The sequence below is a fragment of the Bufo gargarizans genome, unplaced genomic scaffold (genome assembly GCF_014858855.1).
Source record: "Bufo gargarizans isolate SCDJY-AF-19 unplaced genomic scaffold, ASM1485885v1 original_scaffold_1097_pilon:::fragment_2:::debris, whole genome shotgun sequence".
In the NCBI taxonomy this organism is placed as follows: domain Eukaryota; kingdom Metazoa; phylum Chordata; class Amphibia; order Anura; family Bufonidae; genus Bufo; species Bufo gargarizans.
In genome coordinates this window covers 91,176-235,354 of record NW_025334237.1, presented here as the reverse complement: position 1 = coordinate 235,354, position 144,179 = coordinate 91,176, and the positions used below count along the sequence as shown (strand labels likewise).

The following is a 144,179-nucleotide window of genomic DNA, read 5'->3' as shown; positions in this document are numbered from 1 at the left end:
AAGAGTGTTTGTTTTTTTGGGCAATTTCTTTAAGGGGGTTGTCCCTGATAATAAATATTAAAAATACGATCATGAGCTTTGATAAAAGTACTACAAGTAATACAAATTAACATTTTTGTTCACTACTGTTGACTGATATCTTAATGATTGTCCTCAGAGTTGTCCGTACATGTACTGTGCTATATTACTAGTGCAATCGAATATACAAACTGTATGTTCACATTCCATACAACAATGAAGTGATGATGTATTGCTAAATGGTGGTGTAAGAAAACTGTAATGTCTAATTTCACATGTCACATAGTCTTCCTAAAGGCTGTATTAGACAGACGGATTCTGAGGGCAATTGTCAGGAAGGAAGCGTCCCTTCCTGGCAATTGCCTGCTCGCTAACGGAGGAGAACGCTGCTATACCATGCAGCCATCTCCTCCACTGCATGGGTCCCATGCTGTCCAGTTGTTTGTTGGCAGTAGATCGGGATTAGACACCATGATCTGCTGCTGGCAAACGATCATTTTTAAATCTGTCAAAAGATTTGGCTTGTCCCATGAATGAGCATTTGCTCATTCATCGGGTAATTGGTGGAGGTATTAGGCCTCTTTCACACGGGCGTCAGTTTTTTTGCCCGGATAAGAGCCGGGTGCGTTGCGGGAAAATGCGCGATTTTCCCGCGCGAGTGCAAAACATTGTCATGCGTTGCACTCGCGTGAGAAAAATCGCGCATGTTTGGTACCCAAACCCGAACTTCTTCACAGAAGTTCGGGCTTGGGATTGATGTTCTGAAGATTGTATTATTTTCCCTTATAACATGGTTATAAGGGGAAATAATAGCATTCTGAATACAGAATGCATAGTAAAACAGCGCTAGAGGGGTTAAAAAAATAAATAAAATGTAACTCACCTTAGTCCACTTGCTCACGAAGCCCGGCATCTCCTTCTGTATCCTCTGCTGAGGAACAGGACCTGGGGTGAGCTGCTCCATTAAATAGAGGTTAAGGACCTTCGATGACGTCACTCCGGTCATCACATGGTACGTCACATGATCTTTTACCATGGTGATTCACCATGGTAAAAGACCATGTGATGACCGGAGTGACGTCATCGAAGGTCCTTAACCTCTATTTAATGGAGCGGCTCACCCCAGGTCCTGTTCATCAGCAGAGGAGGTACAAGGAGATGCCGGCTTCGCGAGCAAGTGGACTAAGGTGAGTTAAATTATTTATTTATTTATTTTTAACCCCTCTAGCGCTGTTTTACTATGCATTCTGTATTCAGAATGCTATTATTTTCCCTTATAACCATGTTATAAGGGAAAATAATAATGATCGGGTCTCCATCCCGATCGTCTCCTAGCAACCGTGCGTGCAAATCGCACGGCATCCGTACTTGCTTGCGGATGCCATCCGATTTTCACACACCCCATTCACTTCTATGGGGCCTGCGTCACGTCAAAATCGGACGATATAGAGCATGCTGCGATTTCAACTGAACACACAAGTGATACGTTAAAAACATCGCTCATGTGCACAGCCCCATAGAAATGAATGGGTCAGGATTTAGTGCGGGTGCCATACGTTCGCCGCACGGATCGCACCCGCACGGAAAACTCGCCCGTGTGAAAGGGGCCTTACACTGCCAGATCATCGATAACGAGCGTTCATACATATGCTCATTAGCGATGATTGACCTGACACTCGCCTGGTGTAATACAGGCTTAAGTCAGCCACATCTTAAGGCCCCCTGCACACGAACATGTGCTTCCCGTTGCCATATTGCGGACCGCATTTGCGGATATGCAATACACAGGTGCCGTTCCGTGGGCATTCCACATCACGGATGTGGACCCATTCACTTGAATGGGTCCACAAATCCGGAGATGCAGAATGGTGCGGAACGGAAGCATGGAACGGAACCCTACGGAAGCACTACAGAGTGCTTCCGTCCCGTACTTCCGTTCCGCAAAAAGATAGAACATGTCCTATTTTTTTGCAGAACATCCGGATCGCGGACCCACTAAAGTGAATGGGTCCGCGATCCGCTGCGGACTGTGTTCGTGCATTGCAGCCTGCATTTTGCGGGCTGCAGCACGACCACGGGGTGCACACGTTTGTGTGCAGGGTCCTAAGTCTGTCTTCCCAGTTTCTGGCAATAACCTTTAGCGCTCATGCACATGAACATATTTTTTTTCAGTGTCTGTTCCTTTTTTTTGCGGACCGTATGTGGAACCATTCACTTCAATGGTTCCGCAAAACAACTGAAGTTACTCCGTGTTCCTTCCGTTTCTGTATGTCCGTATTTCCGTTCCGCAAAAAATAGAACATGTCCTATTATTGTCCGCATTACGGACAAGGATAGTGCTGTTCTATTAGGGGCCAGCTGTTCCATTCTGCAAAATACGGAATGCACACGGATGTCATCCGTATTTTTTGTGGAACTGTTTTTTTGCGGACTGGAAAATACATACGGTCATGTGCATGAGCTCTTAACAAAAAGTTAAAACCCTTAGGCCTCTTTCACACGGGCGTTGCGGGAAAAGGTGCGGGTGCGTTGAGGGAACATGCACGATTTTTCAGCGGAGTACAAAACATTGTAATGCGTTTTGCACTCGCGTGAGAAAAATCGGCATGTTTGGTACCCAAACCCGAACTTCTTCACAGAAATTCGGGTTTCGGTTAGGTGCTGGGTAGATTGTATTATTTTACCTTATAACATGGTTATAAGGGAAAATAATAGCATTCTGAATACAGAATGCATAGTACAATAGGGCTGGAGGGGTTAAAAAATAAAAATTAAAATTAAACTCACCTTAATCCACTTGCTCGCACAGCCGGCATTTCTTCTGTCTTCTTTTTTGCTGTGTGCAGGAAAAGGACCTGTGGTGACGTCACTCCGGTCATCACATGATCCATCACCATGGTAAAAGATCAGTTGCTTGCGGATGCATGCGATTTTCACACAGCCCCATTCACTTCTATGTGATGAAAGCACATATAGAGCATGCTGCGATTTTCACGCAACGCATAAGTGATGCGTGAAAATCACCGCTCATGTGCACAGCCCCATAGAAGTGAGTGGGTCCAGATTCAGTGCGGGTGCAATGCGTTCACCTCACGCATTGCACCCGTGCGGAAATCTCGCCTGTGTGAAAGGGGGCTTAGTGACCACTAATACAACTTTTTTACTGATGTAAACAAAGGGGTTTTAAGCTAAACAGCTGGTTTTAGTCAGTCTTTATATGTACCCAAAATGGTGCATTAAAAACTACAACTTGTCCCACAAAAAATAAGCCCTCATACAGGTATATTGATGAAAAAAACTTAAAAAGTTATAGCTCTTGGAATGCAATAAAAAAAAAAAATTGCATAAGGGGTTAAATACTTTAGTTTCTATCTCGGCTATATCGACCGATATGTGGCCAAAGCAGCCAATCATTAACAGCAGCAGTGTCATATAATCTGAATTCCCCCTTGTGGCCAGCTATTTTCTGTCTTGGTCATATGCCTATGTACAATATGTATGTTATATTTTGATAGAGTTCGTCCCACATGCCGCAACAACAAAGCCTATAAAGGCTAGGCAGGATTGTGATGAAGATGATTTCACACTTAGCAATGCAAATGGAAAAATCTGTGGTCAGATTCATGGAAAATTCTGTGGTGAAACCCTCAGGTAGCTCTTTCATGGTTATAAGGGAAAATAATAGCATTCTTAATATAGAATGCTAAGTAAATTAGGTATGGAGGGGTTAAAAAATAAATAAATAAAAATTAAACTCACCTCATCCACTTGTTCGCGCTGCCTGGCTCGTCTTCTTTCTTATTCTTTGATGACCTGGGAGGAAAGGGACCTTTGGTGACGTCACTGCGCTCATCACATGGTCCATCACCATGGTGATGGACCATGTGATGAGCGAATTGAAGTCACCAAAGGTCCTTTTCCTCCCAGGTCATCAAAGAATAAGAAAGAAGACGAGCCAGGCAGCGCGAACAAGTGGATGAGGTGAGTTTAAAAAAAAGTTAACCACCCCCCGTCCACACGTTGACTAAAAACGTCCGGGAGGTGGTTCTTTATTTCTGAATGGACGTTTCTGAACGTCCATTCAGAGACTGCAGCTGCACGCTAATCGTGAAGCTGCAGATCGGGTTGCACGCTGTCAGTGACAGCAGGGAAACCCTTAAAGAAGGCAGGGACAGTGCCCAGGTGTCCCTGCCTTCTAAATCGCTGTATACACAGCGCTATGCGCTTCCTGTTCCGGCCCGGCTGTCATGTGACCGCCGGGACTGGAGAGTGCAGGAGCTGTCGGGTCTTTCACAGACCTCGATCAGCCCTGCACTGATGCTGTTCAGTGCAGTATACCGCTGTACAGCCTTTCTGGGGGGTGTATTTCCCCTGTAACTGGGGCTACTATGTCAGCCCCAGTTACAGAAGAAATTAATAGTGAAAAAAATAAAGTTAAGTTAAATGTCCCCCAGAGGTCTTGTATGACCTTATGGGGGGACGAAAATTGTAAAATAAAAAAATAAAGTGTTAAAATAAAAAATAAAAAAATTTTCACATGTAAAAAAAAAAATCCCCAAGTAAGGAATAAAAAAAATGTTAAAAATAGAAAAAATAAAATAAAATATACATATTTGGTAATGCCGCGTCCGTCACATGATCCACCCAGTCCGATAAACACCATAAAAAATAAAAACAGCGTAAAAAAAGCCATTTTTGTCACCTTACATCACAAAAAGTGCAACACCAAGTGATCGAAAAGGCATATGTCTCACAAAATGGTACCAATAAAACTGTCACCTCATTCCCATGTTATAAGGGAAAATAATAAAATCTACACAACACCTAACCCAAACCCGAACTTCTGTGAAGAAGTCCGGGTTCGGGTCTGGGTACCAAACATGCCGATTTTTCTCACGCGTGTGCAAAACGCATTAAAACGCTTTGCACTCCCGTGGAAAAATCGCACATTTTCCCGCGACGCACCCACATCCTCTCCGGCCCTCACACGTGACGCCCGTGTGAAAGAGGCCTTATTCTCGTAACAAGCACACACATATGCGCCATATACACGCACATAGATTGACTTACCTTAGGGAGATGCTGAGGTGTGTTGTGTTAAAGGTTAATTTAACATACCGTCTGATCTGCAGGCAATAAGAACAGAAGGACCTGGACAGATATAATATATTGTTTTCTGGAAAAAGATTCAGTATAAGGCCTCTTGCACACGACCGTGTGTCCACCATGGCCATATTGCAGCCGGCATAGGGCGGGTCCGCAATACACGGGGCACTGGCCGTGTGCATTCCGCATCATTTGAATGGGTCCACAAATCCGGAGATGCGGTGCGGAAAGGAACGGAACCACGGAACGGAAGCACTACGGAGTGCTTTTGTGGGGTTCCGTTCCGTGCTTCCGTTCCGCAAAAAGATAGAACTTGTCCTATCTTTTTGCGGAACGGAGAGATCGCGGACACGATTCAAGTGAATGGGTCCGCGATCCACATGAGGCTGGCCCACAGTCGGTGCCCGTGCATTGCGGATCACAATTTGCGGTCCGCAGCACGGGAAGCACACGTTTGTGTGCAAGAGGCCTGATACCCCCGAAAAACAAATCTCAGAAGAAACAGACCTATATATCAAAGTATACAAAATAAATACAAACTCCAGAATAGATTGTGACCATAAATAGACAATAGCCTAGGATACAGACCCGAAACCTCAGAACTGAGCTCAAGATAAATAATTACCCCCAGAAAAGACCTCCTAAACTAATACAGACTTAAAACCGACCAACAAAACAAGTACAGACCCAAAAATAAAAACAGATTCCAAAATAGATACAGTTATTAGACTATACTGTGTACACAACAGCCCAGAATGGGGTTTGTCCCATCAGGGCCTACGGGGCTAACAGTCCTGGTTCTTGAGGCGCAGCTTACAATTCCTAACACTGGCGTAGACATACTCTATATGTACATGTTATGATTATGAAATATAAATCAGTCAAATAATTTAGTTTTACTTACTAAGAAATAAAGCTTATTTGTGTGACTATATCACTAATAAACACACGTTTGGAATCATATTAAAAGGGTTGACTGGTCAGAAAAAGAAACATTCAAAATCCAGCCGCAGGGGCGATCAGCTGATCATGGGACCCCCAGCAAACAGGTGATTTTGCCAGCTGAAGCTGCAGTCAGCTAGCCATGCATATGGCAGACATTCAGATGAGAAGCTATTCAAGTAATACAATGAAGGGTCTTGAAAGAGTTGGAACTGCAGATGTTCTGGTTCATAGAAGGGTTTCCAAATGGGGGGCTTTGTCTTGATGTCTATATGTCCTAATAGGTCATATAGACAAGAGTTGTCTTCATGAAAAAAAAACCGCTTAGAATAGATTTAATTAGCGGGTTAAGATAAACAGTATAAAACTGCAAAAACACACTGTCAAATCGTGTTTTCACAGTTTACTTAATGGCACTGTACAATACAATACACCTTTTTTAAAATGTTTTAGAAAACATTCAAATAAGCAAAAACTTTTTGGGGAAAAAAAAAACAAAGAATTATTGGCCGGGATGAAGATTTTAAATCCCAAGCCATTGACCTCCCCAAGCGTCTGTTGAAGAGAGGTTATCCCCTTATGGACCTTCATAAAGCAATGTCAAAAGCTGCACTTTTTACCCAAGACGAATTGTTAATGGGTAAAAAGAGCCCTAAAAGGGAGACTAGGAACACAAAAGCTCATAGGTTTATGTTCTCATTTAAATATATAGCCTGATGGCGGATCCCATCCGTAAAACTATACATCAGAATTGGGACATATTGAGTGGTGATGAATCCTTGAAAGACTTGGCACAGAACAAACCTATTATTGCATTTTGGTGTAGCCATACCTTAAAAGGTCAGAAGCAGGTATTCAGAAAAAAGACCAGACACATGGGTAAAAGAATATGTACCTAATGGCAAATGTGGAAACAGTTTTTTGTCGTTATAACCCCCAGTATAGGGTGGTATGCTTCGGAGGGTTGCAGCATAGGGTTAACCATTTAATTACCTGTCGTAGAAGGTTTCTAGTGTACCTGATAATGTGCCCTTGTGGTCGCTTCTACATAGGAAAAACCATTAGACCGCTATTCGAGAGGATAAGAGAACATTTTGGATCAGTGACATCGGGTAGCGAATGTCCGCGTCTACTTATGTTAAGGAAATGCATGGAGGCGACCCTAAGGTACTGACATTCTCAGGCCTACAAATTGTCCCCTTTCTTTCAACAGGGGGATATAGACATACTCAGCTTTTACGAAAAGAAGCCAGTTGGATTATAAAAGCCAGGGCCCTGGGTCCTCTGGGTCTGAATGACCGTAATGATTCAAGTGTCTTCTTATAGCTCTTGTTGATTGCTGCACTTTAATATTAGACTGTTGTCTTGTATATTTTATATGTATTTCTTGTAGCGCTGCCTTTGCCCATGTCTGTTAAGGTGGTGCTTGTGCATAAAAGTTACGTATTTTACGTCACCACGTTAGGAGGCCAGAAGAAGCGTAATCCACGCGAAACATCCGTCGCCTCATGGTACCTGTGTGGTGTCCTGCGCATTGATTGCCTGCCCGCATGTCTTTTGCACCTTAATAAAGTAAAGATTGGACTCTTATGGTGAGTGCCGTCTCGTATCTTCTTACTGAGCACCACCGGAGTCGATTGTGAGTTCCGGTGTCGCCGCTACAAAGGGGAGCGTCCTCCCGTAACTAGAAGGGAAGCTGAAGCAGTGCCGTCCTGTCTGTTTGTCTCCTTGTGTTCGCTTTAAACATCAGAACCCATAGAATAGATTTAACAGCTTACATTTAGCGGGTTAAGATAAACTGTATAAAACTGCAAAAACACACTGTCAAATCGTGTTTTCACCGTTTACTTAATGGCACTGTACAATACAATACACCTTTTTCAAAATGTCTTAGAAAACATTCAAATAAGCAACAAATTTTTCTGGGAAAAAAAAATATAAGCAATGTATAAGGAGAAATTTGAAACCACTGGATCACTGAAATGCTGAAGCCCAAAAATAAAAAATCAATATGGTTCTAAGGCTCACAAATTATTTTGCTCATAGGGGAATAAAAGACAGTATTATTTTAACAAATTGCAAAAAGAAAAGAAATAAAATAAAAGAGCCTTGGAATGAGGAAGATTGAAAATACAAATGTGATTCTTAAGTTAAATTAAATATTTAATTTAATTAAATATTTAATTTCAAATAACCAGTCTTAATAGAAAAGTATTAGTTATTTTTACAACTTGCTTTGCTCATACCATCTGGAGAAATAAGGAAGAAGAAAAGGGAGGTCTAAAGGACTAAATAATGTTTCTTTAACCGCTTACCCCAGTAGGCATGCCATTATCTGAGACACTATACATCTACACATTGTATTTTTAGCTTATTGTATCACCAATCAGAGCCAAGCTCTTACAAATGTTGAATCATATTTTTATCCCAATTATATGCAAAAACTCATCTGGCCAAAAACAGAATTTTAAGCAACAATTGTGCAATACATTTTATTGACAAAGTATACACCGATCACCTCTCTAAACACATGTATCCATCGGTTATACATATCTGATATCACAGTATGCACTCTCAATATCATGCCAATATCTAACCAGCTTTTCGGACCTACAAAAACGTGGTTCTAAAATGATGCTTTCTATGGTGCCCCTTAAGGGGTCACTTTGCACGTGTGCATCATTATTCATGGCGTTTATTGCAATCTGTGACTGACTATAGCATTCTCCAGTGGGCCAGTTCAGCAGTGCAATGATATGTCTGAACCAGAAAAAGTAGTCTGACTGCCAGGTAGGGAAAGACGTTTTTTTGTTTTCCTAGTTAATTGGCAGATGGCCAACTTGGGTATTTTTTTCCACTTTCACCCATGTAATATTCACACATTTACAATGATTAAGAGGTGGAATTTGGGCCTTTGTCTTTTATTCAGAAGTAGAACCATGGAACTTCTTTGGCTACTGACCACCTCCTGAGCATGACAATGGAACAGCAGGAGAGTTGTGAGGACGGTAGACAGCCGTTTCATCCATTGCCTTGCCTCCTTCTCCAGGACAGCAGCAAATAACCTACCATCTGTAATCCTTAAGTGCTGTAAATAATACACATTATCCCTGCTGATAGTTTAAATAGCTTGATATCCACTTAAATAGATAAGGATGGTAAACTCCCATCTCATTACTTTACCTGGAGAACTCAACTTCTGATGTCATGGCAAGCTCAGCTTTTGGATTAGATTGTTCAGCCGCCTGAAATTGCAGAGCTGGTGCCCTACACAATACACATTTTTAAATGGCCATCACATCAAACGGACAATTCATTAGCACCTTTGGGGTATGGTTACTGGTTGTGTGGCACAGATTCCGAATGTGGTACAAAAATGAGACCTAAACAGAGATTGACTGAAGTTCAGTTTCTTGTAAATCCATGGAATCACTAAAACATTTCATAGACATCTACGATACATGGTGTGGTCTCATGGGCCAAACTAACATAGACGGGGCATCCTTACTAAGGGAAATTAAATGTATTCTTTGGTCTTGGGGAACTCTTCGAAAAACTGAAGCTGACCACATGCAGATATCTTCTACCGCTCCCCATAAATATGCACCTTCGACTTAGCATGGCAGGCATGTGTTCTGAATGGGGAGTGTGGAGTAAGCTGCTGCCAGATACCGCTTGGGGTAACAACAGGATCTGGCATGTTGAAATTCAGCATGCATGATCCTTTTTTCCTTGACGTCTGGCAAACAAATGGTGGCTGAATATGTAATGCACTTTAGATATCCAGCTGGTCCTGTCAAAGTCGGCAGGTTGAGATGACATTAAAATTTAAATCATATATACCATTTTTGGTGCAGTATTCCATGTATGTGTTTGCTTTAATATAATATCTGCATATCCTTCTTTTATATTTTTCATTCCTTTATGATCCACTTCTGCCTGCATCAAAAACCTGGATGGAACCTGGGTATGACCTGCTAGGGCTTCAAATGACTGAGTTTTTCCCTAGAACTTCACTATGATATTAAAATGAAGTACATTGGTATCTTGGTGAGATTCTGTGGAACTGAGACAAGTGTAACCTCTAGGGTGCTTCATTTTAACCTGCTGCCTCATTCTCTGTGGACCACTTAGTTAACCTTTTACGAGGAGAAGTCCATCTCTCCTTGGGGGGTAACAAGTATTCATTAAGACAAAACCTTTTTAACACTATGCAAAATTAGCAAGTTAATTAATGCTTGCTGTCCACCTGCCCAATTGATGTGAGGCAGTGAAAGGGCAAAAATGATTTAACCCCTTCATGACCACACCACGTCAAGTCACAGGCTGCATAAACTGGGCCTTGTGCCTGAAGCGGGATAATTTACGGAAGTTTCCTGAACGCAGTGCCATTGTTACAGTGACACCCCGATCCTGTACTGTGACAGGGAACTGAAATAATCAGTTTTGTCACAGAATCCCTAAAAACAGCACTCATATTGAGTGCTGTGTTTCCAAATGTGGAAGCAGCGGACAGTTGCTGTGGTAACCCATGACGACAGTGATGACATCACAATAAAAAATAAAATAAATACAATGAACTAGAAGAAAAAGAAAAAAGGACTTAGCCCCTTCCCCCAGAAGCCAGAAGTACACAAGGCCTTGTATTAAAGCCTTCATGCTAGTTGAAAAATATGTTATGCCAAACATATACTGATTGCCCCTGCCCACCAGGCATGGCCTGTTCTATCCTGGCCACATCTAGTTCTGTACCTTTACCAAAGCATTTCTAGACTAGAAGCTAAAATAGGCTTTTTGCTTTTGGAGTGATGTCATACGTTGCACCACGTACACATATTTGGCATCGCTATGGATAGATTAGAGGATCGATTTTTGGGCTAAATACTATTTCTTGAACAAACTATCTTAAAACATAGCATAAAAAAATTTGCAAAATGTTCCCTGTTTCTGTCCATTTTCCCTGAATAGGACCTACAAAATGTATTAATATCTACCCCAATTCTGTGTTATAAGAGATTGCCATGTGTCTGGAAAAAAGGAGATAAAATATTTTGGAGTAAACTGAGAAAAAAAAAATATATATAATATGCATGTGTATCATTGTCCTCGGTGCTGAACCGCTGAAGACAGTGATTGGCTGCAGTGGTGATATGCCAGCTACCATCTAGTCACGGCTGCAATCTGCGCACAACAGCAGAAGGACTGGACCAGGGGCGCAGAGAGAAAGAGGTTCAAATATCCTCATTTTTAAGCCTCTTTCACACGACCGTATGGCTTTTTTAGTGTTTTGCGGTACGTTTTAAACGGATCCGTTGTTCCGTTTTTTGTTTCCGTTGTGTTTCCGTTCCGTTTTTCCATATGGCATATACAGTATACAGTAATTTCATAGAAAAAATTGGGCTGGGCATAACATTTTCAATAGATGGCTCCGCAAAAAACGGAACGGATACGGAAGACATACGGATGCATTTCCGTATGTGTTCCGTTTTTTTGCGGATCTATTGACTTGAATGGAGCCACGGAACGTGATTTGCGGGCAATAATAGGACATGTTCTATCTTTAAACGGAACGGAAATGAATGGTTCCGTATACGGACTGTATACGGAACGCAAAAAACGGCCCGCAAAACGGCAAAAAAAAACGGTTGTGTGAAAGAGGCCTAACAATCTATTTTCAGCAATCGAGGACTTGTGTGAGATCATTTCACACAACCCCTTTAAGAGTAAAAAGGTCTAAAAATATGTATCTAGAAAAATACAATTTTGAAGGCGACATGTAAAAAAAAAAAGAACATCAGATGCCAGAAATCAAGGGCGGACTGGGAACTTAAAGTCGCCCTGAAAAAAAACTAACAGTGACCCCAAGTTGTAGGAAAGTCCAAATTGATAGAATCGAGGGAACACACGTAGGCAGGGCCAACACAAGCCACAAGTAGGCAGAGCAAGCAGTACCATAGTGCAGCATATAATACCGCCCCTGCAGAACTAAATACCACAGGGCAGCATGAAATACTGCCCTATCACCATACTGGGGACAGTGATACAGTTGAATTCAGGAGGGCACCTGTGGCTATTGGTCAGGTGCAAAAGTACCTGATGATCCTAGCATTAATACTGAGAGCATCAGGTCCAGGGGTCAAGTCCTGGGAAAAAAAGTGTGGGAACTCACCCAAGATCCACTGCAACCCCCCCCCCCCCCCCCTCCAAAAAAAAAAAAAAAGCACAGAAAATCTAGCACGCTGTAATTTGTGTAGCTGCGGACTGAGCCAAATGTACACATTGTGATCAAAACACAATATCACAGTGCCATCCTCTCGCCCTGTCCCCTAATGTGCCAGTATCAAGTTCCTCTCTCCTACCCCCTTCATGTGCCAGTATCATGGCGCCAATAGCCCGCCTCCCCCGTGGCAGTAAAGTAACAGTCCGGTATTTAAAAAAAAAAAAAAAACACTTTTAGAAAAGTTTGTCATGGGATTCGAACTCATGACCCCTACACATCAGAGGCAAGGCATTTACCCTCACAGCCATGAATGCTGTCTAGGTAGCTGCTTAAAAAAAAATATATAAGACTTCTACTGTAGGTAACTTTGCCCACTGTGTGTGGATGTAGCAGAGCTGGGTGTGTTGGGGCAGCTGTCATGTGTATGGTTGTACACTAGGTATCAGTACACTAGGAATCAGTAGGAGTCTTAAAAAAAAAAAACACTGTTAGAAAAGTTTGTCCTGGGATTCGAACTCATGACCTCTACACATCAGAGGCAAGGCATTTACCCCCACAGCCATGAAAGCCGTCTAGGTAGTTACTTAAAAAAAAAAAAATAAGACTTCTACTTATACCTAGTGTACTGATACCTAGTGTACAACCATACACATGACAGCTGCCCCAACACACCCAGCTCTGCTACATCCATACACAGTGGGCAGCTGTCATGTGTATGGTTGTACACTAGGTATCAGTACACTAGATATAAGTAGAAGTCTTATATTTTTTTTTTTAAGCAACTACCTAGACAGCATTCATGGCTGTGAGGGTAAATGCCTTGCCTCTGATGTGTAGAGGTCGTGAGTTCGAATCCCAGGGACAAACTTTTCTTAATGATGAATTTCTAAATGATCTCCTATGTGTCAGCTGCGAAGTGACTGAACATACTCGCAGCGTATTAGGCCGACAGAAGAAGTGAAGGAGATGAGGTCAGTAGGGGGCGGGGCGCCATGAGAGGAGTCACAGACAGCAGCAGCACCGCACAGACAGCTGTGAAGCCGCTTAGCCTGCCCTGCACAGTGCGCTTCACCCCCTGATTTCAGCCGCGTTCTCCTGGCTTGAGGCTTGAAAGGGAACGGCGTTCCTGCCATGAAAAAAGTGCAGGAACGCCGTTCCCACGCGTTCCCCCTCCACTCGACCCCTGATCAGGTCATTATTTACCGCACCTGACCAGTGGCCGTGAGGAGGACTCATGCAGCCCCATGAGCATTGGCCCACTGGGAAATTTCCCTGTAGCGTATTTGGCCAGTTTACCCTGGCAGCAATTGGGCTGAATTTTAACATCCACATCTGCATTATACAGCAACACCAAGACCTCAACTGTTAAAATGCCAAACAAAAAGACCGGCACTTCACTTCTTGTTGAAAGTAACTCTGCTTTATTCAAGCATAGAGGAGACACAGCACAGATGCGACACGCAGGGCTGCCATCAGAAATTTTGGGGCCCCTTACACAGCTCAAGGCCTGGGCCCCCCCTCCTACCCCGCCCCTTTAGAATCCGTCCTGACTCCACCTCCCCTCCACTCCCAATGACCTACCCCCAATTTCATAATTTTTTTACAACTTCAAAGACAGTAAAAAGTGATAATCAGCGATTTCAGTAAGGAATTCATTTTTGACCAAATAATATGAAGCCTGCTACCACGACAAGGTAAACTCTTTTAAGCAGGACCCTCCACTAACACTAACTACACTACCTGTTCTAATCTGCCCTAGCAATCTTCCCCTGGCACATTTAAGAAAAAAAAGAAAAAGAAAAAAGCACAAGGTTTACTGTTACAGTGTTATGGGGGGATCTGTGGATGACCTACTGTTATGGGGGGAATCTGTGGATGACACACTGTTATGGGGGATCTGTGGATGACACACTTATGGGGGAATCTGTGGATGACGCACTGTTATGGGGGAATCTGTGGATGACGCACTGTTATGGGGGAATCTGTGGATGACGCACTGTTATGGGGGATCTGTGGATGACGCACTGTTATGGGGGAATCTGTGGATGACACACTGTTATGGGGGATCTGTGGATGACACACTGTTATGGGGGATCTGTGGATGACACACTGTTATGGGGGATCTGTGGATGACACACTGTTATGGGGGATCTGTGGATGACACACTGTTATGGGGGATCTGTGGATGACACACTGTTATGGGGGAATCTGTGGATGACACAGTTATGGGGGATCTGTGGATGACACACTGTTATGGGGGATCTGTGGATGACACCATGTTATGAGGAATCTCTAGATGACACACTGCTATGAGGAATCTGTGGATGACACATTGTTATGGGGATCTGTGGATGACATACTGTTATGGGGATCTGTGGATGACACACTGTTATGGGGGGAATCTGTGGATGACACACTGTTATGGGGGGAATCTGTGGATGACACACTGTTATGGGGGAATCTGTGGGTGACACACTGTTATGGGGGAATCTGTGGGTGACACACTGTTATGGGGGAATCTGTGGGTGACACACTGTTATGGGGGAATCTGTGGGTGACACACTGTTATGGGGGATCTGTGGATGACACACTGTTATGGGGGATCTGTGGATGACACTCAACCACTCTCAAACCCAACTGGTCAAACTTGTTAAATGGATCCAAAACACAATATGCACAATAACACCCCCCACCCCCTCCAACACTTAATTAACCCCTTCATGGCCTAAACATTTTTTTCAAAGCTGAACACAAAGCTAAATAGGGCTGGGTGGGCTGGCAAGGGAGGGGTTAATAACATTGATGGAGGATCATGGCCCTGTGGGATAATCCAGAAAACAGCTTTGCATTTTACCCCTGAGCAAAGACCACACAACAAGTTAGACATGCAGTACTTTTAGTCCGGCGGCCTTTCGCCATGCACTGCCGTGCTGTGCCGGAGCTCCACCCCCGTCCCCATTATAGTCAATGGGGACGGAGCGGCGGTCCGGCGAAATAACGGCAGGACGGATCCGACAGGGTGAACAGCCTGTCGGATCCGTCCTGCTGCTAGTGTGAAAGTAGCCTTACAATCTCATGGCTTCTGAGCAACAGTCATCTGTCACTTCTCTTATCTCTCTGCTCCTGTCCCTTAATGTTATCACTGCTGCAACAAAAGCAACAGCCTCAGGCCTAGTTCACACAAACGTTTTTTTTGCGGGTGTACGGGCCGTTTTTTTGTGGTCCGTATACGGTCCGTATACGGAACCATTCATTTCAATGGTTCCGCAAAAAAAACTGAATGTGTTCCGTATGCATTCCGTTTCCGTATTTCCGTTCCGTTGAAAGATAGAGCTTGTCCTATATTTGGCCGTAAATCACGGGTCGTGGCTCCATTCAAGTCAATGGGTCCGCAAAAAAAACGGAACACATACGGAAGTGCATCCGTATGTCTTCCGTTTCCGTTCCGTTTTTTCTGAACCATCTATTGAAAATGTTATGGCCAGCCCAATTTTTTCTATGTAATTACTGTATACTGTACATGGCATACGGAAAAACGGAACGGAAAAACGGAAAGGAAACGGAAACACAACGGAACCCAAAAACGGAACAACGGATCCGTGAAAAACGGACCGCAAAAAACAATAAAAGCCATACGGTCGTGTGAACTAGGCCTCAGTGTAAACTGTTCGACTGACTGACGGCTCTTTTAACTCAAAGAATCTAATGAGTCTCTAACTAAGGCCTCATGCACACGACAGTATTTTTTCACGGTCCGCAAAAATGGGGTCCGTAGGTCCGTGACCGTTTTTTCGTCCGTGGGTCTTCCTTGTTTTTTGGAGGATCCACGGACATGAAAAATGAAAAAAAAATCTAAGTTAAGTTTGCCATTGAAATGATAGGAAAAAACGGACACGGATCACGGACACGGATGCCAATCTTGTGTGCATCCGTGATTTTTCACGGACCCATTGACTTGAATGGGTCCGTGAACCGTTGGCCGTGAAAAAAATAGGACAGGTCATATTTTTTTCACGACCAGGAAATATGGATCACGGATGCGGCTGCCAAACGGTGCATTTTCCGATTTTTCCACGGACCCATTGAAAGTCAATGGGTCCGTGAAAAAAAACGGAAAACGGCACAACGGCCACGGATGCACACAACGGTCGTGTGCATGAGGCCTAAGTCCGATCTTTAGATTCTTTTAAAGGGTTTCTACCACATCGTTTTGACAAATTTAGCTGTCAGACACTAGCGATCCGCTAGTGTCTGCTCTACCAAACAATGCTATTATAATAGCTTTTTGTGCAGCAGTTTCCATAAAAAAGGAACTTTTATTGATATGCTAATGAGCCTCTAGGTGCTATGGGGGCGTTTTTTCAGCACCTAGAGGCTCGGTCTACCTTCACAAAATGCCGCCCAGCGCGTCCCTCCAGCCTGCCCATCTCCTCTGGAATGCGATCCTACTTCTGAGTCAGCGGACGAATTCTCGCGCCTGCGCTGTGCGCGTCTGTCTTCGGCGCAGTAAATGTCTGACCGCTGCCTGCACAGACATCTCGGTCATCGGCGCAGTGAATGTCTGACCGCTCCCTGCACAGACATCTCCACTGCGCCTGCGCCGATGACCGAGATGTCTGTGCAGGCAGCGGTCAGACATTCACTGCGCCTGCGCCGAAGACAGATGCACCGAAGACAGAGGTAGGATCACATTCCAGAGGAGATGGGCGGGCTGGAGTGACGCGCTGGGCGGCATTTTGTGAAGGTAGACCGAGCCTCTAGGTGCTGAAAAGATGCCCCCATAGCACCTAGAGGCTCATTAGCATATCAATAAAAGTTCGTTTTTTATGGAAACGGCTGCACAAAAAGCTATTATAATAGCATTGTTTGGTAGAGCAGACACTAGCGGATCGCTAGTGTCTGACAGCTAAATTTGTCAAAACGAGGTGATAGAAACCCTTTAAGGGCTCTTTCACACTTGCGTTCTTTTCTTCCGGCATAGAGTTCCGTCGTCGGGGCTCTATGCCGGAAGAATCCTGATCAGTTTTATCCTAATGCATTCTGAATGGAGAGAAATCCGTTCAGGATGTCTTCAGTTCCGGAACGTAACGTTTTTTGGCCGGAGAAAATACCGCAACATGCTGCGCTTTTTGCTCCGGCCAAAAATCCTGAACACTTGCCGCAAGGCCGGATCCGGAATGAATGCCCATTGAAAGGCATTGATCCGGATCCGGCCTTAAGCTAAACGTCGTTTCGGCGCATTGCCGGATCCGACGTTTAGCTTTTTCTGAGTGGTTACCATGGCTGCCGGGACGCTAAAGTCCTGGCAGCCATGGTAAAGTGTAGCGGGGAGCGGGGGAGCAGCATACTTACCATCCGTGTGGCTCCCGGGCGCTCCAGAGTGACGTCAGGGCGCCCCAGGAGCATGGATGATGTGATCGCATGGCACGTCATCCATGCGCCTGGGGCGCTCTGACGTCATTCTGGAGCACCCCGGGAGCCGCGCGGACTGGAAGTATACCGCTCCCCTGCTCCCCGCTCCTACTATGGCAACCAGGACTTTAATAGCATCCTGGCTGCCATAGTAACACTGAAAGCATTTTGAAGACGGATCCGTCTTCAAATGCTTTCAGTACACTTGCGTTTTTCCAGATCCGGCGTGTAATTCCGGCAAGTGGAGTACACGCCGGATCCGGACAACGCAAGTGTGAAAGAGGCCTACCTGTGACTCATTCGATTCTTTCTTAGACTCCCTGTATTGTGTGTGACTCAGTCTCAGAGCTGCTAGTGCTTGCCTTGCCTCAGCTCTGATTGGTTGGTGGGCGGGGAGGGGAGGGGCTGGCAGAAGCAGCTTCCACTCTAGGATCAGATTACACTCCTCCCATGCCCCTCCCTGCTGCCAGCGGCTCTGCTATTGTGCGCTGGGTCAGACTGAGCGGCTTCACTCGGATCGGCTCAGTCAGAGGAATCGACTCCTCCAGTTCAGTGAACTGAATAGATTCAAATGAACGATACGTTCATGAACCAGACATCACTAAAGGGATAATCAATTGCCCCCCTCTAGCGATGCAATAAAGTTCAACTCAAGTCACAGAAAAATGGGAGGGGGAAAAAAAAAAATATTTTTTTTTTAATTGGACCTGGCCTGCCCCCCCCCCCCCCCCCCCCCGGGTCTGGGCCCCTTACTGGGGTATCGACTGTACCCCCCTGATGGCGGCCCTGGCGACACGTGTTTCGGCTCGAATGCGAGCCTTTTTTAACCATGCTTGAAAAGGCTCGCATTCGAGCCGAAACACGTGTCGCATCTGCGCTGTGTTTCCTCTATGCTTGAATAAAGCAGAGTTACTTTCAACAAGACGTGAAGTGCCGGTCTTTTTGTTTGATATTTGAAGTGGGTTTTCTTACCCTGGACGCGAGCACCACGATTCCGGAGAGGAGTGCCGACTGTTTCCATTCCATTGTAACTGTTAAAATGCATCTTAATGCATTTTGCAGGGCTGCAGAATGGACAGGCAGATGCTGACCGCACATGGTGTGCTGTCTGCATCTTTTGCGGCCCCATTGAAATGAAAGGGTCTGCTTCTGATTCGCAAAAAATGTGGTTCGGATGTGGACAGAAACTACGGCCATGTGCATGAGCCCTTGGGTCACATTCACACGTTCGTATGTATTTTGCGGTCTGCAAAATACGGATCCTCAAAAAATGCGTATCAGATGCGGCCCATAAATGGGGCCTTACAAAAACAGCAAAGTGAGCTGTTCTTCACTGTATCGGTAGCGTCCTTAAAAGTACATAGGAGCTATTGACATATGGAAACCAGTGTAACTCCCATTCTCCGCAATGGGTGTTATGGAAATGGTGTGGCACAACCCGCTTAGCTGTTTCTGTAACTCTGCCCACCCCCTGGATATCACCTATGAGGGTTTTTCCAATCTTATGTAATGCAAATGTGGCCGTGGATTACATATGGAAAATCCCCAGCAAACTGCAATGCAGGAACTCTCTATAGGGATGTCAGGGCTGGGTGAGTGTTCTCCATCCTGCAGCCTGCTCTATTCTGCTGTCATTACAAAGGATAAACTCATGGTCAGTTCTGGCCTTTATGAGCATAGCTAATGAAAGCATCAACCAAACAGCCAACGCCTTAACCTTTCCTTTGTGTAAGTTATGATAATCTCCATTAATATGAGGAAAATGCTTCTTGTCCTACTGGTGGGGACTGGTAACTGTCTTCTTCTGCAAACTACAATCTCTGTTCCATTTAAAAGGTAAGTCATGACAGCCATGCCAGAATCCTTATTCAAAAAACTATTGGCCACGCCATAATGGATCCCAATAGTACCTGTCAGGGTTCCTGTATTTTTCATATGAAGAAAAGTTCTGCAGACTGTACTATTCTTGCCATCAACAATTTCAGAAACTGCCAAAGAAACCCCAGCAAAAGCCCCCAAAGAATAATGTGAACAGGGTCATAAGGAACCAGCATAGTCACCACAAGAGGTGGAAGCTATTGCTATTTATTTGCCTAGTCAGCTTTGTGCCTGAAATGAATATTCATTAGTTTAACCTATTCATAGGGGTTTACTCATGTCAGTGAATCACAGATGTCTGCTCTCCATGTTCTCTACGGACACCACACAGATCCATTGATTTTAATGTGCTTTTTTCGCAAAAAATACGGGTGACGTCTGTGTGCGGAACAGCTGGCCTCTAATAGAATAGTCCTATCCATATCCGTAATACGGACAATAATAGGACATGTTCTACTTTTTGCGGAACGGAAGTATGGACATACGGAAACAAAATGCACACGGAGTAACTTCCGTTTTTTTGCTGACCCATTGAAATGAATGGTCCTGAATATGGTCTGCAAAAAAATAAAATAAAAAAATAAATGAACATGGAAAGAAATTACATTTGTGTGCATGAGCCCTTATCCAGTGATAAAGTCAGTGGAAAAACGGCAGATGCATTAACAACTGTGGTGCAGACCAAACAAGAAGTCTATGGCATGACCGCCGAATTGGGTGCATCACATACAGGCGATAGCAAACACAACTAGACACTTTATAAGACTCTATGGATTTTACTAAAGCTGTGGCGCAACCAGAAGAACAAGCGGACACTCCATGTGGGATTTAAACTGGCCACAGCTTTATTGAATAATAACACATAACTCCGAAAACTATATGCCTGCCACAGCGAGCCGATGCGGGCACAATATTATAACCCAACTTCCAAGAGATGAACCCGTGGGGTACCACGTCTCAGTATTAACTCCACAAATTCCATACGTTCTGGCCTCACAAACCCACTAAAATAAAGCTGTGACAAAACAGTACAATATAGAAATAGTATCTGTATATTTATTTTTTGCATTCATAATTATTTATTTGTATATTTTTTTAACCCCTTAACGCCCAGCGCCCCTTGCTGTATGCGCAGTCACCAAAGCCGGCGCATTAACCCTTGATGTGCTGCGGTCAGCACTGACCACGGCTTGTGCGATGTCCTTGCAGGGATCAGAGCAGCCATCGGGTCCCCGCGCTGCTGTGGCGGGGACCCGATAGGAGCCCGATGCCTTACTTAGACATTGTGGCTGCCTTCCGTGGCAGCCTGTGAGATCCAGACCCCAGGCAAGCAGGCTGAAGTGTATTGAATTCTGTATATGCTTTACAATACAGAAGGGGATCAGACCCCCAAAAGTTGAAGTCCCAGAGAGGGCCAAAAAAAAAAGGAAAAAAGAAAAGTAAACATATTAAGTATCGATGCGTCTCTATCAACCGGCTCTATACAAATATCACATGACCTAACCCCGCAGGTGAACACCGTCTGAAAAATAAAATAAAAACTGTGCTAAAAATTTTTTGGGGTCACCTTACATCACTAAAACTGCAACACCAAGCAATCAAAAAGGCATATGCCCCCCAAAATAGTACCAATCTGTCACCTCATCACGCAAAAAATGAGTCCCTATCTAAGACAATCGCCCAAAAAATAAAAAACAATTATGGCTCTCAGACTATGAAGACACTAAAACATGATTTTTCAAAAATGCTTTTATTGTGGTAAATGTAAAAAAAAATAGCCATTTTTTGTCACCTTCATCACAAAAAGTGTAATAGCAAGCGATCAAAACGTCATATGCACCCTAATATGGTACCAATCAAACCGTCATCTCATCCCGCAAAAATGATACCCTACCTGAGACAATTGCCCCCAAAAATAAAAAAAATATGGCTCTCAGACTATGGAGACACTAAAACATGATTTGTTTTGTTTCAAAATTGATATTGTTGTGTAAAACTTAAATAAAAAAAGTATACATACAGTCCTGATCAAAAGTTTAAGACCACTTGAAAAATGGCAAAAAATCATATTTAGCATGGCTGGATCGTAACAAGGTTCCAAGTAGAGCTTCAACATGCAACAAGAAGAAATGGGAGTGAGACAAAACATTTTTTGAGCATTCAATTTAATGAAAACAACAAATAAACTGAAACAGGCTGTTTTTCAGCTGATCAAAAGTTTAGGACCACACCTCCAAAAAAAAAACTAAACAGAAATCCAACTTCCAAACATGAACTCAGTAATGAGTAGCTCCGCCGTTATTGTTTATCACTTCCAAAATTTGTTTCGGCATGCTTGAGGCAAGCGTTTCCATGAGGTGAGTGGGAACATTTCTCCAAGTGGTGAAGACGGCCGCACGAAGGCCATCTACTGTCTGGAACTGTTGTCCATTTTTGTAAACTTCCCTTGCCATCCATACCCAAAGGTTCTCAATTGGATTTAGAGTAGGGGAACACGCAGGATGGGCCAAAAGAGTGATGTTATTCTTCTGGAAGAAGTCCCTTGTCCTGCGGGCATTGTGTACTGTAGCGTTGTCCTGTTGAAAAACCCAGTCGTTACCAAACAGACGAGGGCCCTCAGTCATAAAGAATGCTCTCTGCAACATCTGGACATAGCCAGTGGCCGTTTGACGCCCCTGCACTTCCTGAAGCTCCAACCTTCCACTGAAGGAAAAAGCACCCCAGACCACTGTGGCGCCCCCTCCACTGTGGCACGTAGAAAACATCTCAGGTGGGATCTGTTTGTCATGCCAGTAACGTTGGAAACCATCAGGACCATTAAGGTTAAATTTTTTCTCATCAGAGAATAAAACTTTCTTACACCTTTGAATGTCCCATGTTTGGTGCTCTCTTGCAAAGTCCAAACGAGCAGCTCTGTGGCGTTCAAGGAGACGAGGTCTTTGAAGACGTTTTCTGTTTTTGAAGCCCTTACGTCTCAGATGCCGTCTGATGGTTATGGGGCTGCAGTCAGCACCAGTAAGGGCCTTAATTTGGGTCGAGGATCGTCCAGTGTCTTGACGGACAGCCAATTGGATCCTCCGGCTCAGTGCTGATGAAATTTTTTTGGGTCTTCCACTTGACTTTTTTGTTCCATAACCCTCAGGATCATTTAAGAAATTCCAAATGACTGTCTTACTGCGTCCCACCTCAGCAGCGATGGCGCGCTGTGAGAGACCTTGCTTATGCAGTTCAACAACCCGACCATGTTCAAAAAGGGAGAGTTTTTTTGCCTTTGCCATCACAACGTGTGACTACCTGACAGAAAATGTCAATGAATACACATCTTTGCACAGATTTGGCCTTTTAAAGGCATGTGGTCCTAAAATTTGGATCAGCTGAAAAACAGCCTGTTTCAGTTTAATCGTTCTGCCCCCCAGGTATAGATGCACCACCGCATATGGGGTTGAGCACTTCCTGCTTTTTAATACCATGCCAATTTGTAGTTTGTATTTAGAATTTTTTGGAGGTGTAGAAACTCCTAGTATGAATGTGCCTTTATTTCCATCTACAGGCAGCATTCTGGTGCACATGTGAGGCCCGGGCTATATCAGCCAGTCTTGGGTGGGGCTCAGAGCTCTCTGCCTCCTCCCATTGTATGCATGGTCACATGCTGGAGGTTACTGGGAGATTGCTTTGAGTCGAACCTTGCGCTCCTGTAATTCGCCCACTGGCTCCTGGTATTGCCCATACGGCCCAGGTAGGTTTAGTGTTAGGTCCCGAGCTACTTGAAAAACCTTGGCACAGTGTTCGGGCTCAGACATGTCCTCACGTAGGACATGTTGGCTAATCTCTCAATTTTAACACCAGTTTGAGAGCTTAGTAAGACCACAGAGTGCACCTGTCTTTGTTTTTGTTACAATTAATTAAATACTCAAAAAATGTTTTGTCTCACTCTCATTTCTTCTTGTTGCATGTTAAAGCTCTACTTGGAACCTTGTTAAGATCCAATAATGTAAAATAAGATTTTTTTTGCCATTTTTCAAGTGGTCTTAAACTTTTGATCAGGACTGTATTAGGTGTTGCCACGTTCGGAACGACCTGCTCTATAAAAATACCAAATGACCTAACCCCTAAAAACTGTGCTAAAAACAAAACATTTTTTTTTTTGTCACCTTACATCACTAAAAGTGCAACACCAAGCGATCAAAAAGGCATATTCCCCCCAAAATAGTACCAATCTGTCACCTCATCCAGCAAAAAATGAGTCCCTACCTAAGACAATCGCCCCAAAAAAAAAGGCTCTCAGAATATAGAGACACTAAAACATGATTTATTTTTTTTGTTTCAAAAATGCTGTTATTGTGTAAAACTTAAATAAAAAAGAAAAAGTATACATATTAGGTATCGCCGTGTCTATAAGAACCTGCTTTGTAAAAATATCACATGAACTAACCCCTCAGGTAAACACTGTAAGGGAAAAAAAAAAGGTATAAAAAAAGCCTTTTTTTTTTGTGAAAGTACCCTAACACTGAACATAGGAGCTAACCCCTCCCCCCCAAGGGGGGTGACCATTAAGGAGAGGGAAATCAAAACTAGGTTTTGACTGGAATATGTGACACAGACATGTGACCCAGACATGACCCCTGCCTTGCTGGATGCTAGGGCTAGTCATGACCAGAGGCCCCAAAAGTCACTTCCATGTTCTGTCAGTGATTTTCACTAAGTACTAAGGCTGAAGCTCAGCCTGTGTTTGTGGGAGGGGCGGAGGAGGCCTATTTCGCCCCGCCTCACGCTCCCATCAGAGACGCCGCGCTTTCACGTGACGTCTCTGCGCATCGAGGATTCAGTGCCGCTGCTGTTTGCCCACGCTGCTGCTCCCTCAGCCTTCGCTCGATCCAGTACCTCCCCTGGAACCACGCTCCCCCGGTAAGCTAAGCGGCGCCTTGAGCTGCTCCCTGTTGGGAGCCTCGGCGCCGCGCTCTCTCATACCCACACCCACACGTCGCTTCCTGGCCGCCCCTCGCTGCTCGTCAGGCAGCATCAAAACCGGGTCCCCAGCGCTCCCACTCACTGCACACGTCCGCAACCTGGCCCCACCTCCTGCACCGGCTGGTCTCCAGGCAGCACTGACGCCGGCCGCCCCCCCCGCCCCCCCTCCCCCTCTCCAGAGGGCATATGCCCGACACAGATTCACCATCTCACAAGAAAAGTGCCGTCCTTGCCAGCCTGTGACAGCAGGTCTTCTGCTTTGGAGCGAGTGATGTTCCCAGGATACCAGCAGAAAAGACATGTCAGGAAGTGTGAATGCAGAGTCAGGACCCCGCAGACAGTGCAGCTCACAAATACCGCACTTGTTCAGGAGCCCAAATGACTGTTCTTTCTGGATGCTTAAAATGTGCATTCAATGCTCAAACTTGTAAAACTGACAGCTGAGGCCTCCCCACAAACAGGGGCCTCAGCAAAACAGCACACCGCACATTTTATTCCACGCCATTATCTACCAGCAGAGTCATGTCAATGTTTTTTCTTCCTTAAAAAAAAATAAAAAAAAATTCATCCACGTTATCGTCTGCCACGCAGCAGATTCATGTCTTTTTTCCTCAGGTTCGCTTACAATATTGTCTGCCACGCAGCAGATTCATGTCTTTTTTCCTCAGGTTCGCTCACGCTATCGTCTGCCACGCAGCAGATTCACGTCACTTTTCCTCATGTCCGCTCACGCTATTGTCTGCCACGCAGCAGATTCATGTCAATTTTTCCTTCCTTAAGTTCCATCCACGCTATTGTCTGCCACGCAGCAGATTCATGTCAATTTTCTCAGGTTCGCTTACGCTATTGTCTGCCACGCAGCAGATTCATGTCAATTTTTCCTTCCTTAAGTTCCATCCACGCTATTGTCTGCCACGCAGCAGATTCATGTCAATTTTCTCATGCTCGCTCACGCTATTGTCTGCCACGCAGCAGATTCATGTCAATTTTCTCATGCTCGCTCACGCTATTGTCTGCCACGCAGCAGATTCATGTCAATTTTTCCTTCCTTAAGTTCCATCCACGCTATTGTCTGCCACGCAGCAGATTCATGTCAATTTTCTCAGGTTCGCTTACGCTATTGTCTGCCACGCAGCAGATTCACGTCAATTTTTCCTTCCTTAAGTTCCATCCACGCTATTGTCTGCCACGCAGCAGATTCATGTCAATTTTCTCATGCTCGCTCACGCTATTGTCTGCCACGCAGCAGATTCATGTCAATTTCTCATGCTCACTCACGCTATTGTCTGCCACGCAGCAGATTCATGTCAATTTCTCATGCTCGCTCACGCTATTGTCTGCCACGCAGCAGATTCATGTCAATTTCTCATGTTCGCTCACGCTATTGTCTGCCACGCAGCAGATTCATGTCAATTTCTCATGCTCGCTCACGCTATTGTCTGCCACGCAGCAGATTCATGTCAATTTTCCTTCCTTAAGTTCCATCCACGCTATTGTCTGCCACGCAGCAGATTCATGTCAATTTTCTCAGGTTCGCTTACGCTATTGTCTGCCACGCAGCAGATTCACGTCAATTTTTCCTTCCTTAAGTTCCATCCACGCTATTGTCTGCCACGCAGCAGATTCATGTCAATTTTCTCATGCTCGCTCACGCTATTGTCTGCCACGCAGCAGATTCATGTCAATTTCTCATGCTCACTCACGCTATTGTCTGCCACGCAGCAGATTCATGTCAATTTCTCATGCTCGCTCACGCTATTGTCTGCCACGCAGCAGATTCATGTCAATTTCTCATGTTCGCTCACGCTATTGTCTGCCACGCAGCAGATTCATGTCAATTTCTCATGCTCGCTCACGCTATTGTCTGCCACGCAGCAGATTCATGTCAATTTTCCTTCCTTAAGTTCCATCCACGCTATTGTCTGCCACGCAGCAGATTCATGTCTATTTTCTCATGCTCGCTCACGCTTGTCTGCCACGCAGCAGATTCATGTCAATTTTTCCTTCCTTAAGTTCCATCCACGCTATTGTCTGCCACGCAGCAGATTCATGTCAATTTTCCTTCCTCAAAGCTCCATCCACGCCATGGTTTACCACCCAGCGGAACACCTCAGTTCCCGAGCATGTTTCAGATTTCATCCACCGCCTCGACACGTATCAGGCACAGGTTCGCACGCTCACGCACCACTCACCCGCCCCGTCCCGACCCAGGCGCTTCAACGCGCCTCACGAGCTTCACTTCCAGCCCGCAGCTAGTTCACGGGTTCGGCCGCCTGTAAGGCATCGGATCACTCAGGGGCCGTCCTTCGCACCCTGATTCACGTCAGGATTTCACCTTCTCCTGCTTATTTCAACGTCACCCCATGTTTCTAGGGTCCCTCCGGAGGCCTGCTCGTGTCAAAATTCGCTAGGCGAATTCCCCAAGGTACCAGTCCTAGGTCACCTTTCATCCAGGTCGTTTTTCATTTACGATTTCATCAGCCGAGTCCAGGTAAGTTGGTTTCACTACTTTAGTTCTTAGGGTCAGACCAGCATCAACAGGTCCTTCTTTCGGGGGGCTGAGGCCAGCGCATCAGGTAGGTTGGGCCTCTTAACCTCTTCCTGGTAACGGATTGGGTCACTCTTCGGTGTCATTCTGAGGGTTTCACGGACTCACTCACTGGTGTCAAGTGGCTCAACCACCCTTCTCACTCTCCATTTTCCTTTTCACAGCATAATGTCCCACGCATCGGACATCGCCGAGACTCGCTCCATCCCGGAATCACCCGGCTCAGCCCACGGAAGCAACTTTTCAGGCAGGCAATGGACCATTCCTAAACTTATGGCCGAATTAACCAGGAGAGGCATCCGCTATCCTGCCACAGCCCGCAAAGCGGACTTGTATAGGCTGCTAACGGCAAGACCTATCCCAGCGGCTGCAGAACAGGTGTCTCTGTCCTCGGTCCAGACTGCGCTGACCCAGCTTCATGCAGCGATCAACACTCTCACCAGCTCAGTGTCCGACATGCAGACCAGGTTGCTAGCGGTGGAAACCAGGCCATCAAGCCCAAGCACTCCCATCTCTCCAGTTCCAGGCCCGTCTACCGTCCATGCCCCAACTCCGAGCCAAGCCCCCAGCTCCTTCACAATTTCCCCATCACATTTTGTTCCCGACAATGTCCGGAAGGATATCTTGGCAGGTAAAGACGTTAATTTGGCTTCCATACTTATTTCCACCCACGACTTCGATGAGAACAGGACCATTGCCTGTGGAGATATATCGGTGGTTCTTAAGTCCAAGGATGCCCGGCTGCACAAAAAACTCTCCATCCCAGAGTTCGTGTTGGCCTTCAGCCTTTTCCGAGACATCTTGTGCTCGGCCCAACCGCATCGCAGAGAGGAACTTGACACCTACCTCTACAGGGTCACTGATTTGGGACACAAGTACGGAGGTCACGCATTCTACGACTACCATCGTTCCTTCTCGGCCAAAGCCGCCGCTGCTCTGTCCCAGTTCCGGCACATCACGGACTGGTCCATATTAGACATGGAGCTCTTCTGCAGGCACTTCGCTGGCCTCAAAGCTCCCACCTGCGCCAACTGCCAGTCCATCCTGCATTCCTCCGACTGGTGTCCCAACTCAGGGGCCCTGGCCCAAGGCAGACCCTCCGCTCTCCCTTCCACCTCTTCTAGTTCAGGGCAGAACGCAGACAAATGGGGCAGGCCCATAGTGTTTTTGGGCAGAAGCCAAATCTGCAACAATTTCAATTGGTCCGACTGCTATTTTTCAAAATGCAAGGCCCTGCATATTTGCACGATCTGTTTCAGGGCCCACCCCCAGTCGTCTTGTCCGCAAAGGTCATCAAAACAGCTATGACTAGCCGGAGTCAACATTGATCTGCTAGCCGCCCTCCTGCTGCATCACCACGATCCCGCCTTTGTGCAGTTTTTGGTCTCCGGATTCTCACAAGGGTTCCATACAGGGCTAGTTTCCTACCCGCAAACCACTTGGGAAGGCCCCAATCTTCGTTCTGCCTTGGCGGATCCCGAATCAGTAGACACCCTCATCCAGTCCGAGATCAGCAAGGGTTTCCTCCTGGGTCCATTCACAGTCCCCCCCTTCGACATCTGGAGGGCCAACCCCATTGGCCTAGTTACGAAAAAAATTTCAAATAAAAAAAGGCTGATATTTGACCTCTCTGCTCCTCATGTTTCCAGCACACCTAGCTTAAATTCGCTCATCCCTTCAGAAGATTTCTCCATGCGGTACTCCACCTTGGACGACGCCATTCGGTTGATCCTCCAGCTGGGGTCGGGCGCGTGGCTTTCCAAGGCGGACATCGCCGACGCATTTAAGCTGCTTCCGGTCTCACCCCATCTGTGGAAATATTACGGCATCAAGTGGAGGGAACGGTACTATTTTTCAGACAGACTGACATTTGGTTCAAAGAGCAGTCCCTGGCTCTTTGATCAACTAGCCACAGCTCTTCACTGGGTCTTGGTCAACCATGGCGGATGCTCCAGGGTCATCCATTATCTCGATGATTTCCTGTTGATCGAGACCGCAGACCAGGCACCCAACCAGCTCCAGGTACTTCTCGACTTGTTCTCCAAGTTAAACATCCCGATCGCCCCAACAAAAGTCGAAGGTCCATCTTCAGTTATAACATTCCTGGGGGTCATCTTAGATACCGGCAAGATGGAAGCCCGCTTACCGGACGAAAAACATCAGGAGGTCTGTCGCGGCCAGGACCCTCACTAAGGTCGAACTCCAGTCAATTCTGGGGATGTTAAATTTTGCTTCCAAGATTATGCCCCAAGGGCGGGCATTTACCTCCAGACTGCTGCAACTTTTACCTGCTGCTTCGGATCAGGACTCTTTGATCCACCTTGACGCCGCCGCAACGGCCGATCTTCACATGTGGCACCATTTTCTGACCAGCTGGAATGGCATCTCCCTCTTCGTCCCTTCCTGGGACGATAGTTCTCCCACCGTGTTTTCCGACGCAGCAGGTTCAAAAGGGTTTGCAGCCATTTTCAAGACCCACTGGTTCGCAGGTCCCTGGCCGCTTCAGATATCTTCCACCCAGAGTTCCATCAGATCCTCTCCACTGTTAGAGATTTATCCCATCGTGGCAGCTGCCCAGACCTGGGGGGAAATCTGGAAGAACAAGCCAGTCGTCTTCGTCACGGACAATCAGGCAGTGGTAGAAATTCTCACCAAAGGCCGCTCCTCCTCCCCACAAATCATGCCCTTCCTCCGCAGATTAGTATGCCTCGCCTTAGAACATAACTTTCATTTCTCATGTCGTTTCATACAGGGTTCAGCAAACACAGCAGCTGATGCCCTCTCCCGTTTCAACTTCCCGGTTTTCTTTCAGGTGATGCCAGACGCCGATCCATCAGGAGTTCCTCCACCCGCCATAGAGACACTGATGATGGATTGAGCAAACACGTCAGAACTGCCAAGTTACTCATCCACAACTCCCTATCCCTCAATACAGCCAGGAACTACAAGACCGGGTGGGAAACCTTCTCTCGATTTTCCATCAAGCACCCACAAGGACATCTGGATCAAATAACTCATCTCATGGCGTTCCTGGCCTATTGTCACACAGACCTTCACCTATCTTTCAGCACCATCAAATTGTACCTGGCAGGGGTACAGCATTACCTCACTTTAGATTTCCCATGCAGCCAGTCCCTATTTTCTTCCCAGGCCATCAAGTCCACCCTCAGAGGGATCCAAAAGAGCACCAGCAAGCCAGAGTCCCGCAGGAAACCAGTCACTGGGGCAATGTTCAGAGCCTTTTCCACTTCCCTAGATAACGATCCTTTCGGGCCATACAAAAGCATTGTGATCAAAGCTGCCATGTATCTCTGTTTCTACGGATTCTTACGGCCCGGGGAATTCACTAGCTCTCCAGGACATGCAGGCCCCACGTCAGACCAGCTGGTCTGGCAGCAGACTCATTGCACCCTGTCTCTCCCTTCCACCAAAACTTCCCAGGTAGGTCCTCCAGTCAAAATCATTTACTTCCCGACCTTCAATGATTGGTGCCCGGTGGCCGTATTCAGCAAGCTTCTCGCTATCTCAACAGTTTCCGCGCCAGGCAGCCCTCTCTTTCCCTTCAACTCCAAAGGTCTATCAACTTCTCAGTTCATCCATCACATCAGAACTTTAGCTTCCGGGCTGGGGTTCGATGCCAAGGCCATCTCAGGGCATTCGTTCCGCATAGGCGCAGCTTCCGCAGCATCAAGTCACGGGGTCCCAGCACACGTCATCCAGAAAATGGGTAGATGGCAATCCTCTTGCTTCACGCACTATATTCCCAATCCACAAGCCGAGATCGCCAAGGCTTTCACCAATCTAGCCCTATGAGTTCTACCCTCACATCTTCCTACCCGTTGACTTTTTGCCCCTCATTTAGTTCGCACCCGGCCATGGCTTCCCGCACACCCCAGCCATCTGTAGCAGACAGCCGCCATCCCCCCCCCCCGTCCTCAGCCACGGTCTCTCACCGTAGCCAGGACCACAAGTACTAAGGCTGAAGCTCAGCCTGTGTTTGTGGGAGGGGCGGAGGAGGCCTATTTAGCGCCGCCTCACGCTCCCATCAGAGACGCCGCGCTTTCACCCCTCCCACCCTTCCCCTTCCTTCACCTTTCACCATCAGGCATGCCCCTCATTTAGTTCGCACCCGGCCATGGCTTCCCGCACACCCCAGCCATCTGTAGCAGACAGCCGCCATCCCCCCCCCCCCCGTCCTCAGCCACGGTCTCTCACCGTAGCCAGGACCACAACCATTGGTAGGAAATGGGAACCTGTCACCGGGATTTTGGGTATAGAGCTGAGGACATGGGTTGCTAGATGGCCGCTAGCACATCCGCAATACCCAGTCCCCATAGCTCTGTGTGCTTTTATTGTAGAAAAAAACCAATTTGATACATATGCAAATTAACCTGAGATGAGTCAGAGCTTGAAAATATGACTCTTCTCTGGTCACACAAGTAAGATATAACGCTTTTATGTTAATCTGCATAAAAGGCGAATTGAATTTGTGTGCAAATTAAATTAAAAGTGTAATTCAGAACGGATCTGTTTGCATTACCATGAACAAAAAAATATATGTACTGTATATATATTTTTTGTTCATCATAATGCAAACGGATCCGTTTTTACTTACAATGTAAGTCAATGGGGACGGATCAGTTTTAACTGACACAATATGGTGCCATTGAAAACGGATCAGCCTCCCATTGACTTTCAGTGTAAGTAAAAACGGATCCGTCCTCCATTGACTTTCAGTGTAAGTAAAAACGCATTATGATGAACAAAAAAATATATATACAGTATATATTTTTTTTGTTCATGGTAATGCAAACAGATCGGTTCTGAATTACACTTTTAATTTAATTTGCACACAAATTCAATTCGCCTTTTATGCAGATTAACATAAAAGCGTCATATCTTACTTGTGTGACCAGAGAAGAATCATATTTTCAAGCTCTGACTCATCTCAGGTTAATTTGCATATGTATCAAATTGTTTTTTTTTCCACAATAAAAGCACATAGAGCTATGGGGACTGGGTATTGCGGCTATGCTAGCGGCCATCTAGCAACCCATGTCCTCAGCTCTATACACACAATCCCGGTGACAGGTTCCCTATAAGGATTCCCTAATAAATAACCACATGGGGAAATTGTTTTATATAATATATGGATTAGAGCAAAGAAATGTGTATTTTATGTTTAAAAAATCCAGCATTTATCAAAACATTCAGTACAATGGGTTAGATTCATGTTATTAGGACAGTTTTCTACTGTAAATGCTGTGATGGTCCTGCACCGCATGTGAGACTGTGTTAGAAACATCGGAGAAGCTAAAAGTCACACAAAGGACCAACTTATATACTGGCTTCATTTGTGCCACAAAACTGGAGTCCACGCATTGTCCCAGATATACAGTATAAGGCCTATTGCACACGGCGTTTTTTTTTCCCGTTTACTGGCCGTTTTTTGCGTTCCGTATACGGTCCGTATACGGAACCATTCATTTCTATGGTTCCGCAAAAAAAAAGGAATGTACTCCGTATGCATTCCGTTTCCGTATTTCCGTTTTTCCGTTCCGTTTTAACATAGAACATGTCCTATTATTGCCCGCAAATCACAGTCCGTGGCTCCATTCAAGTCAATGGATCCGCAAAAAAACGGAACACATACGGAAATGCATCCGTATGTCTTCCGTTTCCGTTCCGTTTTTTCCTGAACCATCTATTGAAAATGTTATGCCCAGCCCAATTTTATCTATGTAATTACTGTATATGCCATACGGAAAAACGGAACGGAAAAACGGAACAGAAACGGAAACACAACGGAAACAAAAAACGGAACAACGGATCCATGAAAAACGGACCGCAAAACACTGAAAAAGCCATACGGTCGTGTGCAATAGGCCTAAGGGTCCATTCACACGTCCGCAAAATGGATCCGCATCCGTTCTGCAATTTTGCGGAACGGGTGCAGACCTATTCATTTTCAATGGGGCTGGAATGTGCTGTCCGCATCCACATTTGCGGATCCGCACTTCCGCATCCGTGCTTCCGTTTCCGCAAAAAAATAGAACATGTCCTATTCTTGTCCGCAATTGCGGACAAGAACAGGCATATTCTATTAGTGTCGGCAATGTGCGGGCCGCAAAATGCGGAACGCACATTGCCGCTTTCCGTGTTTTGCGGATCCGTGGCTCCGTGTATCCGCAAAACAGGTTGCGGACGTGTGAATGGAGCCTTAGGCTACATGCACACGAACGTCGTTTGTTTCTGTGTACGTTCAGTTTTTTTTGCGGATAGGATGCAGACCCATTCATTTCAATGGGTCCGCAAAAAATGCTCCTCTGAAATTCTGGGAAGAAAGGGATACAAATGAGCTCTTAACAAGCTCTGCCTCTAATGCCACCAGATGTAAGGCAGCTATCCTGTAAGTCAATGTTCGACCCTTTAAATAGACCTTGAGACAGGACTCGGATATTAAATAAGCCAGCACCTTTCGGGCTGATTGCCCCACAGCAGCGCAGAGAGTATTGCCTAAGGGCTCATGCACACGACAGTATTTTGCGTTCAGTATACTGGACGTTTTTTTAGCTCAGTATGCGGAACATATACTGAACCATTCATTTCAATGGTTCAGCAAAAAATACTGAAGTGTCTCAGTGTGCATTCCGTTTCAGTATTTCCGTGCCGTGAAAAGATAGAACATGTCCTATTCTTGTCCGCAAATCACGGTGCTTGGCTCCATTCAAGTCAGTGGGTCCGCAAAAAAACGGAACACATACGGAAATGCATCCGTATGTCTTCCGTATCGTTCCGTTTTTGCTGAACCATCTATTGAAAATGTTATGCCCAGCCCAATTTTTACTATGTAATTACTGTATACTGTATATGCCAAACGGAAAGGAAACGGAAACACAACGGAAACAAAAAACGGAACAACGGATCCGTAAAAAACGGACCGCAAAACACTGAAAAAGCAATACTGTCGTGTGCATGAGGCCTTAACTGGGTGAGAGTTAGGATTTGGGGGATACTATCTCTCCTTGGGGGCAGAAACCCTTAGGCTACTTTCACACTTGCGTTCAGAGCGGATCCGTCTGGTGTCTGCCCAGACGGATCCGCTCTTATAATGCAGACGATGCGATCCGTTCAGAACGGATCCGTCTGCATTATAGTTTAGAAAACAGTGTGATAGTTGCTTAGACGGATCCGTCCAGACTTTATATTGAAAGTCAATGGGGGACGGATCCGTTTGAAGATTAAGCCATATTGTGTCAACTTCAAATGGATCCGTCCCCATTGACTTACATTGTAAGTCTGGACGGATCCGTTTGCCTCCGCACGGCCAGGCGGACACCCGGACGCTGCAAGTGGAGCGGAGGCCAAACGCTGCCAGACTGATGCATTCTGAGCGGATCCGCATTTACTCAGAATGCATTAGGGCTGGACGGATCCGTTCGGGGCCGCTTGTGAGAGCCTTGAAACGGAACTCACAAGCGGAGCCCCGAACGCTAGTGTGAAAGTAGCCTTAATTGGCATGAGGAGACTTATAGGCCATACATGCTCCTCTGGTGCAAATAAGCTCTTAACAATTACCTGCAAATTTGGACAGCCACTGCAGGTGGAATATTTGCACCCACTACACAGTTTTGAAGAATGTAAAAAAAAAAATTTATCATAACATTTACCAATTCATTCAGAAAAGCATTTGTGAGGTCAGAAACTGAAGATGGACAAGATGGCCCTACTCACAATCTCCGTTCTAGTTCATCACAAAAGTATTAGATGGAGCTAGGCTGATTTTTGCACTGGGGCACAGTCATGCTGGAATAGGTAAAGGCCTTCCCCAAAATGTTCACTCAAAGTTGGAAGCATACAATTGTCTAAAATGTCTTGGTATGCTGAAGCATTAAGACTTCCCATCACTGGAGCTAAGGGGCTTAGGCCAAATCCTGAAAAACAACCCATAGCATTATCCGTCTTCCAACAAACTTTGCAATGTAGTCAGGTTGGTAACGTTCTCTTGGCATTTGCCAAACCCAGATTCGTCCATCTTTGTGCCCCTCAATATAAACACCCCCCTTTGTTCTTCTCAATGCCCCACTTTGTTTTCCTCAATATAATGCCACCTTTTGTGCTCCCACAATATAACAGTCCTCTTTAGTGACCCTCAATATAATGTGTCCCTTCTGTGGCCCCACATTGTTATAACATTCCCGTTTGTGCCAATAAAAAAAAAAAAAAAAAAAACTAATCTCTCTCCCAGTTTCAATTACAAGTTAGCATGATCTTCTTCTTGCTGCCTGATGTCCACCAGTGTTTTGGCGCAGGCGATTGTAATCACGACATCACATTTCCTGAGACAGGACACTTATGCTATCAGAGTGAGCTTGGGGTCTAGTAGGCCACAGGCCCGAACCAGCTTGTGACTACTTGGCTACATTTATGAAAGAAATCACTGAAAATAATGCACTTACACAATAGATGCAAACATTATGTATGGACTAAGCCCTCACTCTGATATGATAGAATCTGAGACTCTAAGCCAATATAGTTTGATCAAAACACATCTATGCCCACCTACCCATGCCAAGGTGGTCTCAGTCAGGCAGGTTCTACTCTAAATCTACCTGTCGCTGGGAGTCTACATTCAGGAGAGCAGACCCTGCACATATAGTGTGCTGCTCATAGTTACCTCTATGTGCATCCAGCAACCAATGAGAGGAGGAGCACTCACAGCTATATGTACCACCTAATCAAGGTCAGAATGAGGTCTTAGTCCATATGTTTGCATCTATTGTGTTAGTGCATTCTTTTCTGTGAGGATCGTTTGATCTTCCGACAAGTACAAGCAGCTCCCAAAGATTTGTTGTCCACCAACCAGACACAGGTTGCACATTCATTACACACCCCTGTTTCTGCCCGCACCATTTCAAGGCACTTAGCACAGGGAAATTTGGTGTCATGGCATCCATTTTATGTCCTGCCATTGAAAGCCAGTCAGCTTTGTTTGCAGTGGTGTTGTAAACGCCAAAGCTGGACTGCTGTGGACTGGAACATATCGTTTCTACCAAAACATCCAGGTTCTGTTTGGGTTTCACAACTGTCCGGTTTCAGTTTGGAGGCCTCGTGGTAAGCGCTTGAATACTGACTTTGCTTAACCCTGGGTTCACACCTGAGCGTTTTACAGCGCGTTCAAAGAAACCAACCATGATGCTACAAAGCCTTCTAAAAATCCCACTGGATGCTTCGGACATTGCCTTTGAAAAAATAGGTTTTTGGCATGCACTTAGCTTATTAGGTCTCATCTACATTTCCGTGTCAGTGACACGTTTGTGAAAAAAGTGCACGTGTTTCATCCGTGAAGATGTCCGTGAAGGACCCGTGGTTTGGTCTGTGTGTTGGTTTTTACCATCCGTTTGTCATCTGTAATTAACTGACGTTGCTCAGCTGAAAATTAATTTCCAAAGAATCTCCTATCAGCCTTCAGTGAAAAACAGATGCGCCACGTATAGCAACCGTGGTGTGTCTCTGATTTTCACGGACCCATAGACTTCAATGGGCGTGCTTGGTTCGCATGACAGATCAAACGTTACATAAAAAATACTGAAATGTGAACCCATACATTTAAATCAATGGCTATGTTTGCTGTCCGTGGAAAATGTGGACAGCACAAATCATTGAAAAACGGAAATGTGGACGAGGCCTTAAAAGTCTCGATACAAGACCCTGTAGGTATTCACTATGATACTATCATACTCTGTGATGGGGAATACTAAGCATGCTGTGCTATAGGTACATCCAAGTTAGTTCTGAACGGATCCGATCATAATAATGCAGACGGAGGCTCCGTTCAGAACGGATCCGTCTGCATTATTTTTAGCATATAACAGCTAAGTGTGAAAATAGCCTCGTACGGATCCGTCCAGACTTTCAATGTAAAGTCAATGGGGGACGGATCCGCCTGAAGATTGAGCCATATTGTGGCATCTTCAAACGGATCCGTCCCCATTGACTTACATTGTAAGTCTGGACGGATCCGCACGGATCCGCCCGCCTCCGCACGGCCAGGCGGACACCCGACCGCTGCAAGCAGCGTTCAGCTGTCCGCCTGTCCGTGCGGAGGCGAGCGGAGGCTGAACGCCGCCAGACTGATGCAGTCTGAGCGGATCCGCTCCATTCAGACTGCATCAGGGCTGGACGGCTGCGTTCGGGTCCGCTCGTGAGCCCCTTCAAACGGAGCTCACGAGCGGACCGACGAACGCTAGTGTGAAAGTAGCCTTACATGTGGAATCTGAGGCAGATTTGTTGTGTTTTTTACTCTATTCGTTGTGAAGGATGAAATCTGCGACCAAACAGCCCCTGCGTTTATGAGATTTTTTAAAAACTCATCAACTTTGCTGCTACGGTAATACATTTTCTGCACACAAATCCGCCCTGTGCGGCCATATCCCAAACCTTGCACTGGCACAACAATGAGCAGTATGCCAGTCTTCATAAACGTGCTTACCAGTTGCTTGCCAACCCTATTGGTTTTTTTCCCAAGAGAACTTATCAAAAACTGATGTACTGCGAATACTTTTATGGACAAAGCAGAAAACCATAATAAATCATAAAGATTGAACAGGCTCATTCCGGTGTAAGACTAGACAATGTTCTGAACGGACCGCACGCTGGCGGTGTTCACGTGCTTTTGAAGACCCATTCATTTGAGTCCAGCAAGAAAATCGGACCAAAATAGAACATGTTGCCATCTTCTCTGCACAAACCTATGGTCCATGCGGAAATTCAGACTTGCCAAAACGTGGTGTTCAGTCTGTGTACCGTCCATCCTGCACTTGGAAAGCACCCAGACGTGGACGCTGCTCATCTGAATGAGCCGTGATACGTTCATGAACACATTAGCGTACTTAGGCCCCATTCACACAACCATATTTTTGCTCTGCGTTCGATACGTATTTTTTGTTGACCGGATACAGACCCCTTAATTCCCATGAATCTACAAAAAATGCAGACAGCACACAGTGTGCCGTCCACATCTGTATATCTGTTCCGCAACCCTGCCCCGCAAAAAAGACGCAACATGTCCCATTCGTGTCAGTTTTATGGACAAGAATAGGCAGTTACAATGGATGCAACACAGATGTCTGCATGGACTGTGAACTGTAGCACGATCACAACGATCTCCAGCTTCTAAGGGTACTTTCACACTTGCGGTAGAGGATTCTGGCCGGCAGTTCCGTCGCCGGAACTGCCTGCCGGATCCGGCAATCCGGACGCAAACGGATGCATTTGTCAGACGGATCAGGATGCAGATCCCTCTCACAAATGCATTGCAATACCGGAACCGTCTTTCCGGTTGTCATCCGTAAAAACGGATCTGGTATTTCTTTCTTTCTCATTATTAAAGGTCTGCGCATGCGCGAACCACAAAACCAGATTTTTTTTTTCGGGAGCACTTGGGGCCGGATCCGGCATTAAGGCATTTCAAAAGAAATTAATGCCAGCAAGTGTTCAGGATTTTTGGCCGGAGAGAAAACTGCAGCATGCTGAGGTACTGAAACGTAAGAGGGACTGAACGGATGCATCCTAAACGGATTGCTCTCCATTCAGAATGCATTAGGATAAAACTGATCAGTTCTTTTCCGGGATTGAGCCCCTAGGACGGAACTCAATACCGGAAAAGAAAAACGCTAGTGTGAAAGTACCCTAAGAAAATTATATTTTTTTTGGTCACAATCTGTGGGAGAAGTCTATATTTACGGTCTGTTCAGGAATTAAAGGGGTTTTCCAGGAGAACAATACTGATGGCGTACCCTCAGAATAGATCAATATCGAGGTCAGTGGGGGTCTGCCTCCCAGCTGTATGAAGCTGACGTGGCACTCATGGTGGCACTGTGGCCTCTTCAAACAGCCGATCAGATATATATATGATGACTTAGGCTACATGCACACGACTGTATGTGTTTTGAGGTCCGCAAAAAAAATGCCATCCGTTTTTTTTTTTTTTTACGGATCCATTGCAACAATGCCTAAAACGGACAACAATAGGGCATGTTCTATTTTTTTTGCAGGGCTTCGGAACAGACATACTGATGCGGACAGCACACATTGTTTTTTGCAGACCCATTGAAATGTATGGTTCCGCATTCTATCCGCAAAAAAAAACAGAACGGACAAGGAAACAAACAATGTTCGTGTGCATGTAGCCTTATGCTATAGACAGGTCATTATTACTGTACTCCTGGAAAACCCCTTTAAGTCTTGTCCACACATCCATATTAAAAATCATCCCCCACCTAGGCTCGGGCTACACGGTGACTAGGGATGAGCGAATCGACTTTGGACGCTTCATCCAAAGTCGATTCGCATAAATCTTTGTTGTAAGGGAGCTCTGTACAGTATTAGAATGTATTGGCTCCGATGAGCCGAAGTTATTACTGTGTGAAGTCTCGTAAGACTTTGTTTAGTAACTTTGTGAATTCATTATTACTGCAAAAAACCTTGATACCAAACTCGGAACCAATACTTTCTAATACTGTACGGAGCTCCGAAGTCGATTCGCTCATTCCTATGGTGACTTTAGTCACAGAAGTAAAAGATTGCTGTGCAGCACTCCCGGAATCGCAAATAACACAAGTAAATAGGGATGGGTTGCGACCTGCAAATTGCTGTGGCTGCGACCCGTCAATCGCAAAAAACCTGACTGGATCTTTGTAATTCTGTGATCGCTGTCATGGTGACTAGGGAGCAGGGTGGCCAACTCTCCAGAAATTTCTGGACAGGCCGTAAAAGTAGGTGACTTTTTCCCTGTGTCCGTAAAAAAAAATAAAAAATAGATGTGTCGGTGATTTTTATTAGGCTTGTGGTATTTTGCTCGATTATTTTGGTGGTAATTATCATTTTACAGCTAATCATGGTGGTAATGAGTTTTTATCAGTATATTGAGCTACTGATGTATCACTTAGATCCAATTTGTCTATACAAAATGTTGGCTGTCCGTGATTCGGGGCGACTTCTGGTTGGCAGCCCTGCTAGGGACTGTCTTATGATGACCCGTGCAAGGCTGCAGCCACATCTAGCACTCTTTGCTCACTAGCTCCAGTAGCAAAGTCACTGCACACAGACACAAGTACATTGTGTGAATAGGCCCCGGAGTTATCCCTGCAACACTGTGCTGCCCATAGCAACCAATCAGATTGCAGCATTCACATTTCAAAGGAGCAGATAAAATGAAAGCAGCAGCCGGATTGGTTGCTATGGTCACCACACAATGATGGCGGCCGGGCTAATAATATGAGGGGCCTGCATTATAATCAGCAGCTGTCAGTGCATGAATTCCACCTGACGCACACTGTAGTGACTGGAGAGGGCTGCATTGTAATGAGCAGCTTCCCTCCTCCCAGTCATGGGGCTGGTCACGTGATCCTGACATCAGCAAAGGTCCTTGTGCCTAGTGGGATCCAGCATGTTTACTTGAGACTTGTATTGTGCTGCAGAGCTGCGCTCCCCCCGCACCGTGTGTAGACGTGTATGACAGGCCTGGCCTGTACATTCATATACACACTACGGTCAAATGGGTGATGCCCTCAAAGCAGGTGGGGTACCATACAGTGATACAGCTGAGTGGGAAATCCACCTGCCAGGACAGGGTGTATATATATATATATATATACTGTATAAATACATATCCTCAATAAGAAGTATATAGCTGACAGGAGAGGGTATGGCACTGATGTTATATATATATATATATATATATATATATATATATATATATATACACTGTATATATACATATCCTCAATAAGAAGTATATAGCTGACAGGAGAGGGTATGACACTGATGTATTATATATATATATATATACTGTATATATACATATCCTCAATAAGAAGTATATAGCTGACAGGAGAGGGTATGGCACAGGTTTTATATATATATATATATATATATATATATATATATATATCCTAAATAATAAGTATATAGCTGCAACAAGAGGATATGGCACTGATGTTATATATATACTGTATATATACATATCCTTAATAAGAAGTATATAGCGGACAGGAGAGGGTATGGCACAGGTTTTATATATATATATATATATATATATATATATCCTAAATAATAAGTATATAGCTGCAACAAGAGGATATGGCACTGATGTTATTTATGATGTTATATAATGATGTGTATATATATATATATATATATATATATTACTGGATATCTGTATATATACGTATATAAATATATTATAATAAGTATATAGCTCCAACATATTCTGCAGCTGTTTATAATTCATTCCATTAGAATAAACTGCATTGTAATTTATATAACATCATATATAGATATATATAACTGGTAGGATGCGTTATTTGTAATATTTACTATATATATATAGTAAGGATGATAACACCATGATATTCTGACATACTGTACAGTACTTGTGTTATGTGCTGGTTGGATTAATAACATTTTCTTTCTCGCCCCCCCCCCCCCCCCAAAGCCATCTGGCAAGTAACGTGTTAAGTGAGAATGTCATCTCGCCAAAGCCTGGCGTCCATGCTCCCAGAGCTGACCTATATAGGTAGGTGTAGGTAGGAGAGAGCCTGGGCTGGGGATGTGCACGCAGGCACTGCTGAGGCCAGCCAGGAGAGGACAGAGCGGCGGCGGCAGCAGCCACCAGAGAGCCAGTGTGAGCAGCAGGCAGGGGGATTATTAGGAAACAAAAGAGAGAGGAGGAGGAGAGAAAGCGAGGAAACAAGTCTGAGGCTGCACTCAGCAGCACTCTTCTCTCACACACATACACATCTCGCTCTCGCTCCTTTCTTTCCTCCTCAGCCCTTCTTCTTCCCCTCTACCTCCACACACCCCTTCCCTCCCCATCACTCTGCACCCTCCCCTCTTCTCTGTGTTTCTCAGTCCCAGCCATCTTGCTTTATTTTCTGCTTGCTACCTCTCCGCTTCCCTCCCTCCTTTATCTTTCTCTCATTCCCCAATCCTTCTCTATCACCCCCTTCTCCTTTTCCCTGCACACTTTTCTTGCCACCCCCACCGTCCTGCACTCCTCCCCCTCTTTTCGCTCTCTCTTTCTCTCCCTCTCTCCATCCCTTTCCTCCCCCTCCTGGCTTCTCTTTTATTTATTTATTTTGCCTTGCTCTTCTCTGTCTCTGTTTCCCCTCTTACTTGTATTGCTGTGTCTGTATTTTTTGGAGGTGCACCAGGGGGCTCCCCTTTTGCAGTGCTTGCAGTGCAGGTAGTGGGGTCCCCCCCTCACTCCCCTCTTTCCCCAGCCTGTGGCCCCCCTTTACTCTCAGCTTGCTGCAGCCCACAAACATGATGGCGGCAGCTCCCATCCAGCAAAATGGGACCCACAGTGGGGTCCCCATAGACCTAGACCCCCCAGACTCAAGAAAAAGACCCCTGGAAGCCCCACCGGAGGCTGGGAGCACGAAGAGGACCAACACTGGAGGTGAGTGCACCAGCTGCTGTTCTGCAGGGGGGTGGACTGTAGTTACTGAGACAGCTTCTCGCTTCCCTGGCCTTGAATGTACCCCCCAATATATCTATCATGTTATGGGGCGTCTCAGCCAAAGAAATCCTTTGTAATCTATGGTCAAAATGGCGACTTCTTCTGTTATTATTGTGTTGTTTTTTTTTGTACGTCTGGCATCTTCAACCTGTGCTATGTACTCATTTCTATAGACCTTGTATTAAGACGCTGCAGGCATACGCCCCTTAAGGTTTTCGGGGGGTTCACAGATAGGTTATCAGTGGTCCGTTTTCTCGAGACACTTGTCAGGGAGGTTGTTGTGGCTGTACGCTGATGGAGGGGTACCAACACTGCAATCTCTTACACTCCTCCAGAAAGGAAGGGGTTAATTCTCAGTGCTGGAAGATGCATGGAGGAGGCAGGGACCAGACCAGTCAGCTGCACATCAGTGGCTGCACCTCTCGGTCCCCTCTCATTGTTTCTGGGCATCCTTTTATTTAGCAAGTCAAACCTTCCCTTTCTGGAGTGCTGGGTTTTTTGGAGCAATACTGCGTGCCTTTTTTTTATCCCCCAATCATTAATTGTAATCTTGGGGGAGGGGGGGAAGAGAGAGAGGCTCAGCTCACAGGAGCTGGGGGGTGCTTCTTCTGCATCCTGGTGATGTGTCCCAGCATCTTCACGTTCATTTCTATTGGAGGCATAACAATGCAACGATGCAGAGGTGAATGCATTTGCTGAGGAATTGCAAGGAAGATCAGTGGGTTTTTTCTTGGCTTGGATGTATGCTCCCAGCACAGGAATCACACATGGACCTGCACTTTTATCATAAACTGTACAGGGATATATATTTACTGGAACATGTTGAGGTTATGCAAAGTCAGTGACTTGTTATATATTAAAAAATCTATCACATCCTGCATTTCCTGTCATTTCATTCAGCTCCTTCCATATTTACTTTCTAGCTTATGTATTTTGGGGGTCTTTTTTTATTTTATATTGCATTTTTTTTTATTTTTATTTTTTTTAACAGTTTTTTCATTCAGGATCGGGTACGTGTGATTCCACCCGATGACCCATGCGCACCCATGATAACCGTGATTTAAGCTGTAGATCAGTTTGAAATAAGGGGAAAAAATCTGCTTAAACTGCTTTAATTAATAAGCTTATAGGAGGATCATGAGAGATTGAAAGAAGCTAAGGAAATACATTGGGATTAGCGTGGAAGTCGTTCCACATTACACTGAGATTTTTTTTTTCTTGGCAACCTCTTAATGCTTACAAATTAAACATGCTGCTCCGAGGTGAGACTTGGTAATGGGTTCATTGAGAGCACACATTTCGGGTGCTTCATCTCCACATGTACGTTCATGTTCCACCGCTTGTCATTCTGCAAATCTCTCTTTATTATTTGGACTCATCCTTTGCCATGTATTTCCTCCCCGTGACAGGCTGAACTGTAGCTGAGTCTTGGTTGAAGAATGATAAATTCATGTGTGCATTGCTATACCTTATGTAAAAGCTATTGTGATGGGTTTTGTCGTTGTTGACTTGCATGGTTTTCTGAACTGACTGTTGATGTTTTTTCCTTTTTTTTTTTTTTACTCTTTTTTTGCTTTGCAGAAGACGGCCAGTTTTTCCTAAAGGTCCTCATTCCTAGTTACGCAGCAGGATCTATCATAGGAAAGGGTGGCCAGACCATCGTCCAGCTACAGAAAGAGACGGGAGCCACAATCAAGCTGTCCAAATCCAAAGATTTTTATCCAGGTAAGGACCAAGCTTATACCAGGTCTCATGAGGAGCCCTTCATCGATGATTGACAGGCAGTTGAAATAGCATTTCTCGCCCTTGCTGTGTTGGCTAGCTGAAGGGTGGCTGTCCTAGCTATTCATTATCATTGTGTTACTCTTAGAGGTATACCACCCTCACAGCATATTAACCTCCAGTGGTTACGGTTATAAAGATGCAGCAGAGCTGAATTTGTTGTTTAAGTCTTTGGGTATGCATGGTTCTTCCTTCTCTGTGATTTAAGAAAACGCACGTAGTCCTATGTAGAACTATAGAGCTCCTGCTGACAAACTCCGCTCTGCTACATCTGTATTTAGGATAGCCTTGTGGGAGGATTCAGTTGGTAGCCCTGTATGTGATTAGATCGGATAGTCGCGGTTTGTCCTAATATCTGTATAATCATGCCCTGTTATATGCCTACCTGGTAAATATGATGCGCTCATCGACCACATTTTCGGTACGATTTGGTAGCACAATACAGCAGCGAATGGATGGAGTATTTGCACCATTAGGAAACGTATGGGAACCTAAAATGTTAGGCGCATTGTGCGTAAGGACTGTGACTGCTCCGGCTGCGGTGTCCTCCTGTAAAATCCAGTGTTAAAGGTCACGGAGATAATTATATGTTCACACTAGAAAGAATTTCATGAGGAATAAACTGTAATAAGCCACTAGGCCGAGTGTCGCTCCGTAGGCACATATACAGTATGTGCTAGCAGAATCTATTTTAATCACATTAGGTCTCAGTCATTATGACTTGTCGTGAAATGCCATTTATTAGATCTGCAGAATGGGTTTTCTAACGTGATATACGGTATAAAGTGTCATGCAAATGACAAAGTTCACCAGACGGCTGCCAGTGTTTGCAAATAGAAATCAGATAAAGACATGCAAATGTTTGCTGCTCCTTTTCCTCCAGACAAAACATTGTTTTTAAGGAGACCCCCCCCCCCTCACCCACCATCTCATTCATTGAGGTGCTGCTCATTTCCCTCTGCTTTCTCGTCAGACACATTCTTTTTTTACGTCGTCGTGATTTTCCTATTATTCATATTTGACAGCAGTTTTGTATGAATGTCTGACTTCTTACTGTCACGTCTGACTTTTTGACTCGTTTTCACCCCTTCCTTACAGATGAAGGTTTGACTTGCTTTCGCTGGTAACGGAGTAGTTCATTAATAGGGGAATTTTAGTGCAGTTTATACAATGTCACCTCCAGCTTTTGTACACATCATCATCATCATCATCATCTGTCTGCTGTAAGGTGTAGCACCGCTGTCCCTATCGCTCCTGGTCTAGCATTGATTTCATTGGATCGAGGTTGGGCTAATGCGCCATGTACGAGATATTAAGAATAACGCATCGGCGTGTGTGTATATAATCACTGAAAATCTGAATTTCCACAGAAGCAAGAATGGGAATTCACTGCATAAGCAGATAAAAAAATAATGTGGGGGGGGGGGGGGGGGTTTGCTGCTCAAATTTAATAAGGTAATATATCTGGCAGAGAAGCGCTCAACCAAATTGAATTTGCTGTTTAACAGCTGAAAATGAAATAGCATTGCTTGCATTATACATGAGGTTGTATTAAATGTACTCCAATATCATAGGAAACCGGTGGTTAGAAAACATCGTCCAAATTACTGAATACAAGGGTTTGGCGGCAGGGAGTAATGTCCTGGAATGGGGGAAGATACGGTTTTGTTCTGGAAGCTAGAGATACGTGCTGTAGTGCTGTAGATTATACATAGTGCACATTGTGCCTCTACCTACACCATTGTCTACAACATACAGATGCAGCAGGGAGCTGAGTTTGTCATTTGGCACAGCTCATTGTCAATTACCATGTAATTAGTTTTGTCGTTTTTCCATAGGACTGCAGGTAAAAATGACTACATTATTTTTAATATTTTGAAAATGACAGTATGGCGCCATTGTATAGTGGAACATCTAAAGGGTGCTTCACCTTATAGATGATTCAACACGTTCTTCCTATTGTTTTTTTCCGCATGGATGTGATCCCGATACCTGACTATTTAGACCCGATGCTACATTGTAACATTTAGGAGGGGCCTTTTTGGCCCAAAATGTAAAAAAAAAATCTCCATTTTAAATGATATCCATGGACCCACGCAGTGGTCTCGTGGTCATAATAACCTGTTGACGTATTCACAGCCAACGATTTCCATGATTTTTGGTGTCTGATGTTCTTTTATTAAGTAGAAAAATCAAACATTCTAAAAAATATATATATAAAACTCTAGTTGGTAGAACCGATGGCTGTATCCTTGGGTCTTCAGTGATGGCCTCGAAGTCTTACCAATGGTTCCGCAGGAATGACGTAATAGACTTTGCAGTGTACAAGTCCCATATTCCCTCTGATCAATTCTGTCCAGTGGTATCTCCTTTAGGAAACAACAGATAAAGCTGTTAGAAAGCAAAAGACCAAGGAAAATAGAAATTTTAGTTGGTAGAACCGATGGCTGTAGCCTTGGGTCTTCAGTGATGGCCTCGACGTCCAGCTTAACGATGGTTCCGCAGGAATGACGTCATAGACTTTGCAGTTTGCAAGTCCCGTATTCCCTCTGATCAATTCTGTCCAGTGGTATCTCCTTTAGGAAACAACAGATAAAGCTGTTAGAAAGAAAAAGACCAAAGAATATAGAAATTTTAGATAGTTGGTAGAACCGATGGCTGTAGCCTTGGCTCTTCAGTGATGGCCTCGACGTCTAGCTTACCGATGGTTCCGCAGGAATGACGTCATAGACTTTGCAGTGTACACGTCCCTTATTCCCTCTGATCAATTCTGTCCAGCGTTTATCTCCTTTAGGAAACAACAGATAAACCTGTTAGAAAGCAAAAGACCAAAGAAAATAGAAATTTTGAAAGAGAAAAAAATAAATAAATGAATGTTTTAATTTTGCCTGTACGTGATTTTTTTAGATGCCTTGCAGCATATTACTTAGACAATCAGGATTGAAAACTAAGTCACTTTATGCATCTTCACTCTGTGACAGCTGGTCGTGGGGGGGGGGGGGGGGGGTGACTTAACCCTCTTGTTTCCATGGGTATATTGTGGTGATTGATTTGAAAACCAATTGTGGCCATTTCAGAAAAGCCCTTTTATAGTCACTGAACATTTAATTAAGCAAAAAGTACATAAAAGACAAAGATCCTGAAGCTTAAATATATATATAAAAATAATAATATATATGTGACAGATTCCTATTATTTTCCTGTATATTTGGTAATATCAGGCATGGTGTTATGTCAGTGTTGGGCCTTACACTATGGTGATATCATGGTCAGATAGTTCTTTATATTCATATAATGAATAATAAAAATTGGTAAAATATTGTGTTAACCTGTGTAGAAAGTAAAGTAAACCCATTTCCCCTTTAGATACTGACACATTACATATAGTCCATTGATGGCTTAGAAACAGTAGGCTTTCCAGTTTCCTAGAAAGTGCTTGACATGAGTGTGTGAAATCGTCTGTCAGGATTACAGCATTATGCATATGTTTGTCAGTCGTACTCGCATATGTTTTTTTTTTTTTTTTCCTTTGTGGTGTAAAATCCTCCGTTAGTAGCATGCCTTCATAATTTATTGGAGAAAGCACATTTCCAATCCGCAAGTATCGATAGCCGTTCATTTCATTATCGGATTCGCTGTCTCGGTCAGACACAGTGATCCTAGCATTTCTCTGCTCCAATTCTGTCGCCGATACCCCAAGAAATCTATCGAGAGCCTCTCTGAGTGTCACGTGATGTGCAAAAGAAGTCTGTACTGCCGCACAGGTGATTCCAGCACGCGGCCATTTTGGAAGGGTGCAGAACCAAGTTGTAGACCCTTCTGTAACCCCAGGAGCGTAGTTTGCCTCTGTGCCCGTTCTAGGTCACAGAGGTTTGCAGACACAATTAACTGGCTGATATCTACGTGCAAGCTGATATGCCGAGATAGAAGAAAGGGCTCCTTGAAGCGTGTCACACAATTACTCTGCTCCTGTTCTACATGGACACAGATAAGGACAGCCGTGCTGTGACTCTTCTCTCCGCTCTCCAGTTTCGCACTCCTGTATTGTTTGTCACAAACCGCACATCCGAGTTCCTCTTCGGAAACGAGAAAATATAGTATCTCTCTCTCATAGTTTACATTTTACCTTGGCCGCACGTACAGCTGGCAGGCTTCACTGCACAACCCTGGTTCATCCACAGGCAAGTTTCCTTTCGTTCCCGGTGCCAACTCTGTAATACAATCACGGGTGTCCTTAGCCCTGGTGTGCGAGATTGATAGAAAGCCTGTTATGTGTGGCTCCTCTCTGAGCGCTGGCCAGCAGTATACAGAAAATGAGACGCAACTTGTCATACAGAGATCAGGACTTGCTGTTAGTCCTGGCTCTCATTCAGGACCGTGTTAAGCATTGGGACCTTTAAAATATTCTGTTTATATCAAAGGGTTTACTTTCGCTTCAATTACTTCAATGGGTTCTAAAACTATGAAAAACATTAGGCTACATGCACATGACAGTGAAAAACGGACAATCAATGTACATTTTTTTAACGGCCATAACACATCTGTTTTAAGACCAATGGTCTATGGGGTTATTCACACAGCAGTTTTTTTGACTGTCAGTGAAAAACGGACGTCAAAAAATAAAACATGTTCTATCTTGTCCGTTTTTCACAGACTGCCCCTATATAATTGAATGGGTCCATTTTTAATGTTCGTCTCTCAGAAAGGCATCAGTAAAATAAACGTCCGTTAAAAATGTCCGTTTTTAACTGACTTTTTTTTCACTGTCGTGTGCATGTAACCTTAGTCATGTCCTTTCACAAATCTGCCCGTCCCACCCCTTGGATTTTTTACGTGTTTGCATTCCCTCTCATTTGTAGCAGTATTTCTTCAATGTACGGAGTTTGTCTGGTTTTGTGGCTGGTTGCCGAACATTTTTGCTATTCTGTAAGTGTGAAGCTGTGATTTTGTACCAGGGTGATTTGCCTTTTGCTTTAGACTATTTTGTGGCATCTTAATGGGAAGATGCCTTATAGTTTTTTTTTTTCTTTGTTCACAAGGTGAAGTGCATGTTTTATATGGATTGGAACGTCCATATGTGGTCCGAAATATGATGGACCATAGGGATCGACACCATATAATGGGGGTCAGTATGTGTTATGTGTCCTATATACTACCTTAAAATCTAGCAAGCAGCAGACATGAGAATGCATCATTGCATGGGTTTGATGGCAGAGTGGATTTTCATTCAGCACAGTTCGGTAGGGGTTATTTAGTACAAGTGCAGAGAGGAAGGGCGCCATAGGAACATAGCGAATTTCTCATAGACTGCAATGCTAATGCAATGGAGCCTATGACAGAAGTGATTTGATGATCACATGTTCAAGATCCCTAGGGGACCTTATAAAATTAAAAGAATATAAAAATGCAATCATCCCTTCCCTAAAATAAACATAAACAATAAGAAATAAACATCATAGGCATCACTGCATCCCAAAATGACCATAATTTTAAGATATAGAAATATCTATCCCATACAGGGAGCAGCATAACAGGAAAAAAATAATAATGTCCGATTCGCCGTTTCTTTGTAGCTTCACCTCCCCCCAAAAATTGAATAAAACGTGTTCAAAATGTCATACACATGCTGAAATGGTATGAATGAAAAGTACAGATCGCCCTGGAAAAAAATAAGCCATCACATAGCTCCGTAGACGTAAAAATAAAAAATGTATTTGGGTCAGAATATGGCGATGAAAAGAAAAACGTTTTATTTTTTTTCAAGTATTAGACTACAAGAAAAACCATACAAATGTTGTATCTCTTTAATCGTACTGACTGAGAGAATGAAGGCCATGGGTCAGTTTTACTGCATAGAGAACGCCGTAAAAAAGAAACCCAGAAAACTGGCGGAATTGCGTTTTAGTTTTTTTTTTTCCAATCCCACCCCATTTGGAATTATTTTTCCAGCTTTCCTCTAAATTGTATGCAACAGTAGATGGTGCCATTAGAAATTCCCACAAAAAAAAGGCCTTTTACATTTATATGAACTGAAAAAATAATAAAGTTAGGGCTCTGGGAAGGCCTGGAGTAAAAAACGGAAATGCAAAAACTTTAAATATCCATGTTATGTCTTTATAGAACATTACAGTCAATCCAGCAACATAAAAACTGTAATCTGAATAGCATTTTTATTTATATGATCAGTTTTCTGAAAAGTGAATATGTTCGTAAGGTGGCAATCTCGTTAGTTACCACAGCAACCAATCACAATTAATTAGCTTTAGGAAGAGGTCCCCCTTGTATGAGATATGGCAGTGCTGAAATCTCCCTACGCAGCGTTGACTTAGGATTGGGAACTGTCACTCATCACCATGTCCCAGGCTTTCATCCAGTGCACATCTAGAAGAAGCTGCCCCTTGTGTCTTAGTGTAACGGAGGAGTGGCGTCCATATTAACCCCTTTTGCAGCGATGCACATTAACCCAGTGTTAAGGGAAGAGGTCCGACGTATGTAACTAGAAAGCTTCTGCAGGTAATTGGGGCCCGGCTGGTGGAACAGTGTCTGGTTTCACTGCAGCTGCCGCTGGGCTCAGTCACCCTGACCTGTGGGGCCGGAGGAGATGCTCCATCCAACAGGGAAGTGGGCAGGAACCTCCTACTTGCGCCTCTACACCTCTTTTCCTGGCCACAATCTAATTTACCAGAATAGTATGACAGACGTTACCATCTCTTGTTTCCACTGTAGCAGGAACTATTTTTGCCCTTGTTGATTTCCATTCACAGGAGAATAAAGGGTTTACATGAACATTCAGGTGAAAGTCTCCTCCATCTTTATACATTTCATTTATTGCCTGCACTCCTATGGAAAACCAGCTAAAATAACCAACCCAGCACTGCTACATCTGCATTCCTCTGCATACTATAGATGATTGCATTTTATTATTTGACAGTTTTTGTTATATTCAATTACCCATTAACCATATTTTAGAAGACTTCATATATTACATGCTATTAGATTACCGCCATTCCAGCCTTTAGTAATCATCCTATCATAGTAACCAAATTATACCGTTCATGTGATACACTCACTCCATACAGATACACTTGTATACGAGTGCCTGACTAGCACCTGTCGGACTCTCTCATAAGGTACATTTCCCGACACCAAAGACCAGACACTCCATTTTCGTCCTTTCTGTATATAAGGACGAATTAGTCCGCATAAGCGCTTATTCCATTAAATCGCCGTCGCCCATATTTCACAGCTATAGGAAGGCAATGTCAGACGCTGTCCTCCCAGTGTAACAGAAATGGATAACTTAATTTGCTTCACTATACATTAAGTTTTTTTCATTCCATGAACTTAATTTAACTGATGTTTAAAAACTGCATAGAAAGCATTTTGCAGGCCATTACGCTTGGCACAATGAGTGAGTCATACGTCGTTATTAAAAGGTTGGCAACCGATTGCTCTGCAGACACATTGAGTTTGCACATATCTACTATCTATATTCGTATATACCCTTGGAGCGGAGGAGTCAGATTGAGTGTCTCATTTAGACATTTGGAACCCAGCCAAAATTTGGGGTGCTTCTACTCCCCCTCTGGAAGTGAGGATATTCCTGTAATTTCACAGCCATGGGTCATCCACAGGGACAGTTACCTCGTGAACATGCGTGCAGTCACCTGCCAACGAGGAGAGACATTCCCTAGACATTCCCTTCATGTCTGGGCCTCATTGTTGCAGCGATGCCAAGTAAACTGTTCATGCAAGGGATAGGCACACATGCTAAAGAGGTAGACTGACAAGCTGGACCAAGTACTGGGCCTATTGTTGCGTTGTTTTAAGGAACTTTCTGTGATCATCCGAGCGGTGTCATTAAAGGTTTTTCCACCAAGAACCGAAATGTATTCTTGGCTCAGACATTGTTATGTGCATCATCCCATGGCAATCCCAGTAATCTAGACTGTTGTATGGTTGGTGACTATTATCTTAGATGCAGAATTTGCGAGTTGCCTTGTCAGGCAAGTGCTCCCCTTGGAGCTGGGCACCAGGGGTATGGCATCAGCAAGCTATACTGCCTTTGGTTACAGCTCTAAGGGCAGCAATCTGAACCTTAAGGTGGCCATACATATTGGTCTAATGTTGATCAAAAAGGATGATTTCAACCAAAACGAAACGTTCGCCAGTTGAGATTTAACAACGAACGATAGTTTTAGCTGATCGATGACATGGCATTATTGCTTGAGAAGAAGTCTTCTGTGTTTAATATTTATGTCCGATAGTCGGATAAAAAGATCTTTTGCTCAAAGAAAGATCGTTCAGCTGTCTTTGAAGGAAGGCTCTTTTGTCCATCACCCAGTTTCATTGAAATTTTGGGCAGTTTGAACCACTAATGGCCAATATGGACTACAATGTGTATGGCCGTGCCATTGTTTGTTCAACTGCTGTTCATCCACCTCCTGTCTAATGTATATGGACACCTTTAGTCTTGAGCGCTATCCATTTACAATGCAGCTGAAACAACGTACGCCATGTTTCCGAATCGGATCAAAATCTGTATGGCATGCCCTGCGCATGCGCTGCTCTTTTTTTTAATGCTTTTTGTGTTTTGTTTTCTATTATATTCCCTAGTGGACTGATCTTAAAAATGAAACAGCTATATGCTATATACAGATATCATCAACTTAAGTTACTTTGTGCACCATGTGATAAATGTAAAATATCCATCTATAAGGGAAGTGCAGTAGACATAGCAGTCCTGGGCCATATCAATATATGCAGCATTTTTATGATGACACCATCCCAAGTAATTTACCCTATAAATTTGTTAGACAGTGTCATACCTAGTGTCCCGTGTCAAATTTCCATGAAATCCCAATATTCAAGAAAAGGGTACGTGCCTTTCCTATAAGCGCTATACTGCTGCATAGCCAATGACTTGTAATGTATGGCCCATTTCTGCCTCATTTGTAATGCCTTGCAGCAGTGAATTGCTTTCTCAAGCCTTTCCCCTTGACACAGGAATTACCCATTTACATAAAAGGTGAATCTTCCATGCTGGAAACCGTGGGTTGTATATTTGTATTGGTCCCGCATTATTCTGATATAAATCCTTAGGTGTCGCTAACCGGTTGGTGGTTCTGTCACGGTCATAGCTAACTGAAATCGGTTGACGTCACTTACATTCGTATGAGCGCTGTGGGGCTGTATAGTGATGGGTTAGCAACTTCAGGGTATCTCCAAATTCAGAATGTGGCAGAGGTTGGCAAATAAAACAGTATTATTTCCTGGTCACTTAGTGTATCTTTGGTTGTGGCATTTCATGTGCTTTTTAGGGTATTTTTGCTCTAACTGCATGCTCTAATTTATTTTATTTTACTCACTTATGTAGTTGTGGTGTTTTAAACCCATAAACATCTATAAAAAAATGTATGGCCTTTAGCTATATCTAATGTGTGATTAAGTACAGTATTTACATGTCATATTAGGTCTCATGCACACGGACGTTTTTTTTTGCGGTCCGCAAAAACGGTTTCCATTGTTCCGTGATCCGTGTCCGTTTTTTCTTCCGTGGGTCTTCCTTGATTTTTGGAGGATCCACAGACATGAAAAATAAAAAAAAAATCTAAGTCAAGTTTGCCTTTGAAATTATAGGAAAAAACGGACACGGATGCGGATGACAATCTTGTGTGCATCCGTGATTTTTCACGGACCACTTGACTTGAATGGGTCCGTGAACCGTTGACCGTGAAAAAAATAGGACAGGTCATATTTTTTTCACGGCCAGGAAACACGGATCTCGGATGCGGCTGCCAAACGGTGCATTTTCCGATTTTTCCACTGACCCATTGAAAGTCAATGGGTCCGCGAAAAAAAACAGACAACGGCCACGGATGCACACAACGGTCGTGTGCATGAGGCCTAAGGCTGAGTTCACATCAGCGCTCAGCCTTTCCGTTCTCCTCCTCGGTTATAGGTCCAGGAGGACGGAAAGGATGGATTTGGCACATAACTGAGCCCAACGGAAACTGCGGGCCCTGTAAACTTTAATGGTCAGAGGAAATTTTTTGAAGCAGAGACAAAAGTTCTGCAAGAACAACTTTTGTCTCCGCTTCAAAAATCTTCCTCTAAACAAAAACCTAACGAACCTCATTATAGTTTGAGGCTCGTAGGCTCTGTCCGTCCTTTCCGTTCTCCTGCACCTATAACGGAGCAGGAGAACGGAAAGACTGAACACTGATGTTAACTGATGCCTTATATTTGGCTTAAGGGGGTTGTCCAGGCTTTTCTATCCTGAGGATAGGTCATCAATAGTAAAAGCTCGGACAACCCCTTTAACTACAAATGGGAACAATCCTTTTTCATCTATGTCACTCTTACAAAATGGGAAACCCCCAACTCTCCCACACAAATCCCTTCCAAAACCACTTGGATTCCCTTAGGACTCATGGGCACGGCAATACTTGGGAACCATACCACATGGATTCCTGTGCCTCGGATTTTACACAGGGGCACACAGTAGGGATGCTGTACTGCATTGCCTCGCAGTGGGACACCGCCTGGAATCATATTGTGCCTGAGATCTAAATTTTAAAAAAATTGTCATGAAGGCTTTTAACTATGAAGGGGTTAGAAATAAGTTTTTCCTTTTCTTGTTGTCCTGGCAGTGAAGGGGTGACATGCATGAGGTCTCATTTCCTCAGGAAGCCTGGTGTTGGGTGGGCCTCAGAACATGTGTATGTGTGTGTTTGGTAGGTGTGGGTTCCCCGCTTGGCTGGGAGAATGTCATTTCTGGCTACTTGTATAAAGGATGGGGGGGGGGGGGGAGCGGGGAATGGAGGGGGCCTGCGAACAGCTGAAGTGACACTAAGCGCCAGCTGGGGGATCTGGAATCAAAATAAGCTGCGTGAGTTGTATTACCGCACAATTAGAATACACAATGGTGAATGTGCGCATCAAGGTCATATTGCAGCGGAGCACAGCTCTTTTTGGTTTGTTTTTACATTACACCCCTGCCTTTAGTATGAAAAGCCATTTTTTCCCCCCCAGTGAACAGATCGTACATTTTAAACTCACTGTTTGGATGCTCAACACTCGGACCATCTGACATTAACAGAGATGAAGGCTAAACCTTCTGACGTTGCTGTGATGCCCAGTCTGAATATGTACGTGAAGAAGAGTGGTATAAAAACACAGAAGGAGAGAGTTGCCAAGCCTTATATACCACAAAAGTGGCGCTAAAAAGACGCAGATTAAAGAACACGCCATATTTGTACGATAATTTGTCACCTTTAGTGCTCCTCTAGAAAAGTGGTGGGGCTTGGCGGGAGCGTCCTGCCCATTTACTATAATTTACGTCAGAATCCCGTGTAACTGATTGCTCTAGCCTACGCCAGCCCCTAGTTTCTGGTGCCCAGAGGACATGCCTTTTAATAAATTATGCGCATCTCACTCGGCACAGGAGATCAAGACTGGCGAGGAGAACACCTGTCTTGTTAAATTGATGATTTTCCCATATAATTGTATGGCAATGACAACCCATAGAGCAGCCATTTTGTGGCTGCCATGAAGTAGTCCCTTTTTCTTTTTCAGCATATGGCGCGATGGTGAACTACACTTCTACCATACATCAACACAAATCTATGCCATACAGGTGCATTTCAATCCATTTCAGCTGGAAACTGCATGGATTTGTCAAGTTGTACTTGCTGATAGCTGGTTTGTGTTATTTGTCTGCATTCAACACTTTCAGGGTGAGTTGAGATGTGCTGTTTTTTCCGCACCTTAAATCTGCAGCAAATTACAGTATAATAAATGTTAATCAAGTTTGTAAACGCCATCCACATGTAGCAGAAAAGGTCTGCAATGGAAAATGAGCATGCTGCAGATTTATGTTACAGAAATGCTGCCGATTTTACCCCTTCAGTGTATGGGAGTGAGACCCGCCGTGAATCCCCAGCACAACTTGCAGCTAGGTTTAAGGGGCTGACAGGCCGAGCTTGTAGCTGTGGATTTGTGCGGCATTTTGCCATGTTCCAGCAGATAACGTATTAGGGAGATATCCCTCCCTAACAGTATGGCCATACGTGGTGGAAATGCCGCAGATGTCTTTGTGGTAGATCCACAACATTTTACAGTAGCATCAACCTGCTGAGGATAATGTCTGCACCAAATCCACAGTTAAAGGGGTTGTCCCATGAAATATATTTCACAATTTTGAAACCAGCTTCTAGATCTGAATAGTGTTGTTTAGCATAGCCACAATAAAATGTATCTGTACAGCGCCACCTGCTGGTAGTTCTTTTTTTTCTCATTTCTTTGGCTCACTGAGAAGGCCACACATGCTCAGTTTCATCCTTCAGCTACCTTCTGAGCTGTGATCAGGAGAGAGCTGCAGCAGAAAGGATACAACTCCTGAGCTGCCAGCTTGATATAAATCTAAAGAAACAATGAATGGAGACGCCTCTGGATCCATGTGAGGTACAGGGCTGGTTCTAGCTTTATCAGAAAGACTGTCATGTACATGATGTCTGATTTTCATTTTTTACATTAGTCATGTGACAACTTGACATACGTATTTCTGCCATAAATGTTACCTTTTAGGGCTCCTTCACAAGACCGTAGGCTGTCCTTGCCCATATTGCGGTCTGCAATCCTCAAGATATGGAGTGATGTGGTGCAGAGGCACGGATCGGAAGCCCATGGAATCACTATAATCTGCTTCCATGGGATTTCGGTCCGTGCCTCCGAACATGTTCTATTTTTTACAGTACGGACCATCTCTTGTAGATCGCAGACCCATTTGCGTCAGTGGGTCTGCATCTACAAACGGCGTGCACTTGGACAGTGCCTGTGCATTACGGACCACTATTTGCGGTCCACAGCATGGACACGGGTCACACAAGCTCATGTGCATGAGCCCTTACAGGTGCAGATGGTAAAATGCGCTTCAAAACTGTGTGTCACTCATGCAGATTTAGCTGTGGATTTGGCCTGGATTTTCCACCACAAGATTCATCCAATGTGGATGTACCCTGAAGGCATCGCTTCTAGGAGCTTCTCTGTAATACATCACCTTACTGAGATGCATCTCAGAACACCATCACACGGTCCCTCTGCACACGGTCCTAGGTCCCGTAAAATGGCAAAAACCTAAAATTATAATGCTAGAAGACAAATGTTCATTTTATCTTCGGTTTCCATTCCTTGCAGAATATTTATCTTAACTTGGCAATTGATGCAGCATATTTGGTCCATTAGGAGAAAACATTTTTTTTTGTTAAATGACTAGGATAAAGTATTAATAGAGAAATAGAAAGAGCGCTCTATTTACTATAAACATGATAAAAAAAAGAAAAACTATGGCCTGCTTGCATCTGCTGCATCTGATCCATTTTAATCTGTTTTAAAGAGACACAAATCCACCTCCCATTGTTCTGTTCTACAGCGTTGTATGTTATAGACTTCTCCTTTGCCCTATTGTTTGAGCAGAGGGGGCTTTCTCAGCTAGGACCATCCCTATCAGGTAGAGCCAAGTGTCCAGCACATTGATATCAGTATGAACTGTTGCTCTCTAGCAGCTAGTCCTGTATTGATTAGCAGCCACCAAGGAGACCCAACGTCTGAACTGAGATGACCTAACCAGATAACACCTACAGTAGATGTGAATTTAGAACATTGTAGAACCCATTGGTCCACCGTCTGCACTTTGATAGGTCCCTGATAGGATCTAGGTAAGATTATTTTGGATATACAGAGAGGTTTTGTATGGACTGTGTGTGCCATTCTCATATTCTGTTCTGTGCCATCCACAATAGTCCTTTCTTCATTCTCCAGAGATTGGTGCCTATTGTTTTGTTGTCTGTAAGATGCAGGAAAAGGCTGACGTCTCCTATCCTGGGAAGTCGTGTTTGTGCTGCTGTAATAAATTGAGAGAGTATTAATTCCTAAACAGTATAAACGTGTCAGACTACACGCACTCCATCCGAAAAGATGAAACCTCTTCATTGCGTTATTCTCCTAATATGCTATTTATTTAACGTGAGATCAGAACCTGAGAGAAGTACATAGTGAAATTGTTATACGTCTGTTTTAGTCCACAACTAGACGATCCCGGGTGGAGTTAGTTATTGGTAGGCCACTAAACATTTCAGATTGGCTCCTGAAATAGTCTGACAGCCTCCTCAAATTCCAAGTGGCAATGGGTCCATCACTGAATTGGTCTACAGATAAATCTCCACCTGAATGTGTAGCCAGGACATCTTCACCATCTTCTGTGTAGCGTTAAATGTGCTCATACATCTTCAGTAGTTCTTGGGTGAACCTTCATTTGGCAGACATTTATTCCTCCTGCCCTTCTCCCAAACACATACAGTATGTAAGTATACTTGCAATCTGAAATGGGAGATGGAAGAAAGACATCTCCAGATACCGCTAGCGGCAGCCTATCTCCCCTGAGAACAAAGGAAATTCAAAATCTTCCACATCATCTGTCAGAAAGTTGGGAGGTCCCCATGTGCATAAGATAGCTCATCACCCCAAAATTGTCTGGTTTGGCTAACTTTGCTATAATGTGGGGATCTTAAAGGGAATCTGTCAAACTATTTCCATAGACACATAGCTGAGTTTTTTTCTGATTAAAACACTGCTTTTCTTTTGTTGATCTGAGGCTCTGTTTCCAGTTGCGATAATTTCGTATATGCAAATTTGCCTTTGGTGCACTTAGGGCATCACCTTTGCTCTTGTTGCACCCAAGCTTCCAACATTCCCCCAACAGAGCATCAAGCGAAGTGACTGTTTTCACTAAATTCTTTTGGCTTCTTAGGAAATAAGCTGCCGCCAGCAGTGTCTGGAAGTGGCTGTCTCCTGTCTCCCCATTAACAACATACAAATGCTCGGCTGAACATGTATGTGTATGGAGGAGTTAGGAGGTGGACTGGAGTGATAGCTGCCGGATGAACAATTGTTATTGAATGTGTATGGCCAGCTTCAGGCTGCTCATAGACATAAATCGTTCAAATATCTCTGGGCCAGGGGCGGACTGGCCATACTCTACAGGGAAATCCATATTCATCAGTAATTGCTGAATATTCATTTGATATCTAGGCCATATATTAAAACAGTCCATTGCCAGACTGGCACAAAAGGCAGTAAATAATCATACCCCCAATTCTATGCTATCGCAGATTTAATGATGTCGCTGGGAAGACATTGTCTCTCTGCCGCCACAGCCAAGATTTGAGGAGTCTTGATATTTTGCTCATCTTTCTTAGTTCTCACACAGTTATTTCCTCCTTCCCGTATAATTGTTTTACATGTCCAAGACAGAGAGACGTCCTGTCGAGAATGTTTTTTTTTTTTTTTGTTTTTTTGATTTTTCAGAATTTTTCAGAATTTTGCTTCTAAACTCCTCATCGCCAGTTTTTTTCCTGTGATCTGTAAACACGCGGAGCTGTGCAAATATAATGACAAGTGACATAGATCCATAGGAAGGGACAGTGAGGAAGCGAGGCACTGTCTGCAAATGTAACTGGTATGGAGCACAGAACAAGGACTGTGGTATATAACTAATGAGGCAAGAAGGAAGGGAGGTAGCTTATCTGTCAGGGTGCCATAGAATACATGACGGCTTTTCATCTGCAGGGACTAGCGGCTGTATACAGATCTTAGCAGGAGCCAGACCAGCAGAATTTTTACCAACCTGTCACCCTATTCCTATTTGCTTTCTTCAGTGATCAGTGACAGCACTGCGCACAGTATATAGTTGACGGTGTGGCATTTCTACACCAAGCAATCAACGTCACCTTTAACTAAAATACCGTAACCTATTAGGGTTCTCCAGACGCCTACAAATCCAGTGTAAGCAACTGAACAGAAGACTTTAATTTCGTAATCTTCTATGATACACATCCTTCGTCCATGGACAAGATGGTAGCAGGTTTCCCCAGCAAAGGAAATGATATTTCTGGAATATGCCATTATTTTATCAGAACTCCCACTGATCCTCAGAATGAAGGCTTCCTTGACAGATTTTCTATCTACAGCCGTGCAGCTGGACCTTCTGCCATTCAGAGAACTATAAAATCAGTCTCCATTCACATGAATGGAGCTGTTCAGCAGTTATTTGCACATCGGGGGCACTGCTTTACTGGAGAAATGCTGAGGGGAACATAGGGGGAGATTCATGAAGCCTTGTACATCACAAAATGGCATTAAAAAGTCATGGGGTTCATTTATCAAACAGAAATACACCTAAATTTGGCGTATTTCTGGCACAGACTGCAGCATAAAAGGTCCTTTCCCAATCGCGCCTAAAAAAGTGGGTGGGGAAGGGGGCAGGCCGTCTGTTTAAGGAGTAGAAAATGGTCTATGTGAGACAGCTAGGAAGTTGTCTTACATTTAGAAGTGCTGGGGTATCCACTGTAGTTATGTACAGGCCGCCGCCTCGGTATAGACCAGCATCTAAACCGCCGGTCTTACTAAATGTGCCCTATAGTTTATGGTGCACATCATAGTTGCAACATGATTTGCGCCTTTTTGAGCTTCTTGTCGCTTTTTTGAAATAGCGTGAAAAGAAACGGGGATCAGATTTACAATAAATTACACCAAAAATGGGAGTCAATCATAGCTCTAGTCGATGTGACTTTCTGGCACACAGAAGGTCAGAAATGTGCTAATTTATTAAGAGGTGTGCAGTAAAGGGGTTATCCCACCTTCTCATTTCCATGCCGTGGCTGCTCTCTCATGTTTGAAAAACTGCTCAGTCAGGGGGCGTTTACATTTCTATTGACTGACAGCGGTCTGCTGGTCTACTGACTCCGCCTCCTTGCTTGGCGTGCTCGCTCCCGTGTGAGCTGGAAATCATTCGCTCAGCCGCCGCAGCTACAATCCTACTTCTGCCATCCATAACCTAGACTTACAAGCGCAGGAGAACTAACAAGCGCGCAGGCGCAGAGAGTTCTCTGCAAAAAAAACACAGGACGGACAAAAGGAATCCATTGCGCAGGAGCGAAAATGGGCAAGCCCGAGAGTCAGGTCGGGCTGCGTAGAAAGAAAAGAGGATAGCGCGCAAGCGCGGCCAATGCTCCGGTGTCGCTGGGGTGGCCATAACCTATAACAACTGGCAGTAAACAAGGCTACAAAAGAAGGTCAAATATATAAGAAGGGAGGCTGAATATCTAATAACTTCTATTGGGTAAGTTGATACTGGTGTCAAAAACGACACAATTAGGCAGACTTCAAAAGATGGGATAACCCCTTTAAGAAATTAGAAGGGGATCAAGAAACACCAGTCCTGATAAATCTCCTCGTTAATCCCTTTGCTTTCCGGAGGGGTTCCAGAGGTAGAACCCTCACCAGTCATCCTTTTGTGGCATCTCCTAACCTTATGCCTTAACATTAAAAAAATGGGAATAACTCTTTAACCCCTTCCTACTCTGCCTTGCCCCACCAGGAAGGCAGATAACACACCCAGTATACTATTATGATGCGTTGATGGTGCGGGCTCAGAGCTGTGCTAGCGCTATCACTTGCAAGTGCGAACTATGTTTAAACAGAAGACATCCCTCATTAATGGCCGGGATCGGAGTTCGATCCCTTTCTCTCCCCAATCGTTCCCGTGACATGATCAAAGGGTGCTGAGGGGTTTCCATAGCAGCCGGGGACCTACAATGACCCCCATAGTAGGAATTATGTCAGAATTGCTCTAACTGGCATAATACACTGCAGTGCATCAGAAGGTTGTAGCTTCAAGTTTAAAAAAAAATAAAGTGGAAAAAAATCGCCTTTTTTCGCTTACAGGCTCTTTTTTATGTAAAGTGTACATAATTACAACTGCTCTTCACATTCACTTGAATAGGATGGAGCAGCTGTAATTACACCGCGCCGCCTGTACAAAGGAGGCAACACACGGGTAATTATAAAACAGGATCGACTCTCGCACGAGAGCTGCTACCCCTTCAGCTGATCGGCAGGGGTGCTGAAAGTCGGACCTTTTCCCAATACGATATTGATGACGACCTATCCTGAGGAAAAGTCCTCAATATTAAGCCATTGCACTGATTATGCTCTGACTTAACAATACCAAGTCTCTACGATATGATACGTAGCGGAGCTAGGTTTTTGACGTCCGATACGATAATTGCATTAAAAGAAAATGCCCTAAAGACAAGGGGCAAATTCAAAGTGCAGGTTCGATCTGACACTTCTGGGTCATTCGACTACAGACGCTGACCAAAATGCAGTGCTATAAGCTTTACCGTATGTCTTGGAGCCTGGTGGTCAATAACTCTTATTTATCTGGTTAATGCTGATGCACATTATATTACCGTAAATCAGTCCCATGCTGTTATCTACATCTGAAACCTAGAATATGCATAGACTGCGGAAGGAAGCATGCTAAGGAACACTTACTGACAATAACAGGGTTAATCCCCATCTCGGAAACCACAAATGTAAAGTAAGGAAACATTGGGACCGCACTACAAGTTAAATATCCCTGTTACACGCTGTGCGGTGTCTGTGGTCCTGTGTGATTACAGGGCTCCCATTTGGTTTCATTGGACAAGGTTTCCTAAGCTAAGAAATACAGATTGTTATCCTATGAGCCAACTCCCCGGACTGACAGCCAAACATATGAGAGCAAGTGTAGTATCGGCCTGCTTCAATCTCCCTGCCTGGCAGATTCATGATCAATGCATTTTAAACATATGATCCTCCGTCCGCGTCTCGCTAGGGCACTGGCAAAGTAGTCTGGCACGGTGAATGGGGCTGGTTAATTCAAGATTGCCGCTGATGCTGTAGTAATTGTTCAATTAGCGCAAAGTTTATTTTTTCTTTGGCTCGTTGGAGAGTAAAAATCCACAAAACAACCTTGCAAACATTGTCATTAATGAGCCGCGTGTGAAGCTGAATGCTGGATTTCCTGTGGGGCTGACGGAGGCTATTGGCACCCCCCCCCCCCCCCCCCTACAGAATAGCAGTTCATGTGCATGTTAATATTAGGTTCCCTTAAGCCATAGGATGCGTGACACTTGCAGTGACCCCTCATGCCGTGTAGATGGGGCTCCATTCACAGCTGGTTTTGGCACTGGATGTAAGTAATAACGGTGCAGGATTTTTCTTCGATTCCATCTGCTGTGTAACAAATCAAACACAATAATTAATAAATATATACAAACCCACAGCCGTGCCAGCAGTGACAGCTCCATCAGATTCTGTTTCGCATGATTACAGCTATTTTACTCGCTAATTAACAATCCCAATTAAAACGAATCTTTTAGATTTTATAGAACATTTTCCCCCAGGTTATATTCCGCATAAACCTTTTCCCTGCTTACATCATCATCCTGTCTAGAGGCGGGTTTACACCGCACAATCGTCGCGCCGATGTTTGTACGAACGCTTTTTCCCGATAGAAAAATTGCAGGAATTCCCGCAACTGAAAATCAGTTCCATTCACCTGAATGGGGCTTGTAGAAATCCACGTGCTTACTGCCCCCAAATGAATGGAACTGATTTTCAGTTGCGGAAATTTCTGCAACAAAATCCACAGCGTGTGAACGCGGGGTTCACAAGGGACTAAAAATCCAGCGGGAAAAAAATTCAATAAAACCGTATATGTGTTACATGTGGTTTTTACCTTGGGCAAGCCGTCCGATCTCACCCTCTCCATGGCAGAGGGTGAATCCACTGTATAAATCGACATCCGCAATGCCGCTCCTTTTCCGCTGTGTTTTTTGTAACGCAGCATGTGGGTGAGAAGTCAGATATTCTCATCCACTTTGCTGGTAATGCTGGATTTACTGTATAAAAATCCGCATTTCCATGTGAACTTGGCCTAAAGGTGCGGCCGATCACCTGATGGACGAGCAAAATGCTCATTCATTCGGCGAACTCATCGTTTATGCAGCACATGAAATCATGGCTTCTGGGCAGCATTTTGTGTGGTGTGAACAGCCGTCTCCTCACCAGAACCGAAGAAAGTGAAGCTGTAGCCATCGCTCGTCTCCATACAGTGGAGGAGATTGCTGCTTGGAAGTGCAGCTCTTAGCTCCACTATCAAACAGGCAGTTATCGGAAATGAACCGTTCCTTCCTTCCTTCCTTGGTGCGCTTAAATGTTGTGCCATGTTTGTTCCAGACACAGCAGTACTCTTGCAAAAAGATTGTGTCTGATATTGTGCAGTAGCTCCATTTAAAGGAGTTGTCAAACTTATCTGTAACATTCCCCCCAGCCAGCGATAGTGAGAAAAGAATGTATACTTACCTGTTTTATCCCCAGCCGCTTCCAGCGCTACTGCTCTGATTCCCCCCCCCCCCCCCCACTACTGCAGCTGTGACATCAGTTTCCTGGCTGCAGCGGTGGCATGCTCGTATACCCCAGACACTGCTGCAGCCAACCACTGGACAGTGTGGCTACATTGGTCATCTGGAGTATACAGGCAAAGCCTGGTGAGGAGGACCGGAAGGGCAGTAGGGATGAAATAGGCGCGTGTGCCTTCTTTTATTATTTGATCACAATTGCTGGCTGGGGGAATTTTTTATTTATTTTCTTTTATTTATTTATTTTTTATATATGTTGGACGAACCCTTATAGGGCTTTACTATCCTGCCATAATGTTGTAATTGTTATGTTTTTTGTGTCTAAGAAATGTTGCCAGTTTTAATAATTTTAATAAATTGTGGCCTCAGTATTTTACAACTGAGAGACCACAACAAGTGTTGAGCGAACTTGTGTTTTCAAGTTCGGCGTACAAGGTTCAGGTTATCTAAGAATTCCGTTACGGATTTCGCTACCACGGACCATAAGTTCGCTCATCCCTAGCCACAACACTAATTTATCAACCTGAAAAGACACACCATCCATGTTTTATCCATTCACTACAGAATTTGTAGGCCTTTACTTTTTCACCATCCTTCAATCGCTGCAGTACTACTATATTGATAAGCTATCCTGCGCGTCGTCTCCTTTGTAGAGACAACACAGTATAATTACAACTGCTTGTCCCTTTCAAGTGACTGGGACGAGCAGTTGTAATTACACTGCGCAGCCGCTGCACAAGAGACAGCACACAGGTAATTATGAAGAGGCAGCAGTGCTCGTACGAGTGCCAGTACCTCTTCAAACAACTGGTCAGTGGGGGTGCAGAGAGTCGGACCCCCGCCGATCTGATATTTTATGACCTATCCTGAGGATAGGTCATCAATATCTTTGCACTGCACAAACCATGTAATTCAGAGCTTTGCAGATTCTTAAAGATGAAGGCCTAACCACAACACAGTGTGAAGGTTGTAATCCAGTGGTCCGCCAACTAAAAGCTGCCTGCTGGGAGTTGTAGTTTTACAACAGTTGGAGAACAGATTGCAGACCACTTTTGTAGCCTCTTATACATATATATTATGAGAAGAGTAAATGACTGAAGGCTTTTCATCGACGTGACAGGTGCTTTCTTGTGATGGTAATGATGGCTACAGGATTATTCTGCTCATTGTTTTGTGTTTCAGAGAACAGACAGATGTTCGGATGCAGCTACCAATTTGTTGGGGGTAGAAAGTCCACAATTGTCCTCAAACCATAATGAAATAAGATGGATGGATAGAAAACCATAAACATTAAGGCCGGGTTTATAGATTGCTGTTGTGTTACTTTTCAAAAACACATAAAAACTTATGCATTTTTAGGGTACGGCCATGTGGTCAGGTTCTGCATTCAGTTGTGAAAGCCAAAATCAGGCATGGATCATACACGAGTGAAAGTATAAAGTACAGATACAACTTCTCTTTCTTTAATTCACTCCTTGTTTTGACTTCCAAAACTGCATTCAGAAACCTGACCGCGTGGCCTCGTCCTTACAGAGATTGTGTATTTTACAGGTGAAATGTGTCAAATTAATGTGGCAATTGCCCAAGCAGTAGTTTTACAGGTGGAGCACATTAACATTTCACCTGTATTACAGTAAAAACTCACGTATTTAGTGCCTTTTTTTGCAATTAGTTTGATGTGTTTTTAAAAAGCAACGTGTAAAATGTATTACTTTCATTCTCTGAGGCTGAGTATTTCTAAATGATCCGTATTAAAGGGGATGTCCAGGTGGGGCATTTATTGCATATAGCCAGGATATGCTGCAAACACCAGATAGGTGCAGGACCCAGCATGGAATCCACTCTAATCTCTAGAGCATGGCTTCCAAAGTGAGCAGACAGCTCACCGCACTTGTACAGCATCCTTTCCATTAACACTTATGGGACGTACAAAAATAACCAAACAAGCTTGCTTTGCTACTTTTGGAGCTCCTATAGCAGTGAATGGAGGGAGGCCACACATTCACATCTTGTTCTCCCTTCACTGTGGGATCCCATTTTGAGATAGAAGTGGGACATAGCTGACATTTATATCCTAGCATATCCTAGCAATATACCATAAATGTCCCAGGTGGGAAAAGACCCTTGAAGAGGACTTTTCACATCTGCAACGGACTGGAGAACCTATTAAGCCAAATCATCGCTATCTACAATGTTTTTTCTTTTACTTCTAGCTTCCCCCATTCCACCACCATTGGTGCCATTCGTTTTGGCACCTGATAGCAGTGAATTGTCAGGTTGCAGGTCCCGATTGCTCAGTGTATAGGAAATGTCCCTTCAGCTATTGATATTGAGCACTTGGGATCGTCTAACCTGATGGTTTTCTGCTGTTGGGTTCACCAATAGCAGCAGAATGGGAGATGAAGAAGTAAAAGAAAAACACAGCTGTGGTGCAAAGGTGCAGCTTGTAGGACCTCTTTGAGGAGGTGACAGGTCCTCTTTAGTACAGCATGCACTAGAATTGGCTGCTACTTTTTTCTCTCAGATTTTATATCATTATTTGCACATTGAAGGATAATATAGGCCCATTTAAGTCAGGGAGCTCCATATTACTGATCCTTATAATATGGCCTAATCTTTTGATTAGATTCTTATTTCCTCTGCACATTAAATTTCCATGTTCTTACATGGAGCCCACCAGGTTCCTCTGAAAGAGGTTTAACGGTTTAGCTTTTTAAAAGGGTTGTCCCGTATGGAAGACATCTTCGTACTCAACACTCTTCTCTATTTCCAGCATTTCAGTGGGTGCCATGTAGCATATCTGTAGTGGAAATGCTCAGACATCTGGTAACTTTCCTGTGGAAAGCCCAGATAGTCAAAGAGGAGCTGGTTAAATAAAAAGTGTATGCCCCATGGTAAAAGGGCATGTATGAATTTGTAACTAGGTAGATTGGTCATGCAGAGGCCTTGGGAGACAACCCCTGTGGGAGCTATCATGGTGAAGTTTGTATTGTTTCAAAGGATGATGGATCATGATACAACTTTGTACAGATTTTATGCGCCCCAGGTCACCCTCAACCTATCCCAAATAAAGTACCTTTCTTATAGCTGCCATGATGCCAGCCATCCATCTCAAACTTTATTCTTACAAAAGAAGTTATAAGCTGATTGATACAGGCAACTCTTCCATTTCTTCTACCTGTTTAAGCTAATTTCCCATTATGACTGAGTGGTTGAAGTAGGTTTGCCTGGGTTTATCCTCGACATCTGCTCCACATAACATTGGGAAGAAGGTTTTGGTTTACATTGAAGGTTCATCTGTTTTATTGATCTTTCATTTTTTTTTATTATATATCTACTGAAATGTGGGTCCTTAATCTCGTGACCATAATGTCTTGTATTTACCATTCTGCACATGTGTAGAACTATAGAAATGTTGTCACGTGACTTTGATACGACCACATTAGGGCAGAATTGCCACTGCCTATATTGCCACGATTCCCCCACAAAATCAATGACAGATCCTTGGCAAAATTTGCATGGTACCTGTAGATCCTTCCCAAATTTTGCTACAGATTTGCCATGCATTGCAAAGGATGAAATCTGCAGCATAAATTAGACATGCTAAATCCAAGCCTTAGGTTAATTTCCCCTGCAGATATTTTTGCAGCAGTAGAAAATCTGAGGCATATACACCATTCATGAACATACCCCAAGGGGGTTTGAAAACACCTTCATAATTGAGACTTACCATGCCATGCAGCATCTCTGAAAATGGTGAGAGACTCAAAGTAGCTTTCCTGCGGATAACACAGTTTCTTGACTGGTCCTATAAGAATGTTTCTGAACATGTAAGTTAATTTCAAGAATAAGCTTTTGATAAATTGTCCTTTGAGTGCTGACAGGCTGATGGGATGCAGGGAGCTTACTTGGTACCTTTGGCAAAAACTCACCACAGAATTATGTTGATTTAATGTATTTGCTGCGGGAACCTTCCAGTGACATCTTTTTGATTAAATTGATTAAACTACATAAATATTTATAGGAATTTCAGTAAAGCCATGTCATGAAAGAGGCTCCTCCTCTATAGATGTTTTGGGACAATGCCAGCTCAATTCTAACCAGAACGAGACGTGATTTTACATATAACTGAATATCACATCAAACAGCTTTTAGTCACTTATTTGAAGGATTAGATTAGTGTAGGAGGACTGAGCTACAGCAAAGACATCTTGTAAAAATCCATTCCATAAGGGTCCATTCAGACGTCCTCAAGTGTTTTGCGGTCCACAAATTTCGGATCCACAAAACACCGGACCGCACTTGGCTGGCACCCCAATAGAAATGACTTTTCTTTAATAGGACATGCTCTATTTTTTTGCGGGGCTGCGGAACGGAAGTGCGGATGCGAACAGCACACTGTGTGCTGTCCGCATCCGCACTTCCGTTCTGCGGCTCCTTTGAAAATGAATCAGTCAGCACCGTTCCGCAATTCATACGGACCTGTGAATGGACCCTAAATCGCAGTGTAATGGTGCAGCACGTACATGGATTTCTGCAAGCCTTATTCAGTTGAATGGGACAGTCGTCAAAGCTTCTATATCAAATTTGCCTTCTGTGAATTAACCCTTGACATAACTGCAGCAAAGCAGTGATGTAACTAGAACTGACTGGGCCCCACTGCAAATTTTTGAAAAGGGCCTCCCCCCTCCCACACCAACCCTCTCTTCCCAAGCAACCCGCCCTCCTACGACTAGTCAAGATGGCTCTCTCAGACCAGGCCAGACAGCCGCTCCATCCATTTCCTACACATATATACTGTATGACACTGTATATAAAGTCTTGTATAAGAGACAAGTCATCTCATGAATGTATCCATAGAGCTCCAGACATAACATCGGGCCCTCTTTGTTGCTAATTCATCATAGCATTCTGTGGTGATATAAGTTTCATTCAACAGAACCAGGGGAGAGGTGTTCAGCTTGAGGCTGGATATAATAGCCTTAGAAATTTTTAAAATTTTGTATACGAGTAAATTAAATGCTTACAGAAGAAGTTCTGTAATGAACCTCTGTGGAACCCCAACAACCAGCATGCAGTTCTTACAACAGGTTGACCCCATAGAAAAAATGTGACTGCATGCAATTCATTGCTCATGGATTCCATGTCACTTCCTGTGATATTTTGCAGAAAAAAACTAGGCCGCTTTCACACAATCAATGTTTGGTCAGTGTTCGGTAAGTGATTTCCACTAGTGATTGTGATCCAAAATAAGGAGTGAATGCTACACAGAGATAAGGTATAAGGGAAAGATTTGCATCTGTTCTGTGCTTTTAGCCCGCACCTGGTTTTGGCTCACAATCATTAATGAAAATCACGGATCAAACACTGTGAAATTGGCCTAAGGGCTCAGGCACATAAATGTGATCGGTCTGTGTGTCTGCCAGATCTCCCGGGCAGAACACTGCTCCCCTGAACTTAACTGACTGTAGCTTAGTGTTTTATGATGTAGACGGTTCATATCTGATCACAGATCTCTTGTGAGTACAGAAGGACATGTAGAAAGTCCTGAACTGTAGGAGGTCTCTTGTACTGAACTGTGAGTACAGAAGGACCTGCAGAAAGTCCTGAACTGTAGGAGGTCTCTGGTACTGAACTGTGAGTACAGAAGGACCTGCAGAAAGTCCTGAACTGTAGGAGGTCTCTTGTACTGAACTGTGAGTATAGAAGGACCTGTAGGAAGTCCTGAACTGTAGGAGGTCTCTTATACTGAACTGTGAGTTCAGTACAAGAGATCTGCAATCAGATATGAACTGATGGAGTCATAATACTCTATGATACAGTTGGTTCGGGTCAGGGGAGCAGTGGTTGGGCCTGGAGAACCTGCAGACACACAGACTGTGTTTAATGGGCCAGTCACGGTCGTCTGATACTGTTTCTGCAACCACTTTGCCTAAACTGAAGCTTTTCACCCTTCTGTACAGGTTAAGCTGGCCATATATGTCAGTGATATAGGTGTTGGCCAGTAGCTAGTCCTCAAATTCCCCTATTAACATGCATGTTCAGCTTAGCTTAATAGAGTTAATGTTATTTTAAAAGAGAATAGGAAACCCACAAATAAAATCTGTAAGACCCTTGTTACTCCGGGCAGCAGACATAAGGGGTTGCATGCTAGGCCCCATGGATATGTTTGTCACTGACAAAATTCATGTCTGTTGTTAGATGCAGTCATTTGTAGATTATATATATATTGGTGGTTTTACCTATTTTTATACTTTGCCAATGACGGTCATTTCTGTTTGCCTTACATTGTGGTATAAGTATAGCTCAGGCACAATAGATGTAATGCTATGTAGTGAGCTGGACAGAGTCTGCCATCTGTCTGTGTCACTCTGCCATCGGATTGATGGGCTTCATGCCCCTAGTATTTGTCACATCGTATAAGAGAGGTAATCCTTTGTATCATATGGAGTTAAAAATGGTGCAACCCTGGGCATTGTAAAGGATCAGGGAGTAATTAATTCCAGCCAAATCCACTGCTCATATCTCTCATTATAAGGTCAGAGCAACAGATGTCACCTGTGCCACATGTCATTCCCGCTGCAATGTGGCACACACAAAGCATTCTCTGTGGTCTCATAGTGGTGGAAGGGATGAGACCTCCTTAGATAGCAGCCACAGAATATCTGTCATAGATCAGCACATGCAAACTTGATTTTATAGCTAGTTACAAGGGACCGAGGCAGAGCTCATGTTTCCTCTACACACGCCAGGGTCAACAAGGGTGAATGACATGGGCAAATCAACAGGGCGTGCTTAAGAAACTGTCCTCCTACAGGTCCTTCCAATAATTGATTTTTAAATGAACCTGACATGGGTCTCATGCCCCATTTCTTACCTGGACCATCTGCCTAACAGAACCATTTTTATCCCTAGCCATCTGAAGGTTTTAACTAGGTTGATTTACCTTTTGAAGACTCTAGAAAAGCTTGGCATCAGCACATATGGAAGTTTTAATAGGTGTTTTTTCCTGGAATATGGATCTCTGCCTCTCATTTCTTATGACAAATCAGCCTTACAATAACGCGGTGCCTAGTGTAGCTGCTCAGATAAATGTCAAAAAATGTAAAAATCAATGCAACCATTTTTGGATGGTGTCTAATAGCAGGTTTTTTCCCACTAAGGCCTGCTTTACATATATCCTGCGATCCGGCTCAGTTCCCCTCTGGCGAGGTGCAGAAAACACCAGCGGGAAACTAAAGCCAGAACGGTTCCCATAATTTTCTATGGGATGATTCACATATATTCAATGTATGATTTATGATGCCGGATATCAAATACTGTCAGATAGAAAAACCGTGCATGCTACGTATTTCTGTCTGAAGCCACCGGTTTATGGAAACCGGATCTGTGCAGCGAAGTGCAGTACATGTACAGTAGCTCATGTGGTGATCTGGGTATATAAGGTGTGTAATAGGCTGTCTGCACACATATCCCTCGTTGCTGTCATGGGTAAAAGAGGTGATTGATCAGAGTTGGAAAAACGGATGATTATCGTCTTTCAGGTCGAGGGTGGCAGTATTTCTGAAACCGTGCAGTTTGTGACTTGTTCACGTGTTGTTGGGTTGAAAGTGTATAGTGAGTGGACAAATGTCACCATTACGAATAAGCGACTTGGACACTGAGGAGCACCATGTGAGAGGTGAGCATCGGCTACGAAGAGGTCGGGCATTGTACAGTGGAGCAGCTCATGCCAAAATGAACTAGGGGGCCACCAGGCATGTTTCTAAAACAACAGTTACCGAACCCCGCATGGGCCCCGAAGCAGACTAATGGTCACTGCACCGTTGCTAACAATGTTGCCTCAGCAGAAAATACTTCAATTTGCGCAACAGTATTGGCATTGGACCTCAACTGATTTGAAAAGGGTTGCCTTCTCTGATGAGCTACGTTTTCTGCTTCTTCGAATGGATGGACGTTGGTGTGCCAGATGAGAAACATCAGAGAACAAACACCCTGCAACCATTGCTGGAAGAACACAAGCTGGTGGTGGCAGCGTTATGATCTGTGGACTATTTTCATGGTATTATATAGGCCCACTCATCCATGTAGAAGGCACTCCTAACTGATTTGGATGTGAATCCATCCACGTACACCCATGCATGCCGATTGTCTTCCCTGGGGGTATGGGATCTTCCAGCAACACAATGAGATATGTTAAATGGCTAGAAATGTCTAACATTGATTGGAAAAGCATGACCAAGACCTCCAAGTACTACCCTGGCCTCCTAATTCCCCATACATGATGAACCCAACTGAGCATCTGTGGGACCACCTCGATCATCGTGTTCTTTCTATGGAACCTCCTACATGCATCCTCCAGCAGCTGCGGGATGCACTGTGGTCAGCATGGCTCCAGATACCTGTGACAACCTACCAGGACCTTACTGGGCCACTCCCAGCCCGTCAGCTGCTGTCCGTGCTGCACATGGAGCTTACGCTGAATATTAGCTGGTGCTCATATTAATGCGACTCAACTGTGTATTTGAGAATTTGCATAGCTCTTTATATCTATTTATATTTTTATGTCCTATAAAATTGTTCTGAAAACTGAAGATCAAAGCTACAAGTAATAATTTCCCAAAAAGCAGTGCTCTGAAAGTACATTTTATGCAAAAATTGTATGGCTTGGAATTATGTCCAAATTGAATCAGAAACACTATGAAGATAAAAAAAAAAAAAAACATATTAAAAAGCAATTTAGTAATGACGTTACTATAGCAACTAGAGTCAATCAGACCAAAGAACAAATGTCAGTAACTCACTGGGGAGGGAAATCAGCATGGATTCTTTTGAGTATGGGCTAAATATGTAACGTATAAACTAACATATAATTTATGCTGAAGAAAATCTGTACTCTATACAAGGAAAAATATTTTTTATATCCCATTTACTAACAAAAAAAATGCATATGTTTCATGAAAGGAGAAGGAAAACTGAAGTCGAAAATAAGGCAGTCATATAGAAAATGTTTCTTTTATGATCTTTATCTTTTCAGTGGGAAGTAAAAGCAAACTGACCTGACAATTTTTATCCCATTGTCTTAAATGGACATTAGTATAGATGATATATCCTTAGGCCAGGTTATCAATATCAAATCGATGGCAATCCGACTCCTGGCAGTGCACCCTGCCAGTCAGCTGGTTCCTGGGGCAGACAAAGCTCTGTTGACTGGGCAGTGCCCGTGCCTTGTAACTGCAGCTCTCATCCATTCAGAACCAGTCGAGGCCACTACTCTGTGTACAGAGCTGTGATTGGTTACAGTGCACTGCAGCCCCTGCAATCAGCTCAGCAACGGAAGTGCCAGGAATTGGTCACCAGTATTCAAAGGCTACTCATGGGACGAACAATGTAATCCCCACCCCCTAGGACTGCTTAGAAACAGGAAGAGTCCTGTTCCTAAGCCTTATTTCACAGCAGCCGGATAACATCTGTTTTTACATTGGATAGCATCTGGACCCGACACCGACCCATTCATTTCAATGGGTATCTGCACATGAGCATTGTTTTTCACTGACATCTGTCTGTTCAGGAAAAATCGCTGTGTGTTTTCATCCATTTTTCACACATAACTAGTCCATTCTAGTCAACGGGTCAGTGAACAAAAAAGAATCGGACAGCAGACGTATCCGTATCAGTGCACAGTCCGTTTTTCACTGATGGTGGCTTAGTGGTGCTGTTCGTTATTCTTCCGTTTTTTCTCATGAGCGTGACAAACAGATGCCAAGTAGATCCAATCCAGGCTGAAAAAACGGAACACTTATAGCAATGACACAAAAGTAATTAAACTTGCCTGCAGAATCAGACTCTGACGCATTCCATATAGCTTGTGTGAAAGAGGTCTAAGGAGTCAGGACTACAGGGAAGTGTTGTGTGATTCAACTTGGCTTTGCTGAATGGCAGAGAGAGCACACAAAAATCAATGTGATAAATTATTTGCTAGCCCCGTGATTAGCTTTCAGAAACTGATTTGTGAATGTTATTTGCTCCTCTAGCTGAACATTAAGGCTAAATAAATAAGCTTGTCCTGGTAGCAATTCCCCTTTAATTAAAAGTGCATCTGTCAGCAGTTTTGTACATGTGAAACTGGCTGACCTGTTACATGTGCGCTTGACAGTTGAAGGCATCTGTGTTGGTGCCATGTTCTTATGTGTCTGCATTGCGGAGAAAAGTGACGTTTTAATATTTGCAAATGAGCCTCTAGGAGCAACGGGGGCGTCGCCATTACACCTAGAGGCTCAATCTAATTGCAACTGCCATGCCCTCTCCCCTTTGACAGGGCCAGATGTGATGGCATTTACACTGCCTGGCCCTTTTAATAAAGTGCAGAGGGATCTGCAGTTGCAGAGAGAGCAGAGTCTCTAGGTGTAATGGCAACGCCCCCATTGCTCCTAAAGGCTCATTTGCATATATTAAAACATCATTTTTCTCAGCAATGCCGGCACATATGAACATGGGCCCAACACAGATGTCTTCAGCTGCCAAGAGCCCATGAAACAGGTCAGCCAGTTTCATACAGTACAAAACTGCTGACAGATGCCCTTCAAATGATTTAGTGGTCTTAGCCCCTCTTACAGGAATATTACACGTGTGCCGGTTTTGTCCTTATATGTTACATATCATAGACATGAAGGGGCTTAGCTGTGGGCTTTGTTGAGTATATTGTTTGCTATGGGATGAGTATGTGGAATGCTTCTACTTGTTGATGGCAGGTGCAAGCTGAGTGTGGCGTGACCTCTCACTCACTGGCCGTGGGAGTCTCTAAAGAGTGCCCCCCCCACCCTGAGCTGAGGGCCCTGTAAGCTGTAGACGCTCTTATCCAGCAGATCGGCTGAGCAATGATGAAAGAAAACAATCAGTGTTAATGCAGAACAGACAGATGTTTGCGCTATTACATAACGCTGGGCAGATGTGTGTCACCCACAGGAGAAGTCCTGGAGTAACCCTTTCAAACCCCGTCTGGTAACTTTTATTAGGTGGCAGCAGTTGTGCCACAGCACCGGGTATCCACAGCAACCGGCTTTGCTTTCAAACACTCTTTCCGAGAGCGAGAACTTGACACACCCACGCTGGCCAGAACACAATCACTTAACCCCCTCCACCCCCCCCCCTTCCTAAAACCACGCCATAATGAATGTATATACACATGTATATGAAGACGGGCACAGCAGACTGTGGCCAGTCTGTATAGCTACGATGCAGGCAGGGAGCGGCCTGCGCTTGTTTCATGAGCGTTACTAAAGGCATTTTCTGTCTCCATTTCCTTGGCTTTGCCTCTGCTGTTTTCCAGGCTGCCTTCCCTGGACCGCCATGCCTTCATTTAGAACAGCCAAATCCCGAGTCTCTGACCCTCTGCGTCTTACCTCATCTGTGCTCCGGACTCTTTTCACTTTCTTGCTTTCAAGTGACCTTTTTCTTTTCAGTTTTTTTTTGTTCTTCTCCTTTTGTTTTCGGCTCCATTATCTTGCTCCCTTTCACTATTTACTGCTTACTTATTTGCTTCCCTCATTAACTTCACTATGGCTGCGCTGAATGCATTTCCTTGCTGCGAATTCCATTCCCAAGGAATGGAAATGTTCTTTTTACCCTTCTGTTCTTTTGTATGTAGATTTTTTGAGCCATTTAAAGATCATTTCCACCTAATTTAAAAAAACAAGTAAAAAATTCCCCTCTTCTGTCAAATTGGTTAAAATGTCATCATTTATTTGCTTCTTAGTTTCATCTGTATTGAGAATGTTGGAAGATAACCAGTATGGCCGCCTATATTCATGCAACTAAGTTCCTGAATGGGATATCTACATAGCTGTGTCGGGGTATACCTGCTCTTCTACTGCACCATGCTTAGGATGAGGGGTAGACAGCAGAAGGTTCTCATGTCAGTTAACCAGTAGATGACCGTGACCACCCCCCGCCCCCCAAAAAATTACTAGCCAACTTTAAACATCCTAGGTAGTGCATATGATATGTCCTCCCTGGCCATTTAATATGTGCATATGATCTGTCCTCCCCGGCCATTTATCATGTGCATATGATATGTCCTCCCCGGCCATTTAAGACCATGGAAAAACAGGATAGCATTCCTGATGCACCCAACATATCCCCGATGTCCATAGCGGCACACTAGTCAGGCTTTTGGTCGGTATACTTCAGTAAACCACTATAAATAGGATGGAGTAGTGCCATAGACTATGCTATTCCATCCCACAAAGTCTAGTAAAAAAAAAAACATATTTTAAATGTATACATTTTTTAACATGATAGGCTGTGGGTAATGGATGGCGCTGTATACCATCCGTCACTGGCATCCTTTATATGTCTTGAGCCTTTCAATAGCATTTCATGTGTGATCTATTTAACAGATGCCATTATAGCCCTATGGGTGATGAAGAACGGGTTGCCCCATGAATAATATTCTAAGGTTTTTAAACCAGCACCTGGATCTGAATATTTAATATGTAATTGTGTGTAATTTGTTACAGCTACTGAGTTGTTCAGTGAAATCTCGTCTGTATAGCGCCATCTGCTTTTTGGTCTTTTTCTAATTTCTCTGTCCTGCTCATTGAGACGGAAGCACATGCTCAGTTCCATCCTTTAACTGCAGCAGACAGGACACACACTCTAAGAAAGGACACACCCTCTGAGAAAGGACACGCCCTCAAGCTGCCAGCTTGAAATTTAATTAGCAGAACAATTGGAGCAATGAATGGGGAGATCTCTGGATCCATGTGAGGTACAAGGCTGGATCTAGCTTTGTTAGACAGAGATTAGCATGTACTAGATTATGCATGATTTTCATTTGTTACATTAATCATTGGAGAACCCCTTAAAGAGGAGACCAAAAACTCAGTGTGAGCATTGCCCAAGACGGTAGTACTTTATTCCAGTGTGGACGATTGCAGATCTCGCACATGCTAAATATTAGAGAAACATGAGGGGTGATTTGGGAATAGCAACATGGTTGCAGATAAAGAGGTGTCAGGTAGCTGTTTTTCAGTTCTGAAGACAGTGTGGACAACTGATGAAGCACAGGCCATCAGAACATTGCTCTTATGAGAGATAGTGAGAAGTGGTTGTGAAAGAAGATCACACCGAGATGTAACGTCAAGTACCAAGCAGTGCCGTCCATTCAGACCACGTGGCATTTAGCAGTGCAGACAAGAGTAATCTCCCAGCTTCTGCTTTGTACGTAGCCGTTTATGGCAGGGAAGGAGTTAAGGGTGTATAATAAGTTGTAACCCAAAGAGCATATTGCATTGGCTTGTGGCCATTCTTGTGTGTGGCTCTCCTCCCTTCTTTTTTTGCAGCCTCCTCCTTATCTGTATCAAAGCTCCATGCCCATTGCCCAGAATCCTTTACTTTCATTGCCTCATAGTTTTGACATCATGCTGAAAGTATGTCCCAAAAAAAATCTTCTGCTGAAATTGTAACAACAAAAAAACATCCTATTTCAGAAGGAAGCCTGCCTGGATGTGATAGTCACGCTTGGCTTAGGTTTAGAGGGCTGGTATCTGGCTCTAGGGTGCAACATGAGGAACGGGCGTGAGAAGTTGACAGAGAAGGACACACTCTTGCCTAAATTCCCTAAAATCACATGACTGATTTTGGAAACAGGGCAGCCATGGAGAACTTAAGATTCTGACAGGTAGGACCCCCACCGATCATGCGTGGGCCCTGTGTCCCCTGTTTGTGATCTGAGTTATGGAAATCATGTAGAACTTTAAGTAGTTGTCCAGGATTAATGAGGGGCAGTAAGGGTCTGGTATTTTTCCACAAACAGCACTACTCTTGTCCGTGTGTTTTCGGGGCATGTTGGGAGGTGTAGTTTCACAGCAGCGGTAGAGCATAGTTCGCTTGGGGATATATGGGCAAATAACAGAAGGTGAAATGCCCTTGTTGTTCTCTTATGTACTCCATTAGGGAATTTACATTTAAGGAATTGCCTGATAATTGGTTTAGGAGAAAAAATTTAAGTACTGTATGCCTTTAATCACTTTTAGGAAGGGGTGACAAAGTTGAGATACTTTCAAAGAAAAGGAACGGCACTTTTTGCAATTCTTCTCAATTTATTGTCACATAAAGCACATCACATGTGACGCGTTTCGTCTCAGTCTGAGCCTTTTTCAACCATGAATTTTTAGACGACACTCAGATGGAGCCGAAACGCGTCACATGTCATGTTCTTTATGTGACAATAAATTGAGAAGAATTGCAAAGCTACAGTGAGTGCCGGTCCCTTTTTTTTGCTGTTATATGGTACGTCTTCCCTAGATGCGAGCACCATGCTACTGACCGGAGTGCGGACTGAATTCCACACGGAAAGTTTAGATATGTATGATAACTGGTATTGATGTGAGCTGCACTCTCATCTGCTTTTCTTTGTGTGTGTGAATTTGCTCCACAATGACACAAATATTCGAGTCCATTCCAAACACCCACAGGAGCTCAATGTGTAATATGAGTAGTGGTGTGACCGCATAGAGGATTTCGGAGGCAGCCTGTCCTCTCTTTACTGGCCTAACATGCAGCTTCTAAACACTGCTTGAATGAGACAATACTAGTGTGTATATAACCATACCCTGATTCTGTTTGCCTGTGTATACTGCGTACTGATTCCACAGTGCATCACATTCAGCATGACCACTGTACATCTGTATAAAACATACAACTCATGTTGTAGTTTCACGCCATCCTCCATACAGGTGGCTTAGACTAGATAATGCGCTATGCATGTGTCCTAAAACTAAAGAGCGTTAATCGTAGATAGTAAAGAGAAGCCTCCGAGATCTCAAGAACTGACACTCTCCATCCGCACAGACTCACTGAATAACGGACTGTCTCAGAGCATCTGATTGATGGAGACGGATTCAGCATTTATTCACACGTGCCAATTTGTCGCAGAAATTTCTTCCACTAAACAGTAGTTCCATACTTCTAAATGGGGTTGTTTCTGCAGCATGCATTCAGATTATAAGAGCATTCATAGAAATTTCTTTAAAGGGAATTTGTCACCAGAAACCTCCCCGGCCAACTGTTTGCATAGACACATAGCTGATTAAAATGCATGTCTACTTTTGTTGATCCGAGGCGCCATTCCCAAGTTATGATACTTTTTCTTAATATGCCGTTTAGGCCTTTAGTGCAAAGAGGGTGTCACCATTGCTCTTGTTCCACCAGGCTCTGCTCCTTTCTGTGACCATCCCCTCCATAGCTTCTGCGCCACTGACAGGGCCATGAGGAAAAGTGGTGGCTTCAGAAAGAAGTGTAGCTTGGGTGCAACTAGAGCAATGATGATGCCCTCATTGCACCAAATGCCTAATTTGCATGTTAAGAAAAATTAACCACAGCAAACATTTGGATAGGGAGATTGCTAGGGACAGGTTCCTTTTAACAAGTCTGCCAAGTGTGAATGAAATTACCCCCATTCCCATCCAGCACTATTTGTGACCCTCAGATTAGAGGAGGCAGTGTGGGTTGTTACAGAGGGTACATATGTGCACACTAGCTTCTGTTTATTGCAAATTCCCTAAGTGAAAAGGTCTGTTGTCAGAAGCCACATAAGTATCTTACAATTACTTTAAAGGGGTTCTTCCGGGGGAGAGTGCATGCAGCCTGCCTCTCTAAACAGAAGATTCATACTTACCTGCTCCCCACTGTTGTGGTCCTCTGCGCTGTCTCTGCTATATCCATGTTCTAGTCCCCACAGTGTTGACATCCGGCGCAGCATGGACATGGTCACATGCACCACTGCAGCCAATAAATGGCTTCAGTGGTGAGGTGGCCACAAGCAGCATGTAACTTCTGAAGCCAGTCATTGACTGCAGTGGAGCATGTGACCATGCCTGTGATGCGGGGGACTGGAACATGGACACAGTGGAGGACTGGAGTGATAGATAGCAGTTAAGTATGAATATACTGTTTAGAGAGGCAGACTGTGGGCACTTTCTAAAAACACTGTATTCCTAGAGAATCCCTTTAAATACCGCTCCTAATATGCCTAGTTTCATGCATTCCCCCCGTACTAACAATTCTGGAGCATCTATTCATAGGTCTGTATGTTGTACGTTTCCTTTATTATTTCTACTAGAGGTTATGAATAATTGCTAGCAGTCTGCAGTAAGGGTACAGAGGGGAGGGAACCAGTTGGGGGGGGGGGGGTGTACCTGCACAGACTGAAAATGGCAGCACTGATTGGATACAGTGAGTCTGTGCAGGTACACCCCCCAACTGGTTACCACCCCTCTGTACCCTTACTGCAGGCTGCTGGCAATTCATTCATAACCTCTAGTAGAAATAACAGAGGGATGGCACAACATAGAGTCATAAAAATAGATGCTCCAGAATTGTTATTACATGGGGAATGCATTTAGCTATTAAAACAGACATGTCAGGAGTGGTGAAAGGTCTTCTTTAAGGCTTCATCCACACAGTTTTTTTTGTGTGTGAGGGTTTTGGCTGGGAATCCGCCAACGCTGTCATTCATGCAGGCAGGTTTTATTTCTACACAGTTTTCCAGAATGCGCCAAGAAAGGACATGTTGTTGAAAAGGTTTCCACTGGTGGATTAGCCTCACTTAGAATATGGACCACCCCATTAACAATGCAAAACCCAGCAGAAGCCTGAGGAGCTCTACTTGTGTGAAGGTACCCTAAAGGGGTTTATAGGGAATTAAATATGGATGATCTGTCCTCGGATAGGTCATCAGTATCCGATTGGTGAGGGCCTGACTCCTAGGAATCCGACAATCATCTATTTGAAGGTGTTGCAACGTTTGGCCATCGTATATTGGCTGTTTGTTATTGGATCTCTGCCCAATTAACTTGAATAGGATTGAGGCCATATGACCAATGGACGGGGGTACCGCAGCCTCTTCCAACAGTTGATTAGCAGAGATTCCAGTAGTCAGACCACCGGTCTGATATACATGACCTATTCTAAGGACAGCTGATCAATATTTAATTCTCTGAACCTCCCCCCCATAATCTGGCATAGACAGAATCAAATTAGCAAATTATTCTGGGTTATCAGGCATAGTAAAGTACATAGCATCGAGTCTGGGGAAACAGCCCACATTAAAAATACATTTACTATACTATAAATCAGAAGAGGCTCGGAATTTCTCTCTACCAGTTCTTCTGCAATTTTCTTCTGTTACTTTTAGTTATGTGTGAAGGAGGTTTATGGTAAATTTAATAGATCAGACTAAAACTGTCCTGGCATGGTAGTACTATAATTGTCATTTTCCAGTAGAAGTCCCAGGATTTATATGTCATCTGATTCTTCAGTGAGCAGGCAGGCAGGCAGAGTGAAGAGGCGAGGAAGCATCTTTTTCTGATAACATGTATTACAAAGTTTCTTATATTCACCTGGAGTATTCATTATTAAAAATGAAATTTACTCTTTAAAAGGGGTTTTGTTTTTGTTATTTTTTTTTAAATTAATTAGAATTATTGAGCTTTACATTAATTTTCCCAGACAACCCCTTGGATATATTAAGTAAGAAAGGCAGAGAAGATATTTTAACTGCTTAGCCCTTTAAACCCCCTCTTGTGAATGTTTCTTCTATTCTCTCTGCTATTCACATAAGCTTTCAGGCCTTCAATTGCAGCAATAATACCAAACATTTCTGCACACTTGAAAATCATGGAAACCGACCAAAAAGTTATTTATAGTACTCCCTCGTCGCCTGGGGACCAGGCCAATTTAGACTCTCACTGACAATAGTGTTTTTTCTTCTTCTCAAATCTCTGTGCATTTCCCTGGGTATATAGGATATGTAGGCCAGAGGCAGGATGCTGTTCTAATTATACGGTGTGCCTGTGCTCCTTCAACCTGCTCCTACAGTACACCCGCTATTCTTCTATATTTGTCATCTATCTCTCTACCATATACATAATATTATATAATAAAGTATATATTATATATCTTGGGTGAACAAAATGATTTAACACAAATCTTCTCTAGTCCTTACTTGATCGAGTCCTAAAAAGATATACACTTTGGAGGAAATTTATTAAAGGTGTTGTCCCAAGAAAAATATTCTAAAGTTTTGAAACTAGCACCTGAATACTTTTGAAAGTGCATGTAATTAAAAAATTTAGTTTTAATAAAATGTATCTGTACAGCACCACCTGCTGTTCGTTCTTTTTCTTATATGTCTTTGTCTGGCTCACTAAAAAGGCCGCAAATGCTCAGTTTCATCTCTCAACTGCCTCCTGAGCTGGGATAGGGAGAGAGCTCCAGCAGAGAAGACACGCCTCCTTGAGCTCCAGCAGAGAAGACACGCCTCCTTGAGCTCCAGCAGAGAAGACACGCCTCCTTGAGCTCCAGCAGAGAAAACACGCCTCATTGAGCTCCAGCAGAAAAGACACGCTTCCTTGAGCTCCAGCAGAAAAGACACGCCTCCTTGAGCTCCAGTATAAAAGACACGCCTCCTTGAGCTCCAGCAGAAAAGACACGCCTCCTTGAGCTCCAGCAGAAAAGACACGCCTCCTTGAGCTCCAGCAGAAAAGGCACGCCTCCTTGAGTTCCAGCAGAAAAGACACGCCTCCTTGAGCTCCAGCAGAAAAGGCACGCCTCCTTGAGCTCCAGCAGAAAAGGCACGCCTCCTTGAGCTCCAGCAGAAAAGGCACGCCTGCTTGAGCTCCAGCAGAATAGACACGCCTGCTTGAGCTCCAGCTTGATTTAGATCTAGCAGGACAATGAATGGGGATATCTCTGGATCCATGTGAGGTATAGGGCTGGTTCTGACTTTGTTAGCAAGAGATTGCCATGTGTTATATGATGTCTTAAGCTTTTTTGCATTACTTATGGAATAACCCCTTTATGGCCACTGTTTTCCAAACCGGTCTCAAGTCCCTCTGCGCTGCCAGAGAAAGCGCCAAAGTTATGTAGAGGAGCAGGTTGTGCGACAGACTTAACTCTATGCCAGCTCTCTTGCCCACACCACTCCTGTTAATTGCATTGTCCTATGTGGCCAACCCCTCTCCTTGTGCTCTCTAACAGCATGTGTATGCCGCATAGTGGGGACCGTCACTTGTTCTGCCTTGTTTTAACCAGAATAGTAAGCAACTGCAAACAGCTGACTTGGTGTGAATTTATATTAGGCTCGTATAACGAATCCGTTTTTGACTGGATCCCAACAAATCCATGATGCACCCCATTGACTTTTATTGGGATTTGTTGGGGATTCCATTTTTTTACAGCGAAAAGAAAGCAGTGCCTTTTATTGATGCCAAAAATACCAGAAACAAAAAAAACTCCTTAAAGGAGTTATGCCATAAACGATGTAAAAAATGAAAATTAGACATCATATAGTACATATAGTCTCTTTCTAAAAAAGCTAGAACCTCACATGGATCCAGAGATCTCCACATTCACTGCTCCAGTTGCTTGGCTAGATTATCTTCAGGCAGATAGCTCAGGACGCGTGCCCTTTCTGCTGCAGCTCTCTCCTTGTAACTGCCACAGCTTCTAACAGAACATATGGCTGCTGGTAGTTGAAGATTTACACTTGGCGCCTTCGACCAGCTCAGTGGGAAGGACAAAAGAAAAGGAAAAGAACAAGCAGCAGGTGGCGCTATACAGATACATTTTATTGAATAGCTCACTGGCTACACAAAATTTTTCATTACATGCAATTACAAAAGTATTCAGACCCAGGTTCTGCTTTGAAAAATGTAGATTTCGTAACAACCCCTTTAACTTCAATAGAAGCAGGACTGCAATGACGAGGGCTGTCCACTACAATGTTGGTTTTCAGCAACAGAACAGCTGATTGGCAGGGGTGCGAGATGTCGAACCTATTCTGATAGACCATAACTTAAAAAAAGGCTGGACAACCCCCTTAATGGATCTAAAATTATAATTTATTAAAAGATGAGATAGTAATTATGGCGTGGATAAAGCAGAAAATAGGAGCCTCGCCTCTTATAGAGTATGATCACGGAAACTAAGTCATTTTAGCCTGGTCTGCCTTACTAACATGAAGCAGATTGTGTGATGACCGCTGAATGCATTTCCACATTCACAACTAGATTTTTAATGCCAAATATGCAAATATTAACCCTAGCCTCATCTCTTGCCATGTGAGTGCAGGCTATCGTAACTGACCCTAGATGGACCATTTTTGGACTTTTAACTGAGATTAAATTGTTCACTGGAGCAAGAGCGCATATAAACAAAAAAATGAACACATTTCTAGGGGATGACACACTCTTTAGTTACTGCAAGTTTACCAGCTGCAGGGGATACATTATGCATTAGACTGCTGTAGGCTAAATCTATTTAATGGTTTCTGAGTCTTGTTTTCCATAAGGTGGGCTCTGAGCCTTATAATAGTGAGTAAGACTGGATTGTAAACTTTCCGTTCCTCCATATTTCTCCTTAATGAGGTCCTGTCAGCAGTCCTGACATGTCTGTTTCCGTATCAGTAACCGTATCGCTCATGAATTAACAATCCGGGAACATCTGAAAACAATGATGTGTCTTGTTTCTATTTTACTCCTCCTGGAAATGTATGAATAAATTGACAGCTTGGGGTTACCATTTCATTTGTCAGTAGGGTGTGTCTCTACAAGTCTGACGGTATCCACAGATCTCCACATTCATTGCTCTACTACATTTAGATCAAGCTCAAGGGGCGTGTCTTTTCTGCTGCAGATAAGGGGCGTGTCTCAGCTCTACCTATCACAGCTCAGGAGGCGTGTCTCAGCTCTACCTATCACAGCTCAGGAGGCAGTTGAAGGATGAAACTGAGCATGTGCTGCCTTCTCAGTGAGCAGGTCAAAGAAATAAGAATAAGAACAAACAGCAGGTGGCGCTATACAGATACATTTTATTGAATAACTCAGTGGCTATGCTAAATTTTCAATTACATACAATTCCAAAAGTATTCAGATCCAGGTGCTGGTTTATAAACTGTAGAATATTTTTCGGGGGAAAAACCCCTTTAAAGCTCTCCTCAATTTTAAGCTCCATGGTGCGTCAATCCTCAGTTTTTTTTTTACCAGAAATCTCAGTTGGATATGTGCCTCCACTGTCCTATTAGTGCTGCCAATTTCAGACTGTATTGGTACACCCATAGTTATGGTATACCTAGTTTACATCTAGCTGGAAAAACCCAGTAGGGGGAGATTTATCAAAACTGGTGCAAAAGAAAACTGGCTTAGTTGCCCATAGCAACGAATCGGATTCGACCTTTCATTTCTCAGAGCTCCTTTGAAAAGTGAAAGGATCAATACGCAAACCAGTTTTGATAAATCTCTCCCAATGTGTCATCTCTGAGCAGAAAATGCTACATTTTGGAGCCTTCCACCTCACAGGCTACCTGATTGTTGGATGATGGGTCTACTATATGGAGCTCTTGGTGTTAATCTTCTGCTGGTATCTGAAGCATAATTTAATCTTTAGGGGAAAAGCTGCACATATACCTGAATTAGAGCCCAATATGTCCAGTGTGGCTTTGATGACTACTTGAATAGGGCACATAGGCTTATCACAACATCTGCTTTACCCTTTATCACTCATTAAATTTTAAATGAGCCTCCCACGTGTGTTCTGCTGAACAGAGGGTGCAAACTCAGATCTCCAAATCCTCTGCTGCATTCTGTGTGTCATTGGGAAGTAGGGCAGAATGTAGGGCATCTTCTAATCTGAGAGGAAACACTTGCAGAGAATAGCTGAGAGCCAGCGAGAAAGCAGATGGAGGCAGGGGAGGTCTGCAAAGATCATCTGCTGGTGAGGATGCAGTCTGTGAAATTAGGATCCTAGGCTTCAGATGAATATTAGCGCCACCTTGTGGAAGACTTGCTTAAGAAAAATGGTTATGCAGAAAGTCACGTTTAGAGACTGAGTATTACATAACGCGCTTTTAGGCTTACATCTGTCAAATTATTGTCTTATTGTAATGATACTCTGATATACAAACTAAACACAGAAGGCTAGGATCAATACCCAAGGTTCATTTGGGGGACAATGGGAAAATCCATCCCAGCAGTATAGACTGACACTGCTAAATAACCTGGAAAACACTGGATCTGTCAGTAACATACTGTATGTATATTTTTGAGTATTTTTTTGTTATACAAGTACATACAATAAAAATAATGCTGCATGCTAAGCATGAGATCTATATGAAATACGTACACACAGGTGGCCATATTGGGGGGATTTAATTTGTAGCCTCCTGATAGCTGTCTGGAACTACGCCTACTTATGTCTAAATAATGTTTGCATATACATGGCTACCATGTCCTGTAAGTAGTTTAGCTCCTGCAGCCTCGACACCTAGACCAGGGCTCGGGGACTGTTAATATGCCATATGCTCTGTAACAATACACCCCAAATTGCAATAGCTCCAACCACAAATTAGTAAGCGCTGTGCATAGCCAAATGAACTCTACCACACCAAAACCAATGCACAGCCACTATTGGTATAAAATATGGAAAAAAAATGGAACCACACTGGTATGTTATACATAAAAAATCCAGACCCCCAAACATATGGTACTGGTATGAGGTCACCATACCCACAATAAGAAATGCATCCGATATTACTGGTCACAAAATGACCTTGATATATAATAAACTGCAGACGAAGATGCAAACAAATAATGGGAATGGATCAAACTACCACATAAAGTATAAATATAAAGTGCCTAGTGCCAAACATCTTATGTCAAGACCATGAGGGAGTACATAGTGGAATAAATAATACCAACCAGTATGGTTCAGACCCCGACGTGCATTTTGCGTTTCGCTTCCTCAGGGAAGTCTCCTTTATTTTCCTGCAGGATCCTGACTCCATAATGTACAGCTAGATTCTGAATGATAACACACGGCAGATGCTTTCCTTCCATTTTGCATAGTTAGGACTACACTTGTGTCCTTAGTCTACAGCTTCACAGTGCTCTATTAATGCTACCACTTTCTGTTTGTCCATGACTTGTAATGTTGAGAACTCAGCGTGCGCTCTACATGTTGGGGCCAACCATAGTAAGATCGCCAACAAAAGCTGGACAGAAAAGCCCCCGCTGTTGTGTGCAGCCTCTGAGTATTAGCAGTCAGCAAGGGACTGATGGTGAGGAAAATCCCCCTGTGTAGTAAGGACACAGCATAGATTTTCCTGCTGGTTTCTTGTCCGTTCAAGGAACATGAGGGAAAACCAGGGAGAGAACCTGATGGCACAGAAACGTTTTAGAGGTAGACCATTCGTTACTCTACAGCATAGATGCATAACTCTATTTTATTGGGTCAGAGCAGTACAGAAGTTCACATACAAGCACGTGGACCTGCATTGTGCAAGGTTATTGTATGGTAGGTTGTGGGTGGACAGAATGGAGACGACGAATGTTAGTGTTCTGCGGTCTGTATACTGATTATAATCTACACTATGTCAACCTGCAGCTCTTCTCATAAACTGGCTCCATAATCTACGTGCAAAAACCAAACAGAAGAAAGGGACATTATAGTGTGTTAACCATTTCATTTAGAAGTACTAAATTAGCCCCAAATCACAAAGAAGGCAAAAATAACAGAACTAAACTTAAAAAAGACAATATACAGCACGATGATAAAAAGAAATAAAATAAATATATGTATGTATGTCAGTGTATAGAGTAAAAAACAGCAGCGCTGTTAATAGTAAGGGGTGCAAATCCTATAAGACAGGCATCTCAAACTGCGGCCCTCCAGCTGTTGTAAAACTACAACTCCCACAATGCCCTGCTGTAGGCTGATAACTGTAGGCTGTTCGGGCATGCTGGGAGTTGTAGTTTTGCAACAGCTGGAGGGCCACAGTTTGAGATGCCTGCTATAAGACCATTGGCTTTATGTCCAAATGTCAAAAAGAGCAAACAAGAGGCACTACTCCAAGTCAGGTGAAGGGTGGTGGACCTGCTTTTATTCACCCCAAGTGCAATGTTTCGGCCCAACACGGTGAGGCTTGAGAAAGGCCTCATTGTGTTGGGGTGAATAAAAGCAGGTCCACCACCCTTCACCTGGCTTGGAATGCTGCCTCTTTTTTGCTGTTTTTGTGTGTGTGTGTGTATATGTATCTGTGTGTATATACATACACAAACATATATATATATATATATATATATATATATATATATATATATATATACACACACATTTTTGTCTATTAGCTTTTTTTGTAGGTTTGGCTCCATAATCTGCATGCAAAATGAGTGTATGTGAGAAGGGAAATCAGGATCTGTGCTTTACAATAAATCTGCCTTGTGTAAATGACATATAATAAGGCTGGGCTCCCACATTTTACCCACAATAGCGCATGGCTTTTAGTGGTGATGAGCCTGATACACTATGGCTTTATATTGTCTATGCCTTTATCAAGCAATGAAGTTTTGTAGTTTCTCCATAAGTCTAATTTCAGGTGTTAAAGCACGAGCAGTAAACGTTAAAGTTCTGAGATTCATGTAAAAACACCACAACTACTACTACCACTATCACTAGTCCAATGTTTGGCGTAAAAGCTTGCCCTTAGTCTAGTCTATATATCGCGTGAAGGAAATGTTAAAATGACACTAAACCATTTCCTCTTCAAAATCTGGAACACTTACTGGACAGGATGATATTTTTGGCACCAAAGGGGTTAAATGCAAGACTTTGTTTAATTGCTGTGTTTCATTAGCAGAGCATCTCAAGCGCTCAAAGCTTTTCTGTTTTATTAATTGGAAAATTGATCCAGTAAAACCATAGGGACAGATTCAAGCACTTACCCACAAAGCGCTGCTCTCAACCACTGCAATGGGTCTGTTTAACCTTATTGCGATTTCCATATGCGCCGCTCAGCACTGTCATCTCTTAGCAGCGAAGACGGCAAAATACAATATGCTTTACCTTTAACTGTTGTCAGCAGGAAAGGGTTGGACTTGACCCCATTCTGTTTGAACTTTAATATACATTTTATGTAAATTGTCACAAATGCTTTTACAACTGAGATCAATTTTTTATACTAAAATGGAGTATAGGCCATGCAGACACTTGTAAGTTACTGTGGATAGGTCACAAACCATTGGACAGTAGAATTACAGACAACTGATCCTATAAAGTTACCTCAAATTAAAGGCATCCCTAAGACAGAAAGTATCACAGTATAATGTATTTACTGTGGGAATTATTGTCCTTGACATAAAAACAGTTTGAGTGAAATAGGTAGGAAAATAACGGTTTTCCGGACAGCATCACTAACCGTTATTTTCCTACCTATTTCACTCACACTGCAGTACTGAACCTTTACGGTTTGGGGAGCTGCCTCAGGGTTGTTTATCTTCCAGACTTCTACGCTTCCACATCCAGATGAACCTTTGTCACCTCTCATCCCAACACCTCCCCCCGTCCACCCAATCCCCAATACCCCCCCCCCCCCCACACACACACACTCTCCACCTACTCCCCTTTTTTTTTACTCCCTTTTTCGGTTATCTTTACATAAAAACAGTTTATCAGAGCTGTTTTACCAGATTAAATGGGGCCATAGAGAGAACAACAATTTTCTGATTTCTGTCTTGAAAGATAAAGCTTTGCCTTAGAAATGTTGATTCTTTATGAGATCAGGAAACATAAAAGGGATTGTCCAGCAGTATGAACCTTTTTATATATGGCTTACCGAGAGTTCAAGATTAAAAAATGAAGCCATACCACCCTCACCCATTCCACTGTCGCTCTGACCCAACTCCGCTACTCACTGCTCTTTATTGTCTGCTCAACACATAGAAAAAAGCAAAAGATGCCTGCTCATCCATTGTTGACTGTAGCAGTGGCCTGCCTCAGCCACTGTTTAGTTGAGCAGTCCATTCCTGCCATTTCCTGCAGGCTGAGCTGAATCCAGAAGGTGGACATCAGTGTAGACCAGAGCAGCATCGGAACAGCAGTGGTTTCATTTTTATTTTTAACCCACTGCTAACTATATATATATATATATATATATATATATATATATATATTCTTACTGCTGGACAGTCCCTTTAACGCACAAAGTTTGGCGTACCACTGAGGCCGACCATTCAAGATCTGAGGGGAGCTTAGATGTTGGAGCTCAACCTTGGTTCCATTCCATTTGTTTGTAGGTGGCAACTCTCTGTATAGTATTACACATGTACTGCACTGTTAGAGAAAGTAGAAGTTGGCACAAGGGTCATAAACTGACATGGAAGGGGTAACAAACACCAAGCCCCTCAGTCCTGGGTGGATAAATAAAGATTAGTGTCCACAACCTTGTATAAAAAGCTGTCATTCGATGACTACAGTCAATTCAGTGATTGCTCATTCATGAGCCTTTAATATCCACAGGCTGTAGGATCATTTTTCTAGCCCATTTCTTTCAATACAGTACCTATGCAAAGAGATGTCTTCTGTGAAAAGAGAACCATCTCACTATCGCCACTTCTTGAAAGTGGCTCTCTATGAGTCAAAATCCTGCTTTTTAGCAAGTCTTGGAATATGACCAGGGAAAATAGACAGACCAGATATCCATCCATATGAAGCCACTAGTGAGATGGTTCTCTTTTTTTCATGAGACATGTCTTTGCATATTGTTTTCCCATGGAGCACTATCAAGAAGTCTCCATACCATGAAGCACTTCCAGTAAGTCTCCACAAAGGACTGGTCTCTAAGTAGAGCCAGTACCCTGCTTAAGAGTCATTTTTCTATTCTTTGAACAATGAGTAAGACGTTGGTTCGGTTCTTCATTGGTCATACATTGATTCCATTGGGGAGGTCTTAATATTTAGTGGTTAAAATACACTGAACAAAAATATAAACGCAACACTTTCAGTTTTGCTCCCATTTTGCATGAGCTAAACTCAAAGATCTGAAACATTTTCTACATACACAAAAGACCTATTACTCTTAAATATTGTTCACAAATCTGTTAAATCTGTGTTAGTGAGCACTTCTCCTTTGCCGAGATAATCCATCCCACCTCACAGGTGTGGCATATAAAGGTGCTGATTAGACAGCATTAATATTGCACAGGTGTGCCTTAGACTGCCCACAATAAAAGGCCACTCTGAAATGTGCAGTTTGATCACAGAGCACAATGCCACAGATGTCGCAATGTTTGAGGGAGCCTGCAATTGGCATGCTTACTGCAGGAATGTCTACCAGAGCTGTTGCCCGTGCAATGAATGTTTATTTCTCTACCATAAGCCGTCTCTAAAGGTGTTTCAGAGAATTTGGCAGTACATCCAACCGGCCTCACAACCGCAGACCACTTGTTACCACACCAGCCCAGGACCTCCACATCCAGCATGTTATATTTTTATTCAGTGTAAGTGAACATCTGATGGACCTCAGTGTAGAGCACAGTCTCCCTCCAGTATTAATATAGCTGTTCAGAAACCCATCTGACTTCATTAAACATGCGTTAACCAGAGTAGGTGTACATTTTGGTTTCCTCAGAGGGAATTCGAATATCAAAGAGGGTCTGTTAACATACCACTTGGCTATTTGGTTTGTTCTACATTGTCTTTGTCAATTAGTGCTTTATGTGTAGGCATGTTCATATTTTATTCCCCCCACCTTACATTACAGAGACCCTCACACTGCTGCTGTCCACTAATGGGATTATATAGTAGTGATTCAATTTCACAATATTGAAGCTGTTTTGGTCCACAGTTGTTCATAAAAGGTAAAGGCAGATGGGGCCAGGGGTCATCAGAAAGGCTTCTCACAGATGGACTGAGAATAAGAAAGTGAATGTTTGGCCGAGGCCGGCGTTAGGGAGATAAGGAACAACCCCTCATTTTTATAGCGATGATGATTGCTCCGAAAGGAACAGCTGTCTCCTCTCGTTCTGCAGCTTAAACTAAGGCCCTGAAACTCCCTATGGTTTTACATTCCACAGCAGGCTACAGATCCTACAGATATAGGACAGATCATCCAGAACGCAGAATGATTAACCCTTCTCCTCACTACAGGAATGATGCAGTTATCAACATGATTTATCATCTATATTTCTGCTCAGAAAAAGTATTTTCTTTCCATGTAACTGGTCATTTTCAGTGCCCATGTATCGGCCTGCAGCTGATAGAAGCTGATCTGGTATTACAGAGTGTATTGATTTAATGTGGAATGCGGAGGCACGCAGGCTACGATATGTCCGCAGTGCAATGCAGTGTTGCATTGTGAGCAGCTCCTCATTATTCTCCCCCAGAAGCAATGGTCTGTGAGACGACATGCGATGCTGCAAATTATCTTCTCACAGGCCCGGAAAATGCTTTGTGCGCCTCTGGGCAAATATGAGCCTGTAGGATGTGGAAGCTGGTGTAGCCTAGATCTGTATAACCCGGACCCTGAGTAACCGTTATCGCTAGGCTAGTTTAAGAAAAAAGATAAATTGTCAGAATCATTTAACTTCATCTAAAATGTTGAACAAAGAAGCACAATTTGTTAAAATGACAGATACCATGAGGTAAACCCGACAGACCTATTATGGTCAGTGTGGTCTGTCGAGAGCCGTTGGTGTCCATCATGTGACTCCATTTTTCCAGGGTGTCCAACATAGATGTGAACAAAGCCTTAGTGGTATATTCACTCATAATATATATATATAAATGAACGTGTTTAGTGGTAGAAATAACCAGAATGGTAGTTTATACTCCATAGTAGGTTATAGAAACTACAGATATAGGGGGAGATTTATCAGAACTGGTGTAAAGGAAAACTGGCTTAGTTGCCCATAACAACCAATCAGATTCCACCTTTCCAAAGGAGCTCAGAAAATGAAAGGTGGAATCTGGTTGGTTGCTATGGAAAACTAAGCCAGTTCCCCTTTACACCCGTTAAGTCTGATAAGTCTGCCCCATAGTGCAGATCATGGAGAACAGAGAGAGAGGACGGGGCAGTTAACAATGGTCTGACCACTGCTGTCCGTCCTGTAGCCCTGCCCTAGGTAGGACAAGAAGCGTCTAGCCGCTTTCCAACCGACAGAATGAAATATTTTCTGCCAGGCTGTGGATTCGTGGCCTTCGATGATCACCCTACAAGCAGCGGAAACTTGGTTGCCATGGTGATGGCCAGGTTCCAGCGGCAAGAAAGCGAAATAAAATATTTAGCTCCCTGTCACTCATTTGAAAATACACAATGCTCCATCGGCTGGTTGCCATGGAAACTGGTGGTGTCATAGTGATGTCACAGGGCTTCATATTTATCAAGGCTGGCAGAGAAGATGCAGGGCTGACAGACTATCACAAAAGGCTCTGTCAGTCCCACGTCTCCTCCGATTACCCAGTCTAAGCAGCTCTTTTTTTGCTGCCTAGCCCTCATGAGTTGTATCCAAGATACCATGGAAATTGTAACACATAACGCGCCACCCTCTCCTAAGAAAAGAGACTTATTGCACATACAATAAGGAAACGTACAAACGTGTTCATCAATAGATCTGCCCTTGAATCACGACGATGCAAGAATCCTAAGATTCCCTTTAAAGTTGGTTTCTAAACATGTGAATGTAGTCTACCTCCCTCTAGTGGTGAGATCATGAAATAGCGAATTCTGGAAAGTAAACTGAACCGCTTATATATAAACCTGACAGTCTTGCAAAGGTTATCCTGTGCTGTAGTGCTCCTTGTGCCTATAGTGTGCCTAGAGATGAGCAGATATGTCTATTCTGCATTCAGTTTCTGCATTTTTTATAGGGATTTGGACTGTGCAAATCATTTCTACCATGCCCCCTGTTTGGAGGGGACTGTATATGCATGTATGGGCTGCAGGCAGTCATTGTGTGCTGGAAGGACCAGTGCTCAGGTTCTGGATAGGTTCTGAAGTCCACTCATCACTGATTACATGCACTTTGATGCAGCAGAACTCATCAATATAACAATTTAGCTTTTGATCCAAGACGTTTAACTGCATATTTAGTAAAAGCGCATTCATTTCCCTTCACTGTGCTTGAGTAATGACTTCTAATCATTTATTAATATGTATCATGGTGTCATCTCTTTAATCTGTGTCCCAGTATTCATCCCACATGTATGTATGCATGCTTAATCGTACTAAAATAAAATGCTCCTCCCTCGATCTGGGATTATTAAGGCATTTGGCAGATTATAACGGCAGGAATCAAAGCATGAAAAGGAGTTAAACCCCGCAGTGCACCATGACACATTAACCCAATGACTTCCAGGCAGAAAGAAAGATCAGATTTTTTTCAGGAGCAGTTTTTATAGCATTGCAGCCTCTCAGATTCTGCCATCTGACCTTTTTCCGTGTAACCAAACAACTTGTCTATCCTTGTGTTCTTAATACAGAAATGTAACTGGGTAAATGATTCAATATATCATAGATACACGTGTCATGTCTGTGATCCTGGACCCCAATTCATAATCCAAAATAATCTCATACCTCTCAGGTTCCATTAAAGGGGTTGCCCATCTTGGCGACCTCTCCTGTAAATGAGGGCTAATGAAACTCTGCAGGTCTGATGTCAGAAAGCCCACGGCTATCTCCTGGGGGGGGGGGGGAGGCGGCACACATTTGCACTGCACAAGGAATTATATGGCATCCAAATGAGGACAGAACAGCTCCTCCAGAGCAAGAGACCATTTTGTAATTGACTTTGGTCTAGAGATGAGGATTCTGAAAATGGGATTGCACTCTTTTATCTCAGAATTCCTTAATAGGTTGTATAAAAGTGGTCTAAGCTGGACAAATAAATGGGTGTCTGGTCCTGTGACCTCCCTCTATGATTAATCTTATGCTCAGAGGTCCTAATAGGTTGTATAAAAGTGGTCTAAACTGGACAACTAAAGGGGTGTCTGGTCCTGTGACCTCCCTCTATGACAGGGCTGGCCAACTTGCGGCTCTCCAGCTGTTACAAAACTACAACTCCCAGCATGCCCAGTCTGCCTACAGCTATCAGCCTACAGCAGGGAATGGTGGGAGTTGTAGTTTTACAACAGCTGGAGAGCCGCAGGTTGGCCATCCCTGCTCTATGATATATTATGCTCGGAGGTCCTAATAGGTTGTATAAAAGTGGTCTAAGCTGGACAAATAAAGGGGTGTCTGGTCCTGTGACCTCCCTCTCTGATATCCTAAGCGCCGAGGTCCTAATAGGGCAACCTGTCAGATTCAAGAAATGTTTCTCTTTATAAAAAAAAAAAGATGATGCTGACCCAGAAAACGAGGCATTTGAAATGCATATCCAGTATGCGGAATGTATCGGATGTACAGTGCAGCAGGAGGTCTGAACAAATGAGGCTTGTATACCGTGGTGAGAGATCATTTTACAATAAATGAGTGTCTCGAATAAACATATTAGAAATATTAAACCCATTGCAGGTATCTGTTTTTATCAAGCATTTCATTTAATAAGACCGTATACCGTATAATCTAGTGGACTGTACTTATTAGAAAGGTCCCTTGACAACATGCTGATGAAACTGTGTCCCGCTGCTGGAAACACCAGCGATCAGCTGTAACCTGTGGTGGAACCTGTAAGAACTGTATGGGTTCAGGGCGCCTGAAGTGCCACCACAGGAGAAATGACACATCAAACAGCAGTCATGAAATCACGCAGGACAGAGCAGCTCATCCAGAGCAGGAGGCCTCTTTATAATTGACTTAGGTCTAGAGATGAGAATTCTGAAAATAGGATTGTCCTCTTTTACCTCAGAATTTCCTAATAGGTTGTATAAAAATAGATAAACTGGAAACCCATTTAAAGGGACCCCACCACGGCACCATGTTATAGAGCAGGAGGAGCTGAGCGGTTTAATGGAAAACTATTCTGTAAAACTCCTAATTTATTCACTTGTATCTGTGCTCCCTCTGGGCCTGTCAGTCATAGAGGGAAGCCCGTCAATCACTGATAGGACCGAAAGCCCAGAATGAGCAAGAGTTTAAATGAATAAAATATACGTTTCCCATAAAACGATATATTAATCTGCTCAGCTCCTCCGGCTCTATGGCGTTAGATTTTTTTAGCGTTTTCATGGTGACAGGTTCCCTTTAATCACCCGAACCAAAAATAGCATACAGTTAGGAAAGGCTTTATTTGTGCGCTGAGACCCTTAGCAGAAAAAAGGTTGCCCCCTGATTTCTAAGTAAGCATATGCCAGGCCTTCCCACCCACCCATAACAGCTTAATTTTGGGGGTCTCACCATTAAAGCTCCCACAGAGGTCGCCACCCAAATGTCTTAACCCCCTAAATGACAAACCTGCAGTGATATAGGAGCAGCTGTATAATTAGACATTTTTACTGCTTTGTGAAAACCCTATTTTAGCCATTAAAGCGTTGTCTGGTTTCCTGTGTTGACCTATCCTCAAGATAGGTCATATATATTTGATCAGCCGGGGTACGACTCCTGGCACCCCCGCCGATTAGCTGTTTGAAGTGAACGCAGCGCTTATGCGCTCCATCTTCTCCTTCCTATTGAAGTGAATGGGACGGAGGAGCTGCACTGACACCTAGTATGAGCACTGCGTTCTCTACAAACAGCTGATCGTTGGGGGTGCCGGGGGTCAGACCCCCACCAATCAGAATAGGTCATCAGTATGCAACATTTTGTTGTATATTACAAGGTGTTGATATAACTAAATACAATTTCTCACATCTTTTCACAGTTTTTTTTTTTGTATTTAGAACTGATGTCACACATGTAATTTTATTTTTTTATCATGCATACAGTATGTCGTCAGACATTGTGCTATTTGAAGACATGTAGGACACAAATTCTCAGCATTTTTCCTGAATCTCCACTTAGGCTACTTTCACACTGGCGTTTTGGTTTCCGTTTGTGAGATCCGTTCAGAGCCCTCGCAAGCGTCCAAACGGATCAGTTTTGCCCTAATGCATTCTGAATGGTTAAGGATCCGCTCAGAATGCATCAGTTTGCCTCCATTCAGTCTCCATTTCGCTCCGGAGGTGGACACCAACATCGTTTTGATGTCCGCCTGACGATGCAGAGGCAAACGGATCCGTCCTGACACACAATGTAAGTCAATGGGGACGGATCCGTTTTCACTGACACAATAGGAAACGGATCCGTCTCCCATTGCCTTTCAATGGTGTTCAAGACAGATCCGTTTTGGCTATGTTACAGATAATACAAACGGATCAGTTCTGAACGGATGCATTGGGTTGTATTATCTGAACGGAAGCGTTTGTGCAGATCCATGACAGATCCGCACCAAACGCGAGTGTGAAAGTAGCCTTAATGGGGCTGGCGGGCTTTCCATTTGCATCAAGCAGTGCCAGATCCAGAGAACTTCGGCAGGCTGTTCCGGCAGATGTGAAATGTACCTTAGGAGACTTGTCTTCCCTCTTTCATCAGAAATAGCACCATGGTAATCGTGTACATGAAAACTAACACTATGGTTGAACTTTACCAGATATGTAGCTGTAATATTCTAAAGGAGATTATCAAGGGCAGCCTGATTCAGCGATACACGCTAATATGTTACGCTGCTCGACTTTACAGATCAGCCCCATTAACACCTGACTGCCAAGAAAACGTTAAAAAGTGTTCAGACTTGTGGTTAGACACAGGATCTCACGGGAAAAATGTCTTCTTTATCATTTACCCTGAAAATCCCTTCCCCTGCAGAGGATGGTGTCTGGGGGCTGGGGTGCAAGATAAATACAGTTTTCATCCAGTGACAGGCACACACCAGCAATTAGCCATTCTGAACAATTAGCACATTCCATTTGCCTGCTAATTGTTACAATTAGGACTCGGAGTCTTTAAGTGGTTGGGGCGACACATTAAGATTTCATTATATTTGTATTTAAATGATAATAACGCAGTATTGGCACCTATTAGCTGCTACTGAGGCAGAGGCACATAGTTTGACTTTCACCGCCATAGCATGGGTGTTCCTGATTGGGGCTGATACTAAGACGTGCAATTAAGGTCCTTTTTCTATGGACAATACCTAAAATGCTGGCAAGTCCTGCATTAGAAAAATGAAAGGCCTTTAACCTGCTAGAGTAGCAATTGTCACATAACATGTACAATTAGGCTAGGTCCACACAAGTGTATTTCCAGCACGTTGTGCGTCCCATTTCGGACAAGTAACTTGGTCCGACTGCCCTCAAACTAACAACATCTACTAACCTCAACAAAGGGGGTTTTAGCTGAACCGCTGGCTTTAATCAATCATTACATGTACCCAAAATGGTGCATTAAAAACTAGAACTTCATACAAGACCTAAGACTAAGACCTCATACAAGTACATTGATAACAAACTAAAAAGTTCTAGCTCTTAGAATGCAATTTAATTTTTTTTTGCATGTTCACGTTAAGATCATGCCTCCTGCAGTTCTGGTTTAAAGGAAAGCAGAGAGGTAGAGGGTAGAACATAAGACGCCGATTCTCGTTGTATCATCCAGCCCTGTTGTCTCAGATGAAGCAATGAGCTTTGTATGATATTGCCTTTGCTTATACAGTATAACATCAGTGCATGGATTGTCACGATCATCTATCCCCATTTCTCATATGCCTATACAAACACTAGGGCCAGATTCATGGAATGTCATCGGTTTGGTTTGGGTGTAGGAGGAAACCCACCAAGCACAGGGAGATCATATAAACCTCAAACATATATTTTGCCCTATGTAAATTCAAGCTGAGGCATACATTAGAAGAAAAAGTGCCCCAAAATAGGAAGTCCTTCTCGGTGTTGGTATGCTCCCCTCATTCCAGCACAGAGGGGGTCTAGTTCTTGTTTGTGTGTCTCACATTTTTTTACCCCATGTTGGAGAGAGACGTTTGCCTCTCTTATTTTTGGTAATGTTATGGTGCTTTTGAAGAGGTGAGAAGGGGGCCCATTATCTCAAAGGATCCCAAAGTTGCCCCAATGCTACCTCTATAGTTGGGGCGGACTGGGAATTTTAAGTGGCCCTGGAAAAAAAAAAAAAAAGTGGCCCAGTTTTGTAGCTGGGTCCAAAGTGATGAAAGGCAGAGCCAGCAATACCATATTCTGGCACATTATACCGCCCCAACAGAGCCAAATACTGCCAGCAGCACAAAATACATCCCCAAAAACGTCCACTGGCAGGCTGTGAGGAGGACCCAGGCGGCCATCTGGGCATTGGCCCACCGGGAAATTTCCCTGTAAGGTTTATGGTACATACACCCATATACCGGTACTTAGCTAATATTGTAGGTTTTCTGGGCATTTACTTATTCACAAATCCCCCGCCCCTTCTTTTTCATAATTAGTACTGTACACTTCTGCTAATTCAGGGGTCTCTAGAAACGTTTGGGGTCTCTTTGGTGGAAATGAAATTGTTTATCTGCCTCCTTTTGTTGCATGTGTAATCTTTACATTGGATAATTTAATCTCTGAATTTGGCATAACAGCAGAAGAGAGGATGCGATGCCTCTACTGGCAAATACTGTGTCCTCCTGATTTATACTCTGGTCCGGGAAGTACTTATCAAGTCTTTTTTTTTTCTTTTTGGCTTTATGTGAGCACTTCTCAGCAGCATTTTAATACGCCGCTCTGTCCTGTCAGCTTAGTGATGATGATGAAGGACCCTGCTGTTCCTTTTAGACACTAATGAAGGCTGAAAGCTTTTAAACATGACAACATTTTCCCCGGGTTTATGGATTTACAGCTTTTACTTTTTATTACCAATGGTAACCACAGCTCTGGCAGCGTGGCAGGCGTGCGGATCACCGCTGAGAATTGCTATGCCACTTTATGGCAGCAAAAAAGCACTAAAATAAAGGTAGATAATTCTTCTTCTACTCACTGACTGTTTTCCAGCAAAAGAAATGGATGGTGTTTGTCTTTCTAAAACTCTGAGTGCAAGTATACATCTAGAATATCCATCCTGCAAGCTAGAGTGACTCTCCTTTCCAGCCCTGTGCTGTGTATGCGCAGGTTATCCATCGACTGGTTGTAAACTACTTCTTCTAATGAAGTTCATGTATTGACTTGTATGTTCTATCTCACTATTAAAACTGTTTGTGTAAGGTCTGTGAGGAGGATTTCTCAAAAAGATGGAGAAATTACCCTTAGCAACAAGTCAGATGGCTTTTTTCTATTCCAAAATGGTCTCTGAAAAATGAGGTCTGGACCATGATTGTGTATGTGCAGGATGAGGTAGCCAACTGCATTGCTTGCCCCATGGCTTTTTGTTTCTAGAGAAAAAAAAAAGTGATACATCAATGATAACGTGGTTTATGTGACTTGCAAATACTATATTTGTTAAACCTCCTTGATCTACTCATAGCCTCCGATATATGTATACTTTACTTCCATATTGATCAAGTAGCTTTCTTCTGTCTTGATAAAAATGTGAGATGTTTAATATAAATCACCTTCTGTTCACAGGTACCACAGAGCGGGTCTGTCTGATCCAAGGCACTGTAGAAGCTCTCAATGCTGTCCATGGCTTCATTGCAGAGAAAATTCGAGAAATGCCACAGAATGTGGCTAAAACTGAACCAGTCAGCATCCTGCAACCACAGACTACGGTTAATCCAGACCGTATCAAACAAGTATGTGTCTAAAATCCAGGTTTGAGTGTTATTATCGTTGATCTCACAACATTGCCCTAAGCCAAATTCACGTCCCCAAAAATGGATGAACATTGCAAGAGCCATTTGCTAGCTAATTTTTAAAGTGAAATAATTATGATGTAATACCGCTAACTAGGCTTACATGATCCAGTGAGACATTCCAGTCCTAAGTTTACAGATTTATACCTGAAGGATGTAGGATTTTAGAAGGGCCTAGATGACCTAGTGTTACATAACTAGACAGCTTCAGCATACTTTATATTAGTATGCCCACATGGGACGTGATTGGCAGCAGAAAGATCCACCATGGATTTTGCCACAGATCTGTGACAAAATCCGAGGTAAAATCTGATGTCACTTTACTGACCATCAAAGAGAGAGACATAGTTTTGGAAATTCTTCTCATAAATATACTAAATTACTTGTAGTAATATTTATGGTTAAAAGGATCATTTCAGTTGATGACCTATCCTTGATGGCCTATTTTATCGAACAGAAGAACAAGGAGACCCCTTCATTGTTTACCCAGGCATAGTGCCCTACCTACTGGACTGAGCTTCAGTATCAGGCCCAGAGACACTTGTACAGCGCCGATTGTGGGGATTGTTGCCCCTCCCCGCTGATCATTCATTGTTGGCTTGTCCTAATGATAGGACATCAGTTGTCCTAGACAACCTTTTAAGTACTTGTTGCCTTTTATTTGTACCTTTTTATTTACTAATGTTCTTTCATATTTATTGTATAAGGTACATAGCTGTGCCATGTCAGTGCCTGGGCACCGTAAACATGAAATGCCACAGGGCTCTCAGCATTAGGTGGATGCTACTCTATGTTGTTTCTTAGCAACTGTTGTCCTTCACCTAGCACCAAAGCCTGTGTTAGATACCCCCTTCATTCGCAAAACATTGTTCCAGATGCCCTCGTAAAAGAAGTGTGATATTTTTGAGAAAGGATATTTCCTGATGTCTCTCTTACAGTTACTATGAAACTAATTTGCTTTGATTCATGTATATATGGTTTATGGTTCCTTTTTTAACTTTCCTGCTGAAACTGATTTTAATTTATTTCACTAATCCAATCTCATCCATCCTCCTCTCACCCTTGCTGTTCCTGGGAATGCTTTTACTTTTTTTATTTTACTCCGCTATTCTTTGGTTTAGCTCCTTCAGTGCCAGTAAAGTCTTTGCCGCATCAGTTTCCAACAAGTCTATGCTGGCAGTGAAGGGGTAAATTTATTACTAGGGCTGATTGAATTCTGCTTCTGACCCTGCTTTGTTCTGCAGACATTGTCATCATTACCACCAGCCACCAAGTCCTCTCCATCCGACCCCATGACCATCTCCAGAGCCAGCCAGGTACAGTACCATTCTCCATATTTCATGTTTTCCACATAAGGGAGCACAGCTCCATCAACATGCCAGGGCTCATCATCATGGGTAGTATAATTTATGAAAGCTAATATACAGATCAGATTGTAGAGTAGGTAACCTTCAGTTTGCCATTTACAGAGGAATAAACTTGGGTTACTGTTGAACCATATTACTATAAATTGACTGCTCAAATACAGTTGGTTATTACTTGGTTAGCGCTGTATTAGACACCCCGATTCTGCAGGCGATTATCGGGAAAGAAGCGTTCCTTCCCAGCAATCGCCTGCTCGCTAGCAGAGAAGACCACTGCTACTACATGCAGCGATCTCCACCACAACTTGGGGAGGAGCGATTGTTATGCTGTCTAGTTGTTTGATGCCTGCAGATCGTGATTACACAGCACAATCTGCCGCCGGCAAACAAGGTTTTTTTAGGCATGCTTTAAAATCACAATTGCTTGTTCATCAGGTAATCGGCGGCAGTATTAGGCTTTACACATACTGTACAGATGCAGTTGTAAGCAAAAAACTAAATTTGCATGGTACCTCCATATTGATTGACGTACTAATTGACATAGATAATTATCAAGTGACTGTGATATCACATGCTAGTTACCTTCTTCATCATAGTATCCAGAACCAACCAATGCAATGTGGGGTTCCACGGATGGCCATAAACGGTTGATTAAAACAACAAGAGTTATCAGTGTTTTTATGCTACAGTAGTGGAGTAAGAGTAACAGATTATGATATTATGATGTGCATTACATGTGTACCATAATATATGATTTTTTAAAGTGACGAGAAAAGGGTACAGGGCTTAGCTTGAGGGGCGTGGGCTGTGACTCTTAGGCCCCTTTCACACGGGTAAGAATTCTGCGCAGGTGCAATGCGTGAGGTGAACGCATTGCACCCGCACTGAATCCGGTCCCATTCACTTCAATGGGGCTGTGCAAATGAGCAGTGATTTTCACGCATCACTTGTGCGTTGTGTGAAAATCGCAGCAAGCTTTATATTGTGCGTTTTTCACACCACACAGGCTCCATAGAAGTGAATCGGGATAGGGACACAGTCTTTATTATTTTCCATTATAACATGGTTATAAGGGAAAATAATAGCATTCTTAATACAGAATGCATAGTACAATAGGGCTGGAGGGGTTAAAAAATTAAAATTAAAAATTAAACTCGCCTCATCCACTTGTTCGCGCAGCCCGGCTTGTCTTCTTTCTTCTGCTTTGAGGACCTCGGAGGAAAAGGACCTTTGGTGACGGCACTGTGCTCATCATCATGGAACATGTAACGGACCATGTGATGGACCATGTGATTAGCGCAGTGACGTCACCAAAGGTCCTTTTCCTCCCAGGTCATCAAAGAAGAAGAAGCCAAGCTGCGCAAACAAGTGAATGAGGTGAGATTAATTATATATATATTTTTTTTAACCCCCTCCATCCCTAATTTACTTAGCATTCTGTATTCAGAATGCTATAACTTTCCCTTATAACCATGTTATAAGGGAAAATAATAAAATCTACAGAACACCTAACCCAAACCCGAACTTCTGTGAAGAAGTCTGGGTTCAGGTCTGGGTACCAAACATGCCAAATTTTCTCACGCGTGTGCAAAGCGCATTAAAACACTTTGCACTCGCGCGGAAAAATCACGCATTTTCCTGCAACGCAACCGCATCTTGTCCGGCCCTCACACGCGACGTCCGTGTGAAAGAGGCCTTAATAAATTTAGTGCATCTTATTCCAGCACACTTTTTACAAAATTGGAGACACCAGTCTGAGGCCTTAGTCACACTGTCAGTGTTTGATCAGTGATTTCTTTCAGTGATTGTGAGACAAATCAGGAATGGAGCCTACGCAGAGAGAAGGTATAATGGAAAGATTTGCAGCCGTTCTAAAAGCACTATTACACTGCACGATTTTGGGTCAATTATAATATGAACGCTCATTCCCGATAGTCGGCTCGTGTAATGGAGCAGCCAATAAATGAGCAAACATGTGTTCGTCGGCTCAATGTCATCTTTCATCAGGATGGAAAATGCCCAATTATATGATTACACAGGAAGATGTGCCGCTAATAATGAATAGAAGGAAATTATGGCGGAACGGCTGCGGTAGCCATCAATTGCCGATGTGCTATCTTGCTATCCTTCATTGTAGTAGTCTGTAGTTTTGGCTCACAATCACTAATAGAAATCACTGATCAAACACTGATGTGTGAATAAGGCCTCATGCACATGACCGTTGTTTTATTCCGTGTCCTTTGCGCCGTTTTTCGTGATTTTCTGCGGAACCATTGATTTTCAATGGGTCAGTTGAAAACTCTGCTAATGCACAGTTTGCAATCAGCGTCCATGATCCGTGGTTCCAGTCCATCAAAAAAATATAACCTGTCCTATTATTTTTGCGGAAAACGGTTTGCGGACCCATTCAAGTCAATGGGACCACTAAAAAACGCACACAAGATTATCATCCGTGTCCACGTCCGTTTTTTTTCCTATCATTTGCATGGCAAACCTGTCTTAGACTTTTTTTTACATTCCTTTATGTCTGGTGGTCCTCCAAATATAAAGGAAGACACACGGAAACGGATCACGGAACAACGGAACTCCATTTTGCGGAACGGAACACAACAACGGTCGTGTGCATGAGGCCTAAGGCTGTAGCAAATCTCCTTTCTTAGAATACATTTTTTTATCCTACAGTGAAGTTACATTACATTTTAAAATTTTATATTTTTGGAAATGATCACATGATATATACCTAGTTGTACGGTATATTGTCCATTATGTATAGGATCAGTAGTTTGCGCTGTATAACATATTTATTACCATTCACTCTACAACATTTTTCTTATGATCCATTAATTCCATTATTTTCTGCAACGTTTTCATTATTTTTAATTTGTTTTTTTTTTATTAGAATAATTTCAACTCTTATATTAACGGTGTTTTCTGTGTAAAACAGAGACCGGTAAAGTGTTAGTGATTCGATGTTGACCACACATATTTGTGACCTAAATAGATCTAGACACTAAACTAGCTGTCCTTGAAGCTATGAGACTAAAGCCGGTCCTTCACATGAGATTAACCCCCCATGGACATGTGTTCTCCACTCGGCCAGGCATGCATGTGTTGGTAATGGGAGACAGCACAGGCAGCTTTTGGCTTATCTCACCAAAAACAAAAGGATTTGGCCTATTGAAAACCGTCATTTACTCCCCCGACATCCCCCGTTGGAGGAGAGTCAGGAGGCTCCCATACACATGTGATGGTTGGCCAACTTCAGTCTCCGTGCAGTAAAATGTGATAGACTTGTCGTCTGCACATATGCTGGCTTCCATTTTCTGAAAGGTTCTCATCACAAATAACTATGCAGTAGCGATTAAAGTGTTTTAATGCATTTTAGCGAATGCTTTCTTGTGAATTAACAGGTTGTGGTGTATCCTGAAATTGTTTTCCTTAGTTCTGTGGGGGAGGCATCTGGTATCTACCTTCATAAAATCATTGATTACAATGATTTTAGTATCCTTATTTTTGTGGATAACATGAAAGACTATGACTCAACAAGTAATATTGTCCCAGTATGTTCCAATGGTATGTGATTTACCAGTGAATATATTAATCTTTGAGATATAAAGAACACATAAACAGTTACCAGGCCCTTGAAGATTGCTTGAGTATTGCACGTTGCTCAACATCCAGTACAAATCACCACAAGATCTCCAGTTTGATTACAAGCATAGCATGCGTCAAGCACAATCGTGCAACTTCCACCCCATGCCGAGGTCACTACTGATAACCAAGCAGAGCTAATTAGATCAATCATTTCATTACCGTGTTAGATTACAGTCAATTACACTCTGCGCTTTTTGGTCCTGCAAACAATTTTGTAATTTATGGGTGTTTTTTGCCCGCGGGCGCCTGTCAGGAGCTCCTTTTACTGCCTCTGCTCCCAACCCGGTTAGTGCTCAACCTTTAACTTTTAACCGTGATGTCTCCTATTGTCATGATGGCCTGGACATTCCGATGTTTAGAACATTTTAAGCCACATCAGCAATCAACCATCATGTAGAGTAGAAATATTGTATCCTCCCTGTAGTAATTCACCACAGAAACAATTGCAAAGAAACAGACTTTTTGTTTCTGTCCTCTAAACGTTATATTTCAGCATACGTAAATCATATGGCAGTGGAACAATGTTTTGTAACTTGAACGAATATGAGTCATGTTAGAAGAATACCACTTCATAGCTTTTTGTCAAAAATCGGAAGCAGCACTACACAACTTGGGAGACCACTGTTTGAGTCTGACATGAATAAATAAAATAGTCCCAGTCTACTATGTGAAGTAACTATGCTGCTTAGACATTGTCTCTCATCAAACACACCACCACACTGAACTGTTTTTCTTATTATTGATGTAATGTCCACCTATCTTTCTTTTTCCTTTGGTTTCTTCCACATGTTCTTCTGACTTCTGACAGGTGAAGATCATCGTTCCCAACAGCACTGCTGGTCTGATCATCGGTAAAGGAGGAGCCACTGTGAAGGCAGTAATGGAACAATCTGGTGCATGGGTACAGCTTTCCCAAAAACCAGATGGCATTAATCTGCAAGAACGAGTGGTGACTGTAAGCGGAGAGCCAGAACAAAACCGCAAAGCTGTAGAGCTGATAGTGCAGAAGATCCAGGAGGACCCACAAAGTGGCAGCTGTTTGAACATCAGCTACGCCAATGTCACCGGACCTGTAGCTAACTCCAATCCCACAGGATCTCCATATGCCAACACTGCTGAAGTTCTACCTACTGCTGCTGCAGCGGCAGGGCTTTTAGGACATGCCAACCTTGCTGGGGTGGCAGCCTTTCCTACTGTTCTATCCGGATTCACTGGCAATGATCTGGTTGCTATTACATCAGCTCTTAACACCTTGGCCAGTTATGGCTACAACCTCAACACTTTAGGGTTGGGACTGAGTCAAGCAGCAGCCACAGGAGCACTAGCAGCTGCTGCTGCAAGCGCTAACCCAGCCGCAGCTGCAGCAGCCAACTTGCTGGCTACATATGCCAGTGAAGCAACTGGGGGTGGTGGCACTGCAGGGGGAGCGGCTGGAACGTTTGCACTAGGCAGCTTAGCTGCAGCCACGGCAGCTACCAATGGATATTTTGGGGCAGCATCCCCACTAGCTGCTAGCGCCATTTTGGGCACTGAAAAGTCAACAGACGGCTCAAAGGACGTAGTAGAAATTGCTGTGCCAGAAAATCTAGTAGGTGCCATTCTTGGCAAAGGTGGCAAGACATTAGTAGAATATCAAGAGTTGACTGGCGCCAGGATACAGATTTCCAAAAAAGGGGAGTTTGTCCCCGGTACCAGAAACCGTAAGGTAACCATAACAGGCACACCAGCCGCCACACAAGCTGCCCAGTATCTAATCACGCAACGAGTCACTTATGAGCAAGGTGTTCGGGCAGCCAACCCACAGAAAGTGGGTTAATTTGCCCCCCCCACCCCCACTTCCGTCCTTTTTCCTTTCCCAGGATGTTAACTTAATTGTCCCTCCCTTATCCCTTCTTCTTTTCATGGATGTACTGTATTTTGCAGGAGCGATTTATATTTTATTTTTTATTTGAATTTTATTTTTGTTTTGTTATTGGCAGGGGAAGTGCGCGTCGGGTTATTAATATATAATTATGCAAATGAACGCAACAGTGTTGACAAAGCGCATCTGTAAATAATACATGTATGCGGATGTTTTAGAGAGGGAATTTTTTTAGTGTTTTTTAATTTTTTTTTAAATTTTTTTTGTTAATTTGAAGGATTTTGACAGGTTATCTCTCTCTTGTTGAGGTTTTATTGTTTACGCGTCAAAAAGTAAAAGTTTTTGAAGCCTGCCATTTTACCAGCATTGTTGTAGTTGAAAATGAACTGAATGTAAACATGAAGTGACGCATAGGTTTTAATCTCTGTGAGGGCTGATGCGTCCAGTAATGCACTGCAGAGCCACGTGTTGCTGGTCCCTTCAGAAACCCGCACAGTTGTCAGTATTAGTCCTAAGTGACGCTGTAACTGAACTACTGTTTTGCTGGAAAACAGCAGGGGGGGGTCGGGTGGGTGAGTTACCTATAAAACAAAAGGGAGTAAAGAAAATCAAAAGCACTGTCCAACTTCACTCATGCTTCCTGCCCTGGGGTGGCAGCGTATGAGGGAAAACATGTTTTGGAATAAAAAAAAAGAAAAAAAATAGTTTTAAATTAAAACATAAAAGAGATATATATATATATATATAATCTAAAAGCAATATAGTTGCAAAAAAAGCACTGTAAAAATATATATTAAAAATGGTTAAAACTGTGGAAAAATAACCTTTTTTCGTAAGTTTACAGATCAGTGTCTTCATAACAACCTGTATGACGATGAATATATCGGCTGGCCAGGATACATTTCTATCATTTATGGCTCACTGATCCCATCAGATCTAACTCTTCTGATAGGTGACGTTTGGTTTTCACAAGAGCTGTGTCTGTTTTCTTCCTCCATTGGGTTTCCCTCCTGCCCCTTCATGCTGAAATCCTTTAAATCCCCAGTCTCTCACCCCATCTTGTTTTAATTACATTAATCACCCATGTTTTTTCCTTCACTAGTTGACCTTATTTTCAGTCGTTCTCTGGAGAGACAACAATGTCACACGTTCAGCAACAATTCACAATGGCAGTATGAGTTAACCTATTACTTGCCATTGTTCGGGGCTGTGGCAGCTAAATATTTGAAGGCATTCCTCTCTATCATACAACCTCCAGCTTTGATTTTTTTTATTACAAATTAAGCTCTAAACAAGGCAGTAATTGTTTACAATTAATGTTAATGGCTTTCATTTGAAGTTTGTAGGACTGGGGTTTTAATTAGACCCCATAGTACCTGGCCAGCCATGCACCAGTTGATCCATTAACATCCTCCCCTTTTAGATGTAGTGCAGTGTTGTGTGCGTATTGGGGATTTTCTAAGCCAAACCACGCACACACGCGACAACTTAAAGTGCCAACTGTTAGCTGATGAGGTTTCATTATCTGCAACGACTTAGTGAGGGCGTTGCCTTTTAAAACGCTTCTGATTGTGTATAATTTTAACACTAGCAATCTCTTAGTGTTGTCAATGTAGATTTTACTGTGAACAGTATCTGTGATTTTTAGCTGTTTTTGATCCCTCCGGGGCTAGGCTATACCAGCCGCCGCAGGCTCCAATGGTCGTTTACCTGCATGTTCTTTTTCCGTGGGGCATCTTTATGTCGGCTTCAGTCAGTACTTCCCTGCATGCTTGTTTAGCTGAGGTAGTGTTCATTTCCGGCGTGTGTCTACCTGTCGCAGCGCAGGTTCCTTCAAGGGCCATTTTATTAATATTATTTTTAGAGTAAGCCTTTTTTGTTTTCCAACTTGTCACCTCCTCCATGTTTCTGAGTGCCAACTAGCCAGATCATTATGTTAACCTCTGCATTTGGGCCACCAAGCCACAGAATTGTGGTCGTTCATAAACCCAGCATCTTCTCATGCTATGCATGCAGTCGTAAACAAAAACAAAAAAAACCTCAAAAAAAAATTCAATGGACAAGACAGTAATTACAAAATAGTAAATAATAATACTAAAAAAAATAAAAAAAAATAAAATGCTGGCTACCTCTGGATCATCAGGCTGAGAAATTCCCAAACAACAGTTTTCCTTCCATCTCAACTTCAATTCATTGATAACGTCCATCATAACCAACTCAGTGACATTTTCCGCTGCTCCTCCTGTGCAACTGATAACTGAACAATGATTGTGATGTCCTCTCGTCTGGCTTCTCGTCCAGCATCTCTTTCTGAACTGTGATCTTTTTTTCTTTTCTTTTTGGTTTACTTTTCATTAGACTTAAAAAAAAAGACCTTCATCACCATGTTAGTTTAACCAGTCAGTAGTGTCCCATCTGTGGTGGACACTGAAAAATGTGGATCTATTGAGTTTAAAACCTTCTTCTAATCCGTTTCTTTACCCCAAAACCTTCCTGCCTTATGCCTGTGCAGTTTTTGTTCACAGTTTTGAGCCCTACAACTTCTGAGGGGCTAGTGACGCATCGCTGTATATCCTCACAAGCTGCGTCATAGGCTTCTCAAGCTGGGGGTGATCCAGCCATTCCAATCTGATGATCAAGTCAATTTCTTTATTTTTTTCTTTTCTTTCTTTACTTCCATTTTCACGTTCTCTTTGATTATAGAAAAAAATAACATTTTCAAAAAGAGAAAACTGATATATATTAAAAAAAGGAATGATATTGCTTGTTTTTAAAATGGAAAGAGCAAAGCTGTCGTACAACTGTGTTTTAATTGGTAATGGTTATTTATCGTTAATAGTCTCTGTAGCTCTGTAAGTTTTTATGACAATACAGTGTAACTAGTGGTTAGCCGATGATGCGAATATATTTACTCATATCATTATAAATGTGCTTTGTTCATCATGTACCATCACTGTCTCCCGTCTCATTATTTTCCTTGCATGTCACTAGTTTCAATTCATTTATAATGCATTAACAGAGAATAATACCTATCAGATTTATTTTCCCCACTGTCCTGGTGTTAGCAGGTGCACCAACAAGAGCTCCAGGTCATCAGCTTTTCATGCTCAGATCTCCTCCTTTAAAATGAACATGCTGCATTACAGACATTTGCTATAGTCACCAGATACCACCTGGATTACAGACGTCAGCCTTTTATGACATGTTGTCGGTGGTATCCAATACTGACTGAGCTCTGCTTCTGGTTAACTTGTGTGGTCAGACGGCAGAAGCAGGAGATATGTACAGTAGACCTTCCCCTTGTCCTTCTATTGTCATGTTAAGGTCTCTGTAGAGAAAAGCAGCCATGCAGTGTTCTCCGCGTCCATGTGCATTGCAGCATATTCATTTTGCAAAAAAAGGCAGCAGAGCAAGTTTATCACAATGTTAGGAAAAGCTGCTTCAGGCTTTAAAAAAATCAAGGGCTGTGAGAAGCAGAGAGGTGGCTTCTAAGAGACCTATTTATATGAAACTTTGGGGGGAAATGTTTCCGACCCTTTGTCATATCTCTCTATCCCAACGGACTCTGGGAGTCATACATCTCATTCACAGTGTAAATAACCCTGTGCCATTCGGTTCAGGCTTTGTGTGGCAAGAGATGAGTGTCCTTTCAGCCTGTTACATGGACTCTCTTATAGCCATCACTGTTGGCATGTTGAAACCATCCTGGCAATAAGGCACCTTTCTTTCCCCTACCCCCCAAAAAAACCGCACATGAACAAATGTCAGACTAGTATTTGCACAAACGCATTATGTTGCCTTTTTGATTGCACGTGGCTCCATTCCTAAATGTTGCCTCAAAAGACACATTAATTCAGATATTCTGAAAGAGGTTTCTCCAGTAGTCGTAACTTGTATTTCTCTCTCTGTATTGATTCCAGTCATGTACATCTCAAGGGTCTCACCGATTCATTGCCACCTAGATGTAGCTAATCATGGGTGACAGGATAATATTCCACACCTTTATGAAATATGAAGTGCCTTCTCGTCATTTTACAAGGTGCACAACATGTCAACAGCCCGTAAGTCTCTGGCACAGGAGGGCCTCCAAGACATTCCATTGTAGTCCCTCTTCTGCAGTGACAGGGTTAATTGTCCATTTTTATGTGTAGTTTTTGGGTACATTCAATGGATTCATTTCCTTCCTCAGTCTAGAAAAATCTGACAGAAAGAGCCACAATTGTAACTTCTCCACAAGGAAGAGGGGTGGGGGGTGGTTCACGGAGAAAGGTCTCTATGCCTGTCATTTCGAATCATATCCAGCAGCACGTCTTGAAGCGAAGAACAACATGGGAAGCTGCTTTTGTCTTGTAAAAGAATGCCCGACCCATTCATGTCTTGACAATGTGCTTCTTTACAGCATCACCATTAACTCAGCTTCACTCATAGACTCAGCACCCAGCCCCTCCTGTACAGTCTTACCCCTTCATTCCTCAGCACTATAGTACAAGGAAAGGGATTCAAAGCAGCACTCGCAAGTGATAACCAGTCTTAAAGCACTTGATATTAAGTATATAGATGTGAGCAGACCTTGCAACTTTTCATGACTAGGGAGTTGCTCCATTGTTGATAGAACACGGTTAAAAAATCCTGTGGAGTTGCCATACTATAAGACCTTAATTGGTGATTTCAAAGCTTAAGGAAAAGTTCCAGTAAATATGAGTTCCTATAAGGTAGAATTTATCCCTGTGCAGATCTATTCTGACTCTCTGTAGCTCACAGTTGTGGTGTAAGGCAGTTGCTCAATTATGCCTTGACACACTCTAATTTCGTCCAAGCATGAGCTCCCATGCATGGACCATTGGGACTGGCTCGGAATTGCCATGGATACAGAGACCCTGCCAGCCCGCTCAGCTGCTCTCAGCAATTCTCAATTGATCCTTTGCAAAAAAAGGAAATTTAAATGCTAATGGTTATTTCAGACCCTGATTGACAAGAAATAAACGCATTCAGCAAGCACCAATCTCTTATCCGATAACAGAGGACCTCAGTTACATGTTCCTGCCATTGAGAAGGGCCTAGTGTTGGTTTGTTCTGCCTGTGGTTAATGTTGTATTGATATGATATAATACTTGTAGTGTTCACAGAGAGGCAATTATTCTGTAATACACACTGCTTAAGAAGTCACATTACGTTGCAAAGACTTTACTCAGGAAAATAAGACACTGAAGCTGGAACAGAATCTAAACCTTTATATAAAAGAATTACATCTTAACGCATGTGCTCTAACGGGATTAACTGCTACACATTGCATGAGACTAGACACTATCCTTTTCATTCTCTACATACAGTACGTACCCACCGCTTTGTCTGTTGTGCATTGATAACTTAACAGCTGGGTTCTTTGTAAAAAGAACTGAGAAATACAAAATTATAGTTTGGTTCATGTTGTTGGCAAAGTCAAAAAAATTAAGGTAAGGTCAGTGAGTATTTCTGATTCAGTCCCAGTAATAAATCAAAATTTTCCCTACTCAAACATTCACTTCTTTTTAAGGAAATTTACAATAATTAATTTGTATTTTATATCTACACATATTGCAAACATTAATATGATGCTTTCCATGTTAAATACACAGTTTTAGCAAACTTTAAAGGCTATTGACACCTTCAGGGTCATTTTTTATGATTGCATTTTCTTCATTTCAGGTTAAAATAATTTTTATTAAAAATTTTCAGCTGTTTTTGAGATACAAGGGTTAAAAAATCTATCCGTTTGCAGAGTATCACTTCTCAGCCCTGTCAGCTGACTGTTCATGTGAAGCCCTTTTCTCTGATCTCCCGACCTCATAAACACACATATTTTTTATCAGGATGATAAGAGTTTAGCTATAATGAGTGTTTATGAGGTTAGGAAGTAAGGGATAAGGCTTCATATGAGCTATCAGCTCAAGAGCGACAGTCTGAATATAGACTGATTTTTTTTTTACTTTTGTATCTCAAAAACAGCTGAACATTTTTACTAAAGACCAATTGAAATAAATATTTTTAGTCCGAAATGATTAAAATGCAATCATAAAAATCGCCCTAAAGGTGTCCATAGCCTTTAAATTTGCACTTAACACAACAGAAGTAATTGATAAAGTCAAGTTAAAGGGGTTCTCTGGGAATTATGAAAATTAAAATACTTGAGAATATACTTATAATAAAGTAATATTTAAATACCTTTCATTATTTATAATGGCTCATTTTGTCTGGGGAGCAATTATCAGGGGAAACAAAATGGCTGCTGTCCCATTAGGTCACCCCAAACCTGTCCTGATCACACATGAGGACAAGTTACTTTACAACACTGAGGTAAAGAGCTGACTCATCCTCCTCTCTACTTGTCAGGGATTATGATCATGAATACAGATGATAAGAACTTTAGCTGAATCTCTGTGTAATTTAGTTCATGAGAAGACATGAAGTACAGAGAGGACGGACAGGACAGGCTGTGGTAATGGAGACTGCATACAAGTGCTGCTGCTCATTAGCCACACCTCACCCTCCTCTCATGTCTCCTCATCTTCTCCATTCCCACAAAGATTCACCTGTATTCAGGATCACGATTCCTGACAAGCAGAGCAGAGAGGAGGCTGAGGCAGCTCTTTTCCTGAGTTTTGAGAAGTAACTTGTCCTCCTGTGTGATTAGGACAGGTTTTGTGTGTACCAATAGGGCGGCGGCAATTTTATTTCTCCTAATGATTACTCCCTAGACAAAACAAGCCATTCTAATTAATGAAAGGTATTTGTGAATATATTTATTATAAAATGATATTTAAGTATTTTCATTGTTTTTAATTCCTAGAGAATCCCTTTAAGGTTTTCTGCAACTGTGTCTTCAACATGCTAAGTATCAAGTTAATGTTTGCCACATCTGTATTTGCTGAATAGACAAGTACTCACTTTTAGGACTGGTCTGGCCAATATACCCAGTGGACAGAAATTGTCATTATTTATCATAGGCTTTTTTGAGAATAAAAATGGCCTATCCTAGAATAAGCCATCAATATGTGATCGGTGGGGGCCTGATATCTGTAGTATGGGGATGCCTGATAAATGACAGGACCCCTTCATTCTTCTAATTGTAAGGGCCCAAGGATCAGACATTGATGGCCTATCCTAGGCATTAATTATTCTTCCCACTAAATGTATCCAGGGTAGAATATTTACCTTTATACAAATATACATTTATTTTGTATCACAGATATACCCTGAACCTTTAATATATTGAATGATATAATATGCAGGCAGTCATACATTATTACTATATGGCTTCTTTTATTTGTGTATGTAGCCATTGCTAAGTTTAGGGCTTTTTTCCCCAGGGAATGCCATAGTGACCATGCTGATTAATACAATGGTTACTCTCAGGGATTCTACTAGGAGTTTGTGCTCACATTGATGGTACCCACATTTTGGGTACAGCCATTAATAGAGTATTTATCTTAATTAACCATGCAAGCCAATAATGGATAATGTGCATCAATGTGGGCTTTTAGGTTATGAGGAAATACTCAAATTTTATGTGCTTTGACGAATATAATTTCAACAGTTCTCTTGGCTTAGGCAATGCTGTCACAACTGCATGGAGGTCAGCTCAAGCTGACTGAAGGGGTTCCACTTTCAGAAGCATTATCTCTGTCCTCACCAGCAGTATCTGCTCAGGGACAAAGACCTAACTCCTGGGAATAATGCACTTAATTTTCATGCTTTGTTGAAGAAAGGGGGATGGAGCTGAGAGGATGAAGAACACCACGGCTCTTGTGCCTTCTTAATGGCTTTCTCTTTTCAGGGACACTTTCAATCAATATTTCATTTACTTTGCTGTGATTGAATTGGTGCTCTGTTGTACAATCTTTTCTCAATACTTAACTGTTTCAGGGCTGAAATGCACATTTCTCTAGAGGTGGCAGTCAGTCACAGTGATAGATCCATCCTGGGCAAGGATAATTCAGTCACCGATGAATCCTGACGACTAGTCAAAAAATATTGATTTTTCAAGTGAATCTTTCATGCAAATAAACAAAAGTCTCTTAGTCAAGAGAAGATTACAGCACATAAATTCTTCCCCCAAAACTTTGTAGGAAATTTAAAACTAATTTTGACTGTAAAATATTCCAACAAAATTGAAGTGAACTGTCAGCTTGGGCAAGAGCATGGCAGATGAAATATAATGTTCATAAGTGTAAAGTAATGCACCTAGGCCAAGCAAGTCAATTTTATTCCTTACTGTGTGGCATTGACCAAACCAGTCCCAAAGGTGACCATGGCTTTTAGCTGCCATATTTGTATATTCTACTATGCTATATTTAGTATTCCCATTTAGGTCTTAAAATGTGTGGCAACCTCAACAGAGGCTCCTACCAATTTTAGATTAACTGTGAATTGTCCTTATATAAGGATGACAACAAGGTTCTCTTGCTACCTCAACCTTGAACAGGACAGTCTCCTTCCATCAGGAAATAGTACTTTAATGGAAAGGGTATTATGAAATGATTGCAGATATTATGTAACTGGTTTAAGTTGAATTATGCATGAAGGGTTTTTACACACGAGAGGTAAAGTTTTAGGTCCACTGAACAAAAAGGTTAATGAAGATGTTGTAGAATGATCTTCAAGTCTACACCTAACATCTCCTTAGATCCCATTTCACTCCACTTGGCACCTATCTTTCCACATCCCCGCTCTTTCTTTCACTACTTCGTCTTTCAGAGATTAATGCATTCAGGAGCCCTCCTGATCACTGTTGGTAAGACAAGTTCAAACCTCCAATAAATATCAGGGCAAAAATAGAGAGAGCTGTACACGAAATTCACAGGTTTTATCCATGCCACCCCCTGTCAAATGTAGTTCTTAGATCGTTCCATTCATTCACTATTCATGGGGGAGCTGAACTCATATTTTAATGTCAACACATACACATTTTGTCTTTTTTACTTTATTTTGTTTCCTCAAAGGTTATTAGGGTCAGAGGAACCTACCTCAATCATACGATGTATCTCTGGAGAAATGAGGTGAGTTCCAGTGGCCCTTTCCATGAATAATACAATAACCCATTCAGTGTCACAGGAGTGTACAGCACCTTGTGTTGCATGGATTCATCGTAATGGAAGCGTTGCAGACCCTTTTTTTGCTCTTCCCACAAACCTGTCTATCATTACATCTGTGAACACAGTTATTAAATCCTGCCATGCCCGACTCTCCTCAGTGTACTCTAAAATATTTCATCCCATCACAGTGGCTAACACAGAGTCACCAAATTCTCTTTATTTTATTTTTTTCTTTCTCTCTCTTTATATATTTATATATATATATTTAAAATATATGAAAATGAATATATTCTGGTCTCGCTTTCTAAGAAAGTGCTCAGGATGTTTACGTTAAGAATGTATCGATATGGTGCTATCGGAAAATACGAGCGAAAACTATGAAGAAAAACAGAAAAAATACGTTATCCCACTCATTTTCTTTTGTGTACCACTTTGAATGTATGAGAAATATTTTTCTACTTGAAAACAAAAATAAACAGTGTGAAAGCATTAAAAATTGGTAAATTAAGTAATTTGGGTGCTAAATCTGAGCCCACCTTCAGATAGCCTGCAGTATATGAAAAGGGGTGACCACAATTGTATTTTATGCAACATGTAATACTGTGGACAAACGATGCGAGTTCACATGTAACACTATAAAACAGCGCTCAATGTCACAGATGAAGTCCTGTACTATTGCCGTCAGTGCATTTCACGATATACATCCTTTAACTCCTATGTATTCCAGCAATGTTTCTTGAACTTGTTACTTTTAAATGAGACATTGCTCACAAATTGTAGATATTCTGTAGGAAGTATAACATCAGACATCTTAAGGAAGAGGATCTCATGAATGTTTGATGACATTTCAGAAAGAAGAGAATCTCATGACACTAAAGATCAGGTTAAGTTGAAGGCTGACATTTTGTTTACATCCACACTGTGTATTTGGGAGCCACAATCTAGTGATGAGCGCTGCTGACACAGATTGGGTTTCTAAACTGCTTTTGAACTTAAAGGGGTTATCCCATGATTGATGTAAAAAATACATAATCTGGTACTGGGACTAGGACTGTACCTTACATGGATCCAGAGATCTCCACATTCATTGCTCCAGCTGGCAGCCTAGGGGGCATTTCCTTTCTCAGAGAGTGTGTCCTGTCTGCTGTAGATAGTGGCAGTAAAAGGATGGAACGGAGCACGTGCTGCCGCCTCAGTGAGCGAGACAGAGAAATTAGAAATGGAGCAAACAGCAGGTAGATTCCAGTGAATAACTCAGTAGCTATAATAATGTTTTAATTACATTCAATTATAAAAGAATTCAGATCCGGGTGCTGGTTTGAAAACGTGAATATTATTTATGGGGCAACCCCTTTAAAAGCTTAAAGGGAACTTGTCACCATGAAGATGCAGTGAAATCTGCAGGCAACATGTTATAGAGCAGGAGAAGCTGAGAAGATTGATATATAGCTTTATAGGAAAAGGTACTTGTTATGTATTCATGAAATTCTCTTGGCTTAGGAGTCCAGTGGGTGGTCTTACTCAATGATTGACAGCCCTCATTGTACGACGGTGTATATACAGCACAATCTGCTCAGCTTCTCCTGCGCTATAACATGCTGCCTGCTGATCGCATTGGACATTCATGGTGACAGGCTTGTTTTAAAAAGGTTATTCTTCAGAGACAAAGTAGTTAATCCCAGTAAATAATTACCTTAAAGATTGTTACATTACATATATGTAGGTAGGAGGCTGCATTACTAAGTTGCAGAGATAGGGGGACATTTATAGAGACCAGTGATTGATACTCTGGTCTTAATCCCTCTGCGCTGCTGGTAGATGCACCTAAGTTATGTAGAGGCATAACTCTGGCGCTTGAACGCTTGCAGCCACATCCCATGTGACATGCTTTATTCTATGCCAGCCCCCTTGCTGTCGTAGTTTAAGGCAATTTTCCACACCATATAAACTGAGACAGACCTGCCGGCCCTCTTCCCCGCCCATCCCATGTCCCCTTTTTCTGCCACTTCACAAAATTGGTGTTGGCGGTCTAAAGTCACAGATTGTTGCAAAACACGACAAAATCTGCAACCTAAATATGCCAAAAAGTGTTGTATAACACATAATGAATGACCCAAAAAGTGTTGTATAACACATAATGAATGACCACCCTTTTTTTATTTATTTTTATGAAGACTGTAACACTTTTCAGAAAACAATGTTCATTTGTTTGAAACAATATCAATTCTGACAGCGAAAGAAATTATTGGAAGAAGGCCGCTGACCCCAAATAATCATACACTATATTAGGGTGGGTGACCAAATTGGGAATTTTATTTATGTAAATTGTGACTTCAGCTGTTCCAAATGGGAGAATTTGCAAAGGAACTTTCAGCAACTGCAGACTTTACCAGCCAAAGACTATGTTCACATTGGCATTATGGGTTATACACAGTGGGGGAACGTCACCATTCTGCAGCGCAAGCGCTACATTAAGCATACTTTTTCTACTTACTTGGCCGTGAACAAGGTCCTGGGATTGGACCGAAACGTTGGCCATCATCTGTTAATTTGCAGGATGGACCAATACAGATATACTATATTGCAAATTACTTCACCTACTCACTGTGCCCTGTGCACCACATTGATTGATAATGGGAGTTCCATAGACCATTCCTTTGACAGCAGGAATAGTATTGCCAAAATTTATGGAAATTGCAGAACAGCAGTGTGAACAGAGACTGTGAAATTTATATCGGCATTGACATTATTTTTCTTCTGATTTTCACTTAAAGGGTTTTTCTCATCCCGCCGTTCCCATGGCGAGATGGGATTAAGTGCAGGCCATAGGTGGCCAGGCTTACAACAACAACCGAACAGGATGGCGCTCCACTATTTCCCTAGCTCTCATTGCAGTGAATAGAAGGTACACAAAAAGCATAGCAGGAAAAGCTACACTGTTTCCGTAACTCCCGGAGTTACAGAAGCAGCATCGTTTGCTATGCTAAACTATTTGCGTAGCTTCCATTCGCTAATGGGAGCTAAAGAAACAGCATAGCACTCATCCACACGGCTATTTACATGAGCCTTACACCTCTGTGGCTGGTGCTTATCCCCATCTCACCATGGAAACAGAGAGATAGGACAAACCAAATATATCAGATATTCCCATACTTTGCTACACATATCATTAAACAATGTTAAGGCAAGTGACTTTCAGGATCCCCTGTAACCAAGGCTCATGTAGCTCAGCATAGTAGTTTTCACCTCTGGTTTAGACGTTTTGTTATATATAATCATTATGGTCTTCATTTTGCTTATACAAAACAACCATATGCATGCAGAGCTGCAGTGTAAGCATGGGAAAGAGCATCCAGAGCCTATCATGGGATAGGAGGTGGATTTAAGACCACCACAAATTCCATTAGACTGTCTCTGATCTCAGCTCTGCCATAAAGGAAGGTAGCTTAAAAACACTGAAGAAATAACGAGCAGGTAAGAAGTTCCTAACGATAACTTACTGTACATAAGATGTTGCAGCCACGCCTGGATATCCCCTTTAGCAAGTACCAAACGTTAGTATGAATTATTTGGTTCCTAAAAATCTATTTTGGTTATCAGGATGATAAAGGTCAATTCCAGCAGAAATAGAAGACTCCCTTATTGCATAGTATTGTTTGTAAGTCTCTAAGTCTTGATTCTTTCTTCTTCTTTTATTTTGAATAAAGTATCACTATCAGTACATGTAAAAATACATATGGAGGGCTTGGACTTGTGGGTACAGTGTCTCTACTTTTTGTGGTAGATTAGAGGGATACTATCTCCCTAAAGCCACGTGCAGGCTGCTTTGTATCTGACCTGTGTTAGTACACTTTGATGCCTGTGGTGTCAGCCGACACCAGGCATTCAGTCATCTGATCCGCACTGTGTTAGCTAAACGTCCTATAGAGATACTTCTCTGGTTATATAGTGTCCCTCTCTGAGAGTCTCTCAATAGCTATACTGCTTGTACGCTTCTATCTACACTGTCCCTCAGAGGCCTCGGCGTCTGCAGATCGCCTTTTCCTAATCCATTCTTAGCCCTACCATAATTCTTAAAATGTTAAAGACACAGCTTTAACATTTTAAGAATTATGGTAGGGCTAAGAATGGATTAGGAAAAGGCGATCTGCAGACGCCGAGGCCTCTGAGGGACAGTGTAGATAGAAACAGGAATCTATAGTCGCAAGACTATTGGAACATTTACATTGCTAAACATCCACCCCTTCTAAGAGTAGCAAATGAGGTTTTAGAGAAAGTAAAAAACATTGTGGTGGGGCGTTCACTTCAGTAATAAAACACGTAATGATCTTAATACCATAAGTGGTTTCTCCACCATAAGCTGCTTAAAGTAGCAAACTGTCACACACTTTTCAAATCAATTGCCACATTGCCCGTATCAGTCAACCCTGAGTATCTCATATTGCAAATAGAAAAGACTTTTAGAAAATTATTATAATACTGTATAAATTATTATTAAATGACTGTATTAAAAGTTTGGCATATTAAAGGGATTTTCTAAGACTTTTACACTGATCGGTGGGGGTCTGACAACCAGAACCCCCACCCATCAGTTGTTTGAGAAGACACTGGATTTTTCGGTAGCGCTGTGTCCTTCTCTCAGCTCACCAAGCACAGCGCCGTACATAGTACAGGAGCTGTGCTTGGTATCGCCGCTGAGCTGCGCCTGGGCCACGTGACCAATGAATGTGACATCACATGGTCTAAGCAAAGCTGGAGAAAGCCACTGCGCTACTGTGAGCACCGGTGCCTTCTTAAATAGCTGATCGGTGGGGGTCCATGGTGTTGTGTCTTTAAAGATCAGATACTTATGACCTATCCAGAGGATACCACAGGTCATCAGCATAAAGGTCCCGGAAAACACCTTTAATTAAATACGCTCACTAACAAATCTATTGTGTAAATTGTAACTTTGGTTGTGGTTTAAGATCTCATTTTTTTTTAATGTCATATGTACAGTATACTGCAGTTACACAAGCAACTCTCATAATGGCGCTATATCAGTCATTAGAATTAGTGGGCCCCTTGTTCAAATAGTTTGAGTGGAAAGCACATACTCGTAGGATATATCTGTCCTGTATGTCCCTGCATCACACAGCTCATTGATTTCAAGGGGGGCTATGTAATGCTTATTCTCCCTTGTGTTGGCGATAAAAGGGACTTGAACACTTGCTGTCAGGTTCTTTCACATACTGAAGCTGATCGGTGAGGTTCCCAGCAGGGAAGCACCCTATAATCAGCTTATGTTCAAAAGGACCCTTCTAACAAACAAGGGGTGTCAGAAGCTGACAATCCATTTAAGGTGTCCTAGTGATCTTAAAGAACTGTCTTCTGAATGGTTTGGAATTAATAGATGATTTGAAAAGGTTGTTTTGAATAACGATTACAAAAAAAAGCTAAAAACACCAAAACCTAAAAAATGCCAGCAATGCCCAGATAGATCTCTGCTGTGTCCCGAGACCTGGGCAAAAGCAGGACGCACGAGTTGACTAATTGGAAAAAGCTCTGTTGTTTGTCATTAAAAAAATTCAACATATCCAATGTCAATGAAAATACGCCAACAGCAGAAAATGGTCTACATCCACTTTACGGTCGTCTAAAATCCCGTGTGAGCAGCTTTATGCCGTTTAGTCTAATCAGTCGCCACGATGATTCCTTGGTGATACTATAACACGCTTGAAGTGATACCTTAATGTTTTGTATCGATAATTGTTTTGTTATCAGTGTCTATGACACTTTTTAAAGTGGTGAAAAAATGAATAATAACACAAAAGTAGTAAAGTAACAGCACTTATGTGAACCAAATAGCGACTTTCTGATATGTACTGTATTATGTAAGAAAATGAGCGGCGGAATGGTGAACAGATTGCAGAATAATTGATCAGCCAGTCAACTCTATTACTGACCTAACTTTGGGTAAGCAAAAATGTAACGCGTGTTTTCCAAAGAATCATATCTGAATTATGAAACACTCACAGTTCTTGCATTTTAAAAGAATAGCGCAGTGAAGTGAACAGGTCTTACATTCAGCACCATGGACAGGTACAGGATTATGCACACTGCTCTCTATATGGCAGTCATATGGAAAGGAGCAGAAAGAAAGCTTAAAGGGTGCCTTGCCATTCAAAGTTATGGCATATCAGCATCATAGAGTTTGTCAGCTCATCCTGATTGGCTATGTTCTGAATAACAGGCAGGCCTTTTTTTCTGCATAGCAGCGACTCGCTTGAATACAAAGATGCAGGACGTTTTCTGTCTGTTCTCAGGATAGGTCGTACCCCTGGATAAAGACTCTCAGTGATTACGTTACGGTTTATGTTAGTGAAGGAAATACCCATTTTAAGAGGTATACTGGTTTTAATTATCACATGTATTTATGTAGAGAATAGGATGTTGAACAATTTTCTAATATACATCTATTCAAAACTTTGTTTGCAGACCTTTATTATGTCCATACTGTAGCCTCTCCCTAAAGGGAAAACATGGTACGGCCCGTTTTAGTCCTGTAAAATGCATCCATAGGAGAGCTAGATAGGACGAAACATTGTGACCCTCACAAGTATCATTTGACCTGTATTTCAGTTAATGGCCCAGTTACCTGACAGATAAATAGTAGTGTATTGAGGTACAGTATACATACTATTACTACCTACAGCAGCACCTCAGTGTATCTGTCAGTGTCTGTGCAGAAACAGATTTGTATGTGTTTTTTACACTAAACTTTATTGCTAACGTGACAACATCTCCTACAGACAGGCAGCCATTTTACAACATCACCTACAGACAGGCAACCATGTAAATACACATGGTAATGCAGTTACTGTAATAAATGCAATAAAAATCACGATTCCACCATTAGTGCTAATGCCATGTTCCAGTGAGTGCATAGATAGATTACACAGGACTGATACATGGGCTATACCATTCTACTTTGTCTAGGGGTAAACAGCCTGATGTAAGAAAGGTATGCATGCAGAATGTGAAATACATGTAGTTTAGAAAATTGCATGATCGCCTAAAGAATAAACACTGGAATACTCCTTTAAATCTAAATCACTGTTAGTACATATTGCTAAGATACAGAAGAGACATCCATACATGATGACTATTGGACCACAAAGTAAGGTTAGTGCATTAGGTTGAGATTTCATTCAGAAGAGAACCACAGCTCAATACAACCCTATCAGTTACATTTACACATGTATTCATTTAGCAGAAATGTAATCAGACCTATAATCTCTCACATCAGTCCCAGTCTCCAGTGAGGTACACAGTCTACTCTCCCAATTTCACAAACACACATACTACGGTATATTCTAAATGCACAGGAAACTTGTGTGGAGCCTATACAATCTTTATCTTTACTTCCAGGTATTGCTTGGAAGGTTTTCTCCTAAAACATTTTTTGTGATATTGTGAAAGGATCTTTTGCTTATGAAAGTCAATATCAGCATTTCATAAAGATGGATGGTGATAGAAGTTTAACTTGAAGCTACAGGGCCCCCGGGCAAGATCATGGACCAGGACTGTGTTTTTATGGATATGACTGATTTGTATAGTAATATGTCTACCTACTTTGCATTACCATATATTAACATGAAACACCATAATGTGCCTATGTTGTTACTTATCTAATATTGCAGTAGGAACAGCCTTAAAGTGGTATTCCCATCACATACAATGGGGGCATATCGCTAGGATATGCCCCCATTATCTGATAGGTGCGGGTCCCACCTCTGGTTCCAGCACCTACAAGGAGAACGGAGCGGGGGGATGTGTGGCTGGAGGACACCGGGTTTCCCAGGGTCCGTCCACCACCAAGCGCTGCTCCCATACAAGTGAATGGTAGTGCATCGTGCACGCGCAGCCCCTATCCCATTTATTTCTATGGGGCAGACGGAAATAGCCGAGACATCGCTCAGCTATTTTTGGCGGCCCCTTTGAAATGAATGGAGGGCAGCTGCGCATGCGCAGTGCACCCTCCATTAATTTCCTCGCTCGGTTCAGAGGTGGGACCCACACCTATCAGACACTAGGGCCATATTCTAGTGATATGCCCCCCATTGTATATGATGGGAAAACCCCTTTAAGGCCCATCACATGCCAGGTTTCTGATTCAACTGCACCCTCCACTCTCCCAATAGCTACACCTTTTTTAGCTTTTCAAGAGAGCACGATAAATTAAGAATTGTCAATTATATTTACAAATGTATTCACTTAGCAGCAATGTACACAGATTACAATCACTCACTTTATTCCCAGTTACCAGTGAGGCACAGTCTACTTTTCCTTTTTTTACACACATACTGTATGCTTATTCATAGGAAATGTATACAGTGCCTATAAAATCTTTTTCATTACTCCATGGATTGTTTGGAAGTTCTTCTCATAAATATTTTAATACAGTATGTGACTCTGTATGTGTGTGTATATATATATATATATATATATATATATATATACTAGAGATGAGCGAATTGATTGTAAACAAATGATATTCATTACAAAATTTTCAAAAAATTCTGCTGCTAAAAGAATCTGTGTTTTTGACATTTGTCTTCAAACGAATCATGCAAAATTATGCCCGCCATTTTACTGTGAAAATGGGAGGGAATCAGTGCAAGCAGAATGAAGATGGAGGATGAGATGACCCTGGAGGGAAGGATGGTGGAGATTGGCTGATGGATAGCCTGTGTCTGTGCTCAGCCTGCCATGTGAGCAGACATGTGTGCAATGTGTCCTGGCAGAAAGACGTTACAGACACCATGTTCCGGGGTTCATTTAGGTATATATTTAGTTAAGTAGATTGAATTAATAGGTAGAAAAGTCATGGTTTTATTAAAGAGGGGAAGCAAACAGTCCGTGTGTATGTGTGAAAAGCTTCATATAATGCACTGCAATCATCAAAATACTGCAGCGCAGAAACATTTTTTTAGCAGCCATTCCTGGCAGTGGCCATTTGACTCCAGCCCATTGATGCCACTGTCTGCCTGTTCATTATGTTCCATATTGTACTGCAGCTGCTTCTGCCACAGCTGCTACTCCCTATGCTGTCACTAGCTCTACCCCTAAACAGCTACTAACCTTGTCCATGAGGTTCCACACTACACTGATGTTGCTGCTCCCCCCCAAAAAAGGAGAATTTTGGGGGGCTTGTTCAGAACAAGACACTGCTTTTTCTGATACTACTCTGTGTGTATTAACACTGGGAGGCATCTTCGCCCAATAAGGAACAATTTATGGAATGTTCTTTAATTAAAGCATAACAAATGTGACAATACAGCGTTTTTAAGCAGGCTGTTTGTTTACACATTTTACCATGTGTTTACCCATAACTAAATATGTCAGTGTCACTCTGACATTATTTACTATTGCTGTTCATTGTATTAAAGGGCATCCATCAGCAGATTTGTACCTATGACACTGGCTGACCTGTTACATTTGCACTTGGCAGCTGAAGGCATTGCTGAGAATTATTTTTTCATATATGCAAATGAGCCTCTAGGAGCAACTACAGTAACTTGTCCTCCTGTGTGATTAGGACAGTGTGTGCTAATAGGACGGCAGTCATCTTGTTTCTCCTGATGATTACTCCCTAGGCCAAACGAGACATTCTAACTAATGAAAGGTATTTGGGAATATATTTATAATAAAGTAATATTTAAGTATTTTCATTTTCTTAATTCCTAGAGAAGCCCTTTAAGGATGAGGGGATTTAGAAAAATATAAAAAAAGAAGGAAGACAAGATAAACATTCTGAGTTCTAGGAGACCTCAGATTGTCATATACCAATTTTCAGGGCAATTAGAGCACTTTTGATTCAGGTAGATTGTGACCCAATTAGAATTTTTGGACTGATTTGTTCAAATTGGACCCGAAACAAATTTTCAAGAAATTCGCTCATTTCTAATGTATATACATAATACATACAGTAAGTCTTCTTTAAAGGGAATACATTGGTAACATTTTCTTCAAATTTTCTATGCTATGTTCTTTATTTAAAAGCAGTCCTGAAATCCTGACCAGTGAGCCTCACAATAGACTGCCAATTCCTCTTCAGTACTGATCTGTATTTTAGGTACGGTATATCTTGTTTCTCAAACTCTATTCTTATGTTACACTTTAGAGTACATTGTTGTCCTTGATTTTTTATATTTTATGATATGTGACTTATGCGATGCCCATAGTGTCCTAAAAGAATTGATCTCAAGCATTCAGTTCCGATTTCTCTAGCACTCTTGAATATTGCAGTGCTATGAAGCTGTGGCTATTTAGGGGGCTTTACTGAAGAACTGATGGTGAGTCTGTTTACAACAACTAGAGAGGTCACTGACCTGAGCTGGACAGCTTATTACATTGCAGTGATTTAGCAGCGGTGTTAGAAACCTGTGTAATACACTGTATACATTGCAATCATTTTACATTATTATATATTTGATTTCACTTATTAGAGATTGTGTCATAAGTTTTGTTTGTTAACCTTAGGGCTCATGCACATGACCGTGTTTTTTGTACGCTTCCGATCTGCATTTTTTGCTGGTCGGATGCGGATCCATTCACGGACAAACTTTATTGCACTGTCGTGTAATAATATAGAACATGTCCTATTTAAAAAACAAAGATAGGAGAGTTCTATATAGAGGGCAGGACGTTCCATATCCTACTGATATCGACATACAAAGCCTATTAAAATATTGTATAAAGGAATTTATGCAACCTTCCTAGACACCTGCCCGATACATATACAGCAATAGGTGTTTATGGATTTTTGTAATGCACTGATATGCACATGTATGCCGTTTCTATTGGCAGTTATTACATACAATTACAACACAACGGAAAGAAGTATAGCGTGAAGCAAATAAGACAATGACTACTGACAGAAGAATATCTGTGACTTTTATTGGCCCATATTGGGTCATTATCACACAAATAAACCTCTCCTCCTCCTCTCTGCATGAATAAATAACCCAATAATCTGATTGCATTCAGTTTTTTCACTCTCTGCCCATATCAATGCAGGATACACAAGGACAAGACGGTAGGTGAAAACTGGGAAAATACACTCGGACTAGTCACATGTTCTAGATGTTGTACTCTTGTCAGCCACATTGTATCCCCATAACTGTCCTTTTAGACCCTCATCCTAGACATTTATAAATGTGTATAACATTCATCATTGACATTGTGATTGTATCTTTTATGATAGTCAATATCAATGTTCATATAGACAGTGACAGAGGTTTGACATGAAACTCCTGGACCCCCGTGCACGGACCCCCATGCAAGATCTTATGCCATCGTGTGCAATGACTCTACACTGTCCACTTTTATATTCATATAACTAATGTATTTGTATAGTAACTAGTGTTGAGCAAATCGAAGTCCATGAATTTCAGGGAAAATTTTATTTGCCACGAAGCCGAATTTACTCGTGCTTCGTGGTAACAAATACATTTTCCCTTAAATGGCAGTAAAACATTAAAAAAAATCATATTTATCTCATCCGTTTGAGCACAAAGAGTCGGCCGCTGTCATCTTGATTGAAGATGCCGTGCGAAATCTCGTGTACAGTGATGTACGACGTCATCACGCCGGCCGACGTGGTGATGTCATCACTGGCTGCGAGAGATTTCGCTCTGGATCTTCAATCAAGATGTATGATTTTTATTTATTTATTTTTTATTTTACACTTTAATATTAATGTCAGATGCCTTGATCAGCTATGAAAGCGGCGTCTCAGGGTTAGAGTGATGGGGAGCAGCGCAATCGCAGCTCCCTCTAATTGCACCCACCACTTAGAAAGAAATGTGCTTTGTGACATAGTAATTCGTCACAAAGCAAAATATTTTTTTTTTATTTAGCCAAGCAGCCAAATTGGATTTTTCAATACTTCGCTCATCTCTAATAGTAATAAAGCTATGTCTAGCAATATCATATATTATCATGAAACACAGTAGCACATCTGCATTTATAATATTGCAGAGGAAGCAGCCCGGTGCGACTGCACGCTCCACACTCCCTATAGCCTCACCTTTGACAAAAAGACCAAAAGAATTAAGTGTTTTTATTTATTTTTTTCAGTTGCAGCATACACCACACAAAATTATTTTTAGATTCGAATAGTTCAGATATTTTCAGACATGGCGATACCGGTTATGTTTATTTATTAATGTTTATTTTTTATTTTTTTTATTGGTTATTTTTATATGTAAAATTGGAAAGGGATGATTTCAATTTTTATTATTATTTTTTAACTTTTTTTAATGTCATTTTTAGTCTCTTTAAGGGACTTGAACATGCGATCTGATTGCTTGTCCCATAGACTGCTAGTGCACTGCCTGTCTGAGAAGCCATGCCTTGTGCAGGCTTTTCAGGCAGTTAGCCTAGGAACTTTACAATGGCCCCAGGCTATCATGGCAGCTATTTTGCATCAGGAGCCACCTCCCTCTGCCTAACCCCACCGAATCCACAGTTTTTATTGACTGTGGCATATGAGGGTTAAATGACTGGGATCGGCGTCATCACCAATCCCAGGTATTATGGCCAGGTGTCTCCTGTATTATACAGCCAGCACCCACGACGTATGAAGCAGGTTCAGTGCATGAGCCTGCTCCATACTCTGTACTCCGCACCCCAGTGTGAGAGTATGTTGTGGTACATATTAGGGTTAAATCAAGTTTCTATTGCTTGACATATTTTTCAGAACACAAATTTTAAAAATATTATGGTAATCCTACATTTTTCACACCATTCACTGAACCTTTTATTGTGTGACTCTTCCTGTTCTATAACAATCATTTCTTAGCAATCATCTCATTATCATCACAGACAGGAGTGCATTGAAAAGTAACACCTACAGGTATATATAAATAACACAAGATCCACTAATCACAGTCAGAAATGATCATAGCTTACATTATCTACTCCCTGAGCAATAGCCTCTTCACAGGTCACAGAGTATATCTAGAACATTCTCCCATAGAAGGTGCTGATTCCTCTCCAGACACCAGTTTACTAAGTCCATGTGGCTGATGTAAAGCTTATCCATGAATGCCCGTGACATATCAGGCAGGATGACCGCCACCATAACCATATACCAAATATAAAATAACAAAATCTGCTATGAGAAAATGAAACTAATTAGAAAAAAAAAGAATTAAGGTGATACATTCCGTTTAAACAATATTGAACTGATTGTCATACCTGATGGCCATTATTTAGGCCTGGCATTGTAATCTTGCAGCACTGACCTTTGTTACATGGGTGGATTTAGGATAATACTAGCAGTTTGTGCTGTTATCTCACATTTCTGTTACCCGATACCTACCTGATGTTCAGGCAGTGTAAGCGCCAATGGCCGTTATCTCTTGTTTGCATGGAAGCGAAGTGAATGTGGTAGGAATGATGGCTACTGCAGTCGTTCCTCCCTCATTCTGTTCTATTGATTATTTGTAGAGATGAGCGAATCGAAGTCAAATTAATTGACTTCGATTCGAGTTTCAGGAAAAATGTAATTAGTCATGAAGCTGAATTTCCTTGCGCTTCGTGGTAACAAATAAATTTTTCCTGAAATGGTGTTTAAAAAAAATTGCATACTTGTCAAATCCATTTTGCTCGCGGAGAGACCGCAGAGATCTTGTGCACGGTGACAACTTGACATCATCACGTCACTGCACTGGCTGGGCGCGGGGACGTCATCAGTGAGGTTTCTTCTGTGACGGCCTCTCCACAAGCCAATGGATAAGGTGAGTGTGTGGTTTTTATCCCCCTGATTAACCCCTGAAAGGCCTCAATTCAATGTCAGATGCAGATATCAGAGTTCCTTGCCCCCCTCTGTAAAATCTCTACTCCAGTACAGTGCTGACATGTCAGCTCTCTACTAGAATAATGCTTTTAAACCCTCATAGCACCCAGGACTTTGGGAGCTCATTTTGTATTATTGGTAAATAAAGTACATTACAAAAATCATTTTTAGGCAATTTTGAACATTTTAAAAGACTGTTTTAGAAAAGTTTAGTTACTATTTAATGTGGATCATACATTGCAATATAATATTGGCAATTGTAATAGCTCCCATTGTCTCCTGATGACTCGGACGTGCTCGTCACCACAGATTTACCCCGTGAAGCAGGTGATGTCATTCTGAATGTTGCCGCTCCGCGCAGGCTCTTTGACTAATCTCTGCAGCATCCTTTGGCTCGGTGTTTGTTGGCTCTACGTTCCGCTTCAGGCAACTCACATTCCAGCCGCTGCTACGACTGGTTAATGAAATGGAATTGATTTCACATCATAAGAGATCTGACTGAGCTGTAATTTATCATAATTCCATTAGATACAGCTGGATAACTCCCTCCCCCATCGAAACCCACAGTCTAATATCTTTCTAAATAAATAGCTCTCACAGGACGTCTGCAAGATAAGGAAAATTACATTAAAATACATACCGCCATGAACATACAGGTAGAAGATGATACGCAACAGTATGAGGGGCTGAGAAACTATTGGCAGCAGTGTATAGGCAAATAAATAGCAAAACAGGGAGCATTTTACCGAATCGAACCGGAGCATCACATTCTGGTCATCACAGAGTCTGGGGATTATGCAGTGAATTGTGTGGCTACATCAGCGCTGCCCATCTTTTTCTACAATAGCAATCTGTCACAGATGGCTTTTAGGAAGTACCTTCTTCTATGGCAACCACTGGCTAACTGAGATTTAGCCTTCCTTGTTTCTTCAGCATCTGCAGTTAGTTTTATAAAGCATTGTTCCCCAGCTGCTGAGGAGCAGGAAAATACACACTTCAGATACCGCAAACCTTCTTTGTGAAAAGGTTGAGGTTCTTTCATTAAAGTCATTTAATAAAATGTTGGGCAGAAGCTTTTCCAGCTTTTTTTTTTATTCAAAATGAGGTTCTGCACTAGCTAAGGTGTATAATAAAAAGAATGCTGTGATTTGTAAAGAATATCAGAAGTCATTCTGGAGTACCATGACCTGCGTAAATGCACTCTAAGGATTTTATATGGTTGCAGAAGTCTTTGCTCACAGCTGAAATTCTTATAATTAGTGCCGAACTAAGGTGCCTATTGCCCACCAGAGAAATAAATTTTGGGGGACAATCTAAATGTACATGAAAACATCGGTTCCTTTTTAGGTTTTATGCACAGGTTCAACATTATCCCCCTTTGTCCCCTTCAGGACCCTGCAATTTTGAAATTTTAGCATTTTCGTTTTTCACTCCCTGCCTTCCCGGAGCCATAACTTTTTTATTTTTCCGTTCACATAGCCATATGAGGGCTTGTTTTTTGCACTGTTTTTTGTACTTTTTAACGGCATATACTATTGAACAATGTAGCGGAAAGCTGGAAAAAAAGTGGAAATGGAAACAAAATGTAATTCCTCAACAGTTTATGGGTTCTGTTTTTACAGTGTTTCCTAAGTGGTAAAACTAACCCGCTGCCTTCATTCTCTTGATTAATACAATTACAGTGATGACACATTTATATATTTCCTCTTGTGTCTTAATATAGAATTTTTTATTTATTTTTAGTTTCATTGACATATTATGACCTGTATAACTTTTTTATAGTTATGTTTACAGAGCTGTGCGAGGGCTCGTGTTTTGAAGGACGATCTGTACTCTTTATTGATACCATTTTGGAGCATGCACAATTTTTTTTAACACTTTTTATTACATTTTTGGAGGAAGGTTAAGTGATGAAAAAATGGCGAATCGGCCATTTTAAATTTTTTTTCCCATTACATCGTTCCCATTACATCGTTTATATTTTAACAGCACAGGCATTTTTGGACGCGATAATGCCCATGATGATTTTTTTTTTGTTCACTTTTTCTAGAGAAATTGGGGTGATTTTAATTTTTATATTTTTTATTTATGTTTTTTAACTTTTACTTTTTTAGTCGCCCTACAATCATTAGATAGTTTCTTGTATTCTGTAATGCATATCTACTAAGATCTAAACGCATAAGCAAAGATATTAAAGATGTATCCATGCTGATGTTTTAAAATAAAGTATAGGAGATTTTACACCGCTTGCAGGAGCGCTGGATATTAATTTCTTCATATTTGAAGTTTCCATTGCACCATGAATTTTCTATGCACCCAGAGGACTACAATTAAGAAGCCAGGTGAGCTAACTACAAGCGTATTCTTACAGAATACAATATTCAGTTTATACCAATGCTGTGTTGCCACCCACAGACCAGCATTGGAATATACTAGTAATAGGCCTTTAAATATAAGGAGGCACCGATTTTTTTAATGATTTATTTGGTAGGTTTCTAGTGTAATATGACTGACGCTGTTATACAGATGGTTCCATACTGTGTATTGTATCGTCACCCACTGTCCTGGGTGTGATGTCCCTCTCTTTAGGGTTATGGAAGTGGTTACCCTAACTGCTGGGTTAACGGGAATTAGAGTTCAGTGAATCAAAGTTGACGAAGTGGAATTCGATCAAAATTTTTGGAAAAATTTGATTTGCCACAGTCAAATTTCCTCGCGCTTTGTGGTAACGAATCATATTTTTTTCTAAAACGGCTGCTGCACATGTTAGAAAGAGGAAGCAAGAAGCCCCGGAACAAGGGATCACCCATAATGCTGTGCAGCCAGCCAATCAGCAGATAGCCAGCCCCTGTGATGTGAAAGCCCTAAAAAGGCCTCCTCCTGCCCAGTCTCCAACATTTTTCACTGAACTTACTGCAGGGAGAGACGTTACAGGCACTAAAGACAGTAATTAGGAAAGACTTTATTTACAAAATATTACCATTGAGCAGTTCAGAGACAGCTTTGAGATAGTGTATGGATATAATAGGGAGGCATTATCCACACTGTTGGGAGAGAGCAGGGGCCAATTGAACAGTGTAAAGTAGAGATGAACAAATTTCTCCCAAATTAGATTCGTCCGGTTCGCTGAATTTTTTTGAAAAAATTTGGTTCAATCCAAATTTATTCGTGGCAAATCGCGTTAAAAAACTGCTATTTCCTGGCTGCAGAGAGCCTTTATAGTGGTGTAGAACACTGTGCCTTGCAGTAACAAGCATAGGGAGTCTGCTGTGGTAGACAAACAATACTGTGAGTCAGTATGACATGCAGATGACAGGCGTCGCTCTTAGAATCACTGTGCACTTCACTTATTTAGGCAGTTACGGGGCCAGAACTGACCAAATAACTCAAGTGTGAACTCAGCCTCACAGGTCAATGTTAGCGTCAAGAAAAAGCGCTCTCCTTTTACACCGTCGGCATCCACATAGATGTCTACAGAACCTGATCTATTAAACGCTTATACAAGAGCCCCCCCCCCCCCAACAAAGTGGAGAGGGTGTCAGCAGTAAGTTTGTGTTGATGTTATTTTGCCCTTCCTCTGATCCGTCAGAACAATAACCCCGCAAAAACGGATCCTCTCTGTGGAGCATCCACCTTCACTCGGTCAGCATTTGGTCAGTAATCCATCAGTATTGCTAAAACCCCAAAAAATAAAATAGCGGATCCAAAACAAAGATGACGCGTGAATGTAATATTTCCATGTCTTCTGTGTTTTGCACCCACTCCTGCTTTTGGCTACCAAATCATAAGCCAATTATGATGCAAAATAACGACCATGTCATGCAGGCCTTACAGCTGTTACATAGACAGGATCAGTTGTGCATATAATTTTTCCCTCCTTCTGACAGATCTGAAAAAGTGTCAAATAAATGATGATGTCAGCCAGGCCGAAAGGCAAAATAGTGGCCCAGTCATGAAGTGGGGAGGGTGGGAACAGCTCGAGAAGTCCACAGAGTGGCCCTGTGACATAGTGGTGAGGTTGAAGCAGCATGAGGAGACCACAGAGTAGCCCAATGACAGAGTCTGGAGGTGGCAGCAGCATCAGGAGCAGTCCACAGAGTGGCACAATGACAGTGTGAAGGGTGACAGCAAAAGAATCAGGAGGCCACAGAGTGACACAATTACAGAGTGTGGAGATGGCGGCAGAAGCAGCATATAGAGGAGGCCACAGGGTGGCACACTGACAGAGTGTGAAGGCGGCAGCAGCATCATCAGGAGGCCACAGAGTGGCCCAATGACAGAGTGCGGAGGTGGCGTCAGCAGCATCATCAGGAAGAGGCCACAGGGTGGCACAATGAGAGTGTGGAGGTGGCAGCAGCATCAGGAGATCACAGAGTGACACAATGACAGAGTGTGGAGGTGGCAGCATCAGGATGCCACAGAGTGGCAAGGTGACATAGTGTTGAGGTAGCAGCAGCATCAGGAGACCACAGAGTGGAAGGTGACATAGTTTGGAGGTGGCAGCAGCATCAGGAGACCACAGAGTGACCCGGCGGTGACAGAGTTGGGAGGTGGGTTGCAATGCCAGTGCCAGCTGAGAATGGTGATTGAAAGAAGGAGCACTTGGCATCAGATGTGTGACATCAGGCAGGTGGCAGCATCAGAATAGTAGCTGAGGCAGGTAGCCAGAAAAAAAGGTCTCTTTTGTCAAAGTGTTGGTGTGGCACCATGGATTATCTAGTTTAATGCATCAGGCATTGGTGGGTGGAAATCCTAGCTGATCCACGCCTGATTCATCTTGACAAAGGTCAGTCTTTCCACATTTTGGGTGGACAGGCGAGTTTTTCTTGGAGTAACTATGGCCCCCGCAGCACTAAACACCCGCTCTGATGCCACACTACTGGCCGGGCAGGACAGCTTTTCCAGGGCAAACTCTGCCAGTTGTGGCCACGAATCCAGTTTGGCTGTCCAGTAGTCCAGCGGATCTTCAATGTGGGGTGGTAAGGTGCTGTCCAAGTATGCCACCAACTGCTGGTTCAGGTCCTGCTCCAGGTCTATCTGCTGCTGGTGAGTAGTTTCTTTACTAGGCGGGTGAATAAAGCTGCTCATCAGTGACTCTAGACTCAAGTTGCTGCTGATGAAGCTGGAACTGGTCCTACTCCCCCAAACTGCCACAGCAGCCATAGCAGAGGAACATAGTAGTTTAGTTTGTCCTCCATCTCAGCGGGTGTAAAAAAGTCCCCCATTTTGGACCACTAGCGAGGGTCCAACAAGGTGGAGAGCCAGAAGTCATCCCACTGCCGAATGTTGACAATTTGGCTGTCACTACGCAAGCAAGTGAGCATGCATTGGGCCATTTGTGCAAGTGACTCAGAGGAAATCTCTGCCTCTATCTCCACTGCATACTGCAATGGTTTGCCGGGGTCCTCTGCCTTGTCTTCTTGTCATCGCCCTGTAGCTCCTCTGGCTGCTCCTGCTTCTCCTCTCCTGTCACCTGTGTAGAAAAACCACCCATTTCGCTACACATTGCTTGTGCTCCAATGTCCCCCTCCTCCTCCAGTTCAGCCCCCATAGGGCTCATGTGGTCGTGAGATCTTGGCACCACATCTCCAGTCCTCTGACCAGCCAGATTTACCAGCATCTGTTCCAGGACATGAAGCAGTGGAATGACGTTGTTCATCCCGTAGTCCTGGCGACTGACAAATATCGTGGCCTCCTCAAAGGGCCTGAGCAAACGGCACTGGCTGACATCAAAGTTGCACAGGGGAGTACTCCTGTCTGCTTGAATCGTCAAGAAATTGTTTATATTCATGTGCTTTGCAGTGTATGAGTGGCTGAAGTGCATGCAAAGTTTCCTGGCCATTTTTAGGATGTCTTGCAGATGGGTGGAAGACTTCAGGAACCGCTTGACAACCAGATTGAACACGTGTGCCATGCAGGGTGCATGGCTCAACCCTGCTTGACGCAACACTGACAGACGAAGTTCTTCCCATTGTCGGTCAACATGGTTCCGATTTTGAGTTGTTACAGAGAAAGCCAGGATTCAATTTCTTGATGAAGGACACAGAGCAGTTCCTCCCCTGTGTGACTCCATTCACCCAGGCAAACTAGGTGCAGAACAGCGTGACACTGCCGTGCCCTGCACATGTGGTATGCTGGAGGGGCACTGTGAATTGTCCCTGCAGTGGAGGCTGAGGACACGGTGGAGGATGAAGAGGCAGAGGCAGACATTGTCGCAGGACCAACGGCGTGAGAATGTGGCGGAAACTGCGTCACCTGGCCAAGTTGCTGGTGTGGCTGTGCAGGAACCACATTCACCCAGTGGGCCATAAAGGACATATATTGTCCTTGACTGTGTTATAGCACCACACGTCGGCGCTGCCGTGCACATTGCAGATGCCGACAGGCTCAAGGACTGGCCCACCTTCTGTTCTACATACGTGTGCAGGGCTGGTACTGCCTTTTTGGTAAAGATATGATGGCTTGGGACTCTCTACCTCGGCTTGGCACAAGCCATCAGTTCTCTGAAAGGTGCAGAGTCCACCACTTGGAAAGGGAGGGACTGCAGCACCAGCAATTTGGCCAGGAGCTTATTAAGCTTCTGCCCCATTGGATGAGTGCACGCATACAGTTGTCTCTTGGCAATCGCTTCGGTGATCGATTTCTGACAAAATAACTGATGAGGAGTAGGAGCAGGAGCATCAGGACTAGCAGATGATGGGAGGGACAGACAGCTTCCTTCGGCTGAGGTGGTGGAGCCTTGACTGCATGAAATTGGGTGGGTGCCACTGGGTGATGCAGCGGTTGCTGCGGCAGGCTGGACCACCACATCGGAGCCACGGTTCTTCCAGGCCACTTTATGGTGATGCTGCATATGTTGACGCAGGGCCGTGGTGCCAACATTCGCACCCTGGCCACACTTCACCTTCTGCCCACAGATTCTACAAATCGCCACTCTCACCTCCTCTGACGGGTTAACAAAAAACTGCCAAACCGCCGAGTAGGTGATTTTACCCCAACACTCCACACTGACTGACTCCTACCGCCGCTGCTTCCGTGAACCCCTGCACCATTACTTTCCGTGCAGGTATGCTCCTGCGAAGCGGGTGGTCTACCCCGGGCACGTTTGGTTCCTGACCTGCCACTGCTGCCACCCTGCTGACTCCCAGCCACGCTAGCGACTTGCTGGCTCCGCCGCTGCCTCATGGGCAAGCTACCACCCTCTTCTACTGATGATGATGATGAAGCCCCTAATTTACCTGGCTCCAAAGTGCGATCAGCTACATCATCATCATCGAGTACTGTGTGCACGTCACTGATGTCGTCCTCAACGGTCTCTGGGTCAGGAGCCCGGCCGTTTGCAACACCAACTCCCACACCACTCTCCTCATCACTACTTGCCCACCTAGCGGAGGAAGCGGCGGATGTCTCCTCCACATCTTAGCTGGCCAGTAGCTGCTGATTGTCCTCTAGTAGCCCATCCTCGCTGTATAGTGGAGCTGAGCCAACAGCATATAATACTTTTCTGGCTGAGGGAACATAAAAGGACAGAGGCAAGTTGGGGACAGGTGAGGGCCATGCCAACTAAGGGCTGTGACGAACCCACCGAAGTCTGATGTCACTTGGGATGAAGTGGGTGACCGATTCAACCATTCAAGCACTGCTGGGTTGCTAGATGACACCGGGATCTCAGGCCTCTTGCTGTGACTCCTGCTGCCACGCAGGGGTACTCTGCTGTGACTTGTGTCTGCGCCAAAAACATTTAGGCCTCTGCCACTACCCTGTGCAGGGCCTGGCACTTCTCTGTCTGACATACTGTTAGATCAAATAAATAAAAGGAAATTAAAACACCCCAAAAAAGTATATAATTTTCTCACTTCACCACACAATGGCTAATAAGCCCTTTTTTTCCACTAATACATGGCAAAAATTCCACTCTGAAATGTGCAGTTTGATCACACAGCACAATGCCACAGATGTCGCAACGTTTGAGGGAGCGTGCAATTGGCATGCTGACTGCAGGAATGTCTACCAGAGCTGTTGCCCTAGCAATGAATGTTCATTTCTCTACCATAAGCCGTCTCCAAAGGTGTTTCAGAGAATTTGGCAGTACATCCAACCGGCCTCACAACCGCAGACCACGTGTAACCACACCAGCCCAGGACTTCAACATCCAGCATGTTCACCTCTATGATCATCTGAGACCAGCCACCCAGACAGCTACAGCAACAATATGTTTGCATAACCAAATAATTTCTGCACAAACTGTCAGAAATCGTCTCAGGGAAGCTCATTTGTATGCTTGTCGTCCTCATCGGCGTCTGGACCTGACTGCAGTTCGTCTTGAGTGGGTAAATGCTCCCATTCGATGGCGTCTGGCATGTTGGAGATGCGTTCTGATCACGGATGAGTCACGGTTTTCACTGTTCAGGGCAGATGGCAGACAACGTGTGTGGCGCCGTGTGGGTGAGCGGTTTGCTGACATCAACGTTGTGGATAGAGTGGCCCATGGTGGCGGTGGGGTTATGGTATGGGCAGTCGTATGTTATGGACAATGAACACAGGTGTATTTTATTGATGGCATTTTGAATGACAGAGATACCCTGAGGAGATCCTGAGACCTATTGTTGTGCCATTCATCCACGACCATCACCTCATGTTGCAGCATGATAATGCACAGCCCCATATTGCAAGGATCTGTACATAATTTCTGGAGGCTGAAAACATCCCAGTTCTTGCATGGCCAGCATACTCACCGGACATGTCACCCATTGAGCATGTTTGGGATGTTCTGGATCAGCATATACGACAGCGTGTTCCAGTTCCTGCCAATATTCTGCAACTTCTCACAGCTATTGAAGAGGAGTGGACCAACATTCCACAGACCACAATCAACAACATGCAACAGAGATGTGTTGCACTGCGTGAGGCAAATGGTGGCAACACCAGATACTGACTGGTTTTCTGCCCCCCCAGTTAAGCAAAACTGTGCACATTTCAGAGTGATCTTTTATTGTGGGCAGTCTAAGGCACACCTGTGCAATATTCATGCTGTCTAATCAGCACCTTGATATGCCACACCTGTAAGATGGGATGGATTATCTCGGCAAAGGAGAAGTGCTCACTAACACAGATTTAGGCTCCATTCACACATCCGCAATTCCATTCCACATTTCGCGGATGTGTGACTGGACCCTTAGACAGATTTCTGAACAATATTTGAGAGCAATGGGTCTTTTGTGTATGTAGAAAATGTTTCCGATCTTCGAGTTCAGCTAATGTAAAATGGGAGCAAAACCAAAAGTGTTGCGTTTATATTTTTGTTCAGTGCATAACTGCATTGCTGAACGGCAAATAAGCCCTTATTTTTTTCCACTTATAGACGACACAAAAGGCTATAGATGCCAAAAAGGGCTTTAGAACATAAAACTGCAACGCTGAATGGAAAATGTTTTTTTTCCCCTCACGAATACATGCCAAAAAGGGCTGTAATTTTCTCACTTCACCACACAACGGTTAATAAAGCTATTTTTTCCCACTAATATAAGCCACAAAATGCTTTAGAACATACACTCACCTAAAGAATTATTAGGAACACCTTACTAATACGGTATTGGACCCCCTTTTGCCTTCAGAACTGCCTTAATTCTACGTGGCATTGATTTAACAAGGTGCCGATAGCATTCTTTAGAAATGTTGGCCCATATTAATAGGATAGCATTTGGCAGTTGATGGAGATTTGAGGGATGCATATCCAGGGCATGAAGCTCCCGTTCCACCACATCCTAAAGATGCTCTATTAGGTTGAGATCTGGTGACTGTGGGGGCCATTTTAGTACAGTGAACTCATTGTCATGTTCAAGAAACCAATTTGAAATGATTCGAGCTTTGTGACATGGTGCATTATCCTGCTGGAAGTAGCCATCCGAGGATGGGTACATGGTGGTCATTAATGGATGGACATGATCAGAAACAATGCTCAGGTAGCCCGTGGCATTAAAACGATGGCCAATTGGCACTAAGGGGCCTAAAGTGTGCCCAGAAAACCTCCCCCACACCATTACACCACCACCACCAGCCTCCACAGTGGTAACAAGGCATGATGGATACATGTTCTCATTCTGTTTACGCCAAATTAGGACTTGAATGTCTCAACAGAAATCAAGACTCATCAGACCAGGCAACATTTTTCCAGTCTTCAACAGTCCAATTTTGGTGAGCTCGTGCAAATCGTAGCCTCTTTTTCCTATTTGTAGTGGAGATGAGTGGTACCCGGTGGGGTCTTCTGCTGTTGTAGCCCATCCGCCTCAAGGTTGTGCGTGTTGTGGCTTCACAAATGCTTTGCTGCATACCTCGGTTGTAACGAGTGGTTATTTCAGTCAACGGCTCATTCTCCTCTGACCTCTAGCATCAACAAGGCATTTTCGCCCACAGGACTGCCGCATACTGGATGTTTCTCTCTTTTCACACCATTCTTTGTAAACCCTAGAAATGGTTGTGCGTGAAAATCCCAGTAACTTAGCAGATTGTGAAATACTCAGACCTGCCCGTCTGGCACCAACGACCATGCCACACTCAAAATTGCTTAAATCACCTTTCTTTCCCATTCTGACATTCAGTTTGGAGTTCAGGAGATTGTCTTGACCAGGACCACAACCCTACATGCATTGAAGCAACTGCCATGTGATTGGTTGACTAGATAATCGCATTAATGAGAAATAGAACAGGTGTTTCTAATAATTCTTTAGGTGAGTGTATAACTGCACCACAAAAGGGCAAACAATTTCCTTGTAATAAACCCTGTTAATGGCTGTATCAAACAGCACTTGCACCCGAATAACAAGAACGGTTTGCTGGAATTGCAGAGCTGTATAATGGCAATTAGGATCCGCAGTCACTGCAGCAAGGTGTAATAGGATTGTTCCTATTACCCAGGCTGTAAACTCCTCTACTGAACCCTGTTCTGCTTCAATACTGTGGAATGATCCTCCCTATCCTTTCCCTGAACTTCTATACAGCAAAATAAAAGTTTTAAAGTATTTTCTTACCTCTGTCCCTAGAGCCTGCTGACGTCTCTCCCTGCACTAAGTACACTGGAAAATGGCTTAATCCAAGATGGGTCTGAGGTTAATTATAGAGCTGTGATATCACAGGGCTGGCTGCTGCTGATTGGCTGCATGCATGGCATTATGGGTGATCCCTCGTTCCCAGAGTTCCTAGCTCCATGTCCAAACACGTGAAAAAATCTGATTTATTACCACGAAGCGTGAGGAAATTTGGAGCGAATCGAATATTTCCTGAAGTTCGGATCGAATTCCACTTCATCAACTTCGATTCGTTCATCTCTAGTGTAAAGCTTTTCTAATAGGGGCTATTCTATTACACCTCACTGCACTAATTGGGGTTAAAAAGTGTTCTAATACTACAGACTTTAGGTTGTTTGCATTCTTTTATACATAAATAATTCTATTAATCCTTGATTCTGTTATTGGGGTAAAATTGCGATCTGGTACTACAGATTTGGGGTGTTCACATTATTTTTTACATAATTAAATCTGTTTATCCTTAATTGTGTAATTGGCGTGAAATTGCAGCCTAATACACCAAATTTTGGGGTGTTTACATTGTTTTATATATAGCTACATCCATTCATCCTTCATTCTAGGGTGAAATTGAGGTCTGATTGTCATGTACGGGAGGAGTGTGTGCCACCCTGAGCTCCTCACCTCTGTCCCTGCTTACTTGCACGGTCCGCCCTGGGCTACGGTGTACAACTTGACGGCGATCCCTAATCTGAGTACGTGCAGGGCCTTAAAGGTAAGAATACAATAAAGGAGAAAACCGCAAACAAAGTGACAGGCAGGCACTGAGGGGTTAATCAAATATCAAAGTCAATACGAGCTGAGTTCAGGAGCCAGGAGGAACAACAATACAAAGGGGAAAAGCAAGATCAAGTCAAACTCACACCGGGGTCAAAGCCAAGAGGTCACGTTAAATGCAAGAGCGAGGTCAAAACACAACAAACACTAACAGACGATATGCTGGTGAATAAAATAAGACCAATCACAGGCAACCTGTGGCGAGCAGGTTGCCTGTTTAAATAGCCCTGGCTGGTGAGTCACATGACGTGGCCAGTGTCACGTGACTCACAGTATACTGCTGAGCACCGATCGTCATTATCTGCACTCAGCTCCTCTGCTGCTCGCCTGCTGCCATGGAGATGAGGACGCAGGCTGCGTTCTTGACCCTCTCCTTGCGCAGGGCGCTGGCGGCGCTGCGAAGAAAGCATACATCGCCAGCCCCTCATTAGGGTGTTCATGTTCTTTTTCACTTAATTGAATCCTTTAATTCCTAATTGTGTAATTGGAGTGAAATTGCGGCCTGATACTACAGATTTTGGGGCACTTATATTCTTCTATATAGAAGTAAATCCATTCATCCTTATTTCTGTGGTGAAATTGTACATGGACACTACAGCTATTTTACACTTACTGTTACAGTACAGTATGTCTGACAGACAGATGCCCGACCCTTCTAAGTGAATGGGCGGTTGGATTAATTTTTCTGGGGTCGTATCAGTAATCGTAGTGACAGGCCAGAGCTACCAATGTCATCCAGCGGTCATGTTTTGACCAGCAACCCAGCTGTCCTTGAATGGCACCATGCTTAGTTGGCATGTCCTAGGAACAAGCTCTGTGACCCCACCTGTCCTGAACCTTCCTCTTTCATTATTTGCTCCTTCTGCTCGGAAAGTATTGTATGCCATCGACTCGGTCAGCTTTTCAGCAAGTGTAGTGTCCCACTACGTAACTGTGGGCACTACTCAAGGGTCAATTGGGTCACGTTGTTCCCCACCTCTTGTGGAACACGGTCATGGTATTTTGTATTGCATTTTAATGTATGTTGTCATGTTATCTCCTGTGTACCAGGCCTGTTAGGTGTGTAGTTCCTCCTCCTAGGCAGTAGAGGGGGCTAGGGAACCCCCTAGTATATATAGACAGGTCCAGTCCAAGGAGAGGCAGTGTGTAGTTAGAAGCCAGTGTGCACTTTAGCTAGAGTTCAGCTGAAGATCAGCTTCTAACATGCAGCTAGATAACCCAGGTTTCTAGCTTGCACCCAGGAGAAG

At 43.0% G+C, this 144,179-nt stretch overlaps 1 protein-coding gene across 1 annotated transcript; it reads left to right on the top strand.

Annotated features, from left to right (window-relative positions):
• The first annotated feature begins 41,752 nt into the window (after positions 1-41,752).
• Positions 41,753-111,107, top strand: NOVA1 (NOVA alternative splicing regulator 1). Its single transcript, XM_044273756.1, has 5 exons — positions 41,753-42,555; positions 44,197-44,340; positions 101,052-101,218; positions 102,523-102,594; positions 107,105-111,107. The coding sequence occupies exons 1-5, from the start codon at positions 42,420-42,422 to the stop codon at positions 108,110-108,112; spliced, it is 1,527 nt and encodes a 508-aa protein (XP_044129691.1). The 5' UTR covers positions 41,753-42,419; the 3' UTR covers positions 108,113-111,107.
• Positions 111,108-144,179: the final 33,072 nt, after the last annotated feature.

Excerpts from the sequence above, each read along its gene's own strand:
- NOVA1 (XM_044273756.1), top strand. The coding sequence starts at position 42,420 with ATGATGGCGGCAGCTCCCATCCAGCAAAATGGGACCCACAGTGGGGTC. Across the intron at positions 101,219-102,522 it reads ATCCAGACCGTATCAAACAA|ACATTGTCATCATTACCACC; the intron begins GTATGTGTCTAA and ends TTTGTTCTGCAG. Across the intron at positions 102,595-107,104 it reads CCATCTCCAGAGCCAGCCAG|GTGAAGATCATCGTTCCCAA; the intron begins GTACAGTACCAT and ends GACTTCTGACAG.